Source organism: Aegilops tauschii, chromosome 5, assembly GCF_002575655.3.
Source record: "Aegilops tauschii subsp. strangulata cultivar AL8/78 chromosome 5, Aet v6.0, whole genome shotgun sequence".
NCBI classification, from domain to species: domain Eukaryota; kingdom Viridiplantae; phylum Streptophyta; class Magnoliopsida; order Poales; family Poaceae; genus Aegilops; species Aegilops tauschii.
The window spans coordinates 387,776,202-387,920,380 of record NC_053039.3 but is presented as its reverse complement, the minus strand read 5'-3'; the positions used below and the strand labels follow the sequence as shown (position 1 = coordinate 387,920,380).

Sequence of the window (144,179 nt, the reverse complement as noted above, 5' to 3'; positions counted from 1 at the left end):
CCGGGTGCACTCATTCCCCCTCCTAAGGAGTTTGGCAAGGTGAACCTCCACGTTGTTACCCAGGGTTCTCTCAATACCCTAGTTGCTAAACCAGATCTCGAGGACAGCACCAAAAGGCTACAGCAGTATGACTCTGAAGCCTACAAGATTAAGCGCTACCTCGCAGAAGGAAAGCCCTCATTCTTCACCATTGCTGAAGATGGCACCCTATACTTCAAGGGCCGCCTAGTGGTGCCATGTGCAGAGAAAAACCTGGATATGACACAGGAAGTTATGAAAGAAGCTCATGATACGCCTCTGTGTATCCATCCTGGTAGTACAAAGATGTATCAAGACATCCGACAGAGATTCTGGTGGTCTAATATGAAGCAAGACATTGCTCGTTATGTTGCTGGGTGTGACGTTTGCCGTCGTATCAAAGCAGAACATCAAAGGCCTGCTGGAACTCTGCAACCTATCTCTATTCCTGAATGGAAATGGGACCATGTTGAGATGGACTTCGTCACTGGATTTCCCAAATCACAGAAAGGTAATGATGCTATTCTTGTCGTCATTGACCGGCTTTCCAAAGTTGCACATTTCCTGGCAGTCAAAGAAACGATCACTGCTAGCCAGTTGGCAACGCTCTATATGTCCAGGATTGTTTCACTCCACGGTATTCCATTGGTTATCAGTTCAGACCGTGGTAGCTTATTCACTTCAAGATTCTGGGCAAGTTTCCAAGAAGCTATGGGAACTCATCTGTCATTCAGTACTGCGTTTCATCCTCAATCGCAAGGACAAGTTGAACGCGTCAACCAAGTTCTCGAAGACATGCTTCGAGCTTGCGTTATTTCCTTCGGCAAGAAATGGGAGGAATCTCTCCCGTATGCTGAGTTCTCTTATAATAATAGCTATCAAGCTAGTCTGAAGATGGCCCCCTTCGAAGTGTTATATGGACGAAAGTGCCGAACCCCTCTGAACTGGTCAGAAACTGGGGAACGTCCACTCTTCGGTCCGGATATTATCCAAGATGCCGAAGAACAAGTCCGCATTATTCGCGAGAATCTCAAGACTGCTCAGTCACGTCAGAAGAGTCAGTATGACCGTCATCATAAAGACATGGTCTATCAACCTGGCGAAAAGGCTTATCTTCGAGTCACACCTATGAAGGGTGCTCACCGCTTCGGGATCAAGGGCAAACTAGCTCCTCGCTATATTGGCCCATTCACTATCCTCGAAAGGCGTGGAAAAGTGGCATACCAACTGGAACTACCGCCGAACCTTTCTCAGGTTCACGATGTGTTCCATGTGTCACAGCTCCGCCGTTGCTTCAAGGATCCAATCCGAGCTGTGGATCATGAAGTGCTCGAATTGCAGCAAGACCTCTCCTATAAGGAGCATCCGGTCCGCATTCTCGACCAAGCTGAACGCCGCACACGTCAGAAGGCGATCAAGTTTCTCAAAGTCCAGTGGTCGCACCATTCTAAAGATGAGGCCACTTGGGAACGAGAGGATCGTCTGCGCGAAGAATACCCCGCACTGTTTCCTTCTACCTCCTAAATCTCGGGACGAGATTTCTTGTAGTGGAGGAGATTTGTAACACCCTGAGAATCATGCTACAGTAACTCCCTGTGATTAAACTAATCATGTTGCTAAACAGGGCTTGATCACATTTGAATCACCTTCCTTTTCAAACTCCTAGTTCAAACTTCAAATATAATTAAAGTGAAAAATAAAAGCTTTCAAAAACTCAAACAAAAATGTTCAGTGGGTGCCAAATATTACACTGGTAATTATGGTGGAGAAAACACATTTTTATAAAATGCCTAAATACTTTAAATGAAATATAACAGAAAAGGAAATAAACAAATAAAAGGAAAACAGAAAACAAAACAGAACAGAAAAAGAAAAAAAAGGAGCAGGCCTTCCCCCCCCACTGGACCCGTGGCCCATCTGCACCGCACCCCTGCACCCCCGCACCCCCCGACCCCGGCCCAGCCCACCTCTCCTCCCTCGCCCCCTTCCCTGTTCCCCTGACCGGGTCGGAACAGGGGCGCGCTCCCGCCCGACCCCCTCGCCGGCACCGACGCCGGAGAGGATAAGGGCGCCAGCGGCCCCCGCCCCCTTGGGCCTGTCTCCCACTCACCCCGCTCACTCCCTCGGCCTCTTCGCCTCTCCCCCCGCCAGATCCACCTCTCTCTCCCCTTCGATCCCCTCTGCCCGCGCGTGCTCGCCGCCGTTCACCGTAGTTCCCGCGGCCACCGTGCCCAGATCGCCCCAACGACGTGCCCGAACGACTCCCCGCCGTCGACTACGCCGACTGCGCCATCGGGAACAAGCCGAGCGCCACTGCACCGACCTCCCCGAGCTCGTCTTCAACCTACGGCCGCCGTCGTTCGTCGCCGATTCCGGCTACCCCGCGCCCTCCCCGAGCACGCTGCCACTCCCTACAGCTCCGCTGTGAGCTCCCGCATCTCCTCCCCCTCTCCGTTAGCTCGCTCGCGCTCCGTAGCTGCTCCCCCACGCGCACCCGAACGCCACGCCTCGGAGCTCGCCGCCGGCGTGTCTCCGGTGACCAAATGGTCACGGCCGTAGGCCCGCTAGCCCGACCGCACCGTGCCGCGCCCGCCTAGGTAGTTAGTTCGGCCGTTCGCGCGCTCTAACGCAGCTTCCGTCGGGCACCCGTAGCACCTCGCCGCCGGCGAGCTCGTAGCGGTCGTCCCCGGCCGTTTCAGCCCCTCCGACCACCGCCGTTGGACGCGCGACGTCGAGCCGCGTCGAACGCGCCCAGCCCCGCCCCCGCAAACCCACTGTGGGTGAAACCCGCGCGCGCCGCCGTGCGTTTTGGTCGCCGGCGTTGCTCCGGCACCGGCCGCCGATGTGGCACACCTGGGGCCACCCCTGGGTCACTGCCAGTGGCCCCCACGGGCCCAGTTGACTGGGTTGACCCAGTCAACTGCTGACTGGGCGGGCCCAGTCACTGACATGCGGGCCCCGCCGCAAAAATAAAAGAAAAAGAAAATGTTTTATAAATAAAAATAATTATTTTAACTAATCTCTCACTGACATGTGGGGCCCACCCCTCTAATTATACTGTTAGATTAGTTTAAATAGATATTAGAATAACAGAGACTGACATGTGGGTCCCACTGGACCCACCTGTCTGGTTTGACTGGTCAGCCGACCTGTTGACTTGCTGACGTCAGCATGGCCTCATGCTGACGTCATAAATTCATTTTTCTTAATATAAATAATTCCAGAAATTTCAAATAAACTTTGAAAATTCATATCTTTTAAACCGTAACTCGGATGAAAATGTTTTCTATATGAAAGTTGCTCAGAACGATGAGACGAATCCGGATACGCAGTCCGTTCGTCCACCACACCTCCCTAACCTATCGAACTAGCAACTTTCCCCCTCCGGTCCGTCTGTCCAAAAACGCGTAACATCGGGAATACCTCCCGGATGTTCCCCCCCTTCACCGATACCACCTGCTGTCGCGTTAGGACACCCCTAGCACCGCTCATTGTCATGTCACGCATCGTCATGCTTATGTTTGCATTGTATTTACTGTTTCTTCCCCCTCTTCTCTCCGGTAGACTACGAGACCGACACTGCTGCTGCCCAGTTCGACTACGGAGTCGACGACCCCTCCTACTTGCCAGAGCAACCAGGCAAGCCCCCCCCCCTTGATCACCAGATATCGCCTACTCTTCTCTATACTGCTTGCATTAGAGTAGTGTAGCATGTTACTGCTTTCCGATAATCCTATCCTGATGCATAGCCTGTCATTGTTTCTACAATTGTTACCCTTACCTGCTATCCTACTGCTTAGTATAGGATGCTAGTGTTTCATCAATGGCCCTACACTCTTGTCCGTCTGCCATGCTATACTACTGGGCCGTGATCACTTCGGGAGGTGATCACGGGTATATACTATATACATTATATACATGACACATGTGGTGACTAAAGTCGGGTCGGCTCGTTGAGTACCCGCAAGTGATTCTGATGAGGGGGCTGAAAGGACAGGTGGCTCCACCCCGGTAGAGGTGGGCCTGGGTTCCTGACAGCCCCCGACTGTTACTTTATGGCGGAGCGACAGGGCAGGTTGAGACCGCCTAGGTGAGAGGTGGGCCTGGCCCTGGTCGGCGTTCGCAGATAAACAACACGCTTAACGAGTTCTGGGTATTTGATCTGAGTCTGGCCATTTGGTCTATACGCACTAACCATCTACGTGGGAGTAGTTATGGGTATCCCGACGTCGTGGTATCAGCCGAAGCTCTTTTGACGTCAGCGACTGAGTGGCGCGCGCCGCATTGGACCGTAAGCTCGCGCTTGTATTAAGGGGGCTAGGTCTGCTTCCGGCCGCGTACGCAACGTGCAGGTGTGCATAGGGCGATGGGCCCAGACCCCTGCGTGCATAGGTTTAGACCGGCGTGCTGACCTCTCTGTTGAGCCTAGGTGGGGCTGCGACGTGTTGATCTTACGAGGCCGGGCATGACCCAGAAAAGTGTGTCCGGCCAAATGGGATCGAGCGTGTTGGGTTATGTGGTGCACCCCTGCAGGGAAGTTTATCTATTCGAATAGCCGTGTCCCTCGGTAAAAGGACGACCCGGAGTTGTACCTTGACCTTATGACAACTAGAACTGGATACTGAATAAAATACACCCTTCCAAGTGCCAGATACAACCCGGTGATCGCTCTCTAACAGGGCGATGAGGAGGGGATCGCCGGGTAGGATTATGCTATGCGATGCTACTTGGAGGACTTCAATCTACTCTCTTCTACCTGCTGCAGGATGGAGATGACCAGAAGCGTAGTCTTCGACAGGACTAGCTATCCCCCTTTTATTCTGGCATTCTGCAGTTCAGTCCACTGATATGCCCCTTTACACATATACCCATGCATTTGTAGTGTAGCTCCTTGCTTGCGAGTACTTTGGATGAGTACTCACGGTTGCTTCTCTCCCTCTTTCCCCCCTTCCTATCTACCTGATTGTCGCAACCAGATGCTGGAGTCCAGGAGCCAGACGCCACCGTCGACGACGACACCCACGGCACTGGAGGTGCCTACTACTACGTGCAGGCCGCTGACGATGACCAGGAGTAGTTAGGAGGTCCCAGGCAGGAGGCCTACGCCTCGTTCGATCTGTATCCCTGTTTGTGCTAGCCTTCTTAAGGCAAACTTGTTTACCTTATGTCTGTGTTCAGATATTGTTGCTTCCGCTAACTCGTCTATGATTGAGCACTTGTATTCGAGCCCTCGAGGCCCCTGGCTTGTATTATAATGCTTGTATGACTTATTTATGTTTTAGAGTTGTGTTGTGATATCTTCCCGTGAGTCCCTGATCTTGATCATACACATTTGCGTGCATGATTAGTGTACGGTCAAAACGGGGGCGTCACATTTATATACACATCGGAGAGGCCTAGGGTTGTACAGAGTCGGTTTGTAAGGGAAGGAAATAACATGTCCGGATACCAAACTTGCCTTTCACACATATAGGAGTCCTACCCGGACACGGGGGAAAGTCTTATGCCTTTATCTTCACGGCCCATCAGTCCGGTCCATATCAAATAGTCCTGACACCCGAGGACCGCCTAATCCAGGACTCCCTCAGCCTCCCCGTACCTAATCGCCGCCAAAAGTCGTCCATCACCCCCACCACGTACCATATCCGCGCGCCTGCCAAAACCAACCCGCACACCAACGACCCAGATCGCACCACCACCAAACCACTACAGTCTAACCATCCCATCACCGCCCAGAGGACCCCGAGCAATGCTGCCAGCCACCGTGGACCGCAGCGCCGCCAGCTAGCCACCGCCCACGCAAGAGGCCAACCCCGCGCCGCAAGGTCCATTAGCAGAGTGTACGAAAGGCCTCCACCAACTCCCTGCGCCGCACGCCAACTCCCCGCCCTAAACCAACTTTGATGTCCATTTTGATGGACGGACGTTGAAGATGCCCTTATAACATCCTCATTTAACAACGGACATTCCCTCTCCCATTAAGCTTAGTGACAACAGTACTCCAATGATTCCCTCTCCCCGGCCTTTTTTTCAAAATAAGAAGGTAGTACAATGTCTACCTTATATATATTTCAAAACAGGCTAAAGCGTGAAGACCGTATGTCAAATACATGGAGCTTGTAAGATGCACCAAGGTGCAAGGCCACACGCAGCCTAGGACGGAAAGAAAAAGAACAAAGGAAGGGGGAACGAAGATTAGATTACAACAGACCCTTACTGTTGAGGATATAGCTACTGGTGTAACCCGCCCAAGATGGGCCGGGTTACGTTGCGACAGCTCTTCATTGAGAAGCCCAAGGACAGGTTAAGGATGGCAGTTTAGTAATAGGTCTAAGGCCCAAAGGCGACTTAAGGCCGTAGTGGTAAACCGCCATTGTGGCATGACTTGTAATGTAAGGCAAGAATAGTTAAGAGTCCAAGCCGGACACAGTTTATGAGCCGGCCGGGACTCTGAGAGCCGCTGGGCGTTAACCTTTCTATATAAAGGGACGACCCGACGGCGGTTCAGGACAAGTAACATCAGATCGATAGCCAGGCATAGCGGTTTAGCTCCCTGGTCATCGAAACCCCAAGTAATTCCACCTCAACTGGAGTAGGCTTTTACCTTCACCGTAAGGGGCCGAACCAGTATAACCTTCGTGTCCTTTGTCCCGCTTAACCCCTTTAAGCTTCCTAGCTGTGATGGCTCCACGACTAAGTCCTTGCATGAGGACATCTGCCGTGACAATTCCACGACAGTTGGCGCCCACCGTGGGGCCAGCGCACGGTGGATTTGACTTCTTGAAGGGCAGCTTCGAAGGGCTCAAGGGATACGCTGTGGGCCGGATGACCAAGAGTCGTCGCGGCACGCTCTACATCAACGACGCAGGCTGGGGCCCCGACGCCGGCTCAATCAAGTACGGGTACCGGGTCCCCTTCGGCGGAATCCACGTGTTCATTGGCAAGATCGATGAGCCGGGCCCTGAGCCGGACATCGGCACCGACCTCATCGAGATGGCTCAGCGTGCGAGACCCGCCCGGACTCCGCCCGCCTTAAAACGTGCTTTCGTGGGATGCACCCACGGAGGACTCTCTGAAGGATCTAGATCTAGCGATGAGACGGCCATCTGCTCTGATGAATCATCCACGGGTGAGACGGACTCGTTGTATCAACTTCAAGACGGCATGCTCTGGGGGTGTTCCGAGGGCGACAGTATTCCAGACCCTTTTGAGCCGCTAAGCCGGGTTGGAATCTTCATGGCCGGCACGCAACTTGTGCAAAACTCCGCCGCTGGGGCAGGAGGCCCTGCGCACTCGCCGGCTCAGGTGCTGATGGATCTTATGGATAAGATGACTGCCCTGCTAACCGCCACGGTCGTCCCGGCGGATCAAGCTCAACATGATGCGGAGGTGGCACAGTTAAAGCTGGATATGGCACGAGCCAAGGAAGATCTAGCAGCGGAAGGGATTAGGATGGCTGCAGAACGGGCGGCTCTCAACGCCCAGACTCAGATGATTCAGGCGCAGTCTTTCCGGCTCACGATGGATCAGAACGCATCCAATGAGATCATGAGAAGGAGGCATCAGAAGGCTCAATCTCGACTCCCTCCGGTTTACGATCCTCGAAATCTCTTCAACATGCCTGGTGCAGGGCCCAGTAACCCGCCAGAAATCACGGCACCCGGGGCTGGAACGCCGGTTCAGCCGCAAGTGATGGGGCCTCCCCGTGTGAACACTACCCCGCCTCAATACGTGCCAATACCACCGGGTCATTATGCCAACCCGTTGGAAAACATGATCGCTGCAGCGGCGCGACTGGCGGCTCTCCCAGTCGAGGGCGACTCTTCGACAGCGGTCGAAACCCGCCGGGTCAGAGAACTTCTTCAGACGGCTCTGGCGCAACAGGAGGCATATTCATATAGCCGGGACAGGATTCATTCAACCCCTCGTCCAAGCCGGAGCCCAAGTTATAGCAGACACATGGTTTCAGCGACCGGCTCAAGCAACGTCCGGCGCCGTGACTTGCCAGCTGGCCACGGCCCGGCACATAATGGAGCCTTTAACGCGGTAGACCAAGACAGAGCACGACAAGAGGCGGAGCAGGCGGCTCAGCTGACAGCTTACCAGCCCCTCCCGGTTTATCCGACGGCTTCTATCAAGGCGGGCATACCTACGAGGACCGGAGGTGTCCCATGTCTGGTGCCGGCTCTCCGTAATGAACGTCTGCCCAAGGATTTCAAAGGACCTAGGAAGGTACCTAATTACACGGCTGATTTACAACCCGGAGCATGGATCGAGAGCTACGAGATGGCTATGGAGTTGCTGGAGGTCAGCGAAGCGGCAATGGCCAAATACTTCACCATGATGTTGGATGGGACTGCCCGCACTTGGTTGAAAGGACTGCCGCCTAATTCTATCGGGTCATGGGCAGAGCTAAAAGCCCGGTTCATCCAAAACTTCAAAGATACATGTAGGCAATCTATGTCAATTGTGGATTTGACTAACTGCAAGCAGCAAGAGGGCGAGTCTACAACCCATTGGGTACGCCGGGTCAAAGAGATAATACATTCGTCTGATAAGATGGATGCCGGCTCTGCAGTCTTAATGTTGGAGCAAAATTGTCGTTTTGCGCCCCTGAAGATGAAGCTCGGGCGGCTCAAGCGCGATTGCAATGATATGGGTACGCTGATGGCGGCTCTGGTCAAGTACGCCGACTCTGATAGTACCAAGGATCCCGCGTCTGATGATGAAAGGACAGGGAAGGGAAAGAAGAATGGCAACAGCAAGGGCCCTCAGCATAACCCGGCGAACCAGGGAGGTGACAAACGTAAGGCTGATGGCAGTATGGAGTTTGTGGCCAACACCAATGCGCAGGGTAACAACCACCGACGTAAGGGGAGACCACCTCCCCGATCCGGCGGGTCAGGCCCGACGCTTGAGCAATTGTTGAATGAGCCATGTCCAAGGCATGGCTCTAGGGAGAAGCCGGCCACTCATCTATGGAAAGACTGCGCAATCATGAAGGCCTTCAAAAATTCCAACGCTTTTAATGGCAACAATGGGCAGGGCGGCGGCTCAGGCGGCGATGGCTTTCATGGCCCGGGCGGCGGCTCAAATTCCAATTCTCAGAATTTTCAAGGTAATCAAGGAGGTTTTAATCAGCAATCTGGCCAGGGTAATCAGCAGCAGCAGCAGGGGAGATACCAGACCAATCCAAAGAAGCTCAATAGTGGACAGTATCATGTGTTTACTACCAGTCTGTGCAAGCGAGACCAGAAGCTTCATAAGAGGGCTGTGAATGTAGTTGAGCCGGCGGTTCCACGCTATTTAAGATGGTCTGAGCAGCCTATTGTATGGAGTAGGGAAGATCACCCTCCCCGGGTTGATAATCCGGGTCACCTGGCCTTGGTGGTGGCTCCTCAGGTCGGGGGGTATAAATTCACTAAAGTGCTCATGGACGGAGGCAGTAGCATCAACATCCTCTATTATGAGACCTTCCGTCGTATGGGGTTGACTGATAAAAACCTCAACCAGTCCAACACTGTTTTCCATGGTGTGGTGCCCGGTAAGTCGGCGTATCCAGTCGGTAAGATCGAGCTGGAAGTAGCCTTTGGAGATGAGTACAACTACAGGGCGAAAAAACTAACTTTTGAGGTGGTTAAAATAAGAAGCCCGTACCATGCGTTATCTGGGCGGCCGGCTTACGCCAAGTTCATGGCACGGCCATGTTACGTGTATTTGCAGCTCAAGATGCCGGGGCACAATGGGACCATTACGATTCATGGCAGCCGAAAGATAGCCTTGGAGTGTGAGGAAGGTGACGCTGCTTACGCTGAATCTGTTTGTGCGACAGAGGAGTTGAAGTTTTACAAGGCTAATGTTGACCCGGCAGATATGACGTCTTTGAAAAGCCAACCACGGAGCATGAGCCGGTAATGAAATTTAAGTCGGCCGATGAGACTAAACTTGTTGACTTTGTTCCAGGTGACTCATCTAAGCAGTTCAGCATCAGTGCCAATCTGGATCCTAAATAGGAAGGCGCGCTCATCGAGTTCATCCGTGAGAACCGGACATCTTTGCATGGAAACCTTCTGACATGCCGGGTGTACCGAGAGAACTCGCTGAGCACACTCTCAACATTGATCCAAAATTTAAGCCAGTCAGGCAATTCCTCCGACGGTTTAATGAGGAGAGGCGGAAAGCCATTGGTGAGGAAGTAGCCCGGCTCTTGGCGTCCGGGTTCATCGTTGAAGTCTTTCATCCAGAATGGTTAGCTAACCCGGTGCTCGTGCTCAAGAAGAACGGCACCTGGCGCATGTGTGTGGATTATACGGATTAAAACAAATCTTGTCCGGCTGATCCTTTTGCTCTCCCCCGTATTGATCAAATTATTGATGCTACGGCGGGTTGTGAGCGTTTAAGTTTTTTGGATGCTTACTCTGGATACCATCAGATCAAAATGGCAGTTAAGGACCAAGAGAAGACGGCGTTCATTACTCCTTTCGGAGCCTTCTGTTATATGTCCATGCCTTTTGGGCTCAAGAGTGCACAGGCGACTTACCAGCGGTGCATGCAGAATTGTCTTCATAATCAGATTGGGCGCAACGTTCATGCTTATGTGGATGATATTGTGGTCAAATCCAGAGAGAAGGAAACCTTGGTAGATGATCTGAAAGAGACCTTTGATAATCTCCGGGTCTACAAGATGATGCTTAATCCGACCAAGTGTGTTTTTGGTGTTCCTGCAGGCAAGCTCTTGGGTTTTCTGGTTTCTCACAGAGGCATTGAAGCTAACCCGGAGAAGATCAAGGCAATCACCTCTCTGGCCAAGCCGGCGTGCATAAATGATGTCCAGCGTCTGGCGGGTCGCATCGCTGCTTTGAGTCGGTTTATAAGCCGGTTGGGCGAAAAGGCCATGCCACTATATCAGATGATGAAGAAAACAGATGACTTTGTCTGGAATGATGCTGCTAATGCTGCTTTTGAGGATTTGAAAAGACAGCTAGCTGAGCCGCCAGTCCTTGCTGCTCCTGTCGATAAGGAGCCTTTATTGTTGTATGTAGCCGCTAACACACGAGCCGTCAGTGTGGCTGTGGTGGTGGAGCGTAAGGAGGCGGGTAAGGAACATCCGGTTCAGCGGCCGGTTTACTACGTCAGCGAAGTACTCATTGAGTCCAAGCAACGGTATCCACATTGGCAGAAGCTTGTTTATGGGGTGTTCATGGCAAGCCGGAAGCCTAAGCATTATTTCCAGGGCCACCCTATCACTGTGGTTAGTTCCGCTCCCCTAGGAGATATCATCCAAAACAGAGAAGCCACAGGAAGAGTTGCTAAGTGGGCCATAGAACTTGGGCCTCATGGTCTAAAGTACGTGCCACGCATTGCTATCAAATCTCAAGCATTGGTGGATTTCATCAACGATTGGACAGAGCTGCAGGTGCCTGAAGAGAAACCGGATAATACATACTGGACTATTCACTTCGACGGGTCCAGGCAATTGGAGGGCTCGGGGGCTGGAGTTGTGTTAGCTTCCCCTCGAGGTGACAAGTTTTGTTACGTACTACGGTTGATGTTTCCCTGTACTAACAATGCAGCTGAGTACGAGGCCTTGCTCCATGGTCTTCGGATGGCCAAGGAGATGAGCTTAAGCCGGGTAAGGTGCTTTGGCGACTCAGATTTGGTGGCCCAACAAGTATCAGGCAAGTGGGATTCCAAGGACCCCCTCATGGCGGCTTATCGCCGCGAAGTTGATGCCATTGCTGGACATTTTCAGGGTTACCAAGTAGAGCACATTGATCGCAGAAAGAACGAGGCGGCTAATGCATTAAGCCGGCTAGGCTCTCAGCGAAAGCCGGTGCCGCCTAATACTTTCTTGGATACTCTGCATAACCCTTCTGTCAAGTTACCTACAGAGGAAGACTTGGCTGTTCCTGACCCAGAAGCACAGTTGGTGGCGGCTCTCCACGTTATCCCAGATTGGACAGTGCCATACTTGGCTTACATGACCCGGGAGAATTGCCTGAGGATGAAACTTTGGCCAGACAAATAACCCGGCGGTCTAAGTCAATGATAATTGTCAATGGCGAGCTGCATCATCGCAGTGTCACTGGAGCTTTTCAGCGTTGTGTTTCCTTTGAGGAAGGTCAAGAAATTTTACGTGAGATTCACGAGGGGGATTCAAAATCCCTTGTGACCAAGGCTTTTCGTCATGGTTTTTATTGGCTGACGGCTCATGCTGATGCAGAGGACTTGGTCAGTAAATGTGACGGTTGTCAGAAGTTCTCAAGACGGGCTCACGTGCCGGCTCAAGAGTTGAGGATGATTCCAATCACTTGGCCGTTTGCAGTCTGGGGGCTTGATATGGTTGGGCCTTTCAAAAGGTCCAAAGATAAGAAGACCCACCTCTTGGTGGCGGTTGACAAGTTCACAAAGTGGGTTGAGGCAGAGCCAGTTAGTAAGCGTGACGCAGCCACGGCGGTTCAGTTCATGAAAAAGGTGATATTTCGCTTTGGTTTTCCGCACAGCATTATAATTGACAATGGTACCAATCTATCTAAAGGCGCCATGGCGGATTTTTTTCAACGAGAGCATATTCGGCTTGATGTTTCATCAGTGGCTCACCCTCAATCCAATGGTCAAGCTGAGAGAGCCAATCAGGAAATCTTGAAGGGCATCAAGCCCTGGCTTTTGGTCCCTTTGCAACGGACGCCGGGTTGTTGGGTGGAGGAGTTACCTTCTGTATTATGGAGCATCAATACTACTCCTAACAGGTCTACGGGTTACACGCCTTTCTTCATGGTTTACGGAGCTGAGGCGGTCCTCCCTAGCGACATCCGTCATGACTCGCCTCGAGTGGCGGCTTATGTCGATGCGGATAATGAGCAGGCGCGTCAAGATGCTCTTGACTTGTTGGACGAACAACGTGACGTAGCAGTAGCTCGCTCGGCGATTTACCAACAAGAACTGCGCCGCTATCACAGCCGCCGGGTTAAGTCCAGGACCTTTCAGGAAGGTGATTTGGTGCTCCGGCTCATCCAGGATCAAACAGATGCACACAAGCTATCCCCACCTTGGGAAGGGCCCTTTGTGGTCAGCAAGAACTTGCACAACGGGTCATACTACCTCATCGATGTTCGAGAGCACAAAGATTCACGTAAGTCGGAGGAGGAGACCCGCCGGCCGTGGAACATAGCTCAGCTTCGGCCTTATTACACTTGAGCCACCGGCTCTCATAATGTACATATTTCTATAGCCATGTATATATTATGATAAATAATAAAGCAGGACCTCTGTCCTTTTTTCCCTCCAAAGGTAAATGTGTCATTGTTGTTTTCATTGTAATATTACATGGTCACTTGGAGGTTGATCCGGCTTATGATTGTATTCAAATCAAGCCGTTAAAAATATGATCATTTGGGGGCTTCCTGTTCAAACATAGGTCGTATTCGAACCAAAGAGAACATAGCTGTCGATACCCACTTGATTGGCATATTGCCGAGCTCATTGGGGAGTTTCTTGATCATATAGCTCAACCCCCTTCGGGAACCGACGTGGATCGTATTCGAATCAACGTCGTTAAACAACTCTTAAGGTCATTTGGGGGCTTCCTGTTCAAACATAGGTCGTATTCGAACCAAAGAGAACATAGCTGTCGGTACCCTCTTGATCGGCAACGCCAAAGCCACTGGGGGCTATATGATCACATTCGAATCTTAGCTTGACCCCTTTGGGACGGTTCTCTGGTCGTATTCGAATCAAAGGCCTCTAAAATTTTGAGATCTATTTGTTGCAAACAAGTTCTTTTGATCATATCAAAAGTGTTCAAGGGTGGTTCTTATTCCACCGGCTTAACCTTGATTAATAACGTTGATAGCACATAATAAGCATTATATGTGCTGGTGAACCGGAGTTGAGTTCTTAACCTCATTATTCGGGTTACATAAACCGGAAGTATACTTGAAGGCTCGCAGGTATGCTGTTATGGTTATCTCAAAGATATAATTGAGAACTGGTTTATTATGACTTTGATTTATATTCCGGGTTATATGTACGATATATGACTCTCCATGCGGTGAGCCGCCTAGGGACTTGTGATTTGTTTTCTATGCAGGACAATTAAAGACAGCTCTTTAAACTTAAGGAAAGCAGAGGATCAAACATAACCCGGAAGAATATAAAAGAGCGGCTTAAACAGTATTGAGCGCTACACACGTGCACGATGGCACGGCAAAATTAAGTGTTTATCCTACTCTATTACATGACTCCCCGAGTCCAAAAGGTGAGGCATTGTTTTTAAGACATAACCATGAGCCGCCTAAGAGATCAAAGGTGCTGCTGGGCTGAAGCTTCCGGTTCATCCCTCTCCGCTCCTCCGGCTGTTTCCATGTCCTGGAAGGTTGATGGTTTCCAGTCAATGCCACTCAAGGCTTCAAATTGAGCTTCATCATCAATTAACCCGGCCGGGTCAACTTCACGGGCGAAGGTATGCTTACGAGTCGGAGGAATCAGGCTGACTTCTTCATAACGAGGTGTTGGGATCCTCTGATTCTCCGCGTCATAGCCCGGTTGATATTTGGTAAGGTCTGTGTCATTACCAATCAAAGTGGCCACAGGGCGTACGCTCTTCACGCAAATGGCGAAGTCCTTCTGGTCAAAGGGAGTGCCATCTTCCTTCAAGCTAGGATACCCAAGGGCGATGTCGGCCGGGTCTAGCTCTGGTAGAAACGCCTTGGCCCGGCTTAGAGCGGCTATGGCTCCGGCTCTTGCAGAAGCACGTCTTAACTCTTGGAAGTGTTGAGGAAGCACGACAAGCCGCCTGAGTACATCTGCCAGATGAGTGGGAACTTCATTTGACAGAGCCACAACGGCTAAGGCACGTTGTGACCCGGTGTAAAGTTGCTCTACCAAGGTATAAACCGCCTTTAGTTTGGTCAGCACGTTCTGTTTGAGATTGGAACTCCTGGGACCTGCATTACAACGTCAGGTGAGCTGATGGCAATTGAGATACTTATGGGAAATGAACGATGTAAACTAGCTAGAAACTTACAGAGTAACTTACCAAAGATTGCGGAGACCATCTGAGATACATGGCGTTTTAAGCCGGATAGCTTGGCGGTTCTTTCAGTAAGAGTGGCCTCCGCTTGTTCGGCCCGGCTGAGCAAAGCAGTTTTTTCATCCGCCCATGCTTTTCTTTCTGCTTCAAACTTCTCCTTCAGTTTCTCTTGTGCAGATACACTGAATTCAAATTTGGAGTTGGCCTTTTGGGTTTCACTTTCCTGAGTCTTCAGGCAGTTATTTAGATCAGAGATTTCCGATTCAAATTTCTTATAGACGGACTGTACAAATTCCGGGTTACAGTTAGGGTGATTATAATGCAACGTTAAGTCCCAAGCACTTTGCAAGCAAAGACACTTGGCACTTGGGGGCTAATGTATGCTTAAGAGCTCTATTTACAGTGCCGGTTCATGAAAATAAGTCCCAAGCACTTTGCAGGCAAAGGTACTTGGCACTTGGGGGCTAATGCGTAAAGCTGCTCAACTACTTGATTAAAACAAGGTAAGGAGCGGTTCAACTATGCTGTTTAAACCGGCCCTCGAGTGTTACCAGATAAGCCAGTTTTCTTGCAATGATTACTAAGCCGGCGTTAAGTCTACAACATATTTCATCATAAGTAATAGACTTGGGGGCTGGCATGGTAAGGATAACTATGGAGTAAGCAAGAGAGTCATACCTCAGACTTTTGCTGTATTTGCTTCACCATATCAATTTCCAGGTCCCCGCTGTTGTGCACTTGATTAATATAGCCAGAGACAATATCTCCAATGCTCAGATGAGCATAATCAGTGATGTCCAGCCTGGTCCTGCGGCGTTCCAAAAGTTCTTCCTTGGCAGAGCACCTAGCCAACACGGTGGGTCTTCCCGGTTCGACAAACTCGGTCCGGGTGATTACAACGTAAGATCATCTGGATGAGCTGGGCTGGGGATCTCCGGGTTATCATAACCTTCCATAACTTGTTCATCAGATGGAGCAATGGCGGCTTCAGGACCTGGTGCAGACGGCGGCTCATGAGCAGAAGCATCAGGTTCAGTCAGGACCGGCTCTTCGGCCGGCTTATTTTTCTTCGCCCTCTTGCTGGGCTTTACTTGTACACTGAAATTCAAAGGGTTAGTGCAAAAACATGAGTAAGATAAGCACAAAATAAGCTGATCATCATTACCCGGGTGCGGTTTTGAAAGCCGGCAAGCTAGACTGCATGGAGTCGCCGGAGGAAGGTGAAGTTCCCTGGTAGTTTGAATCAGAAGAATTGAGTGGTTGACGAGTGACGCCCGCCAAAGGATGAAAAGGATATAAGTCAGAGATAACCTCAGTCCGGCGCTTCCTTGATGCTTCGGGTAAGCCGGAGGAGAGGTCTGCATCCTTGCTGGTCCGGGTCTGCCTCCGACTCTCATAAATCTGTCGCTTCAAAAGAAATTGAGGATCTTGATAAGCTAAAGGATGTGAAAATCTTACTTTCCGAGTTACTCTTCGGACTTTCTGTCTTGGCAAAGGCTCGGAGTCGGAGGAAATTATAGTTACCTCTTCAATCGCTTCATGACTCGCACCGGTGTCCTCCTGCTGATAATCCATGTCAATAAGATGGTTAAAAAAGGAGCCTAAAGAGTCAAGGGCTACCTCTGACTCGGAGGTGTCTTCCAGGTGAAGCAGGTCCGAGGCGCTAGGTTTACTCCCCTTCTTATGGGGAGCGGCTTTCTTAACCTTTCTGGCTTTCTTGGCAGCTTCATGGTCATACTTGACCTTCCAGAATTTATCATTAGCCTGTAAAATACAACACAGGTTTTTGAAGTTAAGACGAAATCATTAAAATGGAAGGTGAGGTGTTCAAGTCAATAGTTTACCGCTGGGGCCGGGTTAGCCTTGCAGAAAGGACTTAAGCCTGTTCTCCCGCAATCTGCCAGGCTCTCGCTCAGAAGAGACTTGGTCATGTCATCAATGATGTCCTCAGGTAAGTCGTCGGGACTGTGCCGAAGAGGATCATCCTTCCGGCCCGTGTAATCACACATTAAGCCGGGGCGGCGGCTTAAAGGAATCACCCGCCAGGCAATCCAGACCCGGACCAGATCAATGCCATTCAGGCCGTTCCCCAGAAGAGCTCTGATCTTGTTAATGGTGGGAGTAAGTGGCTGACGTTCAGCTTGAGATAGTTTATCTGGCAAGGGGTGATTTGATTCCAGACGTAGGGCTCGAAAGCCGGGCAGAGGATTCTCATCAGCCGGAGAAGTGTCTTGGTAGTAGAACCATGTCTGGTTCCAGTCTTTTGGGTGGCTTGGCGGCTCGGCATAAGGAAAGAGACAATCTCTCCATCGTTGGATTGAGATTCCACCGAGCTCCAGGCTGGGCCCATTGGCACATTCATTTTGGCGGTTCAGATCGAATAACTCTCTAAAGAGTAGCAAGCTGGGCTCTTCTCCAAGGTACACCTCACAGAACACTTGGAAGTTACAAATGTTTGACACGGAATTGGGTCCAATGTCTTGAGGTTGTAGGTCGAAAAAGTGCAGGACATCTCTGAAGAATTTTGAGCCGGGAGGAGCAAAGCCCCGGCTCACGTGATCAGCAAATATGACAACCTCTCCGTCCTTGGGCTGAGGTCTCTCTTCAGACGGGTCAGGAGCACGATATGACATGACCTCTTTCTTGGGCAGGTAACCCGTTTTCACGAAGTCAGCTAAGGTGCTATCGGTGATGTTAGATCTAACCCAGTTGCATGTAATGGGCGCCTTGGGAGCCTTGGGCGGCATTGTGAAGGATGGAAGCCTATGACAAAATAAAATTTCCGGTTCAAATTTAAGCCGGAGGAAGGTTTCAGTTTAGTATTTAAGGTGGCGGCTTATGAAGGGGCCTAATGATATATGGCTAATTGTGTCAGATTATTTAAGCTGCTATGGATATTATGAGCAATTAAGTTATTTGAATCTATTATGAATGAGCCGGAATATTCATGAAGCATTGCCTTTTTTAAAAGCCGGAGATATGAGCCGCCATAGCTAACAGATGCAATTTTTGCCTAAGTGTTGCACAAACAAGTTTCACAATTTGCAGTGATTATTTTGGATCAAACGGTCGTCCAGAAAAGAAAATTTTCTAGACCTAAAAACTGGTACGGAGAAGCTCATAAGCTCCAGTGAGGTCTTTTTGCAAGTAAAAGGGGTCTACTAGTGTTGAAAATGGGTGCGAAACGACTACCGCAGGAGGTCTGTACTGTTTTTCGAATCAAAAGAAATTGCGGTGGAAGAACTATGAAGGAACCGAGATGAACTACGAAGAACACGGAGAAAGCGCGGAACCCTAATGCGGATCTGACGTTCGAGAAGAAGAAGACTTACGGTTGCAGGTTCACTGCGGAGAGTCGCCGCCGTTCTCTGGACCAGCTCAGGTTGATGCAGCGGCCGAGGCTGAGGAAGATGAGAGGCGTGGCGGCGGCGGCGGAGCTCGGGTTCTGGGGCGTTGAGAGGAGGAAGACGATGGAAAGGGAAGAGTGAGAGAGGACCCGGTCGGGCCTATTTATAAGGGACGGCTGATGAGTGGGCGCGAGAAACGAGGAGGCTGAAGACATGATTATCCAGCTGCAGAGGCGCCTCGATTTTCGGGATAGTTATTAAGATAAGGATCCGTTGAGATACGTTGGACAGAACGTGCATTAATGGCAGACGACGTCACAGCGGGTTACCAAGAATCCAGAAGATGACATCATGGCGGGTTATAACCTTTGCGCAAACAGAAGCCGGAAGATTGTTTCTTAAGGTATTGAAGATTGACATGAACCGGTTCAAATCAATCTGGGGCCTAATGTTGAGGATATAGCTACTGGTGTAACCCGCCCAAGATGGGCTGGGTTACGTTGCGACAGCTCTTTATTCAGAAGCCCAAGGACAGGTTAAGGATGGCGGTTTAGTAATAGGTCCAAGGCCCAGAGGCGACTTAAGGCCCGTAGTGGTAAACCGCCGTTGTGGCATGACTTGTAATAATAAGGCAAGAATAGTTAAGAGTCCAAGCCGGACATAGTTTATGAGCCGGCCGGGACTCTGAGAGCCACTGTGCGTTAACCTTTCTATATAAAGGGACGACCCGGCGGCGGTTCAGGAGAAGTAACATCAGATCGATAGCCAGGCATAGCGGTTTAGCTCCCTGGTCATCGAAACCCCAAGTAATTCCACCTCAACTGGAGTAGGCTTTTACCTTCACCGTAAGGGGCCGAACCAATATAACCTTCGTGTCCTTTGTCCCGTTTAACCCCTTTAAGCTTCCTAGATGCGATGGCTCCACGACTAAGTCCTTGCATGAGGACATCTGCCGTGACAATTCCACGACACTTACAAAAAAATTAGCCATCAATCAGGTGGATCCAAGTCCGCAGGTCATCCTTATCCTGCTACTTTGTAGCCCTTCTGCTCCATAGCCGGATCATGTCCACCGTATAAAAACTGATGTAAGACTCCGTCCAACATTTGGACCCCAATGGTGGAGATGTTTTTGCCTTGCCTTGCTTGTATTTTGTACGCAAGTGTTTTTTTGGGGGGGGAGGGGGGCATTTTTGTACGCTTTCGGGCTGGGGCATACCAACGTGTGTACGTCACGGTGAGCTGAAGAAACAAGAAAGAGGTCACGCCTCCTGCGTTGCATTGCAACCTGGAGCCTAATCCGATTCTGTGACGACGATAGTTTTCAAGGACAGCGCGCCGGTGGCACCGCCGCCACCAACAGCATGTGCCGGTCACCGTTGTACGGGATTCGGTGTCTGATCACCACTTACTAGTAATAACTAAAATAAATTCTGGTTTTTCAAATAAATAGCTCATGTCAGAGCTTGACAACATAAAGAGTAAATCGCCATAATCCACAGTTACAAAACAGCAGCAAAAAAAGAAACAGCAGCTATATTGCTTTCTCCATGCAGCTCGCAAAATATATTTTTTTCTCATGAGATTGTTCATCTATAGAGTATATTATAACTTTGTTGGTATGTTCGTCCGCAGAAAAAAAATTATTGGCATGTATTGAAACCTGTAGATATACTTGTATAATCTCTTTTTAAGACAACAACAACTATCGATGTGTTAATGTCTTTCATTCTTGGTGTCTCTCCACGGAATTATGTGATCCGACATACCAACAATCAAATGTTGCGGGAGGAGAAGATTTGATCATGTTCATGGACTCAATTATACGCTCAAGTCAGCCAACCTGTGTATTTTAAGACTAGTTGTGGTAGTTAAAGTGTAACATACTGAAATTATTTCATGAAAAAATGTGAAGAGACATACACAGATATAATGAAAAGTTGGTCGGCCATGGACAAAATAGGCAATGGCCAAATAGAATTTTCATAGACTCAATGTCAAGACAAAGCCTAAATTTACTACTCTCTCTGTCGTGTAATTGTCACGGCAGATGTCCTAGGGTGAGGACTTAGTCGTGAGACCAGCGCATCTATGTAGTAGCTTGAGAGGGGTTGAGCGGAATCGAGAGACGCAACACAAGCCGAGGATTTAGACAGCTTCGGCCCCCGGGAAACATCATCCGGTAATAACCCTACATGCTGTTTGAGGCTAGATCTCATTACGCTCATGAGGGAGTCGCCGTAAACCGGCTCTCCTCTAATTGTGTCTAGCCCTAGAGATTATTGATTGTTGCCTGTCCCTCTTTGGGGAGCCCTGCCCCTCCTTATATATGTTGAAGGGGCGGGTTACATGTGGAGTCCTATTAGGATTAGGACTAGTCTATCTCTAATACAAACCGGATACAAGTCCAGGTCTTAACTCCTTGTAAGACAAATATTCCTCACGCCTTTCCTTGTAAACCGGCCCACCATAGTATGAATCGGCCTTCATGAACCGCCCGTTGGGCCACCGGGTCTTGTCCCTCCTCTGACCCGCCTGCCGGATTACCAATGAATCATAAACCGCCAGGTCCAAATGGGTCGCCAGTGGATCGTCAATTCTCAGCCGGGTCTCAAGTAAACCGCCAAGTCCGGCCGGGTTATACTTCCGGCCGGTTTACGCCGCGGGGTATATCCCCGACACCCTCCGTCCCATAATATAAGAACGTTTTTGACACTAGTGTAGTGTTAAAACGTTCTTATATTTTAGGACAGAGGGAGTAAATCCCAAACATAACAGATGGATATGCCAAGTTGGTTTTGTTTGCACCCGTGATTTTGCCTATATTGGCCTTTGACACTTTGCTCAATCGTCTCGACGAATATGGTTATAATCATTTTCATCACAAACAGAAACAATTATAATTATTTCTTAGTCACCTACATCGCAAGGTCATACAATGCTTAATGACATGAGTAATAGTGTGAAGCAGAGTAATAAAACATTAGTGCAGTTACATAATGGGACATGTCCCTAAATATTCAAGAGCTAATTGCACCCGTGGTACATAAACGTGCAGCACGGTAACAAAAGCATACCTGATTTTGAACACCTCGTAAAAGTGGTATAACAATGCCGGGTTGGGTTCGCAAGGGAATACCATTTCCACTCAAACCCAAAAATCATGAACATGCAGAATTGACTTGGTAACAACAAAAACCCTAATGGTATAAGAGCATCTCTAGTAGACCCCGCGTAAGTGGTTAAACCCGCAAAAACTTTGTGTTTTACAGTTTTGGGCGAAAAAAGTGTCCAGAACAGAAACCGTAAAAGTAGTCCAACCCGTAAAATTTTTAAGGGCCACCGCAAATGCACACCCGAAACCCTTATCTTTGGAGGTTGGAAGGCCGAATATAGGGGGCCCAGTATACCGGTCAAACCTCGTCGGAGCAAACACACCGCCGTGGAGTTTGCCGGAATCCGCCCTAAACTCGCCGGAATTCATCACTGCACATCGGAAAAGGCCGCTAGACGCCGCAATCGATCGCCGCCGGTTCGAATTGGACGAGCTCGACATCGTCGTGGCCTCCCATGACCTCAGCCTGGCCGCCGGAATCCTCCCGACGCGGCAGGCAAAGGGGCACGGCTCGCCTGGCAATAGAGCAAGGCGCGGATGACGGAGGCGACGAGGCATGGCCGGCAAGGCTGGGCGCGGACGACGGAGGCGACGGGAGTGGCCGGTGAGGCTGGGCGCGACTGGCGCGGTGATGGGGCGCGACCGGCAGGAACGGGGTGTTGTGGAACGTAGCAGAAATTTAAAATTTTCTACGTATCACCAAGATCAATCTATGGAGTCATCTAGCAACGAGAGAGAGGGGAGTCCATCTACATACCCTTGTAGATCGCGCGCGGAAGCGTTCAAGAGAACGGGGTTGATGGAGTCGTACTCGTCGTGATCCAAATCACCGATGATCCTAACGCCGAACGGACAGCACCTCCGCGTTCAACACACGTACGGAGCGGGGACGTCTCCTCCTTCTTGATCCAGCAAGGGGGGAGGAGAAGTTGATGGAGATCCAGCAGCACGACGGCGTGGTGGTGGAAGTAGCGGGATCCCGGCAGGGCTTCGCCAAGCGCAAGCGGGGAGGAAGAGGTGTCACGGGAGGGAGGGAGGCGCCAGGGCTTGGGGTGCTGCTCCCATGCACCTCCCCACTATATATAGGGGTGGAGGGGGCTGGTTTCTTGCCCTCCAAGTCCATTGGGGCGTTGGCAAAGGTGGGGGAAAGAAATCCCATCATTTCCCTTCCCCGCCGATTGTTATCCCCCTTTTTTAGGGATCTTGATCTTATCCCTTCGGGATATGATCTTACTCCTTCTAAGGTGGGATCTTGGTGCGCCTTGACCAGGGGTGTGGGGCCTTGCCCCCACTACCCACGTTCATGTGGGTCCCCCATGCAGGTGGGCCCCACTTCGGAACCTTCTAGAACCTTCCCGGTACAATACCGAAAAATCCCGAACATTTTCCGGTGGCCAAAATAGGACTTCCCATATATAAATCTTTACCTCCGGACCATTCCGGAACTCCTCGTGACGTCCGGGATCTCATCCGGGACTTCGAACAACTTTCGGTTAACCGCATACTAATATCTCTATAACTCTAGCGTCACCGAACCTTAAGTGTGTAGACCCAACGGGTTCGGGAGACATGCAGACATGACCGAGACGACTCTCCGGTCAATAACCAACAGCGGGATCTGGATATCCATGTTGGCTCCCACATGTTCCACGATTATCTCATCGGATGAACCACGATGTCGAGGATTCAATCAATCCCGTATACAATTCCCTTTGTCAATCGGTACGTTACTTGCCCGAGATTCGATCGTCGGTATCCCAATACCTTGTTCAATCTCGTTACCGGCAAGTCACTTTACTCGTACCGTAACGCATGATCCCGTGGCTAAGTCCTTAGTCACATTGAGCTCATTATGATGATGCATTACCGAGTGGGCCTAGAGATACCTCTCCGTCATACGGAGTGACAAATCCCAGTCTCGATTCGTGCCAACCCAACAGACACTTTCGGAGATACCTGTAGTGCACCTTTATAGCCACCCAGTTACGTTGTGACGTTTGGTACACCCAAAGCATTCCTACGGTATCCGGGAGTTGTACAATCTCATGGTCTAAGGAAATGATACTTGACATTAGAAAAGCTCTAGCAAACGAACTACACGATCTTGTGCTATGCTTAGGATTGGGTCTTGTCCATCACATCATTCTCCTAATGATGTGATCCCGTTATCAATGACATCCAATGTCCATGGTCAGGAAACCATAACCATCTATTGATCAACGAGCTAGTCAACTAGAGGCTTACTAGGGACATGTTGTGGTCTATGTATTCACACATGTATTACGGTTTCCAGTTAATACAATTATAGCATGAACAACAGACAATTATCATGAACAAGGAAATACAATAATAACCATTTTATTATTGCCCCTAGGGCATATTTCCAACAGTCTCCCACTTGCACTAGAGTCAATAATCTAGTTCACATCACCATGTGATTAACACTCGAAGTTCACATCGCCATGTGACTAATACCCAAGAGTTTACTAGAGTCAATAATCTAGTTCACATCACCATGTGATTAACACTCAATGAGTTCTAGGGTTTGATCATGTTATGCTTACGAGAGGTTTTAGTCAACGGGTCTGCAACATTCAGATCCGTGTGTGCTTTACAAATCTCTATGTCATCTTGTAGATGCAGCTACCACGCACTACTTGGAGCTATTCCAAATAACTGCTCTACTATACGAATCCGGTTCACTACTCAGAGTCATCCGGATTAGTGTCAAAGTTTGCATCAACGTAACCCTTTACGACGAACCCCCTTTCCACCTCCATAATCGAGAAAATTCCTTAGTCCACTAGATACTAAGGATAAGTTCGACCGCTGTCATGTGATCCCTTCCTGGATCACTATTGTACCCCTTGACTAACTCATGGCAAGGCACACTTCAGGTGCGGTACACAGCATAGCATATTGTAGAGCCTACGTCTAAAGCATAGGGGACGACCTTCGTCCTTTCTCTTTCTTCTGCCGTGGTCAGGTCTTGAGTCTTACTCAATACTCACACCTTGTAACACAGCCAAGAACTCCTTCTTTGCCGATCTATTTTGAACTCCTTCAAAATCTTGTCACGGTATGTATTCATTTGAAAGTACTATTAAGCATTTTTGATCTATCCTTATAGATCTTGATGCTCAATGTTCAAGTAGCTTCATCCAGGTTTTCCATTAAAAACACTTTTCAAATAACCCTGGATGCTTTCCAGAAATTCTACATCATTTCTGATCAACAATATGTTAACAACATATACTCATCAAAAATTCTATAGTGCTCCCACTCACTTCTTTGGAAATACAAGTTTCTCATGAACTTTGTATAAACCCAAAATCTTTGATCATCTCATCAAAGCGTTCATTCCAACTCCGAGATGCTAACTCCAATCCTTAGAAGGATTGCTGGAGCTTTGCATACTTGTTAGCATCTTTCAGGATTGACAAAACCTTCTGGTTGTATCACATACAACCTTTCCTCAAGAAAATCATCGAGGAAACAATGTTTTGACATCCTATCTGCAAGATTTCATAAATAATGCAGTAACTGCTAATATAATTCTAACAGACTCTTAGCATCGCTACGAGTGAGAAAGTCTCATCGCAGTCAACTCCTTGAACTTGCCGGAAAACATCTTAACGACAAGTCGAGCTTTCTTAATGGTGACACTTACCATCATTGTCTGTCTTCCCTTTAAAATCCATCTGTACCCAACAGCCTTACGACCATCAAGTAGTTCTTTCAAAGTCTATACTTTGTTTTCATACATGGGTCCTCTCGGATTTTATGGCCTCGAGCCATTCGTCGGAATCCAGGCCCACCATCGCTTCTCCATAGCTCGTAGGTTCATTGTTGTCTAGCAACATGACTTCCAAGACAGGATTACGTACCTCTCTGAAGTAGTACGCATCCTTGTCGTCCTATGAGGTTTGGTAGTGACTTGATCTGAAGTTTCATGATCACTATCATAAGCTTCCACTTCAATTGGTGTAGGTGCCACAGGAACAACTTCCTGTGCCCTGCTACACATTAGTTGAAGTGACGGTTCAATGACCTCATCAAGTCTCCACCATCCTCCCACTCAATTCTTTCGAGAGAAACTTTTCCTCGAGAAAGGACCCGTTTCTAGAAACAATCACTTTTGCTTCCAGATCTGAAATAGGAGGTATACCCAACTGTTTTGGGTATTCTATGAAGATGCATTTATCCGCTTTGGGTTCGAGCTTATCAACCTGAAACTTTTTCACATAAGCGTCGCAGCCCCAAACTTTTAAGAAACGACAGCTTAGGTTTCTCTAAACCATAGTTCATACGGTGTCGCCTCAACGGAATTGCGTGGTGCCCTATTTAAAGTGAATGCGGTTGTCTCTAATGCCTAACCCATAAACGATAGTTGTAATTCGATAAGAGACATCATGGTATGCACCATATCCAATAGGGTGCAGTTATGATGTTCGGACACACCATCACAATATGGTGTTCCAGGCGGTATTAGTCATGAAACAATTTCCACAATTTCTTAATTGTGTGCCAAACTCGTAACTCAAATATTCATCTCTATGATCATATCACAGACATTTTATCCTCTTGTCACGACGATCTTCAACTTCACTCTGAAATTACTTGAACCTTTCAATAATTCAGACTTGTGTTTCATCAAGTAAATATTCTCAGCATCTACTCAAATCATCTGTGAAGTAAGAACATAACGATATCCACTGCGTGCGTCAACACTCATTGGACTGCACACATCAAATGTATTACTTCCAACAAGTTGCTCTCTTGTTCCATCTTACTGAAAACGAGGCCTTTCAGTCATCTTGCCCATGTGGTATGATTTGCATGTCTCAAGTGATTCAAAATCAAGTGAGTCCAAATAATCCATCTGTATGGACTTTCTTCATGCATATATACTAATAGACATGGTTCGCATGTCTCAATCTTTTCAAAAACGAGTGAGTCCAAAGATCCATCAACATGGAGCTTCTTCATGCGTTTTATACCAATATGACTCAAGTGGCAGTGCCACAAGTATGTGGTACTATCATTAGTATCTTATATCTTTTGGCATGAACATGTGTATCACTACGATCGAGATTCAATAAACCATTCATTTTAGGGGCAAGGCCATTGAAGGTATTATTCAAATAGACAGAGTAACCATTATTCTCCTTTAATGAATAACCGCATTGCGATAAACATAATCCAATCATGTCTATGCTCAACGCAAACACCAAATAATAATTATTCAGGTTTAACCCCAATCTCGATGGTAGAGGGAGCATGCGATGCTTGATCACATCAACCTTGGAAACACTTCCAACACATATCGTCATCTCACCTTTAGCTAGTCTTCGTTTATTCCGCAGCTTTTATTTCGAGTTACTAACACTTAGCAACCGAACCGATATCTAATACCCTGGTGCTACTAGGAGTACTAGTAAAGTACACATTAATATAATGTATATCCAATATACTTCTGTCGACCTTGCCAGCCTTCTCATCTACGAAGTATCTAGGGTAGTTCTGCTTTAGTGACCGTTCCCCTCATTTCAGAAGCACTTAGTCTCGGGTTTGGGTTCAACCTTGGGTTTCTTCACTAGAGCAGCAACTGATTTGCCGTTTCATGAAGTATCCCTTCTTGCCCTTGCCCTTCTAGAAACTAGTGGTTTTACTAACCATCAACAATTGATGCTCCTTCTTGATTTCTACTTTCGCGGTGTCAAACATCGCGAGTTGCTCAAGGATCATCATGTCTATCCCTGATATGTTATAGTTCATCACGTAGCTCTAATAGCTTGGTGGCAGTGACTATGGAGAGCCATCACTATCTCATCTGGAAGATTAACTCCCACTCGATTCAAGTGATTGTAGTACTCAGACAATCTGAGCACATGCTCAACGATTGAGCTTTTCTCCCTTAGTTTGCAGGCTTAAGAAACTTGTCAGAGGTCTCATACCTCTTGACGTGGGCATTAGTCTGAAATCCCAATTTCAGTCTTTGGAACATCTCATATGTTCTGTGACGTTTCAAAACCGTCTTTGGTGCCACAATTTTAAACCGTTAGCATCACACACTGAACTATCACGTAGTCATCAAAACGTGTATGTCAGATGTTTCGTAACATCTACAGACGACGCTCGGGGTTCAGCACACCGAGCGGTGCATTAAGGACATAAGCCTTCTGTGCAGCAATGAGGACAATCCTCAGTTTACGGACCCAGTCCGCATAATTGCTACTATCAACTTTCAACTAAATTTTCTCTAGGAACATATCTTAGTAGAACTAAAGCGTAAGCTACGACATTATTTGCAAAGACCTTTTGACTATGTTCATGATAATTAAGTTCATCTGATTATTTAATGAACTCCCACTTAGATAGACATCCGTCTAGTCATCTAAGTGATACATGATCCGAATCGACTAGGCCGTGTCCGATCATCATGTGAGACGGACTAGTCATCATCGGTGAACATCTCCATGTTGATCGTATCTACTATACGACTCATGTTCGACCTTTCGGTCTCTTGTGTTCCGAGGCCATGTCTGTACATGCTGGGCTCGTCAAGTCAACCTAAGTGTTTTGCTTGTGTTCCGAGGCCATGTCTGTACATGCTAGGCTCGTCAACACCCGTTGTATGCGAACGTTAGAATCTATCACACCCGATCATCACGTGGTGCTTCGAAACAACGAACCTTCGCAACGGTGCACAGTTAGGGGGAACACATCTCTTGAAATTTTAGTGAGGGATCATCTTATTTATGCTACCGTCGTTCTAAGCAAATAAGATGTAAACATGACAAACATCACATGCAAATCATAAAGTGACATGATATGGCCAATATCATCTTGCGCCTTTTGATCTCCATCTTCGAGGCGTGACATGATCACCTTCATCACCGGCATGACACCATGATCTCCATCATCATGATCTCCATCATCGTGTCTTCATGAAGTTGTCTCGCCAACTATTACTTCTACTACTATGGCTAACGGTTAGCAATAAAGTAAAGTAATTACATGGCATTTTTCATTGACACGCAGGTCATACAATAAATTAAGACAACTCCTATGGCTCCTGCCGGTTGTCATACTCATCGACATGCAAGTCGTGATTCCTATTACAAGAACATGATCAATCTCATACATCACATATATCATTCATCACATCCTTTTGGCCATATCACATCACATAGCATACCCTGCAAAAACAAGTTAGACGTCCTCTAATTGTTGTTGCATGTTTTACGTGGCTGCTATGGGTTTCTAGCAAGAACGTTTCTTACCTACACAAAAGCCACAACGGTGATATGCCAATTGCTATTTACCCTTCATAAAGACCCTTTTCATCGAATCCGATCCGACTAAAGTGGGAGAGACAGACACCCGCTAGCCACCTTATGCATCAAGTGCATGTCAGTCGGTGGAACCTGTCTCACGTAAGAGTACGTGTAAGGTCGGTCCGGGCCGCTTCATCCCGCAATGCCGCCGAATCAAGATAAGACTAGTAACGGTAAGCAAATTGAACAAATCGTCGCCCACAACTACTTTGTGTTCTACTCGTGCATAGAATCTACGCATAAACTTGGCTCATGATGCCACTGTGGTGGAACGTAGCAGAAATTTAAAATTTTCTACGTATCACCAAGATCAATCTATGGAGTCATCTAGCAACGAGAGAGAGGGGAGTCCATCTACATACCCTTGTAGATCGCGCGCGGAAGCGTTCAAGAGAACGGGGTTGATGGAGTCGTACTCGTCGTGATCCAAATCACCGATGATCCTAACGCCGAACGGACAGCACCTCCGCGTTCAACACACGTACGGAGCGGGGACGTCTCCTCCTTCTTGATCCAGCAAGGGGGGAGGAGAAGTTGATGGAGATCCAGCAGCACGACGGCGTGGTGGTGGAAGTAGCGGGATCCCGGCAGGGCTTCGCCAAGCGCAAGCGGGGAGGAAGAGGTGTCACGGGAGGGAGGGAGGCGCCAGGGCTTGGGGTGCTGCTCCCATGCACCTCCCCACTATATATAGGGGTGGAGGGGGCTGGTTTCTTGCCCTCCAAGTCCATTGGGGCGTTGGCAAAGGTGGGGGAAAGAAATCCCATCATTTCCCTTCCCCGCCGATTGTTATCCCCCTTTTTTAGGGATCTTGATCTTATCCCTTCGGGATATGATCTTACTCCTTCTAAGGTGGGATCTTGGTGCGCCTTGACCAGGGGTGTGGGGCCTTGCCCCCACTACCCACGTTCATGTGGGTCCCCCATGCAGGTGGGCCCCACTTCGGAACCTTCTAGAACCTTCCCGGTACAATACCGAAAAATCCCGAACATTTTCCGGTGGCCAAAATAGGACTTCCCATATATAAATCTTTACCTCCGGACCATTCCGGAACTCCTCGTGACGTCCGGGATCTCATCCGGGACTTCGAACAACTTTCGGTTAACCGCATACTAATATCTCTATAACTCTAGCGTCACCGAACCTTAAGTGTGTAGACCCAACGGGTTCGGGAGACATGCAGACATGACCGAGACGACTCTCCGGTCAATAACCAACAGCGGGATCTGGATATCCATGTTGGCTCCCACATGTTCCACGATTATCTCATCGGATGAACCACGATGTCGAGGATTCAATCAATCCCGTATACAATTCCCTTTGTCAATCGGTACGTTACTTGCCCGAGATTCGATCGTCGGTATCCCAATACCTTGTTCAATCTCGTTACCGGCAAGTCACTTTACTCGTACCGTAACGCATGATCCCGTGGCTAACTCCTTAGTCACATTGAGCTCATTATGATGATGCATTACCGAGTGGGCCCAGAGATACCTCTCCGCCATACGGAGTGAAAAATCCCAGTCTCGATTCGTGCCAACCCAACAGACACTTTCGGAGATACCTGTAGTGCACCTTTATAGCCACCCAGTTACGTTGTGACGTTTGGTACACCCAAAGCATTCCTACGGTATCTGGGAGTTGCACAATCTCATGGTCTAAGGAAATGATACTTGACATTAGAAAAGCTCTAGCAAACGAACTACACGATCTTGTGCTATGCTTAGGATTGGGTCTTGTCCATCACATCATTCTTCTAATGATGTGATCCCGTTATCAATGACATCCAATGTCCATGGTCAGGAAACCATAACCATCTATTGATCAACGAGCTAGTCAACCAGAGGCTTACTAGGGACATGTTGTGGTATTCACACATGTATTACGGTTTCCAGTTAATACAATTATAGCATGAACAATAGACAATTATCATGAACAAGGAAATACAATAATAACCATTTTATTATTGCCTCTAGGGCATATTTCCAACACGGGGCGCGACCGATGGGCGATGGGGCACGGCCGATGGGCGACGGGGCATGGCCTGCGGGCGACGGGGCGCGGCCGGCTGGAGGAAGGGGCGGCAACGGCCGGACTGGAGGAAGGAGCTCTTTATTCCAGTTTTACAGTTTGTTTTACAGTATTTGTTCGGCCGCGCTAGTTTTCGACCCGCAAACGCGATCTTCGTGAAACTGCAAACGCGTTTTGCGGGTCAAGTTTTTGCGGGGTCTGCTATAGTTGCTCTAATGAGAAACCCTACTTTGTTTAGGTACAAAATCAACCTGGAGACAACACGTGGAGATATATTTCAATTAAATCACATTGTATACATTTTTCTCTCTCTCCATGAAGTCTCTGACCCTATTAGAGCAACTCTAGCAGACCCCGCATCCGGCGCGAACCCGCATAATTCCCGCGATTATACCGGCTTGGCTCATTTTTTTGGCTAGACCAGAGCCCGCGTTGGTGTCCGGCCCGTAAATATTTTTGCCGCAACCCGCAAACGTACCCCCGAGCCAGTATAACTGCGGGTTTGCGGGGCAGATGCGGGTCGAAACCCTATCCCCTCGCAGCCGCGTTTGCCCCCAATTTCCCACCGCGCTGCTCGATTTGTCGCCGCCGGCGAGCCTTCGACCGCCATGGACGACTCGGGGATGAGGCGGAGCGCCGCCGCCGCGCCAGATCTGACTGTGCGAGCAAGCGGGGGGGGGGGGGCGTCGGTGGCTCAACCGCGGTACCCGGCCGTCGCCGGCCTTCAACCGCCGCGAGCTCGAGGACTTCGATCTCGAGCTCGCCCGTCGCCGCCACGCCTCCTCCGGCAACTGGTCCGCGGGGTGCTCATCCGCGGGCGCATCGAGCTTGCGGCTCGTTCCGGTGAAGAGGGAGCCGGAGGAGGCCGTGCCCGATGCGCCGCCGCGCCGAGGCGTCATCGGGCCCGAGGACTACCTCCCCCTGGGCAGGAGGAGCTCCTCGAGCGCGTCGTCCTCGAGCGGTCGGCGAGGGAGCAGGAGGAGATGGAAGAGCGCATCAGGCGCGAGCTCGAGTACGAGCGGCTCTTCTTCGAGACGGGCGTCTCGGCATCGCAGACGCACGCATCGAAGGATGCTGACCTGCACGTGATGAAGGCGGAGCAGGCGAAGCTCTACATCGACCTCAACTCCGACTCCTCCGACTCCGACTTATCGCCGCCGGTGGGTAGCTACCGCAGGAGCTCCGATGAGCTCAATTTTGTTATAGTGGTGCGGTAGCGTAGGCCCTGTCTAGCATCTCTGACCTTTAATATGTATGTATGTGGAGTGTACGAACTTATTATGCGAAGAAGAACCATCTATGCGAGGGAGCTCCTGCTTAAATTTCTCGCGTGTAACAACTTTTTAAAAATATTACGAGTTTGTTTGCGGTTTCTGTTTTGCCGCCGCATTTTTCAGCCTGCATAAGCGCCTCCGTGCGACCTGCAAACACAGTTTACAGTTTGGCAAAATGCGGGGTCTGTGCTCTGCCCCCCCCCCCCCCCACCCCACCCCCACCCACCCCCAAATTCAGCACCTGGAACCACCGCTACGCTAATGATTTTTGGCCACTGCTTCTAGCAATGGACTTTGCTCATGGCTCGTTGCCGATGGATGTAGAAGAAGAAAGAGGTGCTGATTTCTTCAAGGGACGATTTTATTTAATATACTCCCTCCGTTCCGAAATATAGTGCGTCCGCATTTACCGAGGTTGAACTTTGACCATAAATTTAACTAACGAGACCGACTGCGACGGGAGCAAAAAATTTATAATTGAAAACTTCTTTTGAATACGAATTCACTGGTATAACTTTTGTTCCCGCCGCAGTCGGTGTCGTTGGTTAAATTTATAGTCAAAATTAAAGCACAGGAACTGAGGACGCACTATATTTTGAAACTGAGGGAGTATGATCTTTGGCCTTTATGAGAAAAGGTCTAGCACGAAGATGCATGTAAAACCTAATTGACCAAGAAACATAGTAGCGCTACAAATATGCAAAATACTCCCTCCGTAAACTAATATAAGAACGTTTAGAATACTAAAATAGTGATCTAAACGCTCTTATATTAGTTTACAGAGGAAGTACATAATTTAGCGATCAACTTAACAACTTGTGACGTGATCATGAGCGTACAATGCGATTTTCCCCCCACACTTACACTAACACACAGGGTGATATTTCTTTTGTCGTAGTCGTAGATATACATAAAGTTATCTTGTTGCTTGGCTATCATGTCCATTGTCAATTCAGCTCTTGGGAGCATATACTCCTGCCCATCAAAAATGTTTTCTCCAAATGTTTTTTTTTTAAGATGTGATCATTGTCACACCAAAACGCTACCTGCAAGAAAAGCTTAAGTATTTTGATCTGTGCAAAAAGAACAAATCGAACGACAAATGTTACCTCCAAGTGTTACACTTATTTTTGTTTTTTTCACCAACGAAGCACCGTCATCTCATTTCGCATGAAAATTGGCAAACACACTTGTTACAATAACAAGAACATCTAGAAAAAATTCAGAATTTTAAATTTTATTTACTATTTATTTTGAATTGACTGTTCATTAGGGAGCATATGCACCCAAGAGCCAAAACAGCCCTCCCATCATGTCAATTGTCAATTCGGCTCTTGGGAGTCTATGTTTTAGTGCATACGGCTTTTGAGCAGTTGCCATTCCCTATTAGGCCACCATGTGTGACATTCGAACGGAATATGTTCAATATGCATTGTAAACTTTTTTCGAGAGTATGCCGAGGTATAACATAGCTTTATAGAAGACATAATTGTAAGTAAAAAAAAACCACCGCTCACTGAGAACAACGAGCTTAGCACGAACACCACCCAGGGCATGTCCAAGGACAGCCAGCAACGATACAAAACAAACACGTCTGTCCTAACATATTACAACACCGCGTGTCGACCGACGCCGGACACCTCCAAAGGCCAACCACTTCCACTGAACTTCGCTCATCGACGCACCATCCACCCTGAATGCCTAAGAGAAATTGGCAAGTGAAATGGCAGGACTTGATCAGATTCGAAGAAGACACTGTCTTGGATGCACTGGCGATGGCCGTACATAGCGCCGCCGAGGATCAAATAGGACGACGGCGAACACCAGAGGAAAGCAATGAGGAACCAAGCCGTGTCCCCAAACATGATGCTCCCAACAGAGGAGCGACATCCGAGACACCGCCATCATGCCGATCCGATCAAATCAAGGCTTTCGCCCAGAGACAACAACCTACAGGAAACTAAGATCAAAGATCCCCTACAGGAAAAACTAAAGCACAATATAGGGCCTGTTTGGAATCTCTCCACTCCACCAAATCTGCTCCAGTATTCCTGACTCCATAGAGTCCGTGGAGTTTAGTTTCAGCCAATCCATGAAAAATGAAGCGAAGGCTGTTCCACTCCGCTATTTTGACTCCGCAGAGCCCGTGGAGTTCGGCGCTGCTCCCCGTCCGCTCCGGGAGCGCACTTGAGGAGCGGAGTGGATCCGAACAGGGTCATAGTCTTCCAAGAATGGACGACCAAACAGCCCTGTAAAAATATACTCCCTCCGTTCTACAATGTAGTGTCTATAAATTTTTTCAAAAGTCAAACATTACAAACTTTGACCATATTTATGAAAAAAAATGTACATCTAGAATACCAAATGCACATCATTAGATACATCATAAGTTATATTTTCAGAATGTACATGTTTAGTATTGTAGGTGCAGAGAGTTTTCTTTATGCACTTGGTTAAAGTTGACAAAATTTGACTTTCAGAAAAATCTATAGGCACTACATTGTGAAATGGAGGGAATATGAAAGAAAAAGACCGGCGGAGAGTGTTCGCTTAACCACACCGCGCGGTGAAGCGACCCGATCGGCAGGCCTGGAAGCGCGCGTCGATTGGTATGAGAGCAGCGTCAGGCGCCAGCCCAAACCCACCACCGCAACCCCCACGCGCTGCACGCCTGTGACACCCCCTCCCCTCGCCGCAGCATCATCAGCCCCTCAGCAGTGGCCGCTCGCTGCGTGCACCGTCCCCTCTCCTCCTCCTCCCGCGCCGGCCGCCGCCCCATTCCAACATTCCGCGCCGCGCACAGTAGAGGCTCCTGCGCCGCCCCTGCGACCCCGCGGGGAGGCGCCCGGTGCCGCTCGCTCGGCATTAAACCTCGCGCCGCCACTATTATTATTAGAAAAAGAAACAGAGGAGGGAGCAACCGCTCGGTTTGGTTTGGTCTCGCCGCTCCCGCTCCCGCTCGCGTCGCAGGGGCCGAGGCGGCCACTGCTTGAAGAAGAACCCCGGTGAGGACCGCCGCTCTGTTCCCCTCCACAAAACCCATCCCCGAATCCCTTGCTGTTGCGCAGCGGGGAGTTTCCCGTGCTGAAGTGGTCGATTCTAGATTTCCTTTCGCTGCATTGCTTCTTCTTTTCTTCTCTCCTCTTCGTACTAGCTACTGTAGTTCTGTGGATGTGACTGTAGCAAGGGATCCGGCATTCCTTCAGTGCTAGATAACCATAGCAGGGGATCCGGCCGGCATTCTTCTTTCCTGTTCTTGCTCTTGTTCCTGTAATGGGTGTGTTATTTCCATGGCAGCTACCTCATCCGGTGAACTCCGTTAGACCAGGCATCTTGAATACGGATTTTGGTTCTGTTGGTGTCCGCATTTGTGAAATTCAGTTATTCAGCTATCTGATAGAGAAAAAAAAAATCTCTGGCCATTCGTAAAATTCAGTTAGTCAGCTGTCTGATATTTTTCTCTGGACATTCTTGAACTTCTTCGTGGTGGATTGCCGTGGCCGTTTGCTTGCAACCATGTGGATCGGAGTGAGTACTGCACTGCACTTGCATAGTTGCATAGTTTCTTGCTTTGCCCGGTGATGGGAAATTCCGGGCAACGACTAGGACGCGTCCATTGTTCTTAGAGTCAAGTACGTCGCTGGCGCCGAGTTTACATTTGGTACAGCTTGTCAGATCTCACAGTTTCAGCAGTACAGCTTTGTGTCCCTGGCGCTTGGGTCCAATTGGGAGTTGGGACCTCATTCTCCATCCAATGCAACCCAGTCCAACGGTCGTACACCCTCGCCGTGCCCCACCGCCATGTGCCTCCCAACCACCTCCATCCCCTCAAGTGAATTGCACTAGGAGACACATTACATGTACCCAATTCTCTTGTTGCTGTTGGGGCATTAATTTTGTTGGTTAGATGTGTCTTTTGGTGTGTGTTTTGCATAGCTGTCCAGATCTCGAGGCTTGATAGAGGAGTATTAGCTGTTTTATCCGGCGTCCTATCTCTTGTTTTACCACATAAACATTTCCTTCTTACTGTGATGGTCATTATGCTCTATAGTGGATGTCTTGCTGAAAGCTGCATTTTATATTGAGTGCTGTGGACGTTACTTGTCTGCTCTGAAATTCTAGTGCACAGTTCTACACAACTTTACTTTTTTTTTTAGTTGAAGCAAGTTACTATATGAATTGTTTTCCATGTGCCCTTTACCATGGCATAATCATCATGATGGACCTTCCTGGATATCACTTTTTCTATCATGCCTATTGGCTCACTCAAGCTGCTAGGCATTTGCTCATGTTACTAACTTTGTTAATGTTCTGTCTAGGTATCAAGTTTCTAGTACACTCAAATGGGTGCTAGGGAGAACGGGGAAGAGAGGAATGACCATTCAACTGATGTGGAAGTGGAACGAGATGCTAAACTAGGGAAGGAAGCTGAATCAGAGTATGAAGCAGCTAGAGACTCCTTTTCATCTCAAGGTGAGTCTAACAGCAATGAAGATACTAAAGCGAAAAGAGTCTCAAGGGTTCCGAAGAAGCTAGCAAAAAAGGAGACCAAGCCAAACAGCCCACGTCTGGCCAGAACTAATTCCACTCGTCTAGTCAACAAGAAGCTGCAATATATTTCACCAAACAATAGTCCGAACAAAGCACCGAAGCCAAGCAAAGCGGCTAATGGTGTTAAAACTGTTGAAGTTCAAAAGCCAGAAACTGTGGAAGTTACTTCTTGTCCTTCATCTGATGTGTCTGAGGAAACAAATGATAAAGCTATTGAGGGCAGAGCCACCGATGATAAGTCCACCGAGGGCAGGGCCAATGATAATAAGACCACCGAGGGCAGGGCCGATGATAATAAGGCCACCGAGGACACAGCTGCTGATGATAAGGCCATTGAGGGTGTAGAGACTGATGATAAGGCCATTGAGGGCGTAGCGACTGATGATAAGGCCATTGAGGGCGTAGCGACTGATGATAAGGCCATTGAGGTTATAGCGACTGATGATAAGGGCATTGAGGGTGTAGAGACCAGTGATACAGCCATTGAAGAAGCAAAGGAAATTGATGTCTTAGACGAAGCTCCGAAATGTGATCAGAGTACTGGCACTGATGATGAAATTGCTGATACTGAACAGAACATACTTGATGATGACAACTCAGTAGCATATGAAAAGAATGATGAGAAGATTGAGGAATTAGAATCAAAAATTGAAAAGCTGGAGCAAGAGCTTCGTGAAGTTGCTGCCCTTGAGGTTTCTCTCTACTCTATTATGCCAGAGCACGGATGTTCATCACATAAGCTGCATACGCCAGCTCGGCGTCTGTCTAGGTTATATATCCATGCATCAAAGTTTTGGTCCCCAGATAAGAAAGCTTCTGTTGCAAAAAACTCTGTTTCTGGGCTTGTGCTTGTAGCAAAGTCTTGTGGCAATGATGTTTCAAGGTAAATAAACGGGTCATAGTATGTCTTAACTCTTTATTCTGCACATGGCCATGAGTATTAACTCCTGCTAATTTGATTTAAGAATCTAATTTTTATGTAGGTTGACATTCTGGTTATCGAACACAATTGTCCTACGAGAGATCATTGCACAAACCTTTGGCATTTCAAGCCAATCACCTGCAGTTATGAATGCTTTCACTAGAAACAGAAACAGTAATGCAAAAAAGCTTTACAAGAATTCCCCGCCAATGCGATGGAAAATGAATTCCGGTGGCAAGCATGCTAGACCTACTATCATGCAGTTTCCGGATGATTGGCAGGAAACTGGCACTGTCTTGGCTGCATTAGAGAAGATTGAATCTTGGATCTTTTCTCGGATTGTTGAGTCTGTGTGGTGGCAGGTAAAGGTTCACCTCATTTTATCCTGGCAATTTTGTCAGAACCTTAAATTTGACCTGCTAGCTGTAAAACATGACTATGAAAATATTTCCAATTCAGTCATGTTGTCAATATTCTGATCGGTATTTCTTTCCTAGGCACTGACACCCCGTATGCAAACTCCTGTTGAGGATTCATCAACTCCAAGCATTGGGAAACCGTTAGGACATTCTTCAGCTGATCAGCATCAAAGCACTTTTTCGATTGATCTTTGGAAGACTGCATTTTGTGATGCGTTCAGCAGAATATGCCCTCTTCGTGCTGGTGGACATGAGTGTGGCTGCTTACCAGTATTGGCCAAACTGGTAAGCTTTAAGTTTCTTTTCATCATTTGAAAAGAATAATATTCTTTTGAGATATGTTTATGAGCTGCTCTGTTATCATCAGGTGATGGAGCAATGTGTAGCCCGTTTAGACGTGGCTTTATTTAACGCCATCCTCCGTGAATCAGAGAATGAGATACCATCTGATCCAATATCCGATCCGATTCTTGACTCCAGGGTTCTGCCAATTCTAGCTGGCAACTTAAGCTTTGGATCAGGCGCACAGCTGAAGAATGCGGTATGTACCTAAGTGCAGATTGAAACCACATTGTTTTGGTTTGATGCTTTCAATTCCATGAAGAACAAACTAGAATAGGGCATTTCGATGATCCTCCTTCCAAACAAATTCTACCATTAAATGTTGACACGGGAAATGACTCCCCAGGTTGGAAGCTGGTCCAGATTGTTGACGGATATGTTTGGCATGGACGGTGATGACTCTCACAAGGATGGCCAAGGTGCAGGGGGAGATGGCAATAGCAGAAGAGATGGAGCTGAATCCAATTCTTTTAAGCTGCTCAATGAGTTGAGTGATCTTCTGATGCTTCCGAAGGACATGCTTCTTGAGAAGTCCATCAGGAAAGAGGTGTGTGTCCGTGCATAACTCCTTGCTACACTCCTATCATAGGAGTCCTATGTCCTCAAAACACAAGATGTTAAATTGTTACGATTTCATCTTATATGGAACTGTCAGATGTGGTGTAGTTGAAATTTTGAATTTTGTGTTAGGTCTGCCCGTCGATTGGCCTTCCACTAGTAACAAGGATACTCTGCAACTTCACTCCAGACGAGTTTTGCCCTGATCCTGTTCCTGGCATAGTTCTAGAGGAGCTGAACTCTGAGGTATGTGCTCTCTTGCTGAAGTTGAATGAATCCATTGCGCTGTGCACACAGAATGTCATGAAGGTAATTATAACTACACTCTATTGACCTTTGTCATTAATATCGCACAGAGCTTGCTTGAGCGCTTCACGGAGAAAAATCTGATCAGTACATTCCCATGCGCTGCTGCTCCTGTTGCGTACCGCGCCCCTTCATTGGAGGATGTAGCGGAGAAAGTGGCAGACACGAGTGGCAGCGCAGAGGTGGAGCAAAGGGCCTTGATGGTCCAGAGGAGAGGGTACACCAGCGACGACGATCTGGACGACCTAGGCTCCCCCTTGATGTCCCTCTACGACCGGAGCTCTCCGCCGTCGCCTTGTGACGGGGTCGCACATTTCAGTACTCGCCAAGAAGGCGCCGTGGCAAATGTAAGATACGAGCTCCTAAGAGAAGTATGGTCGGAGCACCGTGATTGAGCGAGCGACCTGCAGGACTTGTTTGGCTGTTGCTTTGCATAAAAGGGCGAACCAAGTGTTAGGGGCGTGAAGAATATGGTTTTGCATCCGGCACCGAACAATCAAAGAGGGATGATGGCTCCTCGCTGGTGTTGTTTCCTTTGCCCCCCTCAGATTTGTCCACTGCAGAATTTCTACCCTTCATTCGTTCGCCGGTGAGCTCGTTCCTTAGTTGCTTTTTCTTCTTCTCATGTACTAGCATACATAGTGGAAAATTGCAAGGAAAGGATGGTGAATTCGATACTGGGTGTAAAATATTAATGCGAGTATGGACTTGTGGTGTAAGTAAAGGCTGGAAGAAGGGGAGTATGATCCTGGCCTGGGTACCTCGCCTGTTCCTTGTGTGTTTGATCATGACTGTATGTATCTCTCTTCCCCGACAGTTTGCACCTCTGGTCACTGGTGTTGTGCGTGCCTGAGCTGTTTCCACTTTTCTAGTCTGGCTCCCACCATTGGCCGTGCTGTCCAGCAGAGTAGAACACAACAGCTGCTGCCCTTTTGCATTTCTGAAGGGAATGAACACCAGCAGGAGTGAGTGCTGTGCAAGGGATGACGGTTTTAACGGCATACTCTGGTCGATTGAACGCTGGTACAAGCAAACTAGCAAAGCATGTACCGGGACATGACCTGTACCTGGACTGAACGGAGATGTTGTGTGCGCCAGTTCTTGTGATGGCAAAGTCAGTTGGCACGCTGGCAGCAACGGAGAAATCGGGAGCAGGACCGATGCAGCCACCAGCCGGATCTTTGCAATCGGAGCATTCCTTAGTTGCACAATTGTTAGCAAGTTCATGGTTCGGGGTTCCTTTGATGGACTCCCTCCGTAAAGAAATATAAGATCGTAGCAATCCTAGTATTTTATGTTTTGTCACCGGCCCGTACGTTTTCCTTCCCTTCCCCTCGTAACCGGCGGCTTCGGCAAACTCTTTCCCTCCAGGCTCCGCCAATTAGTCCATGGATTCGCCTCCCCTCCTTCTGTCACTCCGGTGGCTGGTGGCGGGGAGGGGAATCCCGGTACCTCGACTCCTGCTAGTCGTTTAGGTATGGGTTTTTTAGTTCTCACATGGACGATGTTCAGACGGTCGGCAGCGCTTCTTCTTCGGATTGGTCTTCCGGACTTCGATCCTTCTAAAGTTTGTCTGTCTGAATGGAGTTGACAGAGCTCCAGTATATATTCCTGTCACTCATTAGGGTGGTGAGGACGTGATGTTAGGGTTTCTTATCGTGTCTGCGCGATGACGAGTTCTGGTGTCACTTCGGATGGACTCAAGGCTTCAACGATCATAATTGCGGCTCCATGGCCCTAGCCCTCAGAGGCATCGACAAGGTCAGACCCACTACATAGGTGAGCGACGCCGGCGGCCTAGCGATGATATTTGTCGTTTGGTGGTCCATCATACCTGGCCATAAGTTGGGCCGGAATGGGCCTAAAAAAATTCGCAACAGAAAAGCTAGGTTCGGGCCTGGCCGGGGCCAGCCTTCAGGCCTAGATTCCAAGCCCAAGCCCGACCCATCAATGGAAAAGCCCTTCAGGCCTCTTCCCTAAAACACACAAATGCAAAGCCCAAGCCCGGCCCAACCTGGCCTTTGGGCTCAAAACTTAAGCCTAGGCCCGGCCCGTGGGCAAGAACGGGTCGGGACGGGTCGGGCTATTTCAGGTCCGGTCGGGTTGGGCCGACCTGGCTGGGTTTCCCATGGCCAGGTATATGGTCCAGGGACCTCAATGTAATTTTTATCATGTGTGAGATGCTTTATATTTTTGGTGAACTTCTATAATATATTTGCTTCATTTTCACAGAAAAAAGATTACCTGTATTTTGCCTCAATTTTATTATGTGGGCGGTATTGACTACTAAATATGCAAGAGTAATCACTATGTTATTGCCTCTATGTCTTTTTGTGGCGGCAAACTTTGGCTTCAAAACTAAAGGTTTTTTGGGTTGAGGACCATCTTTCTACTTGCGTTTGAATGATTAGGGTGGAAGATTTTTTTTGAGGGTAGATTAGGGTGGACGATGTTGCCGCATGACACTATTAAGTAGAAATGGTCCATCTAAGCCCAAGCCCAAGCCGTGAAATCATGGTTTGTTGCCGCTCTCCCTGTCACGCACGGGACGGGAGACGCTAGCACACAGTGTCGCTAACATGAGGTAATCAGCCCACTGGTGTAAGTTCCCTCCATTTATATTTACTCCACATATTAGATTTGACTGAAGTCAAACTTTGTAAAGTTTGACCAAGTTTATAGAAAGCAATATAAACATTTATCATAACAAATCTATATGATATGAAAGTACATTCAATAATGAATCTAATGGTATTGATTTGTTATTGTATAAGTTAATATTTTTGTTTATAAACTTTGTCAAAGTTTACAAAGCTTGACTTTGACCATAACTAATATTAGTAAAAAAGGAGGGAGTAAAAGGAACACTTTCATGAAATATATTTTTTGGCCATGAGAGTGCCGTATAAAACTATTCCCTCATTTGAAAAATAGTTACTTGAGGTCAAGACTTTTGTTGTACATGGAAAACCCCAATGAACCCAACATGACAAATATGACACATCACAGAAGCTTATTATCCAGCCAGCGTTGATCCATGGCAAGACTTTCCTTAGGTCGATATTCTATGGCTGAGTGCCCACCACCCTATAAGCAATTAAACAATAATTACTGCAGCATCACATTGTTTCTTCTAACCAATCCTAGAAATAACTTTATATCATGGAATGGAAAATACAAGATAATGTACCTTTAATGTCGCAAATGCCATATGGTTGGCGTATGTGATTGTAAATCTACATCAAAGACAACATAAACAAAAAGAAAATTGAAACATCAAGCATGTACATCTTTTCACAAATTCATTTGCTCTATTGATGTGAACCTTTTCTTGTCTATGTTAAAACTACTCTACACTACATCCTAGTGTGTGGGGTACTAAAATAAATAGAAATATTAGATTGCTTTTCTTATGAATGATAATACTTATATACATAGACAATTTTACCCTCCCGCCTGACCACCGAGATGCCATGCTCTCCAAACATCAACTATCGAGAAGTTGAAGGATCTAATCCATGCATCTGTGCACAAAAATGGAATCCACATATCATGGTCCCGGCTGCATTTAGAGGTCATTATTTCAAGATGCTGATCAAGTTTCAATCAACACATGTAAATACCAAGCAGAGAAAAATCACACCCGAACACAAGTGCGCGGTAGCCCTTGCTTGTGAGGTTGAAATGGTAGTCTATGCTGCTTGGGGCATCAAATGAATAGGACATACTTTTTATGCATCTCCTAAACTCTCCAATTGTTCCCTAGATGGATGCAAAGAGTCAACGAGTCAACAATGATTTGATGTTTGGAAATCCTACAATAGTTATCTATGCAAAGGTTAAGGTGGTGCTCAGATGTCTACTCTTAATAGCTAGAAGTTCCCAGATTGGCAAAGCATCATTTATTTTTATGGGTCCGAACTAGAATGATGTGAAATAAATATGTTACTTAATTCTAGGACAATTTAGTCAATGTTGCTACCTGAATTGCCCCAAAAGTGTTGAATTACTGCTCAAGCCAATTCATCCACAAGTACGAATTGATGGAGAGAGGAGGACAATATATTTCAATACACCCCTCACATCTAGACATTTTAGTCCTTGGACATAAGATCGATGTAGGCCACATAATATATATCTTAATACCACGCTGGTAGGGTCTTGAACTCGAGACCTGTTGGCTTTGATACATTATTTAATTCATGCTATATCCAATTTATCCAAAAGTCCAAACTAATATTGAGAGACGGACAATATATTCCAACAGGAAGGCCCGCTAAACCAGCATTCGACATGACCGTTGGACTACCATACACATGGCAAAAGCTAACATGAACTAAGATTGGCAAATACAATAAGAGATGTGCCAGAATACTAGTAGTTGCAATTAATTAATTCCTTCAAATGACATGATATGGACGCAAAGCAAATTAAATATGCCATATGCTAACTACTTAATCATGCATATATTGTTTTCTGTGCTAGTACAAAGGGAAAATATGTCATATTGTTGGTTACCTGCTTCACCCCAAGAGCATATCTGGTGTAGTCGATGTTCGCTCAAATATCAGATAGGTAGTAACGATATGCCTACATATGAGAATGCAATTGTAGACAAAGTTTACATCACATAAATATAGAAACATAATTCTAACTGAACTAAAGAACATTTCGATAAAGTTACTAGTTTAGGGTGAGTACTAGAGTAACCTACATTACAATTGATGGCAGGTTGTTGGGTAGATAGCTCACTTTGTTGGGTGTATTCTTCTGGCAGAAATGTACGTCTTAACAGATTGTGTTCACATTTGACCTCCAGGATGTGTTCTTTTTCAATTTCAGAAATGAGCTGCAATTAATACATGGACCAATATAAGATACACAAATCAAATGGTAGCTTGTATAAGTATTTTTCTAGCCTAGTAAGAATCTTACATCTTCAATAGTATTTAGGACCATGGCACACATTTTATTTCTTGGTCTTATATAGCGTCCTTTACAGTTCTTCATTAGTGCCTTTGAAAAAGGAGAAGGAAAAAATTTGTTACCACTGCAATAGGTGAATGTGAATTTGGAATTTCCTCGTATATTTGACTAGATATAATTCCGACACCTTGAGCATACGGTATTTGGAAATTGTTATCATAAAACATGGAGTCTGTAATTGGGTTGCCGACTAGATAGCCCTACAATTAGTTAACATAGTAAAGAATAAGGATAATGGTAACACGCCTTGTATTCCTTACTATTATTTGGTGTACTTTATTGAATGAAACTATTAGTTACTTGAATCTTAGTGAATTTACTTGCCTTGATATTAATCCTGGGTTGCTTCCCTTGTTTGTTTTCTGAAGCCAAAATGAAGATCATGTTAGGACTAACTACTAGGATAAGAGGCCATGATTAATCACAAGTAACACTAGACATGAATTGGCATAGCTGTCTATTTACTACACATACAGACCGATGAACTGCAATACCTTATATATAATTTTCTACTTACATTACCAGATTATTGTATCAATATTTATTTTATAATATGTGTACAACAATTTCACAATCTTTGGGTGGGATTTCTTGACTCCCAGCTTATCCCTGGCAAGCCAGATAAGATTCGGTGGAAGCTCGCCACCTCAAGCGAGCACTCTTCCTCCTTTGCCAACAATGTGCAATTCCTTGGCATCACATCCACAAGAATGACTCGTGTCGTTTGGAAGCCATGCATGGACCATCCAAGAGCAAGTTATATTCTTGGCTCGTCATTCAGGTACGGATACTGTTGACTAATTGGTTGCAAAAGAGAGGTTAGCACAAATGTAGGGTTTGTAAGCTTTGCAACTCCAATCCTAAAACGATGATAAATCTTCTTTCCGAGAGCAAATTCTCTAGACATATTTTGGTGGGGGTCGCATCATGGTTAGGCCTCCACGACTTCCGTCCCAATTTGTGTGCAGTGATACATCCGTCAGCTCGTTGTGGAGGAATGCCACCACGAGAATCACCAAGCCAAGAACCGACGATCGTGGATAGAATGACCAAACCCAACCTAGACTAGACAAAACGTACAACCCAAGGCATGGAATGAAGGACCATCTACTACAAGAACCTGAAACCCAGTCTGCAACAACGTGACCAAACTCGGCAACCATCATGATGAAGATGGCATCGACTAAAGCTAAAGCATCATAGGGACAAATCCATCACTAGCCTTGAGCCAAACAACTTGCATGAGCATAGGCGCAAACATCTTTGAGAAATTAGGCCACTAGCCAAATGTTGTTGGACCTACGCCACCCATTCCGTAGAAGGGGGGCCATGGGATGGACACACAGACTAGAGGGAGCAGGAGGGCGCACACGAGTACTAGGGACGAATACAATCACGACCTAGAACCTACGAGGGCAGGGCAAAGACACACCCAACGAGTAGCACGAAACAAACAACCTTTAGTGTCCGAGTTGTTGTAAGGTAAAACCCCGAGAACCCACAAACAACCAATGACCAGCCATCACACAACCATGACCAAAACCGCCCACTCATTGGATAGGAGTCGAACGTAGGCGGATGTGCCAGATCCGGCTGAACCACCGCTAGATTAGGCTAATAACAACCAAGATCAACCTATTCCATGACCAAATAATGAACAAGATAGCTGCAGACATAGACATGTAGACTAGGCGTCATGCAAGCGACGATGATGATCCAGGGCGAGCCCGCCGCAGCTGACAACCACATCAACTGGTGGTAGCGAACATGGAGGGATTGGGGGGGGCTTGGGTTTGTGAGCAGCGTCAGGCCAATGGTTTTAAGTAGGTTGGAGTTGGGGCTCACAGCGATGAGTCTGGGGACGACAACGAGCTAGGGTGACCCCGTTGCCCTCATTGACCCTGTGTGCTTGCTGACGACGTCAGATGGTGGTGGCAAGGGAGTGGACGACATGTGGAACTAGAGTTTGGAGCGGTGTGGGGCAGACTGTTTTTGGTGAACTTTTGCGTTAGCCCCCGCTGTTGAAGTTTTTGTAATCTTGATACTCTATTTCACTATCCTTAGTTAGGGAAACAGCCAATTTTTTGCCTCCTCTTGAGAAAAACATATGTACAAGCTTTTACCTTGTGAAATGTGTTGGGCGATAATTGGGGACACCTTTCCAGCATATGAACTTCCTCCAACAAAGAAAGGATTTGACTGGTAGCGTGAGTGATCGATAAACCACTGTATCAACGTGCATAAGATGGTAAGAAAGCCATTCAACTACAACAATAGTGAATAGAAAGATAAGTTTCACCTTGTTCAGAAATGTTACGATGTGCAAAGTAGACGAGAAATCCCTAACATCACGATGACTTTCTAGATCACGAGCATATGAGAAACCAGTACCCACTGGAGAATCCAACAAGATGATGCTTGCCACCTGAATATAGTACATGCTTATTGGACAGGAGATGTGGATAGGAACCTCTGGAATGTTAAGATTAAATAATATCTCACCTTGGACCATGAATCGGGATTATAGGCCAACTCTGGAAAACTACCATTATAAGGTGCAAGAACGAATTTCATTGGACCTGTGAAGCAAATATTATGTATATCTCATGTAAAATATCAACAAAGATCGATCTGGTGGTGAAAATAATATGATGTGGTCAGTGAGAGAAACTATATTTTTTATAAGCCAGCCATTCAGTCGTTTTCAACAAATTTTGGTTGTGTGTTCAGTCATCTAGAGCGGAGGGAGGGTAAAAATGCCTTCCACTATTGCATGTGCACCTGCATCAGGAAATACATGCTTACTAGATAACTTCATTTATTGTCAGGCATGACATAGCACATCTGTTGTTATGCTACACTCTCATGATATAATACCATATCCTCTCTTTATTCATTTAATTGTATGCCACAACAAAATGGCTAGTTGGCGTGTATAATACTTGCTATGATATCCCCATTACGAAAGGTCTTATCTTACCCAATAGTTTGCTAGGGATTCACACCCATGTTATATTACAAAGAGGTATTTTAAGAGGAGTCCTAGCGCTCCACGTGTATTATATCTAAAGCTTGTCATGTAGGCAAAACTTGAGGGGCACCCTATTAATGAGTAAAGAAATCTTTACCATATCCTAGTCTAGATATGGCTCTTAACATCAAAATCATGAAAACCAATGCCTCTTGTCTAACAGAACACCTTAAATGACAGCAATTTTAGATACACTCTAAGATAAAAGGCATATTTAACAAACTGTCATCTAACTCCTACACCATTTAGTTTTACATGAAGGTTCATGTTTTCATCCTTTCCCTTTTCTCGAGTATTTAACAGAAAACTACCACAATTCGTGGAACTGTGCCTATAAACTACCACTTTACAAATTTGTGCGGAAAACTACTATTTTTTCACTAATCTTTGACTAAAAACCTCCATGTAGGAAAATTGTCCGATTCGACTCGTTTAAACTCGATTATGATAGAGTTGGCCCACACGTCAGAGTAGAAAAAGCAATCAGCCCCCCCAACTCGCCCATCTCGCCGGGGAGGCACACGAACGCCGGCTGCCCCCGCACGCTCCAGGGCGAGCAAGATGGCCGGCGGCGGAGACACTACCGCACTAGCTGCTTGTGTATGGTGTACCCAACAACGTCGGAGTTGCCAGGCTAGCTAGCCATGGCCATGCACTACTGCTGCTCGTTGCGGTCGGAGTTGCCACTTGCCAGGCCAAGCTGCGTAGCGGCCATGCTGGCCTCGCTACACGCTGCCGTGAACCGCATCGCACCTGCTCGCCTCGTCCGTGCCGCGCTGACGCGCCGCCGCTGGCCGCCATGCTCTGTCGTGAGCCGGTGGTCGCCGTATGTACCCCACAGGCTTCGTCGACTGCGTCGGGCGGACCTCTCCGCCTACGATGACCTTGCCGACCTCGCCGGCGCCGCCAGCGTTTCCCGCCTCAGGTGCAGGTTCGGACCACCTCCCCCTCTTTCTCGCACGCGCTCCCTGGTGGCTGCCGCCGATACGTCTCCAACGTATCTATAATTTTTTATTGTTCCATGCTATTATATTATCTGTTTTGGATGCTTAATGGGCTTTAATATGCTCTTTTATATAATTATTTTTGGGACTAACCTATTAACAAAAGGCCCAGTGTTAGTTTATGTTTTTGCCTACAGTGTTTTGCAGAAAAGGAATACCAAACGGAATCCAAACAGAATGAAACCTTCGCGATGATCTTTCTTGGAACGAAAGCAATCCAGAAGACTTGGAGTTGAAGTCTGGAACTCCGCGAGGCGGCCACGAGGCAGGAGGGCGCGCCCAGGGGGGTTGGCGCACCCCCCACCCTCATGGGCCCCACGGAGCTCCACCTACGTACTTCTTTCGCCTATATATACCCATATACCCTAAAAACATCAGGGGGACCACAAAACCACCTTTCCACCGCCGCAACCTTCTGTACCCGTGAGATCCCATCTTGGAGCATTTTCCGGCACTCTGCCGGAGGGGGAATCGATCACGGAGGGCTTCTACATCAACATCATAGCCTCTCCGATGATGTGTGAGTAGTTTACCACAGACATTCGGGTCCATAGTTATTAGCTAGATGGCTTCTTCTCTCTCTTTGATTCTCAATACAAAGTTCTCATCGATGTTCTTGGAGATCTATTCGATGTAATACTCTTTTGCGGTGTGTTTGCTGAGATCCGATGAATTGTGGATTTATGAACAAGTTTATCTATGAATATTATTTGGTTCTTCTCTGAATTCTTATATGCATGATTTGATATCTTTGCATGTCGCTTCGAATTATCGGTTTAGTTTGGACTACTAGATTGATCTTTCTTGCAATGGGAGAAGTGCTTAGCTTTGGGTTCAATCGTGCGGTGTCCTTTCCCAGTGACAGTAGGGGCCGCAAGGCACGTATTGTATTGTTGCCATCGAGGATAAAATGATGGGGTTTATATCATATTGCTTGAGTTTATCCCTCTACATCATGTCATCTTGCCTAATGCGTTACTCTGTTCTTATGAACTTAATACTCTAGATGCATGCTGGATAGCGGTCGATGTGTGGAGTAATAGTAGTAGATGCAGAATCGTTTCGGTCTACTTGACACGGACGTGATGCCTATATTCATGATCATTGCCTAGATATTCTCGTAACTATGCACTTTTCTATCAATTGCTCGGCAGTTATTTGTTCACCCACCGTAATACATGCTATCTTGAGAGAAGCCACTAGTGAAACCTATGGCTCCCGGGTCTATTTTACATCATATAAGTTTCCGATCTACAATTATAGTTTCCTATTTATTTTATTTTGCAATCTTTACTTTCCTATCTATACAACAAAAATATCAAAAATATTTATCTTACTATCTTTATTAGTTCTCACTGTTGCGAGTGAGCGTGAAGGGATTGACAACCCCCTTTATCGCGTTGGTTGCAGGGTTCTTGATTGTTTGTGCAGGTACTAGGTGACTTGTGCGTTGTCTCCTACTGGATTGATACCTTGGTTCTCAAAAACCGATGGAAATACTTAGGCTACTTTGCTGCATCACCCTTTCCCCTTCAAGGGAAAACCAACGCATGCTCAAGAGGTAGCAAAAGGATTTCTGGCGCCATTGCCGGGGAGATCTACGCTCAAGTCAAGACATACCAAGTACCCATCCTAAACTCTTCTCCCTCGCATTACATTATTTTCCATTCGCCTCTCGTTTTCCTCTCCCCCACTTCTAAAACGATTTTCAAAAACCTTTGCCTTTTCTTCGCCCTCCTTCCGTTTGATCTTGTGTTACCATGTGCCTTCTTTTTGCTTGCATCTTCGCTTGCTAAAAGTTTATGTATCCTCATCCCCTTGCTAATCTATTTAGAGATCCAATTATGATGAACCAATTTCTAGTGATTTGAGTGCACTAGATTATCTTTATGAGGTTTTGCTTGAAATTGTGAATCTGAAAATTGTGATGAAGAAATTTATGAAGAGATTCACGATAGCTTCTTGAATAAAAAGCATGATTGCAATGATTTCACTATAAATTCTCTTGATGTCAATTGTTCTAATAATATACAAAAACCCTAAGCTTGGGGATGCTAGTTTTGCTATGTCTACTACTTATTGCAATGATCATGATTGGGGTGATTCTTCTTATGATGTTGAAAATTTATTTAAGCCCCATGATGAATATGAGATTGATAATAGTGTTTGCAATAATATTGAAAGTGGGTTTGGAAGAGTGTCAACTTTAGATCCCACATATTTGGAGAATGTTCAATCTTATGGTATTTTTGATAAAAGTGGGTTTGGAGAGGTCATGACTTTAGTTAATGATAATCCCACTATTTTGGAAGAGTGTTGTGACGCCCCCGATTCAACCGTACACTAATCATGCACGCAAATGTGTACGATCAAGATCAGGGACTCACGGGAAGATATCACAACACAACTCTACAACATAAATAAGTCATACAAGCATCATAATACAAGCCAGGGGCCTCGAGGGCTCGAATACAAGTGCTCGATCATAGACGAGTCAACGGAAGCAACAATATCTGAGTTAAGAAGACTAGCACAAACTGGGATACAGATCGAAAGAGGCGCAGGCCACCTGCCTGGGATCCTCCTAACTACTCCTGGTCGTCGTCAGCGGGCTGCACATAGTAGTAGGCACCTCCGGGGTAGTAGGGGTCATCATCGACGGTGGCGTCTAGCTCCTGGGCTTCAGCATCTGGTTGCGACAACCAGGTAGAAGGAAAGGGGAGAAGAGGGAGAAAAGCAACCGTGAGTACTCATCCAAAGTACTCGCAAGCAAGGAGCTACGCTACATATGCATGGGTATATGTGTAAAGGGCCATATCGGTGGACTGGACTGCAGAATGCCAGAATAAGAGGGGGATAGCTAATCCTGTCGAAGACTATGCTTCTGGCAGCCTCCATCTTGCAGCATGTAGAAAAGAGTAGATTGAAGTCCTCCAAGTAGCATCGCATAGCATAATCCTACCCGGCGATCCCCTCCTCGTCGCCCTGTTAGAGAGCGATCACCGGGTTGTATCTGGCACTTGGAAGGGTGTGTTTTATTAAGTATCCGGTTCTAGTTGTCATAAGGTCAAGGTACAACTCCGGGTCGTCCTTTTACCGAGGGACACGGCTATTCGAATAGATAAACTTCCCTACAGGGGTGCACCACATAACCCAACACGCTCGATCCCATTTGGTCGGACACACTTTTCTGGGTCATGCCCGGCCGCGGAAGATCAACACGTCACAGCCCCACCTAGGCTCAACAGAGAGGTCAACACGCCGGTCTAAATCCTATGCGCGCAGGGGTCTGGGCCCATCGCCCATTGCACACCTGCATGTTGTGTACGCGGCCGGAAGCAGACCTAGCCTAGCAAGCGTTCCAATCCAATCCGGCGCGCGCCGCTCCATCGCTGACGTCAAGAAGAGCTTCGGCTGATACCACGACGTCGAGTGCCCATAACTGTTCTCGCGTAGTTGGTTAGTGCGTATAGACCAAATGGCCAGACTCAGATCAAATACCAAGATCTCGTTAAGCGTGTTAAGTATCCGCGAACGCCGACCAGGGCCAGGCCCACCTCTCTCCTAGGTGGTCTCAACCTGCCCTGTCGCTCCGCCATAAAGTAACAGTCGGGGGCCGTCAGGAACCCAGGCCCACCTCTACCGGGATGGAGCCACCTGTCCTTTCAGCCCCCTCATCAGAATCACTTGCGGGTACTCAACGAGCCGACCCGACTTTAGTCACCACATGTGTCATGTATATAAAGTATATAGTATAAACCCGTGATCACCTCCCGAAGTGATCACGGCCCAGTAGTATAGCATGGCAGACGGACAAGAGTGTAGGGCCACTGATGGAACACTAGCATCCTATACTAAGCAGTAGGATAGCAGGTAAGGGTAACAACTGTAGCAACAATGACAGGATATGCATCAAGATAGGATTAACGGAAAGCAGTAACATGCTACACTACTCTAATGCAAGCAGTATAGAGAAGAATAGGCGATATCTGGTGATCAAGGGGGGGGGGCTTGCCTGGTTGCTCTGGCAAGAAGGACGTGTCGTCAACACCGTAGTCGAACTGGGGGTCGCCGGCAGTCTCGGGGTCTACCAAAAAGAAGTAACGGAGGGGGAACACAATAAATAATAGAGCAATCAAAGTATAACATGGCAATGTGTGGTGCTAGAGGTGACCTAACGCGGCAGTAAGTGATACTGGTGAAGGGGGAAAACATCCGGGAAAGTATCTCCGGTGTTTCGCGTTTTCGGACAGATGAACCGGAGGGGGAAAGTTGCGTGTTTGCTATGCTAGGGATGTATGGCGGATGAACGGGCTGCATATCCGGATTCGTCTCGTCATTCTGAGCAACTTTCATGTACAAAGTTTTTTCATCTGAGTTACGGTTTATTTTCTAAGAATTATTAAAGTTTTAATTGATTTTCTAGAATTCCAATAATTCAAATTAAAAGCAGAATATACTTTTGCCACCTACTGCTATTTTAGCCCGTGTGTATGACAGTGGGACCAGTATGGTGCTGAGTCAGCAGGGTCAACAGTCAACATTGACTGGGTTGACTAGTCAAAACTGGGCTGTGGGGCCCAGGTGTCATTGGGTCATTTTCCTAACAGATTGCTTAAATCAGCCCAATTAGTGGTGGGGCCCTGCTATCATTGACACATTAAGTTAATTACAATTTAATTAGCTAATTAAGCAATATTTCTTAGGTTAATTAATCCGTTAATTAATTAATTAATTAATTAATTTATTTATTTATTTTTAAATAACCAGGGGGCCGGGCCCCACTAGTCAGTGGGCCAAAGGCCAGACTGGGCGGGGTGCTTAGCGGGCGAGGGCATGAGGTTGCCCGGTCAGAGGCCGAGCCCGGGCGCGGCCGTGGAGAGGCCGGCCGGCCGGAGCTGCGCCCTGCAGCAGTGAGCCGAGGCAGAGGCCGGTCGCGGGAGGGCGGCGCGTGTGCGGAAGGGCACAGCGAGCAGCGCGCGATTGGGGGGGGGGTTTGAGCGGGAGGCGCGACACGGGCCGGCGGGGCGGGCGCGACGAGCGCCGTGCGGGGCTGGCGCAGCAGTAGCGGGCAGCACATGCGCGTGCGTGCGGCAGGGGGTAAGGGAAGGACGAGGCCGACGGCCTCACCATCGTTGTAGATGAACGGGGGCGGCGTGGCTCGATGAAGCTGCGCGAGGAGGGGACGAGGACGCGGTCCGGCAGCGTCGTGGCTCCGGCGAGGGTGACTCCGAGGGGCTGTGGCCTCGGGGCCGAGTCCCAGTTCCAGATCGACGGCGGCGCGCGGACAGGCGTCGGGAGAGGCGACGCTCGACGCCGGTTGGCTGCAGCCCCAGTGGAGCGATGGCGGTCTTCGGGCGCGGGGGTGCCGGGTGGAGGGGATCGAACAGGGGGCGCCCCTCCTCTGTGTGTCGTGGGTGACGGCGCAGGGAGGGAACGAGGAAGAGTGGGGATCGTGGGGGGATGGGGTGCGGTTAGGTTAGGGTTTGGGCTAGCGGGGAGGTTATGGGGGGAGTGGGTGGCCGGTTGGGCCTGGCCTGGTGGCCAGCTGGGCCACGGCCCAGCAGGGGGGCCCTTTTAGCCTCTGTTTATTTTCTATTTTTTGTTTTGTTTTTCTTTACAGTTTTGTATCTTTGTTGATCTAATAAATGAGTATAGTTGAATGTGCCACTTAGCACCTAAATACTAGGCAAGGTTTTGAAGCAGCACAGAAAGTTCCAAATTATTTTGAATAGTTTAACTATTTGTTTAAGTTGAAATGGTTCAAATAATTACTGGTGATTTAGTTTAAAATAGGTTAGGGCCACCTTTAAATATTCAAAAGAGGTTGGCTCCTACATGACAAACAGCTAGGGAATATTTTCAACCCATCAAACATTTTTCCTTATCAGTTTGAAGAAATAAAATTTTACTTGTTTTTAAAATTTGAATTTGAATCGGTTTCGAACTAACGCGAAACTAGCAACAGTAATCGAAGTGATGTGGCATCATTAGCAGAGCGTTACTGTAGCTTAACTACCCGGGCATCACAAGTGTCAACTTCGCATGCATGTGGATCATGTTGAGAATATGTTATGTGATAGCTATTTTGTTAAATTTCCCTATTATCCTACATGTAATTATTATGAGAGAGGAAAATATGGTTGTAGAAATTTTTATCTTACTAAATTACCTCTCGTCATGTTGAGATTGCTATCGTCTCTTTCTTCTTCCTTGCATATGCTAATTTTTGCTTGCTATGATAATTTGTTTGCTTATAAAATGCCTATGCATAGGAAGTATATTAGACTTAGATGTGTTTATCACGTGTTCTATGATGCTTTCTTTGTGCTTTAATTCTTGTCTTTGGTGTGAGCATCATTAAAATCATCAATGCCTAGCTAGGGGCGTTAAACGATAGCGCTTGTTGGGAGGCAACCCAATTTTATTTTTGTTCTTTGCTTTTTGTTCCTGTTTAGTAATAAATAATTAATCTAGCCTCTGGTTAGATGTGGTTTTATGTTTTAATTAGTGTTTGTTCCAAGTAAAACCTATAGGATCTTCTTGGGTGATAATTATTTGATCTTGCTAAAAAAAGACAGAAACTTTGTGCTCACGAAAACAATTTTTAAAAATCACCAGAGAGTGATAAAATACCAATTACAACTGAAGTAGATCAATAAAAAAATTACCTAGGTCTTCCTAATTTTTTCAGAATTTTTGGAGTTACATAAGTATTCGTATGAATCAGATTGCTACAGACTGTTCTGTTTTGACAGATTCTGTTTTCGTGTGTTGTTTGCTTATTTTAATGAATCTATGAGTAGTATCGGGGGGTATGAACCATAGAGAAGTTGTAATACAGTAGGTTTAACACCCATATAAATAAAGAATGAGTTCATTACAGTACCTTAAAGTGGTGGTTTGTTTTCTTATACTAACGGAGCTTATGAGATTTTCTGTTAAGTTTTGTGTTGTGAAGTTTTCAAGTTTTTGGGTAAAGATTTGATGGATTTTGGAATAAGGAGTGGCAAGAGCCTAAGCTTGGGGATTCCCAAGGCACCCCAAGGTAAAATTCAAGGACAACCAAAATCCTAAGCTTGGGGATGCCCCGGAAGGCATCCCCTCTTTCATCTTCGTCTATCGGTAACTTTACTTGAGGCCATATTTTTATTCACCACATGATATGTGTTTTGCTTGGAGCGTCTTGTATGATTTGAGTCTTTGGTTTTTAGTTTACCACAATCATCCTTGCTGTACACACCTTTTGGATAGACACGCATGAATCAGAATTTATTAGAATACTCTATGTGCTTCACTTATATCTTTTGAGCTAGATAATTTTGCTCTAAGTGCTTCACTTATATCTTTTTAGAGCACGGTGGTGGTTTTATTTTATAGAAATTATTGATCTCTCATGCTTCACTTATATTATTTTGAGAGTCTTTTAGAATATCATGGTAATTTGCTTTGGCTATAAAATTAGTCCTATTATGATAGGTATCCAAGATGGGTATAATAAAAACTTTCATATAAAGTGCATTGAATACTATGAGAAGATGCTTGATGATTGTTTTGAGATATGAAGATGGTGATATTAGAGTCATGCTAGTTGAGTAATTGTGAATTTTAGAAATACTTGTGTTGAGGTTTGCAAGTCCCGTAGCATGCACGTATGGTAACCGTTGTGTAACAAATTTGAAGCATGAGGTGTTTCTTTGATTGTCTTCCTTATGAGTGGCGGTCGGGGACGAGCGATGGTCTTCTCCTGCCAATCTATCCCCTAGGAGCATGCGCGTAGTGCTTGGTTTTGATGACTTGTAGATTTTTGCAATAAGTATGTGATTTCTTTATGACTAATGTTGAGTCCATGGATTATACGCACTCTCACCCTTCCACCATTGCTAGCCTCTCTAGTACCGCGCAACTTTCGACGGTACCATAAACCCACCATATACCTTCCTCAAAACAGCCACCCTACCTACCTATCATGGCATTTCCATAGCCATTCCGAGATATATTGCAATGCAACTTTCGACCGTTCCGTTTATTATGACAAACTTCATCATTGTCATATTGCTTTGCATGATCATGTAGTTGACATCGTATTTGTGGCAAAGCCAACCGTTCATAATTCTTTCATACATGTCACTCTTGATTCATTGCACATCCCGGTACACCGCCGGAGGCATTCATAGAGAGTCATATTTTGTTCTGAGTATCGAGTTGTAATTCTTGAGTTGTACATAAATAAAAGTGTGATGACCATCATTATTAGAGCATTGTCCCGTGTGAGGAAAAAAAGAGGCCAAAGAAGCCCAACAAAAAAATTGAGAGAAAAAGAGAGAAGGGACAATGTTACTATCCTTTTTCCACACTTGTGCTTCAAAGTAGCACCATGATCTTCATGATAGAGAGTCTCCTATTTTTTCACTTTCATACCTGTGGGAATTTTTCATTATAGAACTTGGCTTGTATATTCCAACGATGGGCTTCCTCAAATGCCCTAGGTCTTCATGAGCAAGCAAGTTGGATGCACACCCACTTAGTTTCTTTTGTTGAGCTTTCATACATTTATAGCTCTAATGCATCCGTTGCATGGCAATCCCTACTCACTCACATTGATATCTATTGATGGGCATCTCCATAGCCCATTATAATGCCTAGTTGATGTGAGACCATCTTCCTCTTTTTTGTCTTCTCCACAACCACCATTTTATTCAACCTATAGTGCTATGTCCATGGCTCACGCTCATGTATTGCGTGAAAGTTGAAAAAGTTCAAGAATACTAAAGTATGAAACAATTGCTTGGCTTGTCATCGGGGTTGTGCATTGTTTGAGAATTTTGTGTGACGAAGATGGAGCATAGCCAAACTATATGATTTTGTAGGGATGAACTTTCTTTGGCCATGTTATTTTGAGAAGACATGATTACTTTGTTAGTATGCTTGAAGTATTATTATTATTTTTATGTCAATATTAAACTTTTATCTTGAATCTTTTGAATCTGAACATTCATGCCACAATAAAGAAAATTATATTGAAAATTATGTTAGGTAGCATTCCACATCAAAAATTCTGTTTTTATCATTTACCTACTCGAGGACGAGCACAAGTTAAGCTTGGGGATGCTTGATACGTCTCCAACGTATCTATAATTTTTTATCGTTCCATGCTATTATATTATCTGTTTTGGATGTTTATTGGGCTTTAATATGCCCTTTTATATTATTTTTGGGACTAACCTATTAACCAAAGGCCCAGTGCCAGTTTCTGTTTTTTAGCCTATTTCAGTGTTTTGCAGAAAAGGAATACCAAACGGAATCCAAACAGAATTAAACCATCACGATGATCTTTCTTGGAATGAAAGCAATCCAAAAGGCTTGGAGTTGAAGTCTGGAACTCCGCGAGGCGGCCACGAGGCAGGAGGGCGCGCCCGGGGGGGGGGGGGGTAGGCGCGCCCCCACCCTCATGGGCCCCATGGAGCTCCACCGACGTACTTCTTTCGCCTATATATACCCTTAGACCCTAAAAACATCAGGGGGAGCCACGAAACCACTTTTCCACCGCCGCAACCTTCTGTACCCGTGAGATTCCATCTTGGGGCCTTTTCCGGCGCTCTGCCGGAGGGGGAATCGATCACGGAGGGCTTCTACATCAACACCATAGCCTCTCCGATGATGTGTGAGTAGTTTACCACAAACATTCGGGTCCATAGTTATTAGCTAGATGGCTTCTTCTCTCTCTTTTATTCTCAATACAAAGTTCTCCTCGATGTTCTTGGAGATCTATTCGATGTAATACTCTTTTGCGGTGTGTTTGCCGAGATCCGATGAATTGTGGATTTATGCACAAGTTTATCTATGAATATTATTTGGTTCTTCTCTGAATTCTTATATGCATGATTTGATATCTTTGCAAGTCTCTTCGAATTATCGGTTTAGTTTGGCCTACTAGATTGATCTTTATTGCAATGGGAGAAGTGCTTAGCTTTGGGTTCAATCTTGCGGTGTCCTTTCCCAGTGACAGTAGGGGCAGCAAGGCACGTATTGTATTGTTGCCATCGAGGATAAAAAGATGGGGTTTATATCATATTGCTTGAGTTTATCCCTCTACATCATGTCATCTTGCCTAATGCGTTACTCTGTTCTTATGAACTTAATACTCTAGATGCATGCTAGATAGCGGTCGATGTGTGGAGTAATAGTAGTAGATGCAGAATCGTTTTGGTCTACTTGACACGGACGTGATGCCTATATTAATGATCATTGCCTAGATATTCTCATAACTATGCTCTTTTCTATCAATTGCTCGGCAGTAATTTGTTCACCCACCGTAATACCAACTATCTTGAGAGAAGCCACTAGTGAAACCTATGCTCCCGGGTCTATTTCACATCATATAAGTTTCCGATCTACAGTTCTAGTTTCCTATTTATTTTATTTTGCAATCTTTACTTTCCAATCTATACAACAGAAATAACAAAAATATTTATCTTACTATCTTTATTAGATCTCACTTTTGCGAGTGACCCTGAAGGGATTGACAACCCCTTTATCATGTCGGTTGCAAGGTTGTTGATTGTTTGTGCAGGTACTTGGTGACTTGTGCGTTGTCTCCTACTGGATTGATACCTTGGTTCTCAAAAACTGAGGGAAATACTTACGCTACTTTGCTGCATCACCCTTTCCTCTTCAAGGGAAAACCAACGCATGCTTAAGAGGTAGCAGCCACGCCCCGCAAGTCTCGCCGCTTGCGCGTGCCGAGCTCACCGCGTGTGCCCGCTGTTCGCCAGGTGGGGAAATCAGTCGATGAGAGAGAGGGAAGGGGAAAAAGCAGGAGGTATGCATGCCGCTGGCGACGACGTCAGATGGCACGAGGATGGAAGGTTTGGCGCCAGGCGCTCCGGCCATACCAGCTCCACCATGAACTGAAGAGGAGGCACGCGGGTCACCGGAGAAAGAGATCGAGGCAGCGGCGGCCTTCACCGGAGGCGGAGAAGATGAAGTACTCCGGCGGCGCTGTCATAATCGAGTTTAATTTCGTCCAAATCAGTTGCTAGTGTTTTTTGTAAAGAATTAGTGAAAAAGTGGTAGTTTTCAGCACAAATTTGTAAACTGGTAGTTTGTAGGCACGGTTCCATGAATTGTGGTAGTTTTTTGTTAAATACTCCCTTTTCTCTTTTATATTGATTGATTTATGTTTTCTATTTGTCTTTTTTCATGTGTCACACAACTACACTTGCAGCAGATGCACCTGCACACAACTCCAGTTGCACGTCCGCATACCTGCGCTATTGTAATTGCACGCAACCTAGTTGTACGCAATTGCATGTCCACTGGCCACATGCAACTATAGTGCAGGTATGTATACCAACGTGCAAGTGTAGTTGCACTTATCTGATTTTGCACAACTACATATTCATGGATCTCACGCAACCGCAGTTACACACACTTCGGTTGTGCACAACTGCATTTTCCATCAGAAGCGTGCAAATGCGCTTGCATACCTGTTTGTTGTGCGCAACATGCAACTGTAGTTGCATATTTGTGTACCTATGCGCAACTGCACATCCACTCACCATCTGCAACCGCAGTTACAGACCCATGCATGTATGCACTGTTGCACACACATAGGCCGTTTGCAACTACATGTCCAAGTGACGCACACAACTATATTTACGTATTTTCTAAGAAAATACAATAAAGAAGTCATAAAATAAAAAAATAAAATTAGAGAAATATAAAGAAGCAGCAAAAAAATGATGATGTCAGCAAGACTTGATTAATTCTCTTCTAGATGAGAGCTGGCCACACCCATACGATAAATCTTATGATATGATGAATTGCATAAAATTTCAAAATACCATAGCGATCTAAATTTATCAAATTAGTGTCACACCTAGCCAAAATTTTGATTATCCAAATTCTGCGATTGATCAATAATCCCACTCAATGCTAATTCTCCAACCTTTATTAGAGGGTGCGAACCAACCTGTGGTTGGATGGTTAGAGGGACAGTGGTATCCCCAGCCCACCAGGGTTCAAGTCCTGGTGCTCGCATTATTCCTGAATTTATTTCAGGATTTCCGGCGATGCGCTTTCAGTGGGAGGAGACGTTCCCGTCGACGACGAGGTGCCTACGGTGACTTTGTAAATTTCAAGATGACATGCTGGCTCTGTCTCTCGGAGGTGCTCATAGGGGTAGGGTGTGCGTGTGTGCGTTCATAGGGGTGACTGTATGCGCGTTTGTATGAACGCTTGCGTCTGTACTGATGTTAAAAAAACCTTTATTAGAGCTGACATGTGCTACTTTCAGTCGTGGAGCATAATTGCGGAGATATCCTTTTCAGTTTATCTGCACGGGTTGGTTGGGGGTTGGAGCAGCTCTAGTTCGGTGGGTAAGGGGAAGCCAACTAGTGGGTCGTGAAGAGTTTGATCAGGTTAGCATCTAAAGCCAACTCCATACATGATACTGGTACCAGCGTGCCATTTTAGATGTTTGCAAATTTTCCAAAATTAGGCACTCCCTCCAATCCATATTAATTGTCACTGATTAATATAGATCAGTTGTCGTAGTAGATTATTTTGTACATCCAGGTTGTGAAGAGATTGATCGGTCAACTGCTCAATTGATCCTGCATGCACGTCAGTAAAGAAATATGCCTCTGTATCCTGTATCTTGTGAATTGCACACCGGTCAACACAACCTGATAAACATTTCCAAGCTCGGAGGAGTGAACTTCACTCTTATATCAAATCTTATGTAGTAGTAGTACGTACTTGACAGCAACGGCAGCTCACGTTAGTCAATGTTGCTACCTGAATTGCCCCGAAAGTATTGAATTCCTGCTCAAGCCAATTCATCCACAAGTACGAATTGATGGAGAGAGGGGGATAATATATTTCAATACACCCCTCACATCTAGACATTTTAGTCCTTGGACATAAGATCGATGTAGGCCACATAATATATATTTTAATACCACGCTGGTAGGGTCTGGAACTCGAGACCTGTTGGCTCTGATACATTATTTAATTCATGCTATATCCAATTTATCCAAAGTCCAAACTAATATTGAGAGACGGACAATATATTTCAACAGGAAGGCCCGCTAAACCAGCATTCGACATGACCGTTGGACTACCATACACATGGCAAAAGCTAACATGGACTAAGATTGGCAAATACAATAAGAGATGTGCCAGAATACTAGTAGTTGCAATTAATTAATTCATTCAAATGACATGATATGGACGCAAAGCAAATTAAATATGCCATATGCTAACTACTTAATCATGTATATATTGTTTTCCGTGCTAGTACAAAGGGAAAATATGTCATATTGTTGGTAACCTGCTTCACCCCAAGAGCATATCTGGTGGAGTTGATGTTCGCCCAAATATCAGATAGGTAGTAACGATATGCCTACATATGAGAATGCAATTGTAGACAAAGTTTACATCACATAAATATAGAAACATAATTCTAACTGAACTAAAGAACATTTCTATAAAGTTACTAGTTTAGGGTGAGTACTAGAGTAACCTACATTACAATTGATGGCAGGTTGTTGGGTAGATAGCTCACTTTGTTGGGTGTATTCTTCTGGTAGAAATCTACGTATTAACAGATCATGTTCACATTGACCTCCAGGATGTGTTCTTCTTCAATTTCAGAAATGAGCTGCAATTAATACATGGACCGATATAAGATACACAAATCAAATGGTAGCTTGTATAAGTATTTTTCTAGCCTAGTAAGAATCTTACATCTTCAATAGTATTTAGTACCATGGCACACATTTTATTTCTTGGTCTTATATAGCGTCCTTTACAGTTCTTCATTAGTGCCTTTGAAAAAGGAGAAGGAAAAAATTGTTACCACTGCAATAGGTGAATGTGTGTGAATTTGGAATTACCTCGTATATTTGACTAGATATAATTCCGACACCATGAGCATACGGTATTTGGAAATTGTTATCATAAAACATGGAGTCTGTAATTGGGTTGCCGACTAGATAGCCCTACAATTAGTTAACATAGTGAAGAATAAGGATAATGGTAACACGCCTTGTATTCCTTACTATTATTTGGTGTACTTTATTGAATGAAACTATTAGTTACTTGAATCTTAGTGAATTTACTTGCCTTGATATTAATCCTGGGTTGCTTCCCTTGTTTGTTTTCTGAAGCCAACATGAAGATCATGTTAGGACTAACTACTAGGATAGGAGGCCATGATTAATCACAAGTAACACTAGACATGAATTGGCATAGCTGTCTATTTACTACATATACAGACCGATGAACTGCAATACCTTTTATATATAATTTTCTACTTACATTACTAGATTATTGTATCAATATTTATTTTAGAATATGTGTACAACAATTTCACAATCTTTGGTTGGGATTTCTTGACTCCCAGCTTATCCCTGGCAAGCAGATAAGATTCGGTGGAAGCTCGCCACCTCAAGTGAGCACTCTTCCTCCTTTTCCAACAATGTGCAATTCCTCGGCATCACATCCACAAGAATGACTCGTGTCGTTTGGAAGCCATGCATGGACCATCCAAGAGCAAGTTATATTCTTGGCTCGTCATTCAGGTACTGATTCTGTTGACCAATTGGTTGCAAAAGAGAGGTTAGCACAAATGTAGGGTTTGTAAGCTTTGCAACTCCAATCCTAAAACAATGATAAATCTTCTTTTCGAGAGCAAATTCTCTAGACATATTTTGGTGGGGTTCACATCATGGTTAGGCCTCCACGACTTCCATCCCAATTTGTGGAGCAGTGATACATCCGTCAACTCATTGTGGAGGAATGCCACCACGAGAATCACCAAGCCAAGAACCGACGATCGTGGATAGAATGACCAAACCCAACCTAGACTAGACAAAATGTACAACCCAAGGCATGGAATCAAGGACCATCTACTACAAGAAGCTGAAACCCAGTCTGCAACAACGCGACCAAACTCGGCAACCTTCATGATGAAGATGGCATCGACAAATGCTAAAGCATCATAGGGACAAATCCATCACTAGCCTTGAGCCAAACAACTTGCATGAGCATAGGCGCAAAAATCTTTGCGAAAGTAGGCCACTAGCAAAATGTTGTTGGACCTACACCACCCATTCCATAGAAGGGGGGCCATGGGATGGACACCTAGACTAGAGGGAGCAGGAGGGTGCACACGAGTACTGGGGACGAATACAATCACGACCTACAACCTACGAGGGCAGGGCAAAGACACACCCAACGAGTAGCACGAAACGAACTGCCTTTAGTGTCCGAGTTGTTGTGAGGTAAAACCCTGAGCACCCACAAACGGCCAATGACCAGCCATCACACAACCATTACCAAAACTGCCCACTCATTGGATAGGAGTCAAACGTAGGCGGATGTGCCAGATCCGGCTGAACCACCGCTAGATTAGGCTGATAAAAACCAAGATCAACCTATTCCATGACCAAATAATGAACAAGATAGGTGCAGACATAGACATGTAGACTAGGCGCCATGCAATCGACGATGATGATCCAGGGCGAGCCCGCCGTAGCTGACAACCACATCAACTGGTGGTAGCGAACATGGAGGGATGGGGGGGCTTGGGTTTGTGAGCAGCGTCAGGCCAATGGTTTTAAGTAGGTTGGTGTTGGGGCTCGCAGCGATGAGTCTAGGGAGGCCAACGAGCTAGGGAGACCCCATTGCCCGCATTGACCCTGTGTGCTTGCTGACGACGTCAGATGGTGGTGGCAAGGGAGTGGACGACATGTGGAACTAGAGTTTGGGAGCGGCGTGGGGCAGACTGTTTTTGGTGAACTTTTGAGTTGGCCCCCTCTATTGAAGTTTTTGTAATCTTGATACTCTATTTCACTATCCTTAGTTAGGGAAACAACCAATTTTTTTGCCTCCTCTTAAGAAAAACATATGTACAAGCTTATTACCTTGTGAAATGTGTTGGGCGATAATTGGGACACCTTTCCAGCATATGAACTTCCTCCAACAAAGAAAGGATTTGACTGGTAGCGTGGGTGATCGATAAACCACTGCATCAATGTGCATAAGATGGTAAGAAAGCCATTCAACTACAACAATAGTGAATAGAAAGATAAGTTTGACCTTGTTGAGAAATGTTATGATGTGCAAAGTACACGAGAAATCCCCAACATCACGATGACTTTCTAGATCACGAGCATATGAGAAACCAGTACCCACTGGAGAATCCAACAAGATGATGCTTGCCACCTGAATATAGTACATGCTTATTGGACAGGAGATGTGGATAGGAAGGTCTGGAATGTTAAGATTAAATAGTATCTCACCTTGGACCATGAATCGGGATTATAGGCCAACTCTGGAAAACTACCATTATAAGGTGCAAGAACGAATTTCATTGGACCTGTGAAGCAAATATTATGTATATCTCATGTAAAATATCAACAAAGGTCGATCTGGTGGTGAAAATAATATGATGTGGTCAGTGAGAGAAACTATATTTTTTATAAGCCAGTCATTCAGTCGTTTTCAACAAATTTTGGTTGTGTGTTCAGTCATCTAGAGCGGAGGGTAAAAATGGCTTCCACTATTGCATGTGCACCTGCATCAGGAAGTACATGCTTACTAGATAACTTCATTTATTGTGAGGCATGACATAGCACATCTGTTGTTATGCTACACTCTTATGATATAATACCATATCCTCTCTTTATTCATTTAATTGTATGCCACAGCAAAATGGCTAGTTGGCGTGTATGATACTTGCTATGATATCCCCATTATGAAAGGTCTTATCTTACCCAATAGTTTGCTAGGGATTCACACCCATGTTATATTACAAAGAGGTATTTTAAGCGCAGTCCTAGCGCTCCACGTGTATTATATCTAAAGCTTGTCATGTAGGCAAAATTTGAGGGGCACCCTATTAATGAGTAAAGAAATATTTACCATATCCTAGTCTAGATATGGCTCTTAACATCAAAATCATGAAAACCAATGCCTCTTGTCTAACAGAACACCTTAAATGACAGCAATTTTAGATACACTCTAGGATAAAAGGCATATTTAACAAACTGTCATCTAATTCCTACACCATTTAGTTTTACATGAAGGTTCATGTTTTCATCATTTCCTTTTTCTCGAGTATTTAACAAAAAACTACCATCGTGGAACTGTGCCTATAAACTACCACTTTGCAAATTTGTGCGGAAAACTACCATTTTTCACTAATCTTTGACTAAAAACTTCCATGTAGGAAAATTGTCCGATTCGACTCGTTTAAACTCGATTATGATATAGTTGGACCACACATCAGAGTAGAAAAAGCAATCAACCCCCCAGCTCGCCCATCTCGCCGGGGAGGCACACGAATGCCGGCAGCCCCCGCACGCTCCAGGGCGAGCAAGATGGCCGGCAGCAGAGACACTACCGCACTAGCTGCTTGTGTACGGTGAACCCAACACCGTCGGAGTTGCTAGGCTAGCTAGCCATGGCCATGCACTACTGCTGCTCGTTGCGGTCAGAGTTGCCACTTGCCAGGCCAAGCTGCGTAGCGGCCCTGCTGGCCTTGCTACACGCTGCCACGAACCGCGTGGCACCTGCTCGCCTCGTCCGTGCCGTGCTGACGCGCCGCCGCTGGCCACCATGCTCTGCTGTAAGCTGCTGGTCGCCGTATGTACCCCGCAGGCTTCGTCGACTGCATCGGGCGGACCTCTCCGCCTGCGACGACCTTGTCGACCTCGCCGGCGCCGCCAGCGTTTCCCGCCTCTGGTGCAGGTTCGGATCACCTCCCCCTCTTTCTCGCACGCGCTCCCTGGTGGCTGCCACACCCCGCAAGTCTCACCGCCTGCGCGTGCCGAGCTCACCGCGTGTGCCCGCTGGTCGCCAGGTGGGGAAATCAGTCGATGAGAGAGAGGGAAGGGGAAAAAGCTGGAGGTATGCACGCCGCAGGCGACGATATCAGATGGCATGAGGATGGAAGGTTTGGCGCCAGCCGCTCCGGCCACACCAGCTCCGCCATGAACTGCAGAGGAGGCACGCGGGTCACCGGAGAAAGAGATCGAGGCGGCGGCGACCTTCACCGGAGGCGGAGAAGATGAGGTACTCCAGCAGCGTTGTCATAATCGAGTTAATTTTGTCCAAATCAGTCACTAGGTTTTTGTAAAGAATTAGTGAAAAAGTGGTAGTTTTCAGCACAAATTTGTAAAGTGGTAGTTTGTAAGCACGGTTCCATGAATTGTGGTAGTTTTTTTGTTAAATACTCCTTTTTCTCTTTTATATTGATTGATTTATGTTTTCTATTTGTCTTTTTTCATGTCTCAAACAACTACACTTACAGCACATGCACCTGCGCACAACTGCAGTTGCACGTCCGCATACCTGCGCTATTGTAATTGCACGCAATTGCATGTCCACTGGCCACACGCAACTACAGTGTAGTTCTGTATACCAACGTGCAAGTGTAGTTGCACTTATCTGATTTTGCACAACTACATATTCATGGATCTCATGCAACCATAGTTACACACCCTTCGGTTGTGCACAACTGCATTTCCATTAGAAGCGTGCAAACGCACTTGCACACCTATTTGTTGTGCGCAACATGCAACTGTAGTTGCACATTTGTGTACCTATGCACAGCTGCACATCCACTCACCGTCTGCAACCACAGGTACTGACCCGCGCACCTATGCGCAGTTTTTTTTGCATGATGATACTTGTCTCATTCATATCATAAAGAACAAAGTACAAGTCACATAAAGACCGACATAATAAAACTGAAAAGAGAGCAGAACATCTCTGAGCTTGACGCCAATGCCCGTTACCTGCCTCCGGCACCATCACAACAACCTCCGAAAAAAAGAATGACGGATCACCTCCTCACCCGAGCTCGATGCGGCTCCATCGCTGATATGCAGCTTTGCGGACCTCCAAGGTGGCTCACCAAAAGTGAAGCCATTGCTGTTGAACGAATCAGACCCGGGCAACACCCCGGACACGCCATCAAACTCCAAATCTAGCACCACACCCCGACTAAGACGCCGAAGGAGGAAACCATACCTGCCATCCACGAACCACGAAGCCAACACATGTTCCGTCTTCCAGATATCGCCGATGCAGACCACAATCTGCATCCGCTCCTGGATTACCTCCCAAGCTCCGCGTCGATGCTGGAGCAAACGCCGTTGCAATGGCGGAGCCCGAGGACACAGGTCCACCATGAGGATGCCGCCGCCATGCCGTCCTTGCTTGAATAGACTGGTTTCCAAATCCATCCCAACCATAGGACCGATGGCTTCGTCAGGGAAGAATCCGAAGAATCTTTATTCAACGCCATCATCGTCGCTGCCGAAGCCAAGACGATGAACAAACTAAAAACCTAGACTACAAGGTAGTAAAAATGATCCATGCGCGTGGATCCGGCGACCCCCCTCACCACCGACGACTGAAGTCGCCGGCGGAGGGGAGCCGCAGGAGGACGACGCTGAAAGATGGCCTCTCCTGGCGGCGGCTAGGGTACCAACCGCCAGGGACCAGAGAAAAATGATCTCGCACCTACGCGCAGTTGCACGCCCATCTATCGTTTGCAACTACATGTCCAAGTGACGCACACAATTACGTTTACATATTTTCTAAGAAAAATACAATAAAGAAGTCACAAAATGCAAAAATAAAATTAGGGAAATATAAAGAAGCAACAAAAAAATGGTAATGTCAGCAAGACTTGATTAATTCTCATCTAGATGAGAGCTAGCCACACCCATACGATAAATCTTATGATATTTTGAATTGCATAAAATTTCAAGATACCATAGCAATCTAAATTTATCAAATCAGTGATACACCTAGCCAAAATTTTGATTATCCAAATTCTGTGATTGTAATATTTGTGATTGACCAATAATCCCACTCAATGCTAATTCTTTTTTTGACTATAAACAGTAGGGTAAAACCCCACTGCCACTTTTATTAATTTAAAAAGAATAAAAGAGTGTTGTCTTATGGGCTTGAGGTAAGCCCAGAAAAGAGAAAAAAGAAAAGAAAAAAGAAGAAAGAAAAAGAAAAAGAAAAAAAAGAGAGAAATTACCAAAAAAACCTAAACTACCCCTATATTTACATGATGGATTCTAACCAAGCTGAAAATTGAGGTAGTAATTTATTCTTCATCCGGAATTTCAATAACTTGAGCTCTTCCAAATAGATGTGTTTCCAACCCTGAAAAGAGGGATTAATGTGTTCGAAGATTTTGTTGTTTCTAGATATCCAAATAGCCCAAGAACCCAGTATAATAATCTCCATGAAGAAAGGAAGATGCAGTTTGTCTTTAAGGTCTTGAAATGCTTCCAAAACTGACAAGTTGTTGGCTCTGGTTGGGCAAATGTAATCCCAACATTGGGCAGCAAAAGGGCAACTCCAAAAAAGATGATGTAAAGTCTCCTCCTGTTGCAATCCCTGACAGCACAGTTATAGTCATCCAGCTCAAAGTTCTTTCTTAGCAAATTCCTAGTGTTAACTCTGTCATGCAGCAGTTGCCAGAAGAAAATTTTGTGTTTAGGTTGACATGAGCTCTTCCCTATCCAACTGAAATGGGGTGGAGTTGTCTTATATCCAATCAACACATTATAAGCTTTGGTTGAAGAGTAGAGTTCATTGCCCCATATGTAGCTCCATGTGTCCCTCAACTGCAAGTGATCTGAGTTTCTCAAAGAGATGCAAATATTTTCCATTTCAAGAAATTCCTCATATGCTTGAGTATTCAATGGCAGGTGAAATAAGTCTTGGAGGTACTCAGTATGGATCACTTGATTGACAGTGATAGAAGTATCTCTGGCAAAAGTAATGAGGTGGTAAAATTTGTGTTTCATGACAAAATCATGCCAACAATCATCCCAAAACAGAGCTTTGACCATCTCCCACATTACATCTAGCAATTGATTTGTAGTGATCAACGAGAGCTAAATTTGATTTCCACCAGAAGGATCCCTCCCTGCTTTCTCCTGGCAGATTCCCAGTACTGTTGTATGTCTCCCAAACAAGATTTACCCAAGGAATATCATGTCTGTTAAAAAACTTATGAAGATTTTTCATGAGCAATGTCTTGTTGTGTGTGAATATGTCCATGACACCTAAACCTCCTTGACTCTTGGGTCTACAAACAGTTTTCCATGCCACTAGTGCTGGTCTATGATCCTCCAAATCAGGGCTCCTCCATAGACAATGTCTCAAATATTTAATGATCTGCTGCTTGATAGTAACAGGAACATCCACGCAGCACATGAAGAAAATGGTTAATGATGCAAGTACTGATTTTACCAATAGTAATCTTCCCGCTTGAGTCATGAATGTAGAAAGTCCAGCAAGTCTTTTGGCAATTCTTTGAACTAGTGGCAAACATTGTTCCACAGTTGGTTTGTAAATTCCTAGAGGCAATCTGATGACCCACAAGTATAGGGGATCTATCGTAGTAGTTTCGATAAGTAAGAGTGTCGAACCCAACGAGGAGCAGAAGGAAATGATAAGCGGTTTTCAGCAAGGTATTCTCTGCAAGCACTGAAATAATAGGTAACAGATAGTTTTGTGATAAGATAATTTGTAACAAGCAACAAGTATGAAAAGTAAATAAAGTGCAGCAAGGTGGCCCAATCCTTTTTGTAGCAAAGGACAAGCCTGGAAAAACTCTTATATAGAGAAAAGCGCTCCCGAGGACACATGGGAATTACCGTCAAGCTAGTTTTCATCACGTTCATATGATTCGCGTTCGGTACTTTAATCATTTGACATGTGGGTGGACCGGTGCTTGGGTGCTGTCCTTACTTGGACAAGCATCCCACTTATGATTAACCCCTATTGCAAGCATCCGCAACTACAAAAGAAGTATTAAGGTAAACCTAACCATAGCATGAAACATATGGATCCAAATCAGCCCCTTACGAAGCCACACATAATCTAGGGTTTAAGCTTCTGTCACTCTAGCAACCCATTATCTACTTATTACTTCCCAATGCCTTCCTCTAGGCCCAAATAATGGTGAAGTGTCATGTAGTCGATGTTCAGATAACACCACTAGAGGACAGACAACATACATCTCATCAAAATATCGAACGAATACCAAATTCACATGACTACTAATAGCAAGACTTCTCCCATGTCCTCAGGAACAAACGTAACTACTCACAATGCATATTCATGTTCATAATCAGAGGAGTATTAATATGCATAAAGGATCTGAACATATGATCTTCCACCAAATAAACCAACTAGCATTAACTACAAGGAGTAATCAACACTACTAGCAACCTACAGGTACCAATCCCAGACTTCGAGACAAGAATTGGATACAAGAGATGAACTAGGGTTTGAGAGGAGATGGTGCTGGTGAAGATGTTGATGGAGATTGGCCCCCTCCCGATGAGAGGAGCGTTGGTGATGACGATGGCAATGATTTCCCCCTCTCGGAGGCAAGTGTCCCCGGCAGAACAGTTCCGCCGGAGCCCTAGATTGGTTCCGCCTCGTGGCGGTGGAGTCTCGTCCCGAAAGCTTGCTTATGATTTTCTTCGGACGAAAGACTTCATATAGCAGAAGGTGGGCACCAGAGGGCCAACAGGGGGCCCACGAGGTAGGGGGCGCGCCCAGGGGGGTAGGGCGCGCCCCCACCCTCGTGGCTAGGGTGTGGGCCCCTTCTGCTATTTCTTCCATGCAGTATTTTTTATTATTTCCAAAAATAACTTTCGTGGAGTTTCAGAACTTTTGGAGTTGTGCAGAATAGGTCTCTAATATTTGCCCCTTTTCCAGCCCAGAATTCCAGCTGCCGACATTCTCCCTCCTTATGTAAACCTTGTAAAATAAGAGAGAATAGGCATAAGTATTGTGACATAATGTGTAATAACAACCCATAATGCAATAAATATCGATATAAAAGCATGATGCAAAATGGACGTATCAACTCCCCGAAGCTTAGACCTCGCTTGTCCTCAAGCGGAAGCCGATAACGATAAATATTTCCACATGTTTAGACGTAGATGTGTTGATAAAATAAAATACGGACATGAGGGCATCATGATTATTCTTAAAACAGCAACATATATGGATAATGTCATATGATTTCTTATGCTCAAGTAATAATCTATTCACAATGCAAAGTATGAATCAGAAACTTTATTGAGAACCAACAAACTATAATCTCAGTCACTGAAGCAATTGCAATTTATCATAACATCAGAAAGAGTCTATGTCAGAGCTTTTCAGCAAGTCCACATACTCAACTATCATTTAGTCTTTCACAATTGCTAACACTCACGCAATACTTGTGGTTACGGAATTTTAATCGGACCCAGAGAAAGATAGGGGCTTATAATTTCGCCTCCCAACCTTTTACCTCAAGGGTAATGTCAACAATAATAACTCATGCTAACTTACATCCAATTAGATATATATATATATATATATGTCTGGATCTTTCCAACACACTTTGCTTGCCAAAGGATAAAATATGAAAAGGAAAGGTGAAGATCACCATGACTCTTGCATATGGTTGAAGATAATAGTAAAAGATAGGCCCTTCACAGAGGCAAGCAGAGGTTGCCATGCGCTTTCAAAGTTGGATGCACAAAATCTTACTACGAAAGAACGTCACTTTATATTGCCACTTGTGATATGGACCTTTATTATGCAGCCCGTCACTTTTATTTTTTCTTCCACATCACAAGATCGTATAAAGCTTATTTCCTCCACACCAATCAATCATACATATTTAGAGAGCAATTTTTATTGCTTGCACCGATGACAACTTACTTGAAGGATCTTACTCAATCCATAGGTAGGTATGGTGGACTCTCAAGGCAAAACTGGGTTTAAGGGTATTTGGAAGCACAAGTAGTATCTCTACTTGGTGCGAGGAATTGGCTAGCATGAGGGAGAGAGGCAAGCTCAACATGTTGGATGATCCAGGACAATATACTTTATTTCAGATATAAGAAAACATAACCCATTACGTTGTCTTCCTTGTCCAACATCAACTCTTTAGCATGTCATATTTTAATGAGTGCTCACAATCATAAAAGATGTCCAAGATAGTATATTTATATGTTAAACCCCTCTTTCTTTATTACTTCCTATTAATTGCAACGATGACCAAAGCTATGTTTGTCAACTCTCAACAACTTTTAATCATCATACTCTTTCTATGTGAAGTCATTACTCTTCATAAGATCAATATGATCTCTTTTTATTTCTTTTTATTCTTTTCTCTTTTCTTTTATTCACTCAAGATCATAGCAAGATAATCAAGCCCTTGACTCAACACTAATCTTTATTATATATAGCTCACGGACTCGATTACATAGAGGGATCATAAAGCAAAACTCAAAACTAGACCATACCAAAACTTTTATTCTACTAAATCAAGATAATACTAAAAAGGATCGAACTAAGAAAAACGGTAAAGATAGGAGATGTGGTGGTGATACGATACCGGGGCACCTCCCCCAAGCTTGGCAGTTGCCAAGGGGAGTGCCCATACCCATGTGATTATATCTCATTTGTTGAAGAGGAAGGTGGTGGTGATGATGGGTAATCGCACATCGAGCGTAAGAGATCCTCCAACTTGCGGATAATGCTCTTGAGTGCAACAATATGCTCCTTCAACAAAATATTTTCACGTGTGAGATACTTGTTTTGTATACGAGCTAACTCAATCATCTTGAAAGCTTCGATCTCAGTTGGGGTAAGAAGATTGTGATCAAGTTGAAGGATGTCTTCTGTTGCCAGAACTTGGTCCTCCGTGGCCTTCTTGATCCCTTCATCCTTGTTGATCTCCATGGGTTCTCCCTCTTCAGCTCTATCTTCATTAGCTAAGCATCGTTGTCACCATTGTTGGAGGAGGGGGACGACATGATGCCTGGCCTTGACAACCCTGACAGAAAACAACTCGAAACAAGAACAGAGGGTAATTGCGTGATACAGGAGTCAAAACCTCCGGGAGATTATATAATGAATTTTTACCGACCAAAATACGTATCGTGCAAGAAAACGGAGTCCGGAGAGCGCACGGGGTGCCCACGAGGCAGGGGGCGCGCCCAGGGGGGTAGGGAGCGCCCTCCACCCTCGTGGAGCCCTCGTGTCCTTCCCGGACTGCTTCATATTTTTATATGTTTCTAAATATTCCAAAACGGAGAAAAATTGCCATTAGAACTGTTTTGGAGTCGGTTTACTTACTGTACCACATACCTATTCCTTTTCAGAGTCTGAAACGTTTCGGAAAGTGTCCCTTATGTATTCCTCCGGGGTTACGGTTTCAATAACATTGGTTTCAACATTTATGGGATTACCTGAGATATAATGTTTGATTCTTTGACCGTTCACCACCTTTGGATTTGTGCCTTCGAAGTTGTTGATTTTTATGGCACCGGAACGATAGACCTCCTCGATAACGTAAGGACCTTCCCATTTAGAAAGAAGTTTCCCTGCAAAAAATCTTAAACGAGAGTTGTATAGCAATACATAATCACCTACATTAAACTCACGCTTTTGTATCCTTTTGTCATGCCATCTTTTAACTTTTTTTAAACAATTTGGCATTCTCATAGGCTTGGGTTCTCCATTCATCAAGTGAGCTTATGTCAAATAGCCTCTTCTCACCGGCAAGTTTGAAATCATAATTGAGCTCTTTAATAGCCCAATATGCCTTATGTTCTAGTTCGAGAGGTAAGTGACATGCTTTTCCATAAACCATTTTATACGGAGACATACCCATAGGATTTTTATATGCAGTTCTATAGGCCCATAATGCATCATACAGTTTCTTGGACCAAATCTTTCTAGATCTATTAACAGTCTTTTGCAAAATTAATTTGAGCTCTCTATTGCTCAATTCTACTTGACCACTAGACTGCGGGTGATAAGGAGATGCAATTCTATGATTAACATCATACTTAGCAAGCATTTTACGGAAAGCACCATGAATAAAATGTGAACCACCATTAGTCATTAAATATCTAGGGACTCCAAACCTCGGAAAAATAACTTCTTTCAGCATCTTAATAGAGGTGTTATGATCAACACTACTAGTTGGAACAGCCTCTACCCACTTAGTAACGTAATCAACAGCAACTAAAATATGTGTATATCCATTAGAGGCAGGAAAAGGTCCCATATAATCAAAGCACCAAACATCAAATGGTTCAATAACAAGTGAATAATTCATAGGCATTTCTTGACGTCTACTAATATTACCAATTCTTTGACATTCATCACAAGATAAGACAAACTTGCGGGCATCCTTGAAGAGAGTAGGCCAATAAAAACCGGATTGCAATACCTTATGTGCAGTTCTATCCCCAGCGTGGTGTCCTCCATAAGCCTCGGAGTGACACTTGCATAGGATCTGTTCCTATTCATGCTCAGGTACACAACGTCTAATAACACCATCTACTCCTTTATAGAGATGTGGGTCATCCCAAAAGTAATGTCTCAAATCATAGAAAAACCTTTTCTTTTGTTGGTATGTGAACCTAGGTGGTATAAATTTAGCAACAATGTAATTAGCATAATCAGCATACCATGGAGCAGTACGAGAAGCATTTATGACATTTAATTGTTCATCAGGAAAGCTATCATCATTAGGTAGTGGGTCATCAAGAACATTTTCTAACCTAGACAAGTTATCTGCAACGGGGTTCTCAGCTCCCTTTCTATAAATAATATGCAAATCAAATTCTTGTAGCAGGAGAACCCATCTAATAAGTCTAGGTTTAGCATCTTTCTTTTCCATAAGATATTTAATAGTAGCATGATCAGTGTGAATAGTTACTTTAGAATCAACAATATAAGGTCTGAACTTATCACAAGCAAATACAACTGCTAAGAATTCTTTTTCAGTAGTAGCATAATTTCTCTGGGCATTGTCTAGAGTTTTACTAGCATATTGAATAACATTTAATTTCTTATCAACTCTTTGCCCTAGAACAACACCTACAGCGTAATCACTAGCATCACACATAATTTCAAAGGGTAAATTCCAATCAGGTGGCTGAACAATAGGTGCAGAAATTAATGCTTTCTTAAGTATTTCAAATGCTTCTACAAATCATCATCAAAGACAAATGGTATATCTTTTTGTAGTAGATTAGTCAGAGGCCGAGAAATTTTTGAGAAGTCTTTAATGAACCTCCTATAAAAACCGGCATGACCAAGGAAAATTCTTATACCTTTGATGTCCTTGGGACATGGCATCTTTTCAATAGCATCAACCTTGGCTTTATAAACTTCAATACCTCTTTCAGAAATTTTATGCCCCAAGACAATACCTTCATTAACCATAAAGTGGTACTTCTCCCAATTGAAGACAAGATTAGTTTCTTCACATCTCTGCAAAACTCGATCAAGGTTGCTTAAGCAATCATCAAAAGAGGATCCATAAATGGAGAAATTGTCCATGAAAACCTCACAAATCTTTTCACAAAAGTCAGAGAATATAGCCATCATGCATCTTTGAAAGGTAGCAGGTGCATTACATAAACCAAAAGGCATACGTCTATAAGCAAAAGTACCAAAAGGGCAAGTAAATGTGGTCTTAGCTTGATCATCAGCTGACACAGGTATTTGAGAGAAACCAGAATAACCATCTAGAAAGTAAAAATGTATATGTTTGGATAATCTTTCTAGCATTTGATCAATAAAAGGTAAGGGGTAATGATCTTTTTTGGTAGCTTTATTTAATTTGCGGAAATCAATTACCATCCTATAACCTGTAGTAATTCTTTGAGGAATCAATTCATCTTTATCATTAGGAACGACAGTAATACCTCCCTTCTTAGGGACACAATGGACAGGACTTACCCACTGACTATCAGCAACGGGATAAATAATACCTGCCTCAAGAAGCTTTAGTATTTCCTTCTTACCACTTCTTTCATCTTAGGATTCAACCGTCGTTGGTGATCACGAACTGGTTTGGCATCTTTCTCCAAATTTATTTTGTGTTGGCATAGAGTGGGGCTAATGCCCTTAAAATCATCAAGAGTATGTCCAATAGCAGCGTGGTGCTTCTTCAGAGTTTTCAATGATCTCTCTTCTTCATGCTCTGAAAGGTTAGCACTAATAATAACAGGATATATCTTTTTCTCATCAAGATAAGCATATTTAAGAGTATCATGTAACAGTTTAAGCTCAAACACGGGATCCCCCTTGGGTGGAGAAGGATCCCCTAGGATTTCAACATGCAAATTGTGTTTCAGGATGGGTTCCTGTTTAAAGAATACTTCATCTATTTCCCTTCTTTCATTCATCAACATATTATTTTCATGGTCTAGCAAATATTGTTCTAAAGGATCACTAGGAGGTACGGCAATAGAAGCAAGACCAATAATTTCATCTTTACTAGGCAATTCCTCTTCACGGTGTTGTCTATGAAATTTAGAGAAATTAAACTCATGAGACATACCACCTAGACCAATAGTAACAACATCCTTTTCGCAGTCTATCCTAGCATTAACAGTGTTCAAGAAGGGTCTACCAAATATAATGGGACAAAAGCTATCTTGTGGGGAACCAAGAACAAGAAAATCAGCAGGATATTTAGTTTCCCACACAAGACTTCAACATCTCTAACAATTCCCATTGGTGAAATAGTATCTCTATTGGCAAGTTTAATTGTGACATCAATATCTTCTAACTCAGTAGGTGCAATATCATGCATAATTTCTTTGTATAAGTCAATAGGTATTGCACTAGCACTAGCACCCATATCACATAAGCCATGATAACAATGATCTCCTATTTTAACAGAAATAACAGGCATGCCTACCACAGGTCTATGTTTATCTTTAGCACAAGGTTTGGCAATTCTAGCAGTTTTATTACAGAAATGAATAACATGCCCATCAATATTATCAGACAAGAGATCTTTAACAATAGCAATATTAGGTTCAACTTTAACTTGCTCAGGAGGTATATAAGTTCTAACATTGCTTTTACGAACCACAGTTGAAGCTTTAGCATGATCCTTTATTCTAACAGGGAAAGGTGGTTTCTCAACATAAGCAGTAGGAACAATAGGATCATTATAAGTGATAGTCTTTTCTTCAACTTTAATAGGTGCAGCTACTTTTACTTCTATGGGAGAACGATATTTAAACCACTTCTCCTTAGGGAGATCAACATGAGCAGCAAAAGATTCACAAAAAGAAGCTACTATCTTAGAGTCAAGTCCATATTTAGTGCTAAATTTACGGAAAACATCGGTATCCATAAAAGATTTAACACAATCAAACTTAGGTGTCATACCTGACTCCTTACCTTCGTCGAGATCCCAATCTTCAGAGTTGTGTTTAATTCTTTCCAATAAATCCCATTTGAATTCAATAGTCTTCATCATAAAAGAGCCAGCACAAGAAGTATCGAGCATGGTGTGATTGTTATCAGAAAGCCGAGCATAAATTTTTTGAATAATTATCTCTCTTGGGAGCTCATGATTGGGGCATGAATATAACATTGATTTAAGCCTCCCCCAATCTTGAGTGATGCTTTCTCCTTCGCGAGGCCAAAAATTATATATATAATTGCGATCACGATGAACAAGATGCATAGGATAAAACTTCTGATGAAATTCCAATTTCAATCGTTTGTAGTTCCATGATCCCATATCATCACATAGCCTATACCATGTCAATGCATCTCCCTTCAAATATAAAGGGAAGACCTTCTTCTTAATAACATCATCGGGCATACCTGCAAGCTTAAATAATCCACAAACTTCATCCACATATATTAGGTGCTCATCAGGATGTAATGTTCCATCTCCTGCAAAAGGATTAGCTAGCAGTTTTTCTAACATACCCGAAGGAATTTCAAAGTAGACATTTTCATTTTGAGTAGGTTCAGTAGGTTGAGGAACAACTCTTTGATCTACTGGTCAGGGTGAAGATACCCCGAACAAGCCCCTTAGAGGATTACTTTCCATAGTGACAAGTGACAGTAAATTTCAGCACACTATATAAATTTTTCCTTACCAAATTCCACCTACCAAAGGCGCTTCACTCCCCGGCAACGGCGCCAGAAAAGAGTCTTGATGACACACAAGTATAGGGCATCTATCATAGTCCTTTTGATAAGTAAGAGTGTCAAACCCAACGAGGAGCAGAAGGAAATGATAAGCGGTTTTCAGCAAGGTATTCTCTGCAAGCACTGAAATAATAGGTAACAGATAGTTTTGTGATAAGATAATTTGTAACAAGCAACAAGTAACAAAAGTAAATAAAGTGCAGCAAGGCAGCCCAATCCTTTTTGTAGGAAAGGAAAGGCCTGGACAAACTCTTATATAGAGAAAAGCGCTCCCGAGGACACATGGGAATTATCGTCAAGCTAGTTTTCGTCACGTTCATATGATTTGCGTTCGGTACTTTGATAATTTGATATGTGGGTGAACCGGTGCTTGGGTGCTGTCCTTACTTGGACAAGAATCCCACTTATGATTAACCCCTATTGCAAGCATCCGCAACTACAAAAGAAGTATTAAGGTAAACCTAACCATAGCATGAAACATATGGATCCAAATCAGCCCCTTACGAAGCGACGCATAAACTAGGGTTTAAGCTTCTGTCACTCTAGCAACCCATCATCTACTTATTACTTCCCAATGCCTTCCTCTAGGCCCAAATAATGGTGAAGTGTCATGTAGTCGACGTTCACATAACACCACTAGAGGAGAGACAACATACATCTCATCAAAATATCGAACGAATACCAAATTCACATGACTACTAATAGCAAGACTTCTCCCATGTCCTCAGGAACAAACGTAACTACTCACAAAGCATATTCATGTTCATAATCAGAGGAGTATTAATATGCATAAAGGATCTGAACATATGATCTTCCACCAAATAAAGCAACTAGCATCAACTACAAGGAGTAATGAACACTACTAGCAACCTACAGGTACCAATCCCAGACTTGGAGACAAGAATTGGATACAAGAGATGAACTAGGGTTTCAGAGGAGATGGTGCTGGTGAAGATGTTGATGGAGATTGGCCCCCTCCTGATGAGAGGAGCGTTGGTGATGACGATGGCGATGATTTCCCCCTCCCGGAGGGAAGTGTCCCCGGCAGAACAGCTCCGCCGGAGCCCTAGATTGGTTCCGCCAAGGTTCCGCCTCGTGGCGGCGGAGTCTCGTCCCGAAAGCTTGCTTATGATTTTTCTTCGGATGAAAGACTTCATATAGCAGAAGATGGGCACCGGAGGGCCAACAGGGGGCCCACGAGGCAGGGGGTGCGCCCAGGGGGGTAGGGCGCGCCCCCCACCCTCGTGGCCAGGGTGTGGGCCCCTTCTGGTATTTCTTCCGCTCAGTATTTTTTTTTATTTCCAAAACTAACTTTCGTGGAGTTTGAGGACTTTTGGAGTTGTGCAGAATAGGTCTCTAATATTTGCCCCTTTTCCAGCCCAGAATTCCAGCTGCCGGCATTCTCCCTCCTAATGTAAACCTTCTAAAAAGAGAATAGGCATAAGTATTGTGACATAATGTGTAATAACAACCCATAATGCAATAAATATCAATATAAAAGCATGATGCAAAATGGACGTATCACAATCCCAAGTATGTGAAAGGGAAGTGACCTCTAGAGCATTGCAATGTATTTGTGAAGATATCCACTCTGTCCTCTGCAATGTTGATGGGCACCATGACTGACTTACCATAATTTACCTTTAAACCAGTGGCAGCAGCAAAAGTATTGAGAAGGGACTTAAGACAAATGAGCTCTGTGGCATTAGCTTTCATAAGGACCAGGGTGTCATCAGCATATTGCACAATTGGAAAATCAGGGCAAGAGTTGACTTGAAGAGGAGGAGTTATAATCTCCAATCTCATAGCCTTATTAAGGATGGACTGAAGGAGGTCAGCATCCAGAACAAAAATCAAAGGTGAGTAAGGATCACCTTGTCTGACCCCTCTTTTGCAGTAAAATTTCTTCCCAGGAACTCCATTGAGCATAACAGTAGAAGATGCAGATGTGAATATAAGATTCATCCATGAGATCCATTTCTCCCCAAAACCTTTTGCTCTGAATATATCAATGATAGCCTGATGCTCAATAGTGTCAAAAGCTTTTTCAAAGTCTAGCTTGATCACCAACATCTTCTCTCTTGATTTGTGGCACTGGTGGATATATTCATAAGCCCAACCTAAACAGTCTTGAATCATCCTGTTCTTTAGAAAACCATAATGATTGATATGTACCATCTGTAAAATCACTCCCTGAAGTCTGTTGGCTAACAGTTTAGTAATGATTTTCATAACTCCATTCAGCAAAGAAATAGGTCTGAAATCATTTGGTGTGAGAGGTACTTCCTTTTTTGGAATTAAGGTAATGAATGAAGTCTTAATGCTCTCAAGATTCACAGTGCCAGCATGAAAAGCCATGATGAGTGCAGTAGTATCCTCCTTGATAATGTACCATCAAGCTTTAATAAATTCATTGTTGAAGCCATCTGGACCTGGAGATTTATCAATTGGTAGGTTTTTCACTACATCATCAATTTCCTCATGTGTGAAATGCCTTTCAAGGTCTTGAAATATTTGAGGATCAACTTTGTTCTCATATAAGTCATGCAAATCAAAATGCATATTGTGCCCACTTGACTGTCCAAGTCTTTTTTTAAAAGCCTCCCAGAGTATAGCAGCCTTGCCTTCATGGTCAGTGATTTCCACTTGATCATCATTTAGCAGCATTGCAATCTTGTTATGTCTATGATTTATTGATGCCTTAGTGTGGAAGAATTTAGTGTTCTCATCTCCAAACTTAACCCCTTTAATTTTCCCCCTTTGTTTCCTGTAGATCTTCTGATTATCAAGCACCACAAGCAGATACTCTTTTAACAAAATCCTGCAATTTGCCTCAAACAGGGTTAGATCTCTGTATTCCTCAATCATGTCCCAAAGAAAAATACAAGCATTTAGCTCATCAATCTTCTTTTTCATACAAGAGAGGCTCTTGGCCCATAGTTTCAGTGCTCTCCTCAAATTTTTAAATTTGGCATTAATTTTCTTAGCAGGATTAGAGAAACCCACTGGAATATTCCAAGCAGCCTGAACATTTTCCTTGAAAGAGCTGTGTTTCAGCCAGTAATTTTTGAAGCTGAATACCTTAGACTTGGGAATACTTGTTCCAATTTTGATCATACATGGAATGTGATCAGAAATTGGTTTGGCCAGAGGAAGTGCAGTAGAATCAGGGAATGAAGTCATCCAAGCTGCAGATGTAAATATCCAGTCCAACTTTTCCAGAAGTGGACTATCCTGCATGTTACTCCAACTATATTGCCTACCTTTTAAGGGCAGATCCACCAACCCTAGATTACTAATAGCCTCATTGAACAAAAGCATTTGATTGACATCCCCTCCTGGTTTATTCCTGTCATCTGGAGATCTAATAAAATTGAAATCTCCCATGATAATCCATTCAGCCTCATTATTCATTTGTATAGAGTTTAAGCAATCAATGAATTCTAGCTTATCTTCATGGTTGCAAGGACCATAAATATTAGTTAGTATCCAGGAGTGATGAGAGGTATTGCAAGTAAAATGCAGTGTGAGAGAGAACTTGTTTTGAAATATCATTTCACCAATGAAAAGGGAGCCATTCCATGCTGTCAAAATACCACCAGAGGCCCCAACTGAGGGAAGGAATTCAAACTTGTTAAATCTTTGGGGGCAGAAATTGTGTAAGTAGGCAAGATCAAAGAATTCTCTTTTAGTTTCCTGAATGCAAACAATACAGGCTGCACTCTCCTCAATTTTTTGTCTGATAGCCAACCATTTATCTGAGGAATTAATACCCCTGACATTCGAGTTCAGTATATTCCATGATCTGTTGTTATTCATTAACACAAATAATCAGGTTATAGTTAAGCACCAAGTACCATCCCCTGGTGTTCATCCCTGTATTAGTCAACTGAACAGACCCAGTAGAAACTTCCTTTCTCAACACATCAAGAGCAAAATAATCATAAGCATGGACATAAGCACTTTCCAAGATTATCAAAATACATTTGTCCCACTGAACCCACATCTCACAGTAATGGGTACACACATAAAGTAGACAAGATCTCCAACTACTAACCAAAAGGAGGCATAGAGTACCAAATCCATTTATATTACATATAGTATCAGAATTAGCCACTGCCACTCTACAATACTGTTGCAGGAAATTGTGAGGGTAAAGAAGCTGTCTTGTGGGCTTGGAGTTGTGTTGTGCAATCATGGTTACACAGCATGAGGGTGATCAGCATCTCCAGTGGCCTTGGGAACCTTGGCCATCTCCTCCTATTCCTTTTTTTGAGTTTCTTGGACAGCTTCTCATGTGCTTCCTCCTCAGAGACCTTGCAGAAACTCTTTGTCAGATTTTTGAAAACTTTATTATGAATTGTTGGAGGTATAGCATTACAAGGTAGACAAGTTTGAACAACACAAGATTTCCTCCTATAACCATTGTTATCTTTTCTAATCCTGTCACTTCTTCTTACCTCAGTTTCCACAAGAGGTTCTTTCTCCCTTCTCTTCCTTGACACTGCTTCTCCAAGTGGCAGAGTGATTACTTTATTTGGGGACACCTGTTGGAGTGGGCTCCCTATGCCACTAGAAGAATGAGCAGCTGAGCTAATTCCCTCATTCTCCTTGCCAATTCCCTGCAGAATGTCCTTACAACTTGGAGCCTGAGAAGTGGAGCAGTTATGAGGTATGTGAAATGTAATAGTCTCTTCAGAAGAGCAGTTGGCAGTCAACGAAGTCCATAATTCAGATTTGAGCAATTGCATAATCCAGCCAAATTTGTCAGGAGTTAAAAGAAGATGGATTATGAAGTTGAATCAACTTGCTGGAATATCAATCTTAAAAGTGTTGACTGCCCCCTGAGTGGCTGGAGCAAAATGCTGAATCCACAGGTCCAAACCTTCTTCAGAGATCAAATGAGAGCCATCAATAATATCCATAGCATGTGATTCAGCAATTTTTTGTACATCAAAAGAATTGGGAGAACAAGGTGCAGAATGAGGGCCAAAAATACCTTTCTTATTACCATCTGAAGGATCAATGGGGACATTCTCCTTTCCTTTAAGAGCTGACTTGTCCACCTCCTTCCTAGAAACAGCAGTCTCAGTGTTTGTTACTGCAATATTATCTTTCTCACTATCAGCAGCTCCTTCCAAAGCAAATTCTTGTGCTGCAGAACTTCCAGCATCTAGAGTGATATTATCAGTGATGTTCTGACTGGGATTCTCCTCAGAAGCAGGCATGTGGTTACTTTGGTGCTCAACCACCTGGGGTTGAACCACAGGTACAGCTTGTTCGGGCAACACAGGTGGAGGAGCTTGAATCTCCAGGGGCTGAAGGTCTGGTACCTGCATGTTTAAATTCTCCTCCTCAATGGCAGCAAGGCCTCGATCCGCTTCCTCTGCGTCTGCCTGTTAAGCTAAAGCAATGTTGTGCAGCCCCATGCCCAAAAGAGGTGCCTAAGCATCCTGATTCACCTCCTCACCAGCAGAGTGTGTGAGAGACAGAAGTCCATCAGACAAAGAGACAGTAGTTGTGATGCTACTATTAGGAGCACCATCTTCAGGTAACACAGGTATATCCAAGTGTTGTTGCACAGGAGCAGGAGGATTTGGTTGTGGAAAAGCCCAGTGATCATTTTCCTCCTACTCATCCCACTCATCCCATTTAGCACTGTTAACTTGATCATTGTTTAATGGCAAAGGTTGGAACCCAGGGAAATCATTAGCATGTTGTGGAACTGGATGTGGGTCCACCCCTGGAGGAGGAATTGGATCCTCATCAGCAGGGCCACCTCCAAGCATTTCTTCCCACAACACTTCCACAGAGCAGATCCAAGATTCTTCTTCAAAACTTTCTCCCTCAAACCATCTAATACTTTTGGGCACATCAATGAGCTCAGTGACTCTGGCCTTGACCAAAATCTTCCCTCTAAGAGCATCCTCTTTTCCCAGCTAATGATTCTACCCCATTTCGAAATAGCAGCAGCAACATCCTCTGTATTGCAGTAGTCAAAAGGCACACCAACAAAAAGCAGCCAGCAGGTTCTGTTAAAGTGAATTCTGCGCCAGTTTCTACCTTGATTATGCGGAGTGAAAGAGATAAATACATCACCAAACGGGTGTGGGCTTTGCCTGACCAATCTGTCCCTATCCCGCACATGCCTGAACTGAATATACGCCTCCCCAAATGGACAAGGCTGAATCTCACTAAACTGTACCTCTTCCACCCCTTGCAGAAACTCTTCTAGAACATCGCGAACATTGGGGAAGAATACCTCATTTGGGTGCGGATGAATAGTCACAATCGCCCAGTCCTCATGACGACGCGGGCGGCGCGGCAAAATGACCCTGGAAACCCCATTTCGCCCCTCCACTGCCTGTATCTGAAAACCATGATGGGCGAAAGGAGCTGGATCAATAGGAATGTTGGCCATTGCTAGCGCTTCTGACGAGCAGAGCACCACTGCCCTCCCCGGAGATGAAGAATAAGTTGGCGAGCTTGACGAGGTTGAAGCAAAGTTGGTAGGCGAGGAGGAATGCGAGGAGGCGAGCAGGGGTCTCGGCTGAAAATTTGGGAAAAGATCCTTGACCGGCTCCTTAAATGTCGAGACTTGCCTAAACGGTAATGCTGGCCCAGCGCAGCGAAACCACATCTCCACCTCGCCCTCGGCCCAAGCCTGCTCCAGTGGGCTCTAGAAGGAATCAAAGTGGATGAAAGACCAAAGCCCAGGAAGATTTGGCCTTGAACAATTGCGCGCGTAATAGCCCTGCTCCCCGCATGAATAAGATGTCACATACCTGTTGGTACGTTGGTGTTGTGTAATAACTTGGAGCTCATTCCACTGCCCATCATCAAGACATGCATTGGTAGCAATCAAGGCACCCCTCTGATCACTCCTATCTTGAATGTGGCCCAATAAACGTTCAAAAACTGATCTGGTATTCCGGCAAGCCAGAGCACCAGTCTGGCGATCGCTGGAGTCAAGATTCATTGCTTTTCCATGCCTACCCACTAACGTCCATTCTTTATCTTGCTCAACATAGTAAGCTCTCTCTTCTCTAAGCCAATTTGGACCACCAAAATTCCAGGGGTTAAACACCATCTCAAACTCTTGATCAACTACTCTACCCGCATTATAGATCTCAAAACCCACAGAGTTGGACGCAACCGAAAACTTGAAGGATCTATCTTTGAGATGACGAACTCTAAAACCTTGGGCATAACCACCAAACATAGCATGAAGGGAGACACTAACCGTGTGTGGATCAAGTTTGAATGATGCTCTACAAAAGGATACCACCATTGTGAACTCTCGTTGACGAAACCCCGGCGAGAAAACCACCGGGTGCCCAAACTTCAGCCTCATGTTTGCTTGGAACTTCTTACCACGATCAAAGTTGAGGGCAAATGGTGCCATTGTGTGGCTGTTGGGGCTGGAGTGGCACACAACAGGCAAGGTGGCTGCCAGGGCCGGAGTGGCCACCGACAGGAGGGGAAGTGTGACGCCCCCGATTTGACCGTACACTAATCATGCACGCAAATGTGTACGATCATGATCAGGGACTCACGGGAAGATATCACAACTCAACTCTAAAACATAAGTAAGTCATACAAGCATTATAATACAAGCCAGGGGCCTCGAGGGCTCGAATACAAGTGCTCGATCATAGACGAGTCAGCGGAAGCAACAATATCTGAGTACAGACATAAGTTAAACAAGTTTTGCCTTAAGAAGGCTAGCAAAAAAGTAGCAACGATCGAAAAGGCAAGGCCTCCTGCCTGGGACCTCCTAACTACTCCTGGTCGTCGTCAGCGGCCTGCACGTAGTAGTAGGCACCTCCAGTGCCGTGGGAGTCGTCGTCGACGGTGGCGTCTGGCTCCTGGACTCCAACATCTGGTTGCGACAACCAGATAGAAAGGAAAGGGGGAAAAAGAGGGAGAGAAGCAACCGTGAGTACTCATCCAAAGTACTCGCAAGCAAGGAGCTACACTACATATGCATGGGTATATGAGTAAAGAGGCATATCAGTGGACTGAACTGCAGAATGCCGGAATAAGAGGGGGATAGCTAGTCCTGTCGAAGACTAAGCTTCTGGACATCTCCATCTTGCAGCATGTAGAAGAGAGTAGATTGAAGTCCTCCAAGTAGCATCGCATAGCATAATCCTACCCGGCGGTCCCCTCCTCGTCACCCTGTTAGAGAGCGATCACCGGGTTGTATCTGGCACTTGGAAGGGTGTATTTTATTCAGTATCCAGTTCTAGTTGTCATAAGCTCAAGGTACAACTCCGGGTCGTCCTTTTACCGAGGGACACGGCTATTCGAATAGATAAACTTCCCTGCAGGGGTGCACCACATAACCCAACACGCTCGATCCCAATTGGCCGGACACACTTTTCTGGGTCATGCCCGGCCTCGTAAGATCAACACGTCGCAGCCCCCCCTAGGCTCAACAGAGAGGTCAGCACGCCGGTCTAAACCTATGTGCGCAGGGGTCTGGGCCCATCGCCCTATGCACACCTGCACGTTGCGAACGCGACCGCGAGCAGACCTAGCAACCCACACGATCACGGCGGTTACGTCAAAGCGGTCCAACACGGCGCGCGCCACTCAGTCGCTGACGTCAAAAGAGCTTCGGCTGATACCACGACGTCGGGATACCCATAACTACTCCCACGTAGATGGTTAGTGCGTATAGACCAAATGGCCAGACTCAGATCAAATACCAAGATCTCGTTGAGCGTGTTAAGTATCCGCGAACGCCGACCAGGGCCAGGCCCACCTCTTACCTAGGCGGTCTCAACCTGCCCTGTCGCTCCGCCACAAAGATCCACTTGCGGGTACTCCTACGAGCCGACCCGACTTTAGTCATCACAGGTGCCATGTATATAATATACAAGTATATGCCCGTGATCACCGCCCAGGTGATCACGGCCCGATAGTATAGCACAGCAGACGGACAAGAATGTAGGGCCACTGATGGAAAACTAGCATCCTATACTAAGCAGTAGGGTAACAGGTAAGGGAAACAACTGTAGCAACAATGACAGGCTATGCAACAGAATAGGATTAACCGAAAGCAGTAACATGCTACACTACTCTAATGCAAGCAGTATAGAGGAGAGTAGGCGATATCTGGTGATCAAGGGGGGGGGCTTGCCTGGTTGCTCTGGCAAGTAGGAGGGGTCGTCGACTCCGTAGTCGAACTGGGCAGCAGCAGTGTCGGTCTCGTAGTCTACCGGAGAGAAGAGGGGGGAGAAACAGTAAATACTATGCAAACATAAGCATGACGATGCGTGACATGACAGTGAGCGGTGCTAGGGGTGTCCTAACGCGACAGTAGGTGGTACCGGTGAAGGGGGGGGGGACATCCGGGAGGTATGCCCGATGTTCCGCGTTTTCGGACAGACGGACCGGAGGGGGAAAGTTGCTAGTTCGATAGGTTAGGGAGGTGTGGTGGACGAACGGACTGCGTATTCGGATTCGTCTCGTCGTTCTGAGCAACTTTCATATAGAAAACATTTTCATCCGAGTTACGGTTTAAAAGATATGAATTTTCAAAGTTTATTTGAATTTCTGGAATTATTTCTATTAAGAAAAATGAATTATGACGTCAGCATGAGGCAATGCTGACGTCAGCAAGTCAACAGGTCGGCTGACCAGTCAAACCAGACAGGTGGGTCCAGTGGGACCCACATGTCAGCCTCTGTTAGTCTAATACTTAATTAAACTAATCTAACAGTATAATTAGAGGGATGGGCCCCACATGTCAGTGAGTGTTTAGCTAAACTAATTATTTTTATTTATAAAACATTTTCTTTTTCTTTTCCTTTTTTAATTCTTGCGGCGGGGCCCGCATGTCAGTGACTGGGCCTGCCCAGTCAGCAGTTGACTGGGTCAACCCAGTCAACTGGGGCCCGTGGGGGCCACTGGCAGGGGCACTGGGGTGGGGCCCGGAGGGGCACGTCGGCGGGCGGCGCCGGAGACACGCCGGCGACCATCTCCGCGGCGGAGCATCGCCGGACTTCGTCGGAAAAACGTTACGGGGCATGAGGAGAGGTGCGGCTAGGCGCGTTCGATCGAGCGTCCGACGCCGCATCGATCTACGTCGGTCCCATGGGCTAACTCGACCGGAGTGGCGCGTTACATCGACGGTGGTGTCGACCGTGGCGGACGCCGGTGATCTGGCGTCATCGCGAACAACGACAGAGGCTGCGACATGCCCAAAAGAGGGGTCCGACGGGGTCCTAGAGGTGCCCGGAGCACGTCTACGAGCTCGGTTGAGCACTTTATCGTCGGTAGCGACGGCGACGAGCACCGCGGCGGAGAAAAGCTCGGCTGAAATGGAAGTGGCGGCTACGGGCATCTACGGGCAGCGCTGAGAGAGGGGGAAGGAGAGACTGCTCACCGGGGAGGCACACGGAGGCCACGGTGGTGGCTTAGGAGCAGCAGGGCGTCGGCAATCGGCGGAGGAGCGCCGGCGACCGTAGGCGCGGAAGAACTCGATTCCGGGGCTGTGGTGGCGCCGAGCTCGAACCCTTGGTCAGAGATGGAGTAGAGGAAGCAGGCGGAGCTGTTGGACTCCTCGGCGAGGCGCGGGGAGCATGGTGGCCGCGTTAATGGCGAACGGCGGCGATGATGGTGCTCGGGCGAGATGGAAAAGCGAGGGAGAGGAGCAGGCGGGGGAGAAAGATCTCGAGGGTTGTCGACGAGGCCTAGGGGACTCATCCTTATCCCCTCGGCGATGTGGCGGCGTGGGGCGGCGAGCAGGTCCGGCGGGGACGGCGAGGGCGTGCGCCCTCGGTCGGGTGAACAGACAAGGAGGGGGGAAGACGACAAGGGGAGGGGGCTTGCTGGGCCGTTGGACCGATTCGGCCGGCTGGGCCAGTGGGCCAAGGCCCTTGGGGAGCCGGGGGGGTTTTCTTTCCTTTTGCCCTTTTTTTTATTTATTTTCCTTTTCTGTTTTATTTCTAGTTTCTCTTTTATTTTGTTTTAGCAAAATACCAAAATGGCACCTAATTTGTTGTTACCAAATAAGTCACAACCACAAAAAGTTTCATCCCAAAATAATATAGTTTAATATTTTACAAAATACAAAAGGCATTTAATTAATGGTTTTAGCTACTGATTTAATTAGTTTGGTGCATTTAAACATTTTATAAAGACTTGGTTCCTCCACCAATATTACATATGATTTATTTGTCACCTTTAGAACATTTTAGTTTTGACATTTGAAAAGTTTTATTTTCCACTTTTAAATTTAATTGAAGTTTGAACTAGGAGTTTTGAAAAGGAAATGTGATTCAAATGTGATCAAGCCCTGTTTAGCAACATGATTAGCTTAATCACAGGGAGTTACTGTAGCATGATTCTCGGGGTGTTACAAATCTCCTCCACTACAAGAAATCTCGTCCCGAGATTTAAGAGGGGAGTAAGGGGGGAAGGTTTGGTACCGAATCTAGCGGTTCTTCTCATCCTGGCTTGCACTTCTGGAAGAGGCTGGTCCAATACATTGATGTCTTCATTTCTCTGCTCCGGTCATCATGATGAAGTCGGCGTCCTTTCTTCAGGAACTCCATCATACTTGCGAAAGAATAAGGGGTGGGCATTCTGGGAGAACGGGCCTCGACAAGGTTGTCTATCGGGTCGACAGCATCGAGGAAGGTGGCGAAAGGTAACCCTCGAATCGAAACTTAAGAAAATATCGAGAGCAAAGTAAGGAGGTAACCTGGGAAGTTTCGAGCGGGCAGGCAATCGTTCGATGCCTGTTATAGGGCGTGAAAGGGTCAAAGCAACGGGCATAAGTATTGTGTCCGATATCAGACCTGAAGGTGGCTTGTGAATTACATACGAGGCCAGGTGCGAGGAACAACCTTGAAAACAGGGGGTGTACATAAGAGTCAGGTTTCGATCCTGTGGAACTGTGGGTTATGGGCCCACCATGTGGGTTAAAAGTGGGAAGGGCGGTGACATCTTGCACGATCATGATAGCAAGGCATGTCAGAGGGTAACCTGTCAGTTATATGTCAGCAACATCGTCGGTACCAAGGGCGAGGGACGAAGAGAACCATTTTCCTGCTCGTTGAAACGAGGCGGACCAATAGGCAAAGTTTTCGTCCATCGGTGGTTACCGGAATGTCACCAACAATAGTAACAGGGTCTTACTGACAGAGTTGTACACCGAGGTGTTTGCACAAGCAGGGAATTAATACTGCTTAGATCATATAGTCCACCAGAAAAGTTAAACCAAACAATGGAAAGGAAAATATGATTATCAGATTAAACAGAAGAATGGAAAGGAAAATGTGTTTAAACACATATTTCAAGGTTATATCCTTTCCAAGGACAAGCAGAGCATGATATCCATGACATGATATAATGTAGAAAACTCTTTAGGTACGGGAGAGACAATTTCATGACATTACCCATACAATGGTGTTTGGATAATTGAGCAGGAAACATTTAGCATTGGGCTTCAAATGTTCCTGTTGAAAATCGGAGTACCATAGACATGCTTTGAGATAGCATTGACATGGTCAACAGGTGAAGATCAGAATTTGGAAACAAAAAGGATCCATCAGGAACAACTTATAGAATAAGTCTTACAATTTCCTCATGGAAGAATAGATAACCTTGCTGAAGGGAAAACTTATAACAATAGGTCCTCCCGCCAGGTGTGCTGGGTATCATCACCTTACCGGGTCATAAATAGGTCAATGTTATAACTCTTGGAAATATGTTCCAACCATCATATCTGTCCGAGATTCAGATCTGATTGGTGTCAGGGTAACTCAGACTCAGGATGCCTGAGAAGAAAGGTGCAACACAAATTGTCGAAACGATAGCGGAGATTCTCGGGAGATGAACTATGGAAGCGAGTTCTGGACAAGGGTTCATCGTTACATCAAGGAGAGGTGAGGAGGTGACTGATTGACTCAGCGACACTCCATTGAGATTCCCAAAAGATGGATTTCCATCACTATGTGAACAAGGAGATAACATTAGCTAGATCGAATGACTTAATGATGTATGCTCGAGGAAAACATACACAGTTAAACATTGGTTGAAATGTGCACCCGAAATATGGGCTAGGTAGCACAAACAATGTCCGAATGATGATTCATTAAGCCCTAGACGTAGAATGAAACTATAGACCAATAACTTCAAAGCAATAGGGTTGCTAGAAGTTTAGAATTTACACATCACAGACCATTGGTCGGTATTCCTTTTAGAAACAACACGGGGACCAAGAAAGAATGGTGATGGGGAGAAGTATCACTGTACCAAGATGTCATACGAGGTGGTGAGATTCTTACGACATTCTTGACATAAAAGATGGTAATACTCCAGGGTAGAACATATCATAAGCTAGATAGCAAGGAAATCAAGGTACAACACAAAACACGAACAAGTTTGTGTTGAATGGAAGGCAATAAAATGGTCGATGATAAAACAAATCATCGAGGGCAAGGATGGTATTTCTCATCCAGAATTCGATAGATATCTTGGAAGAGCTCAGAATGTTGATGATGTTCACGACACATTTGTAGCGAGAATTTATGAAGAGGTAATCGATCGGCGATGTCATCAAGTCGAAGGAATAATGAAGCGGACGGTTATTGGAACCATGATTAGGACACACGCTTGAACTCAAGCTTGTTGTTCCAGGTGAAATGGTATGAGAGGAAGATCGGCGTAGGCTTAGCTCATCATCGAAAGTTGTGTTACGGGGTTAAGGACCAGGTAGCACAGTTAAAATTTAGCACGCTAATGATATAGCCGATCAGGCTAGGAATGATTTAATGATTATTAAACTCGTAAGCAACGAAAATTACCTAGAGTTATTGAATCGGAGTGCGGACTTGATTCACTATTCGGTGTTCTCAGTTGACAAACAACCCAGAGCCCATGAAGTGACAAAGACAAGGTAAGGTAGTACTTCATCAAAATTTATAAGATGTAGTGCAATGGTAAGATATCCCCGAGATACCAGGGGTAACACTCAAGGTAGATCATAATAGAGGTTGGGCAGGCGTATTGACCTGCAGGAGACAAGTGATTTAACTTGTCCAAGAAATGGTATTTAAAGGAGAACATGGTCGGAACCACGATTGAAAAAGGCCAGATCCCAGATATAAGATGAACTTATACCAAGGGAATAATTAATTTAAGAGAAGCTTTTAGTGATAAGATCTACATCGTGTCCATGGGCATGAACACAAAGTTCAAGGTCGACTCCCACTTCTTCAATGCATAACCTTCCCTTCGCCTCTCGTATTTTGATAATGACATTAGATGTCGAAAGTTTTACCTGGTGCAATACCAGATAAGTATGTCCCGCGAAATCTTTCGGGTTCACACAGATTAAGGAAGGCATAGGTTCAACCCATCGGGGCATCGAAGAAAGATAGACTACAAACTTCAGGAGTAAATAACACAAGCTCAGAAGTAGAGCACGGTCGACAAAGCAGAGGATACAATTTACCAAAGGCATCATGTATCCGAGGAAAAGCTCACAAGCTTATTTAATCTGGAGGACATTGTCGGATAAAATCCGACAAAAGGGTCTGGTGGTCCACAAGGGATCTGATGTGAGCATCAGTACCCAACCAGAGGAAGAAGAATGTAAGGAGATCTGATTATAGAAACAACTGACTAACTCAAAGTTCAAATGCAAAGGAATTATGATTTCCAAATCAGGGGGTCAGAAGCAACGCTCTGAGCAAGGATGGTTAAGTTGAGTAGGCTTAGGGGTACCATCGATGGCAATTTGATAGGTCGAGATCCAGCTCACATTTAGAATGGCGACTGAGCCGGAAGAATGAATTCTAGAATATGATTGAGGTTTGCGAGCATTCGCAACAAATTGAATTAACGGACTCAAAAAGATAATGACAAAGGGTGCCAATAAGATTTCGAGACTTATGGGACTAATCATAATGCTAGTAAGCAAGAACTCCAAGAGCAACAGGCTCCTGAAGATTTTTGGAAGATCGAATAGTATTTTGAAGACTATTGTGGAATACTTAAATCAACTGGGGAAGACCGGATACTCGGTAAGTGCGAGAATTATCCGTAGGGGTATTCAGGTGACAAAGAACAGCAAGGCAGTAAGCTCAAAGGATTCTCGGAACAACAGAGAGAATTTCGAGGTATCTTGCAATAACAAGATCAACTGGGAAATATTGTATGAATGGCAAGTATACGTGGTTATCCATAGGAGTTTATCGATGAAAGGGAATTGCAAAAGCGATGAACACAAGTTCTCGGGTTATCAGCGGAGAGTATCTTCAGGGTCTTCACGTGCAGCAGACGATCATCAGTAATAAAGGGGCTCTCCGGGTGAAAGTGATAACGAGATCCTAATGTTAGATTTAACAAAATTCATTTAACCCGAATAGAAGAGATGTCAGAGTCCCAGAGTATAGGTTGAGGAATAAAAGATCCTACTACCACCCAATGGCGACGTGGGCCCGTAAGCCACACAGCCATGTTAGTAAAAGTTTTTGTAATGTCTAGACTCGACTTCGGCCAAGGAGTGTGGAAGGGGGGTTCCTACAGGCAGTCGGCTCTGATACCAACTTGTGACGCCCCCGATTTGACCGTACACTAATCATGCACGCAAATGTGTACGATCATGATCAGGGACTCACGGGAAGATATCACAACTCAACTCTAAAACATAAGTAAGTCATACAAGCATTATAATACAAGCCAGGGGCCTCGAGGGCTCGAATACAAGTGCTCGATCATAGACGAGTCAGCGGAAGCAACAATATCTGAGTACAGACATAAGTTAAACAAGTTTTGCCTTAAGAAGGCTAGCACAAAAGTAGCAACGATCGAAAAGGCAAGGCCTCCTGCCTGGGACCTCCTAACTACTCCTGGTCGTCGTCAGCGGCCTGCACGTAGTAGTAGGCACCTCCAGTGCCGTGGGAGTCGTCGTCGACGGTGGCGTCTGGCTCCTGGACTCCAACATCTGGTTGCGACAACCAGATAGAAAGGAAAGGGGGAAAAAGAGGGAGAGAAGCAACCGTGAGTACTCATCCAAAGTACTCGCAAGCAAGGAGCTACACTACATATGCATGGGTATATGAGTAAAGAGGCATATCAGTGGACTGAACTGCAGAATGCCGGAATAAGAGGGGGATAGCTAGTCCTGTCGAAGACTAAGCTTCTGGACATCTCCATCTTGCAGCATGTAGAAGAGAGTAGATTGAAGTCCTCCAAGTAGCATCGCATAGCATAATCCTACCCGGCGGTCCCCTCCTCGTCACCCTGTTAGAGAGCGATCACCGGGTTGTATCTGGCACTTGGAAGGGTGTATTTTATTCAGTATCCAGTTCTAGTTGTCATAAGCTCAAGGTACAACTCCGGGTCGTCCTTTTACCGAGGGACACGGCTATTCGAATAGATAAACTTCCCTGCAGGGGTGCACCACATAACCCAACACGCTCGATCCCAATTGGCCGGACACACTTTTCTGGGTCATGCCCGGCCTCGTAAGATCAACACGTCGCAGCCCCACCTAGGCTCAACAGAGAGGTCAGCACGCCGGTCTAAACCTATGCGCGCAGGGGTCTGGGCCCATCGCCCTATGCACACCTTCACGTTGCGAACGCGGCCGCGAGCAGACCTAGCAACCCACACGATCACGGCGGTTACGTCAAAGCGGTCCAACACGGCGCGCGCCACTCAGTCGCTGACGTCAAAAGAGCTTCGGCTGATACCACGACGTCGGGATACCCATAACTACTCCCACGTAGATGGTTAGTGCGTATAGACCAAATGGCCAGACTCAGATCAAATACCAAGATCTCGTTAAGCGTGTTAAGTATCCGCGAACGCCGACCAGGGCCAGGCCCACCTCTTACCTAGGCGGTCTCAACCTGCCCTGTCGCTCCGCCACAAAGATCCACTTGCGGGTACTCCTACGAGCCGACCCGACTTTAGTCATCACAGGTGCCATGTATATAATATACAAGTATATGCCCGTGATCACCGCCCAGGTGATCACGGCCCGATAGTATAGCACAACAGACGGACAAGAATGTAGGGCCACTGATGGAAAACTAGCATCCTATACTAAGCAGTAGGGTAACAGGTAAGGGAAACAACTGTAGCAACAATGACAGGCTATGCAACAGAATAGGATTAACCGAAAGCAGTAACATGCTACACTACTCTAATGCAAGCAGTATAGAGGAGAGTAGGCGATATCTGGTGATCAAGGGGGGGGCTTGCCTGGTTGCTCTGGCAAGTAGGAGGGGTCGTCGACTCCGTAGTCGAACTGGGCAGCAGCAGTGTCGGTCTCGTAGTCTACCGGAGAGAAGAGGGGGGAGAAACAGTAAATACTATGCAAACATAAGCATGACGATGCGTGACATGACAGTGAGCGGTGCTAGGGGTGTCCTAACGCGACAGTAGGTGGTACCGGTGAAGGGGGGGGGACATCCGGGAGGTATGCCCGATGTTCCGCGTTTTCGGACAGACGGACCGGAGGGGGAAAGTTGCTAGTTCGATAGGTTAGGGAGGTGTGGTGGACGAACGGACTGCGTATTCGGATTCGTCTCGTCGTTCTGAGCAACTTTCATATAGAAAACATTTTCATCCGAGTTACGGTTTAAAAGATATGAATTTTCAAAGTTTATTTGAATTTCTGGAATTATTTCTATTAAGAAAAATGAATTATGACGTCAGCATGAGGCAATGCTGACGTCAGCAAGTCAACAGGTCGGCTGACCAGTCAAACCAGACAGGTGGGTCCAGTGGGACCCACATGTCAGCCTCTGTTAGTCTAATACTTAATTAAACTAATCTAACAGTATAATTAGAGGGATGGGCCCCACATGTCAGTGAGTGTTTAGCTAAACTAATTATTTTTATTTATAAAACATTTTCTTTTTCTTTTCCTTTTTTAATTCTTGCGGCGGGGCCCGCATGTCAGTGACTGGGCCTGCCCAGTCAGCAGTTGACTGGGTCAACCCAGTCAACTGGGGCCCGTGGGGGCCACTGGCAGGGGCACTGGGGTGGGGCCCGGAGGGGCACGTCGGCGGGCGGCGCCGGAGACACGCCGGCGACCATCTCCGCGGCGGAGCATCGCCGGACTTCGTCGGAAAAACGTTACGGGGCATGAGGAGAGGTGCGGCTAGGCGCGTTCGATCGAGCGTCCGACGCCGCATCGATCTACGTCGGTCCCATGGGCTAACTCGACCGGAGTGGCGCGTTACATCGACGGCGGTGTCGACCGTGGCGAACGCCGGTGATCTGGCGTCATCGCGAACAACGACAGAGGCTGCGACATGCCCAAAAGAGGGGTCCGACGGGGTCCTAGAGGTGCCCGGAGCACGTCTACGAGCTCGGTTGAGCACTTTATCGTCGGTAGCGACGGCGACGAGCACCGCGGCGGAGAAAAGCTCGGCTGAAATGGAAGTGGCGGCTACGGGCATCTACGGGCAGCGCTGAGAGAGGGGGAAGGAGAGACTGCTCACCGGGGAGGCACACGGAGGCCACGGTGGTGGCTTAGGAGCAGCAGGGCGTCGGCAATCGGCGGAGGAGCGCCGGCGACCGTAGGCGCGGAAGAACTCGATTCCGGGGCTGTGGTGGCGCCGAGCTCGAACCCTTGGTCAGAGATGGAGTAGAGGAAGCAGGCGGAGCTGTTGGACTCCTCGGCGAGGCGCGGGGAGCATGGTGGCCGCGTTAATGGCGAACGGCGGCGATGATGGTGCTCGGGCGAGATGGAAAAGCGAGGGAGAGGAGCAGGCGGGGGAGAAAGATCTCGAGGGTTGTCGACGAGGCCTAGGGGACTCATCCTTATCCCCTCGGCGATGTGGCGGCGTGGGGCGGCGAGCAGGTCCGGCGGGGACGGCGAGGGCGTGCGCCCTCGGTCGGGTGAACAGACGAGGAGGGGGGAAGACGACAAGGGGAGGGGGCTTGCTGGGCCGCTGGACCGATTCGGCCGGCTGGGCCAGTGGGCCAAGGCCCTTGGGGAGCCGGGGGGGTTTTCTTTCCTTTTGCCCTTTTTTTTATTTATTTTCCTTTTCTGTTTTATTTCTAGTTTCTCTTTTATTTTGTTTTAGCAAAATACCAAAATGGCACCTAATTTGTTGTTACCAAATAAGTCACAACCACAAAAAGTTTCATCCCAAAATAATATAGTTTAATATTTTACAAAATACAAAAGGCATTTAATTAATGGTTTTAGCTACTGATTTAATTAGTTTGGTGCATTTAAACATTTTATAAAGACTTGGTTCCTCCACCAATATTACATATGATTTATTTGTCACCTTTAGAACATTTTAGTTTTGACATTTGAAAAGTTTTATTTTCCACTTTTAAATTTAATTGAAGTTTGAACTAGGAGTTTTGAAAAGGAAATGTGATTCAAATGTGATCAAGCCCTGTTTAGCAACATGATTAGCTTAATCACAGGGAGTTGCTGTAGCATGATTCTCGGGGTGTTACAGGAAGGGGTGGCCACCGGTGTAGGTCGGCTAGGAGTCGCCTAGGGAGGAGGAGTCGCTATCCATCCCTCTTGATGTATGTTTTGTGTCCCAACTCAATGCTTGGTTCCTTTGAGAGGAGTGGTTTGCAGATACACACGGTCTTGGATAAGGAACTTCACTTCTTGACGATCCTCAATGCTAATTCTCCAACCTTTATTAGTCTGACATGTGCTACTTTCAGCCGTGGAGCATAATTGCGGAGATATCCTTTTCAATTTATCTGCACGGGTTGGTTGGGGGTTGGAGCAGATCTAGTTCGGTGGGCAAGGGGAAGCCAACTAGTGCTTTGCTATCCTCTTGCCTAAGATTGACCTCTGAATCGTAAAGAGTCTGATCAGGTTAGCATATTTAAGACTACTCATAATGGGAGTAATATAGGTGATAACATCACACATATTTAAACAAAATAGATAATGTGACAAGTAATTAATAAAGAAAGAGAGTGATGTGGTCAACCGCTAAATTGGTTGCGTGAGAGTGATTATTTTGCACATCCAGGTTGTGAAGAGATTGATCAGGTCAACTGCTAAATTGATCCTGCATGCACGTAAGTAAAGAAATATGCCTTTGTACCCTGTATCTTGTAAATTGCACACCGGTCAACACAACCTGATAAACATTTCCAAGCTGAGAGGAAGTGAACTTCACTCTTTATCTCAATCGAATTTAGTAATTGACAGCAACGGCAGTATGCTTGTAGCAAAGCTATACTAGCTAGTAAGCCCATAGAGACAAGGCGGTCAGACGGAGGATGAGGGCCTCACCAACTTCGTAGAAAATCAAGCTAGAGCAGTGGGGTCCACCCGTCAGCCACAGGAGCACGGGGTCTGTCGGGGCTCCTCTCTGACTCCACGAAGTAGTAGAAGAGCTCCGTTCCCATCTCCTCGTCCACATTGATGTACCTACAGAAGCACAAGAGCCCTTAGAGAAAGAAAGAAGAAGCATGGAAGCTTACAGTAAGAGGCAGAAGCTTTGCTTACCCGGTCGCCATTTGAAACGGAAGGCGGCCATGGAAGCTGGGAGATGGGTCACCACTGTTGAGTACATTGATTATTAGGAAAGACGGGATAGACTAGGATTTGTTCCGGCTTGTCTTATACTCCAAATATATCATTGTACTTCTACGTATATGCCCACGAGGCTCAAGCAATACAACAACTATTCCACCAAATCTCTCTTTCTCCCTTCTAACATGGTATCAGTTTCCGGATTCTAAACCCTAGCCGCCACCGCTTCCGCACCCGCACGCCGCCCCCGGGGTGGTTGGCCTCCATGACCGCCGCCGGGGGCCGCGCCGCCCGTACCTAGGTTTGTCCGTCGGTCCTGTTGACCTGCTGGCCTAGAGAGTCTTTTCCCCGAGCCCTTGCGGGTTTTTTCGCTCCCTCGCCGGTCGTTTTGATCCGCGCATCTGCCCACTCGTCGCCCCGACCGGCAGCCTCGCGCGATAGGCGGCCCCTCACGTCCGCTGTCCGCGCGTCGGCCCGCTCGTCGATCTACGCCGGCCATCACCGCCCTGTCCCCGAGTTCAGCGCGCCCCTCCGCCGATCGAGCAACAGGCGGCCGGTGCGTCGCCCCGTCGGGCCGCAGCGCCGCCGCCCCGTGGTTCTCCCCGTGGCTGCACCGATCTGCTCCGCCACTGTGTTGCCCCTTCGGGCCGTAGTGTCGCGACACGTGATCCCCGCAGCAGCCCTGAGGCCGTTCCCGTGGTTGCATCACCTCACGCAATGCCGCTATGTCGCCCCTTCGAGCCATAGTGCCGCGGCCCGCAGTTAACCGCTGCACCAAGGCCATCCGCTCCAGGCCGTCCCCGAGGCCGCACCGACCCTCGCGCTGCCGCTGCGTCATCCCGTCGGGCCGTAGCGAGCGTGGCACGCGATCCCTGCAACCGCCCTAAGGTCTTCCCGCCGTTGCCCCGACCTGCCCGCCGCTGTTGCGTCGCCCCTTCGGGTCGTAACGCTGCGGCCCGCGGTACACTGCCGTCCACGCGCGTTGACTTCCACGTGATATGTGCCGCGCTGCCTCCCTTCGCGCGGGAACGTCACCGTCCGCGCCAGTCTTCGTCACGCTGTTGGGTTCATTATCGCCTACTCCGAGCACCACCGCCGCGCTCCTTCTCTAGCCGCCGCCTCCTTAGGCTGCAGCTGCCGCAACTCTTCTTCCGCGGCTCCACGGCAACTACCTCGACACTGGCGACCCCCGACTCGACACCGACCACGGCGTTCTTCGCACGGCTACCTCGACTACGGCTACACCACTTAGCTCTCGGCTACCTCGACAAACGGCACAAAGGGCTACCTCCTTGCTTGAGCAACCCCATCGGGTTTCACTCCAGCCACGACTTCCGCGATGCATCGACCGTTATGACTGTGGGGGATGTCCGTCGGCTTGCCTTCGGATTCTTCTCGAGTATCACCATCCGCGTCGCTACCGTTGTGACTGCGGGGGGATGTTGAGTATATTGATTACTAGGAAAGACAAGATAGACTAGGATTTGTTTTGGCTTGTCATGTACTCCAAGTAGATCATTGTACTCCTATATATATGCCCACGAGGCTCAAGAAATACAACAACTATAACACCAAATCTCTCTTTCTCCCTTCTAACAACCACTGTCTCTGAGCGCGAGAGCGGCAGAAGAAGCACAACGAGGGGAACGATGAGACTCAGGAACAACAAGAAAGCCATGACCTCAACTTCTCACGAGATGGTGTCCAACGGGCATCTCTTTTCCTTGCCTGTTGTCGACCTTATACAACTCATGTTTGAACGCGGGGTCCTTCTAGTTCTAGATCTGCTACCTGCCATTAATTCAATCCACGTGCTTGGTCTGCCTGCCAATTCATTACCAATGCAACCCTCTTCTATATCTGTTGCATGCAAGAGCTGTGCCCATGCTGGGATGGATAGATAGCAGTAGTTTTGTTCGTCCTCCTTAGAGCATCTCCAACAAATGATGAAAAGTTTGATGTTTAAAAATGGTTTTAGCGTACGAGAGAGAAGACTCTTGGGCACCAGATTTTTTTTCCTGCCGTAATAGATGATGTAAAAGTCATGCTCAAAAATTGAAAACCACATGAAACATGACAATCCGATGGTGGGGAGGACGGGAGGCGGGGATGGTGATGGTGACGACGACGTCGTGGAAGGCCGGTGATATCAATGAGGAGCTCTAGACGATGGTGGGAGCTCGGGGATGACGACAAAGCGGGGCAGCCATGGCAGACGGCACTGAGCGGCAGGGTGGGGCGGCCGCGTTACGAGCTCGGTCGGGTCGGGCGCCGCGAAGGAGGTCGCCGAGGGGTGGGGTGGGGCGGTAGGTTTCACGGTGGCTGGCGAAGTGGTGGCGGCGGCAGCCGGTGGCCGGCATCGGCCAGCACGGAGCCGGGATGGAGTGGCACGGCGGTGAAAGTTCACACTGGCGGTTGGGTTAATGTCACAGACGTTTTTGTTTTCCTCCGGCCGCTAGTGGTGCTGCAAATATACATCACTTAGAGCTAAAATTTTGAGGTAGCTCGAATTTTGTTCATCAACAAGTAGAAATACATCATCTGTTGGAGGTGGTTTTCTGACCCGAAATGCGCCAAACGGCTTTTTTTTTGGCATCGCCGCTGTTTTTTTTATCACATGTTGGATGGAGATGGTATGCCTTTAGTTTTGTTCAAGATTGATGTCGTTAGCTTAAGCCAACTGTGAGCGAGAGCAGTAGAAAAATCATAACGAAGGGAACGACGAGACTCGGGAGCAATAAGGAAAGCGATACCCTTGTAGTACCGCTGTACAGCTTCTCACAAAATGGTATCCAATCGAGCGCGAGAGCGGCTTCTCCTATACAGCCCAGATTTGGATGTGGATCTTGTAAAATAATACAATAGGTCGCACAGGAATCAGAAGTTGATTACAAAATTGGGAGGTTTTATGACCCGTCTTAATTAAGATGGGACATCCATCAAAAAGAAAAGGACGCGACTACCTTCCAGTCAACTGTAAGTTAGCGACAGGTGCGGACGAAGATCACGTATACTATATTTCGGTGCAATCTCGCATGCAGTGTTGCGCTGCAATCTCGCATGCACATGTTTGCATGGAGCGTACATATTGAACCCAACTAATAATGCATCCATGTAGATAAAAAAAGAGGTAATATCACCCTGGATCCATAAACTTGCACAAGATGTGATGATTTAGTCCAAAACTCACAAAATGTTACTGAGGACTCCCATAACTTGACCCCTTATGTGATGTTTTGGTCCATAGTGAATCACATATCGACAAGTGGCAGTCCAGAGGGTGGATCAACCAGCACTGGTATTTTTGCACAAAGACCCCTATTGTTTTGTCGATTCAACCCACACTACTTACCGTTGCTGTTCTTGTTCCCCCATCCCACACGCACACACCTACCGTTGTTGTCCCCCTTTCTCCTTCCTGTTCCCCATTATCCATCCTCTCGCTCTCCCTCTCGCTCTCCCTCTATCTCTCGCCGGCAGCAAGCTCCCTTCCCCCATCCCCTGCCTTGAACCCTTGAACACGCATTTGCACAGCTCGTGGCCATGGTTTCCTGGAGCGATTCTGGCAGCTCGTCCGACGCTGAGTTAGTCAGCAGCAAAGCGCAGGTTAGATCTCTTTCTCTGGTAGGTTTTCTTTGGGTGTGCATTGGTAGTTAGCAAATGAAGCTGATTTACTTTTGTTTTAGCTACCTGCCACCATCTTGTGCTTGGAATGGAGCGGCCTAGCCACAGATTTGAGTTCTAGATGTGAGCATGCATGTGTGTGTGAGAAGCTGGTGGCATTTGATTCAGTGGATAGTGGGAGGAGATTCCTAGCTTGTGCACAGAAGGTTAGTAGCTGATTTGGTCAGTTTGATTCAGTGTTCAATTAAGTTTGACAGTTCTGACAGTCAAATGCATATATTACTGTGGTGTTGACATTTAGATTCAGTGTTTATGTTGCTGTTTATGCTTCTGTCAGTTAACTGAATCTTGTTGTTTGTAGCTCTTTAAATTAAGTGAATACTGTGGAGATCTTTCAGTTAACAAAATTTATGCATTTAAATTTTTGTAAATCTGAATTTGTGGAAGTTGACAAATTTTGCTCAAGTAAATTGTCTGTTCTTCATGTAAACTGAACATTTGTAGTGTAGTTGAGCCAGTATTTAACTATTTTTTTTTCATTGTACTGAATATTTTTCTTTGTTGCAAATTTGTAGAAGATACCTAAATGCAGCTATCTGGAGTGGGTTGACCCTGAGTGGCCTGCCCCTTTGAAAATGAGCCTAGCTAGGATCTGGGGCATGTATGAAGATGAGAACAAGCTTAGGCTCCAAGACAATGTAGTTCATGCTGAAGAAAATCTTAGGGTTGTGAGAGAGAAGGAAAAGATGGAAAAAGACTTGAGGTTTTTTAAGGTTAATTTTGCTCAAATGGTGGCTGAGAAGGAGCAAGCTCTGGCCCAACTAGGCAACACACAACTTGCTCTGGCTGACATGAAGGAAGATCTTGATAAGAAGAAGATGTCTGACAAATCATTCACAAACATTCATCAAGTTGTGAGGGCCAAGGCAGAGAAAGAGAGGGACCTCATGAAGCAGGAGAGGGACAACATCATGGAAGAGAGGGACAGTCTAGTGCAAGAGAGGGACAACCTGGTGCTGGAGAGGAATGTGCTAAAGCAAGAGAAGAAGAAGTTAGAGTACATGATTGGTGATCTTTTCAAACATAAGGAAGACACCAAGGGCAAGATAAGGAACCTGAAAGAGATGCTCGAAGAATTAGAGTGATGCAATGGTGGTCTAATATAATCATTAGTAGCAGGTCCAGTATGACCTTACACTTGAAGTTCCAGACTTATTTGTATTCAGTAATTTGACTAATTTGTGTACTGAAGTATGTACTTCAATTTAAGTATTCTAATTGAATTGAAGTGTCTTATTAATGATTTAGTGAGTTCACTGATTTTTTGAAATTTAACTATACTTTGACAGTTAACTGAATTTTTCAGAGTTAACTAAATTTGTTCACAGTTAACTGTACTTTGGCAGTTAATAGATTTTTTCAAAGTTAACTGAATTTGTTCACAGTGCACTAAACTAGTGCACATAGTTAACTGAAATCTCGTTTCAAAGTCAGAAGATAACTGAATTTGTCCTCTCAGTGCACTAAATTTCAGATAACTGACAATACTTAACTAAATATGTGCACCATATGGACCATACTCATTGCTCCTATCTATTTTTGACAGAGAGTTAACTGAATTTTAGAAAGTTAACTGAATTTGTTCACATTTAACTGTAATTGTGATAGTTAACTGAACTTTGACAGTTAACTGAATTTTTCAGAGTTAACTGAATTTGTTCACAGTTAACTGTACTTTGATAGTTAACTGAACTTCTGAATGTTTAACTGAATATGTGCAACACATTGGGAAAGAGTTGGTTGCATATGGACCCTACTACATACCCATAGGTCCCATCTATTTTGGGAAAGAGTTGGTTGCAACACATTGTTGCATATGGACCCTAGTCATGGCATCTCATGTTGCATCAGTAGACCACATGGAGACATTCAAATTCTTAACTGACCACAACATTCATAACTAACTAACTACATCATTGGATAGTTTAGCATAGGATAGTTCAACACCTTAGTTCAGCATAACTGACCATAGCATCATATTTCAACATCTTAGTTCACCATCATACTTAATAGCACCATAGCATCATAAAATAACTTATATGCTCTACATATATGAGCACACCTAAACAACATTGCCAAAATACTTAACTTATATGCTGCTCTACTATATCAGCATACCTAATGTCTTCTTCTTCAGCTGCATCACCCTGCTTCTGCTTCAATTCTCCTTCAACATCTTCAGCCTCTCCGAGCGGCGCACCACCACATTTGCAGGCCTCCTGTTGCTTGCATTCTTCTTCCCCTTCCTGCCGTCCACTTCTTCCTGCACAGGCACCTTGTCCGCCTCGTCCGCCTCCTCTTGCTTGACGACAACGAAAGTCCGCGTCGGAGGTGAGGTGCTCGTGCTCGGAGTCGGACGACAAATCCGCGTTGGAGACGTCGTCGGGAAGGAGGAGGTTAGGCTGGAACCTGTCCTAGTACGCTGTGTTGATTGGCGCAGGGATGACAAGGACGACCTCCCGCATGCGCTCCGCCTTGGAGGCGACACGGTTCGGATCCGGCTACTGTGGCGGTGCCTTGGCGGACCGGTACATCCACCAGCGCGCGCGCTGGTCCGGATCATCCGACCGCGTCTCCCCCATGGCGAACTGCAGGATCTTCACCGGATGGACGCCAACGACGCCGTACGGGCCGCTGGGCATGGCGCGAAGCTTCTCGTCATCTTTCATTACCTTGATGAGGCCGTGCGCGTGGGTCCTCATCATCTGGATGCTCGGGAACCAGCGTGCGATCTCCTGCAGCTTCGCCCGTGCCGCCTGGTCCTCGCCGGCCAGATCTTCGACGACCCTCTGCCATCTGAGGCTCCCGTCCATGGCGGCGGCGGCGGCTTCGACCTCGGCGAGGGTTTTCGTTGGTGGTGATGAGATGGAGGTGGGTAGCGCAAGCAACGAGGAGACGTGGGAAGTGGGGAGTGGGTAGTGGGCGACGAGAGCGGTGGGTTGCCGTCTTTAAGACAGGTGTGAAAACTGAATCATCGGCCCCTCTGAGAAATCAGTATTAGTATAGCACTGGCAGCAAATACACCAAACCACTACTACTACTCTACTCGCATTGCTTATAGCTTACCAAGCCACGGTCCTGGGTTCGAGACCCAGGCCGAACATTTTTTTCTTTTTTCCTTACACAAAATTCAGTTATCTGTAGGCCAAATAATTGCAGCTAACTAGATTCAGTTTGCTGTAGGAAGTTAAATTTTTTTAAGTTTAACTTCATTAAACATTTCAGCAGAATTTAACTAAATTTTGGAAAGCATGAACTGAATTAAACTGGACTTTGCTAACTGATAGTAGTTAACTGAATTTTGGAAAGCATTAACTGAATTAAACTGAACTTTGCTAACTGACAGTAGTTAACTGAATTTTGGACAACCTTAACTGAATTAAACTGAACTTTGCTAACTGACAGTAGTTAACTGAATTTTGCACAACATTAACTGAATTAAACTGAACTTTGCTAAATGACAGAAGTTAACTGAATTTTGGAAAGCATTAAAACCCAGCTAATGCCACATGTTTGCCATCATAGTATTTACTTACAAAGGGCAGTTAATGCCACTATTTGCCATCAAAAAATGAGGCACTGGATGCTCCTTTCTACCTCCAAAAAGGCCACTCAATGTTTTACATTGCTTCAGGCCTTAACAAAAAAATGGCAATCTGAACTGCCACCAAATCAAGCATCAGGGGGAGCATTTAGATCAGGAATTAGGCTGCTTCTCATATCTTCTCCAAACAGCAGCCACCATGCCCTCTCATCTGGCATTACTCCTCTTCCTGTCCCTGCATCTGGAATTCTTCCACCCCTGCCTCTGCCTGCAGCTTAAATATCTCCTCTGCCTTCAGCCTCTCCGAGCGGCGCACCACCACATTTGCAGGCCTCTTGTTGCTTGCATTCTTCTTCCCCTTCCTGCCGTCCACTTCTTCCTGCATAGGCACCTTGTCCGCCTTGTCCGCCTCCTCTTGCTTGACGACGACGAAAGTCCACGTCGGAGGTGAGGTGCTCGTGCTCGGAGTCGGACGACGAATCCGCGTTGGAGACGTCGTCGGGAAGGAGGAGGTTAGGCTGGAACCTGTCCTAGTACGCTGTGTTGATTGGCGCAGGGATGACAAGGACGACCTCCCGCATGCGCTCTGCCCTGGAGGCGACACGGTTCGGATCCGGCTACTGCGGCGGTGCCTTAGCGGACCGGTACATCCACCAGCGCGCGCGCTGGTCCGGATCATCCGACCGCGTCTCCCCCATGGCGAACTGCAGGATCTTCGCCGGATGGACGCCAACGACGCAGTACAGGCCGCTGGGCATGGCGCAAAGCTTCTCGTCGTCTGTCATTACCTTGATGAGGCCGCGCGCGTGGGTCCTCATCATCTGGATGCTCGGGAACCAGCGCGTGATCTCCTGCAGCTCCGCCCGTGCCGCCTGGTCCTCGCCGGCCAGATCTTCGACGACCCTCTGCCATCTGAGGCTCCCGTCCATGGCGTCGGCGGCGGCTTTGACCTCGGCGAGGGTTTTCGTTGGTGGTGATGAGATGGAGGTGGGTAGCGCAAGCAACGAGGAGACGTGGAAGTGGGGAGTGGGTAGTGGGTGACGAGAGCGGTGGGTTGCCGTCTTTAAGACAGGTGTGAAAACTGAATCGTGGGCCCCTCTGAGAAATCAGTATTAGTATAGCACTGGCAGCAAATACACCAAACCACTACTACTACTCTACTCGCATTGCTTATAGCTTACCAAGCCACGGTCCTGGGTTCGAGACCCAGGCCGAACATTTTTTTCTTTTTTCCTTACACAAAATTCAGTTATCTGTAGGCCAAATAATTGCAGCTAACTAGATTCAGTTTGCTGTAGGAAGTTACATTTTTTTAAGTTTAACTTCATTAAACATTTCAGCAGAATTTAACTAAATTTTGGAAAGCATGAACTGAATTAAACTGGACTTTGCTAACTGATAGTAGTTAACTGAATTTTGGAAAGCATTAACTGAATTAAACTGAACTTTGCTAAATGACAGAAGTTAACTGAATTTTGGAAAGCATTAAAACCCAGCTAATGCCACATGTTTGCCATCATAGTATTTACTTACAAAGGGCAGTTAATGCCACTATTTGCCATCAAAAAATGAGGCACTGGATGCTCCTTTCTACCTCCAAAAAGGCCACTCAATGTTTTACATTGCTTCAGGCCTTAACAAAAAAATGGCAGTCTGAACTGCCACCAAATCAAGCATCAGGGGGAGCATTTAGATCAGGAATTAGGCTGCTTCTCATATCTTCTCCAAACAGCAGCCACCATGCCCTCTCATCTGGCATTACTCCTCTTCCTGTCCCTGCATCTGGAATTCTTCCACCCCTACCTCTGCCTGCAGCTTAAATATCTCCTCTGCCTTCAGCCTCTCCGAGCGGCGCACCACCACATTTGCAGGCCTCTTGTTGCTTGCATTCTTCTTCCCCTTCCTGTCGTCCACTTCTTCCTGCACAGGCACCTTGTCCGCCTCGTCCGCCTCCTCTTGCTTGACAACGAGAAAGTCCGCGTCGGAGGTGAGGTGCTCATGCTCGGAGTCGGACGACGAATCCGCGTTGGAGACGTCGTCGGGAAGGAGGAGGTTAGGCTGGAACCTGTCCTAGTACGCTGTGTTGATTGGCGCAGGGATGACAAGGACGACCTCCCGCACGCGCTCCGCCCTGGAGGCGACACGGTTCGGATCCGGCTACTGCGGCGGTGCCTTGGCGGACCGGTACATCCACCAGCGCGCGCGCTGGTCCGGATCATCCGACCGCGTCTCCCCCATGGTGAACTGCAGGATCTTCGCCGGATGGACGCCAACGACGCCGTACGGGCCGTTGGGCATGGCGCGAAGCTTCTCGTCATCTGTCATTACCTTGATGAGGCCGCACGCGTGGGTCCTCATCATCTGGATGCTCGGGAACCAGCGCGCGATCTCCTGCAGCTCCACCCGTGCCGCCTGGTCCTCGCCGGCCAGATCTTCGACGACCCTCTGCCATCTGAGGCTCCCGTCCATGGCGTCGGCGGCGGCTTCTACCTCGGCGAGGGTTTTCGTTGGTGGTGATGAGATGGAGGTGGGTAGCGCAAGCAACGAGGAGACGTGGGAAGTGGGGAGTGGGTAGTGGGCGACGAGAGCGGTGGGTTGCCGTCTTTAAGACAGGTGTGAAAACTGAATCGTCGGCCCCTCTGAGAAATCAGTATTAGTATAGCACTGGCAGCAAATACACCAAACCACTACTACTACTCTACTCGCATTGCTTATAGCTTACCAAGCAACGGTCCTGGGTTCGAGACCCAGGCCGAACATTTTTTTCTTTTTTCCTTACACAAAATTCAGTTATCTGTAGGCCAAATAATTGCAGCTAACTAGATTCAGTTTGCTGTAGGAAGTTAAATTTTTTTAAGTTTAACTTCATTAAACATTTCAGCAGAATTTAACTAAATTTTGGAAAGCATGAACTGAATTAAACTGGACTTTGCTAACTGATAGTAGTTAACTGAATTTTGGAAAGCATTAACTGAATTAAACTGAACTTTGCTAACTGACAGTAGTTAACTGAATTTTGGACAACCTTAACTGAATTAAACTGAACTTTGCTAACTGACAGTAGTTAACTGAATTTTGCACAACATTAACTGAATTAAACTGAACTTTGCTAAATGACAGAAGTTAACTGAATTTTGGAAAGCATTAAAACCCAGCTAATGCCACATGTTTGCCATCATAGTATTTACTTACAAAGGGCAGTTAATGCCACTATTTGCCATCAACATGAGGCACTGGATGCTCCTTTCTACCTCCAAAAAGGCCACTCAATGTTTTACATTGCTTCAGGCCTTAACAAAAAAATGGTAAATCAAGCATCAGGGAGAGCATTTAGATCAGGAATTAGGCTACTTCTCATATCTTCTCCAAACAGCAGCCACCATGCCCTCTCATCTGGCATTACTCCTCTTCCTGTCCCTGCATCTGGAATTCTTCCACCCCTGCCTCTGCCTGCAGCTTAAATATCTCCTCTGCCTTCAGCCTCTCCGAGCGGCGCACCACCACATTTGCAGGCCTCTTGTTGCTTGCATTCTTCTTCCCCTTCCTGCCGTCCACTTCTTCCTGCATAGGCACCTTGTCCGCCTCGTCCGCCTCCTCTTGCTTGACGACGACGAAAGTCCGCGTCGGAGGTGAGGTGCTCGTGCTCGGAGTCGGACGACGAATCCGCGTTGGAGACGTCGTCGGGAAGGAGGAGGTTAGGCTGGAACCTGTCCTAGTACGCTGTGTTGATTGGCGCAGGGATGACAAGGACGACCTCCCGCATGCGCTCCGCCCTGGAGGCGACACGGTTCGGATCCGGCTACTGCGGCGGTGCCTTGGCGGACCGGTACATCCACCAGCGCGCGCGCTGGTCCGGATCATCCGACCGCGTCTCCCCCATGGCGAACTGCAGGATCTTCGCCGGATGGACGCCAACAACGCAGTACAGGCCGCTGGGCATGGCGCAAAGCTTCTCGTCGTCTGTCATTACCTTGATGAGGCCGCGCGCGTGGGTCCTCATCATCTAGATGCTCGGGAACCAGCGCGCGATCTCCTGCAGCTCCGCCCGTGCCGCCTGGTCCTCGCCGGCCAGATCTTCGACGACCCTCTGCCATCTGAGGCTCCCGTCCATGGCGTCGGCGGCGGCTTCGACCTCGGCGAGGGTTTTCGTTGGTGGTGATGAGATGGAGGTGGGTAGCGCAAGCAACGAGGAGACGTGGGAAGTGGGGAGTGGGTAGTGGGTGACGAGAGCGGTGGGTTGCCGTCTTTAAGACAGGTGTGAAAACTGAATCGTCGGCCCCTCTGAGAAATCAGTATTAGTATAGCACTGGCAGCAAATACACCAAACCACTACTACTACTCTACTCGCATTGCTTATAGCTTACCAAGCCACGGTCCTGGGTTCGAGACCCAGGCCGAACATTTTTTTCTTTTTTCCTTACACAAAATTCAGTTATCTGTAGGCCAAATAATTGCAGCTAACTAGATTCAGTTTGCTGTAGGAAGTTAAATTTTTTTAAGTTTAACTTCATTAAACATTTCAGCAGAATTTAACTAAATTTTGGAAAGCATGAACTGAATTAAACTGGACTTTGCTAACTGATAGTAGTTAACTGAATTTTGGAAAGCATTAACTGAATTAAACTGAACTTTGCTAACTGACAGTAGTTAACTGAATTTTGGACAACCTTAACTGAATTAAACTGAACTTTGCTAACTGACAGTAGTTAACTGAATTTTGCACAACATTAACTGAATTAAACTGAACTTCGCTAAATGACAGAAGTTAACTGAATTTTGGAAAGCATTAAAACCCAGGTAATGCCACATTTTTGCCATCATAGTATTTACTTACAAAGGGCAGTTAATGCCACTATTTGCCATCAAAAAATGAGGCACTGGATGCTCCTTTCTACCTCCAAAAAGGCCACTCAATGTTTTACATTGCTTCAGGCCTTAACAAAAAAATGGCAGTCTGAACTACCACCAAATCAAGCATCAGGGGGAGCATTTAGATCAGGAATTAGGCTGCTTCTCATATCTTCTCCAAATAGCAGCCACCATGCCCTCTCATCTGGCATTACTCCTCTTCCTGTCCCTACATCTGGAATTCTTCCACCCCAGCCTCTGCCTGCAGCTTAAATATCTCCTCTGCCTTCAGCCTCTCCGAGCGGCGCACCACCATATTTGCAGGCCTCTTGTTGCTTGCATTCTTCTTCCCCATCCTGTCGTCCACTTCTTCCTGCACAGGCACCTTGTCCGCCTTGTCCGCCTCCTCTTGCTTGACGACGACGAAAGTCCATGTCGGAGGTGAGGTGCTCGTGCTCGGAGTCGGACGACGAATCCGCGTTGGAGACGTCGTCGGGAAGGAGGAGGTTAGGCTGGAACCTGTCCTAGTACGTTGTGTTGATTGGCGCAGGGATGACAAGGACGACCTCCCGCATGCGCTCCGCCTTGGAGGCGACACGGTTCGGATCCGGCTACTGCGGCGGTGCCTTGGCGGACCGGTACATCCACCAGCGCGCGCGCTGGTCCGGATCATCCGACCGCGTCTCCCCCATGGCGAACTGCAGGATCTTCGCCGGATGGACGCCAACGACGCCGTACGGGCCACTGGGCATGGCGCGAAGCTTCTCGTCGTCTGTCATTACCTTGATGAGGCCGCGCGCGTGGGTCCTCATCATCTGGATGCTCGGGAACCAGCGCGCAATCTCCTGCAGCTCCGCCCGTGCCGCCTGGTCCTCGCGGGCGAGATCTTTGACGACCCTCTGCCATCTGAGGCTCCCGTCCATGGCGTCGGCGGCGGCTTCGACCTCGGCGAGGGTTTTCGTTGGTGGTGATGAGATGGAGGTGGGTAGCGCAAGCAACGAGGAGACGTGATAAGTGGGGAGTGGGTAGTGGGCGACGAGAGCGGTGGGTTGCCGTCTTTAAGACAGGTGTGAAAACTGAATCGTCGGCCCCTCGGAGAAATCAGTATTAGTATAGCATTGGCAGCAAATACACCAAACCACTACTACTACTCTACTCGCATTGCTTATAGCTTACCAAGCCACGGTCCTGGGTTCGAGACCCAGGCCGAACATTTTTTTCTTTTTTCCTTACACAAAATTCAGTTATCTGTAGGCCAAATAATTGCAGCTAACTAGATTCAGTTTGCCGTAGGAAGTTAATTTTTTTTAAGTTTAACTTCATTAAACATTTCAGCAGAATTTAACTAAATTTTGGAAAGCATGTACTGAATTAAACTGGACTTTGCTAACTGATAGTAGTTAACTGAATTTTGGAAAGCATTAACTGAATTAAACTGAACTTTGCTAACTGACAGTAGTTAACTGAATTTTGGACAACCTTAACTGAATTAAACTGAACTTTGCTAACTCACAGTAGTTAACTGAATTTTGCACAACATTAACTGGATTAAACTGAACTTTGCTAAATGACAGAAGTTAACTGAATTTTGGAAAGCATTAAAACCCAGCTAATGCCACATGTTTGCCATCATAGCATTTACTTACAAAGGGCAGTTAATGCCACTATTTGCCATCAAAATATGAGGCATTGGATGCTCCTTTCTACCTACAAAAAGGCCACTCAATGTTTTACATTGCTTCAGGCCTTAACAAAAAAATGGTAAATCAAGCATCAGGGGGAGCATTTAGATCAGGAATTAGGCTGCTTCTCATATCTTCTCCAAACAGCAGCCACCATGCCCTCTCATCTGGCATTACTCCTCTTCCTGTCCCTGCATCTGGAATTCTTCCACCCCTGCCTCTGCCTGCAGCTTAAATATCTCCTCTGCCTTCAGCCTCTCCGAGCGGCGCACCACCACATTTGCAGGCCTCTTGTTGCTTGCATTCTTCTTCCCCCTCCTGTCGTCCACTTCTTCCTGCAGAGGCACCTTGTCCGCCTCGTCCACCTCCTCGTGCTTGACGACGACGAAAGTCCGCGTCGGAGGTGAGGTGCTCGTGCTCGGAGTCGGACGACGAATCCGCGTTGGAGACGTCGTCGAGAAGGAGGAGGTTAGGCTGGAACCTGTCCTAGTACGCTGTGTTGATTGGCGCAGGGATGACAAGGACGACCTCCTGCATGCGCTCCGCCCTGGAGGCGACACGGTTCGGATCCGGCTACTGCGGCGGTGCCTTGGCGGACCGGTACATCCACCAGCGCGCGCGCTGGTCCGGATCATCCGACCGCGTCTCCCCCATGGCGAACTGCAGGATCTTCGCCGGATGAACGCCAACGATGCCGTACGGGCCGTTGGGCATGGCGCGAAGCTTCTCGTCATCTGTCATTACCTTGATGAGGCCGTGCGCGTGGGTCCTCATCATCTGGATGCTCGGGAACCAGCGCGCGATCTCCTGCAGCTCCGCCCGTGCCGCCTGGTCCTCGCCGGCCAGATCTTCGACGACCCTCTGCCATCTGAGGCTCCCGTCCATGGCGTCGGCGGCGGCTTCTACCTCGGCGAGGGTTTTCGTTGGTGGTGATGAGATGGAGGTGGGTAGCGCAAGCAACGAGGAGACGTGGGAAGTGGGGAGTGGGTAGTGGGCGACGAGAGCGGTGGGTTGCCGTCTTTAAGACAGGTGTGAAAACTGAATCGTCGGCCCCTCTGAGAAATCAGTATTAGTATAGCACTGGCAGCAAATACACCAAACCACTACTACTACTCTACTCGCATTGCTTATAGCTTACCAAGCAACGGTCCTGGGTTCGAGACCCAGGCCGAACATTTTTTTCTTTTTTCCTTACACAAAATTCAGTTATCTGTAGGCCAAATAATTGCAGCTAACTAGATTCAGTTTGCTGTAGGAAGTTAATTTTTTTTAAGTTCAACTTCATTAAACATTTCAGCAGAATTTAACTAAATTTTGGAAAGCATGAACTGAATTAAATTGGACTTTGCTAACTGATAGTAGTTAACTGAATTTTGGAAAGCATTAACTGAATTAAACTGAACTTTGCTAACTGACAGTAGTTAACTGAATTTTGGACAACCTTAACTGAATTAAACTGAACTTTGCTAACTCACAGTAGTTAACTGAATTTTGCACAACATTAACTGAATTAAACTGAACTTTGCTAAATGACAGAAGTTAACTGAATTTTGGAAAGCATTAAAACCCAGCTAATGCCACATGTTTGCCATCATAGTATTTACTTACAAAGGGCAGTTAATGCCACTATTTGCCATCAAAAAATGAGGCACTGGATGCTCCTTTCTACCTCCAAAAAGGCCACTCAATGTTTTACATTGCTTCAGGCCTTAACAAAAAAATGGCAGTCTGAACTGCCACCAAATCAAGCATCAGGGGGAGCATTTAGATCAGGAATTAGGCTGCTTCTCATATCTTCTCCAAACAGCAGCCACCATGCCCTCTCATCTGGCATTACTCCTCTTCCTGTCCCTGCATCTGGAATTCTTCCACCCCTGCCTCTGCCTGCAGCTTAAATATCTCCTTTGCCTTCAGCCTCTCCGAGCGGCGCACCACCACATTTGCAGGCCTCTTGTTGCTTGCATTCTTCTTCCCCTTCCTGCCGTCCACTTCTTCCTGCACTGGCACCTTGTCCGCCTCGTCCGCCTCCTCTTGCTTGACGACGACGAAAGTCCGCGTCGGAGGTGAGGTGCTCGTCCTCGGAGTCGGACGACGAATCCGCGTTGGAGACGTCGTCGGGAAGGAGGAGGTTAGGCTGGAACCTGTCCTAGTACGCTGTGTTGATTGGCGCAGGGATGACAAGGACGACCTCCCGCATGCGCTCCGCCCTGGAGGCGACACGGTTCGGATCCGGCTACTGCGGCGGTGCCTTGGCGGACCGGTACATCCACCAGCGCGCGCGCTGGTCCGGATCATCCGACCGCGTCTCCCCCATGGCGAACTGCAGGATCTTCGCCGGATGGACGCCAACGACGCCGTACAGGCCGCTGGGCATGGCGCGAAGCTTCTCGTCGTCTGTCATTACCTTGATGAGGCCGCGCGCGTGGGTCCTCATCATCTGGATGCTCGGGAACCAGCGCGCGATCTCCTGCAGCTCCGCCCGTGCCGCCTGGTCCTCGCCGGCCAGATCTTCGACGACCCTCTGCCATCTGAGGCTCCCATCCATGGCGTCGGCGGCGGCTTCGACCTCGGCGAGGGTTTTCGTTGGTGGTGATGAGATGGAGGTGGGTAGCGCAAGCAACGAGGAGACGTGGGAAGTGGGGAGTGGGTAGTGGGTGACGAGAGCGGTGGGTTGCCGTCTTTAAGACAGGTGTGAAAACTGAATCGTCGGCCCCTCTGAGAAATCAGTATTAGTATAGCACTGGCAGCAAATACACCAAACCACTACTACTACTCTACTCGCATTGCTTATAGCTTACCAAGCCACGGTCCTGGGTTCGAGACCCAGGCCGAACATTTTTTTCTTTTTTCCTTACACAAAATTCAGTTATCTGTAGGCCAAATAATTGCAGCTAACTAGATTCAGTTTGCTGTAGGAAGTTAAATTTTTTTAAGTTTAACTTCATTAAACATTTCAGCAGAATTTAACTAAATTTTGGAAAGCATGAACTGAATTAAACTGGACTTTGCTAACTGATAGTAGTTAACTGAATTTTGGAAAGCATTAACTGAATTAAACTGAACTTTGCTAACTGACAGTAGTTAACTGAATTTTGGACAACCTTAACTGAATTAAACTGAACTTTGCTAACTGACAGTAGTTAACTGAATTTTGCACAACATTAACTGAATTAAACTGAACTTTGCTAAATGACAGAAGTTAACTGAATTTTGGAAAGCATTAAAACCCAGCTAATGCCACATGTTTGCCATCATAGTATTTACTTACAAAGGGCAGTTAATGCCACTATTTGCCATCAAAAAATGAGGCACTGGATGCTCCTTTCTACCTCCAAAAAGGCCACTCAATGTTTTACATTGCTTTAGGCCTTAACAAAAAAAGGCAGTCTGAACTGCCACCAAATCAAGCATCAGGGGGAGCATTTAGATCAGGAATTAGGCTGCTTCTCATATCTTCTCCAAACAGCAGCCGCCATGCCCTCTCATCTGGCATTACTCCTCTTCCTGTCCCTGCATCTGGAATTCTTCCTCCCTTGCCTCTACCTGCAGCTGGAATTCCTCCCCTGCCTCTCCAAGCATGCACATTTCTGCCTCCTCTTCCTGGAACCGCATCAGCATTTGCTCCTCTTCCAAGCACACCATTTGCATTAGCTCCTCTTCCAAGCACACCATTTGCATTAGCTCCTCTTCCAAGCACAAAATTTGCTCCTCTTCCTCTCCTTGCTGCTAGATTTCCTTCTCCTCTTCTTCTCCTTTTCCTTCCTCTTCCTCTGCTAGTAGCTTCAGATCCTTCTCCTCTGTCAGCTGCTGTGCTTGCCCTGTCTGTCTACCAATGTTCATCTCTGTAGTGACCCTTGGCTGTGGTATTGCAGCACCAGCAACAGCAACAAATGAAGACTGAAGTGGCAATGGGCCATGAACTCTTTGTTGAGCTCGTCTAGCTCTATCTCTGGTAGCCATGTTGAAGACCATGCTGGTGGGTGACTCACTAGGATCCAACCTAGGATCTGGCCTGGTTCAGCATATGTTTTGCAAAGAAGAAGCTCATATTATTCAGTTGAAAGTGAAACATTCTTCAGTTACAAGTGAAACTTTATTTAGTTACAAGTGAGACATACCTGCAGAAAATTGAATCATCATAATTTTCATCCACCAGCTCTACCCCTTCTTCAACAAGTGCTTCCTGCCATCTGTAGTGCCCCTTTCTGTTGTGGTCAGCTCTGCCACATATGGATCAATGCATTGTAACACCTTTCTTGTTCAAATATCTGACACCATGTTTGATTTTCTCTTCAGGTGTTTTTTTCATGTTTTTCTTTGGCCTGCCCAGCTGTTTAGTGAACACTAGTGGAAATACCTTGTATCCTGGCCGCACCTCCTAGTATTTAGGGTCTCTAAGAGGGACCAGTGTGTAGCCATATGCTTTCATATAATTATCCACAATGTAGCAGTCATGAACCATTAACTCTGGATCAATTCTTTCTTCCCTACAACAAGCTATGCAATGGCCACAAGGCACACCAGATAACTGCCATCTCCTACAATCACAAGTATGCAAACACAAGTCCACCGTGTAGCTAGAATTTCCAGACTGAACTCTGAATTTTTGTTGGCCAGCTTCTGAAACATGACAATTTGCAGCAAATTCAGTGTTCTTGTCTAACTTCTTCTTGATCTTTGGGCATATTCTCTGCCCTGCCCACTTCTCTATTGCCTCTCTTTGTTTGCTCACAAGCCTTTGCATGATTTTGTAGAATATATATTCAAGCATTGACAACACTGCCATCTCTCTGCCTTCAAGGATATAGCTGTTAAACACTTCAGAATTATTGTTTAGTAGAATGTCACATTTGGGAAATTCACTGAAAATGCTTTACACCAAGTCTTTGGATCAAGTCTTTCAGTCCAATGAAATGCAGCAGAACTATCTGCATCCATTTTCTCGCAGTTCTGCCTCCACTTCACCTTGTTTGGTGATCTTGCAATGGCCCAGAGGTCTTGCTTCAACAACTCTCCTTTGTGCTTCTCATTGAAATTCTGATAGAAATGCCTCACACAAAATCTATGCTCTGCATCTGGCCACACTTTCTGCACAACATTTATCAATCCTTTTTGCTTGTCACTCATAATTGTGAAAGGAGCAGTGTTAGTGATGTTTAGATCATCTCTCAAAGTTGTCAGAAACCATTCCCAGGATCCTGTGCATTCTACTTCAACCCAACCCATTGCAATGGGGAAAATGTAGTCATTTGGATCAATTCCAACAACACTAAGCAACACTCCTTTGAACCTTGTTTTCATGTGACATCCATCAATGAAAATGATAGGCCTGCACCCCTTTAACCACCCTCTTTTACATGCATCATAAGACCAATACAGTGTCTTCAGACACTTCCTGCCCATTGGAAATTTTGTGTCTTTCTTCAGCTCAGTTGATAACAGAAATGTAGACCTAGGGTTTGTAGTCCTTAATTCATGACCATAATCCCATAGCCTACTGAACTGATGTTCATCACCATGGATCTCTTTCAGGGCTGCAGTTCTAGCCCTAGCTAGCTTCCATCGGTTAGGGGTCACATTGAATGCCTTGGTGATTTTTCTTGCAAATGTACCAAGTGACATTTTCTGGTCATCCCTGAACTCATCTATGAAATACTAGCACAGAAACTTAGTTGTCATCTGCCTTACCTTCCATTCCTTCTGACAATAGTGCTCTCCATAGTAAGCCTTGATTACAAATCCCCCTGTCCTGTTGTCATTGTCAGCTTTTAGGCACCATGGGCAACCTCTTTCACAAACAACCTCTATTCTAGTTTTGTCATTCTTTAACTTCTTGATATGAACTGTGTTCTTAACAGAATATGCAGTAATAGCAAGTCTAGCTCCTTGACATCAGCAAAGACCATCCCAACCTTGAAGGCAGGGGAAACCATGTCCACCTTTGAATTGAAGGCAGTAAACTTGTACCTCAACTGCTCTGCTTCCTCAGTGGGCAGATTAAGATCTTCATCATCAAGCAAATAGTCATCTGCCTCCACATCATCCTCAGCTTGTTCATCAACATCAAATTCAATGTTGTCATCATAAAGATCATCATCCCCCTCATCTATGTCATAATCACTATCACTGAAATCTGATTCAGAAACAATTATATCTTCAATTACTGCTGCTCCATCTTCAGTAAGCAGATTGTGCTCTACACCTTCTATAAGCAAACTTTGAGGTTCTGTTCCAGTTGCAGCAATCTCTAAAAATGGATCATCTTCATTGACAGAAATGAAACTATGGTGGAAAGATACTTCGCTTGCAATGTGCATTGCAACAGGGCACTGAATTGATGGCAATGTGCATATGGATTCCGCCCTGAAATTGCTGATGAAATTTGTATGGTCAACCATAATTGCCAACACTTTATGCTCAACACTAGCTCTGATGATGTGTTGCACATCATCATCAGATTTAGTTCTGACCAAACCATCTGTAATTGATTTGTCAGGCAAGCACCATTAAATTATGTGCTCACCCACTGGATATCCTAACCAAGTCAGGTGCTCTTCAATGACAGCATATGAGAATGTGGTAGCATCAACATAATCAACAACTTCCACTGAAGGGTTCCAGTACAAATTACTAATTGGTCCACAGAAAATTCCACCATGCTCAAGTTCAAGTGTAAAGAAAGAAGTGTCCACCCTTTGTCCATTTGGTGAATCACACACTGCATCAAATATGTGTAAATTGTAAGCACTGCAAATGATGTGTACACTTAACAATAAAATTCAGTTCACTACATTAAACTGATAAGTTCAGTTAACTGAGAAGTTCAGATAACTGATAAGTTCAGTTAACTGAGAAGTTCAATTAACTACAGTGCACTGAAAACATTATCAATAACTACAGTGCACTGACAAAATTCATATAACTACAGTTAACTGAAAAAATTCAGTCAAATGTCCAAAAATCAGGACTTGAGCTAACTGAAGTTAGTGCCATTGAACACAACCAACTGGTGGCATCACTGACACCTGAACATGATCATGGCCATTGCACAACTAAGCATTACCATTGAACAACTAAATTTGGTGGCAATGAACACAATCCACTATAGTCATATTTGGTTTCGGTGCACACGAATGGAGGACCGAACCACTACTCGAGTCTAACAAGCTAACATATGAACGAAAAAGAAGAACTACTTGTCAGGCAAAACCCAAGACTTTGCCGCCCTAAACCCTAACCTAATCTACTCGGCCAAAACCCTAGCTTTACTGCCGTAATACAAACCCAAAAGCATTCAACACGCACACCACCGTGAGACACACTGACGCGGCGGGGTTGATGTGGACTGATACGCCTCCGTCGTATCTATAATTTTTGATTGTTCCATGCCAATATTCTACAACTTTTACATACTTTTGGCAACTTTTTATACTATTTTTGGGACTAACATATTGATCCAGTGCTCAGTGCCAGTTCTGTTGAGTTTTCTGTTGAGTTTTGTGTGGATGAAGTGTTCGAAGATCGAGGAGGTCTCGATGTGAGGAGGAGGAGAGGCAAGAGCTCAATCTTGGGGATGCCCAAGGCACCCCAAGTAAATATTCAAGGAGACTCAAGCGTCTAAGCTTGGGGATGCCCCAGAAGGCATCCCATCTTTCTTCAACAAATATCGGTATGTTTTCGGATTCGTTTCGTTCATGCGATATGTGCAAATCTTGGAGCATCTTTTGCATTTATTTTTCACTTTTGTTTGATGCACCATGCTGGTATGAGATAGTCCTTGGTTTATTTATAGAATGCTCGTTGCACTTCACTTATATCTTTTGAGTGTGGCTTTATAGAATGCTTCATGTGCTTCACTTATATCATTTGATGTTTGGATTGCCTGTTTCTCTTCACATAGAAAACCGCCATTTGTAGATTGCTCTTTTGCTTCATTTATATTTTTTAGAGCATGGGCACATCTTTTGTAGAAAGAATTAAACTCTCTTGCTTCACTTATATCTATATAGAGAGTTGACAGGAATGGGTCATTCACATGGTTAGTCATAAAATCCTACATAAAACTTGTAGATCACTGAATCTGATATGTTTGATTCCTTGCAATAGTTTTGCGATATAAAGGTGGCGATATTAGAGTTGTGCTAGTGAGTAGTTGTGGATTAGTATAAATACTTGTGTTGAGGTTTGTGATTCCCGAAGCATGCACGTATGGTGAACCGTTATGTAATGAAGTCGGAGCATGATTTATTTTTGGTTGTCATCCTTTGTGTGGAGGTCGGGATCGCGTGATGGTTAACTCCTACCAACCCTTCCCCTAGGAGCATGCGTCTAATACTTTGTTTCGATAGCTTCTAAATTTTTGCAATAAGTATGTGAGTTCTTTATGACTAATGTTGAGTCCATGGATTATACGCACTCTCACCCTTCCATCATTCCTAGCCTCTTCGGTACCGTGCATTGCCCTTTCTCACCTCAAGAGTTGGTGCAAACTTCGCCGGTGCATCCAAACCCCGTGATACGATACGCTCTATCACACATAAGCCTCCTTATATCTTCCTCAAAACAGCCACCATACCTACCTATTATGGCATTTCCATAGCCATTCCGAGATATATTGCCATGCAACTTCCATCATCATCATATACATGACTTGAGCATTCATTGTCATATTGCTTTGCATGATCGTAACATAGCTAGCATGATGTTTACATGGCTTGTCCGTTTTTTGATATCTTTGCTATGCTAGATCATTGCACACATCCTGGTACACTGCCAGAGGCATTCATATAGAGTCATATCTTTGTTCTAGATATCGAGTTGTAATATTGAGTTGTAAGTAAATAAAGTGTGATGATCATCATTATTAGAGCATTGTCCCATGTGAGGAAAGGATGATGGAAGCAATGATTCCCTCACAAGTTGGGATGAGTCTCCAGACTTTACAAAAATAAAAGAGGCCAAAGAAGCCCAAATAAAAAAAAGGCCAAAGAAGCCCACCAAAAAAACAAAACTAAAAAAAATAAAAAAAATGAGAGAAAAAGAGAGAAGGGGCAATGCTACTATCCTTTTACCACACTTGTGCTTCAAAGTAGCACCATGTTCTTCATATAGAGAGTCTCTTGAGTTATCACTTTCATATACTAGTGGGAATTTTCATTATAGAACTTGGCTTGTATATTCCGATGATGGGCTTCCTCAAATGCCCGAGGTCTTCATGAGCAAGCAAGTTGGATGCACACCCACTTAGTTTCCAGTTGAGCTTTCATACACTTATAGCTCTTAGTGCATCCGTTGCATGGCAATCCCTACTCCTCACATTGACATCAATTGATGGGCATCTCCATAGCCCGTTGATTAGTCGCGTCGATGTGAGACTTTCTCCTCTTTGTCTTCTCCACACAATCTCCACCATCATATTCTATTCCACCTATACATGTATTGCGTGAAAGTTGAAAAAGTTTGAGAATACTAAAGTATGAAACAATTGCTTGGCTAAAACCGGGGTTGTGCATGATTTAAATACTTTGTGTGGTGAAGATGGAGCATAGCCAAACCATATGATTTTATAGGGATAACTTTCTTTGGCCATGTTATTTTGAAAAGACATGATTGCTTTATTAGTATGCTTGAAGTATTATTGTCTTAATGTCAAATTATAGACTATTGCTTTGAATCACTCGTGTCTTAATATTCATGCCATGATTAGATTACATGATCAAGATTATGCTAGGTAGCATTCCACATCAAAAATTATCTTTTTTATCATTTACCTACTCGAGGACGAGCAGGAATTAAGCTTGGGGATGTTGATACGTCTCCGTCGTATCTATAATTTTTGATTGTTCCATGCCAATATTCTACAACTTTTACATACTTTTGGCAACTTTTTATAGTATTCTTGGGACTAACATATTGACCCAGTGCCCAGTGTCAGTTCCTGTTTGTTGCATGTTTTTTGTTTCATCGAAAATCCATATCAAACGGAGTCCAAACGGGATAAAAACTGACGGATATTTTTTTTGGAATATATGTGATTTTTGGGAAGAAGAATCAACGCGATACGATGCCCGAGGGGGCCACGAGGCGGGGGCGCGCCCCTGACCCTCGTGGACACCCCGTAAGGTGGTTGGAGCCCTTCTTTCGCTGCAAGAAAGCTAATATCCGGATAGAGATCGTGTCCAAAATTCAGCCCAATCGGAGTTACGGATCTCCAGGAATATAAGAAACGGTGAAAGGGCAGAATCTGGAACGCACAAACAGAGAGAGACAGAGAGACAGATCCAATCTCAGAGACCAAGGACCAGAGGGAGAACCCTTCTCCCACCTAGGGAGAAGGCCAAGGAAGAAGAAGAAGAAGGGGGCTCTCTCCCCCTCTCTCCCGGTGGCGCCGGAACGCCGCCGGGGCCATCATCGTCACCGCAATCTACACCAACAACTTCACCGCCGTCATCACGAACTCTTCCCCCCTCTATGCAGCGGTGTAACCCCTCTTTTACCCGCTATAATCTCTACTTAAACATGGTGCTCAATGCTATATATTATTTCCCAATGATGTATGGCTATCCTATGATGTTTGAGTAGATCCGTTTTGTCCTATGGGTTAATTGATGATCGTGATTGGTTTGAGTTGCATGTTTTATCATTGGTGCTGTCCTATGGTGCTCTCCATGTCGCGCAAGCGTGAGGGACCCCCGCTGTAGGGTTTGCAATATGTTCATGGTTTGCTTATTGTCTGCGTTGCGTGAGTGACTGAAACACAAACACGGATAAGTGGGTCATGGCGTATGGGAATAAAGAGGACTTGATACTTTAATGCTATGGTTGGGTTTTACCTTAATGATCTTTAGTAGTTGCGGATGCTTGCTAGAGTTCCAATCATAAGTGCATATGATCCAAGAAGAGAAAGTATGTTATCTTATGCCTCTCCCTCAAATAAAATTGCAATAGTGATTACCGGTCTAGTTATCGATTGCCTAGGGACAAATAACTTTCTCGTGACAAAAAGCTCTCTACTAAAACTAACTTAGTTGTGTCTTTATCTAAACTGCCCCTAGCTTTTATTTACGTGCTCTTTATTACCTTGCAAAACTATCCAACAACACTTCTAGTTTCATACTTGTTCTAGGTAAAGCGAACGTTAAGCGTGCGTAGAGTTGTATCGGTGGTCGATAGAACTTGAGGTAATACTTGTTCTACCTTTAGCTCCTCATTGGGTTCGACACTCTTACTTATCGAAAGAGGCTACAATTGATCCCTATACTTGTGGGTTATCACGGACGGCAACGACACACCGGTGATGCGGAAACAGAGGACGGGCGGAACAAGGAAGAGGCGGAACAGGGGCCAGGAGCTCCCCATAGTCCGGTGGGATGACGCGGCCGGATGAGATGAGCGGAAGGAGGTGGCTCTATCCCACCAGCGAACTTTGCCGACGAGGGCACGATGACAAGCGTCATCACCAAATCGCCACCGCGCTGTCTCCCCCGACAGGACAGTGGGAGGTGGAACGGATCTGTGCAACCGGAGTGGCATTTAATTCAAGTGGGGTGTAGTGCGGGTTGAATCGAGGAAACGGCAGGGGCCTTTGTGCAAAATTTCTAGTGCTGACTGGTGATGACCCACAAGTATAGGGGATCTATCATAGTCCTTTCGATAAGTAAGAGTGTCAAACCCAACGAGGAGCAGAAGGAAATGACAAGCGATTTTTAGTAAGGTATTCTCTGCAAGCACTGAAAATATCGGTAACAGATAGTTTTGTGATAAGGTAATTCTTAACGGGTAACAAGCAACAAAAGTAAATAAGGTGCAGCAAGGAGGCCCAATCCTTTTTGTAGGAAAGGACAAGCCTGGACAAACTCTTATATAAAGGAAAACGCTCCAGAGGACACATGGGAATTATCGTCAAGCTAGTTTTCATCATGCTCATATGATTCGCGTTCGTTACCTTGATAATTTGATATGTGGGTGGACCGGTGCTCGGGTACTGCCCTTCCTTGGACAAGCATCCCACTTATGATTAACCCCTCTCGCAAGCATCCGCAACTACGAAAGAAGAATTAAGGTAAACCTAACCATAGCATGAAACATATGGATCCAAATCAGCCCCTTACGAAGCAACGCATAAACTAGGGTTTAAGCTTCTGCCACTCTAGCAACCCATCATCTACTTATTACTTCCCAATGCCTTCCCCTAGGCCCAAATAATGGTGAAGTGTCATGTAGTCGATGTTCACATAACACCACTAGAGGAAAGACAACATACATCTCATCAAAATATCGAACGAATACCAAATTCACATGATTACTTATAACAAGACTTCTCCCATGTCCTCAGGAACAAACATAACTACTCACAAATCATATTCATGTTCATAATCAGAGGGGTATTAATATGCATAAAGGATCTGACCATATGATCTTCCACCGAATAAACCAACTAGCATCAACTACAAGGAGTAATCAACACTACTAGCAACCCACAGGTACCAATCTGAGGTTTTGAGACAAAGATCGGATACAAGAGATGAACTAGGGTTTGAGAGGAGATGGTGCTGGTGAAGATGTTGATGGAGATTGACCCCCTCCCGCTGAGAGGATCGATGGTGATGACGATGGTGATGATTTCCCCCTCCCGGAGAGATGTTTCCCCGGCAGAACAGCTCCGCCGGAGCCCTAGATTGGTTTCACTAGCTTCTGCCTCGAGACAGCGGTGCTTCGTCCCGAAAGCTTCCTTTTGATTTTTTCCAGGGCGAAAGACTTCATACAGCAAAAGATGGGCATCGGAGGCCTGCCAGGGGGCCCACGAGGCAGGGGCGCGCCCCCCACCCTCCTGGACAGGGTGTGGCCCCCTCTGGTGCTTTCTTCGCCCAATATTTTTAATATATTCCAAAAACTGACTTCCGTGGAGTTTCAGGACTTTTGGAGTTGTGCAGAATAGGTTTCTAATATTTGCTCCTTTTCCAGCCCAGAATTCCAGCTGCCGACATTCTCCCTCATAGTGTAAACCTTGTAAAATAAGAGAGAATAGGCATAAGTATTGTGACATAATGTGTAATAACAGCCCATAATGCAATAAATATTGATATAAAAGCATGATGCAAAATGGACGTATCAACCAGTCCACCCTCTGAACTGCCACTTGTCTAATGACCCACAAGTATAGGGGATCTATCGTAGTCCTTTCGATAAGTAAGAGTGTCGAACCCAATGAGGAGCAGAAGGAAATGACAAGCAATTTTCAGTAAGGTGTTCTCTGCAAGCACTGAAATTATCGGTAATTAGTTTTGTGGTAATTTGTAATGAGTAACAAGTAACAAAGGTAAATAAGGTGCAGCAAGATGGCCCAATCCTTTTTGTAGCAAAGGACAAGCCTGGACAAACTCTTATATAAAGGAAAACGCTTCCGAGGACACATGGGAATTATCGTCAAGCTAGTTTTCATCACGCTCATATGATTCGCGTACGGTACTTTGATAATTTGATATGTGGGTGGACCGGTGCTTGGGTATTGCCCTTCCTTGGACAAGCATCCCACTTATGATTAACTCCTATTGCAAGCATCCGCAACTACAAAAGAAGTATTAAGGTAAACCTAACCATAGCATTAAACATATGGATCCAAATCAGCCCCTTACGAAGCAACGCATAAACTAGGGTTTAAGCTTCTGTCACTCTACCAACCCATCATCTACTTATTACTTCCCAATGCCTTCCTCTAGGCCCAAACAATGGTGAAGTGTCATGTAGTAGATGTTCACATAATACCACTAGAGGAGAGACAACATACATCTCATCAAAATACCGAACGAATACCAAATTCACATGACTACTTATAGCAAGACTTCTCCCATGTCCTCAGGAACAAACGTAACTACTCACAAATCATATTCATGTTCATAATTAGAGGGGTATTAATATGCATAAAGGATCTGAACATATGATCTTCCACCAAATAAACCAACTAGCATCAACTACAAGGAGTAATCAACACTACTAGCAACCCACGGGTACCAATCTGAGGTTTTGAGACAAAGATTGGATACAAGAGATGAACTAGGGTTTGAGAGGAGATGGTGCTGGTGAAGATGTTGATGGAGATTGACCCCCTCCCAATGAGAGGATCGATGATGATGACGATGGTGACGATTTCCCCCTCCTGGAGGGATGTTTCCCCGGCAGAACAGCTCCGCCGGAGCCCTAGATTGGTTCCGCCAAGGTTCCGCCTCGTGGTGGCGGTGTTTCGTCCCGAAAGCTTCCTCCTTATTTTTTCTTTGACGAAAGACTTCATATAGCAGAAGATGGGCACCGGAGGCCTTCCAGGGGCCCACAAGAAAGGGGCGCACGCCCAGGGGGTAGGGCGCGCCCCCCACCGTCGTGGCCAGGGTGTGGGCCCCCTCTGGTTGATTCTTTCGCCGGTATTTTTTATTAATTCCAAAACGTGCCTCCGTGTAGTTTCAGGAATTTTGGAGTTGTGCAGAATATGTCTCTAATATTTGCTCCTTTTCCAATCCAGAATTCCAGCTGTCGGCATTATCCCTCTTCGTGTAAACCCTGTAAAATAAGAGAGAATAGGCATAAGTATTGTGACATAATATGTAAAAACAGCCCATGATGGAATAAATATCGATATGAAAGCATGATGCAAAATGGACGTATCAACTCCCCCAAGCTTAGACCTCGCTTGTCCTCAAGCGGAAGCCGATAACGAAAAATATGTCCGCAAGTTTACAGATAGAGGTGTCGATAAAAATAAAATACGGACATGAGGGCATCATGACCATTCTTATAACATCAACATATATATATTGTCATATGATTTCTTATGCTCAAGTAACAATCTATTCACAATGTCAAGTATGAATCAGAAACTTCATTGAAAACTAACAAACTATAATCTCAGTCATTGAAGCAATTGCAATTTATCATAACATCGGAAAGAGTCAATATAAGAGCTTTTCAGCAAGTCCACATACTCAACTATCATTTTGTCTTTCACAATTGTTAACACTCACGCAATACTTATGGGTATGAAGTTTTAATCGGACACAGAGAAAGATAGGGGCTTATAGTATTGCCTCCCAACCTTTTACCTCAAGGGTAATGTCAACAATAATAGCCTATGGTAACTTACATCCAATTGGATATATATATATATATATCAGGATCTTTCCAACACTATGTGCTTGCCAAAGGATAAAATGTAAAAAGGAAAGGTGAAGATCACCTTGACTCTTGCATAAGGCATAGACAAAAATAAAAGACAGGCCCTTCGCAGAGGGAAGCAGAGGTTGTCATGTGCTTTTATGGTTGGATGCACAAAATCTTAATGCGAAAGAACGTCACTTTATATTGCCACTTGTGATATGGACCTTTATTATGCAGTCTGTCGCTTTTATTTCTTCCACATCACAAGATCGTATAAAGCTTATTTTCTCCACACTAATAAATCATACATATTTAGAAAGCAATTTTTATTGCATGCAACAATGACAACTTACTTGAAGGATCTTACTCAATCCATAGGTAGATATGGTGGACTCTCATGGAAAAACTGGGTTTAAGGATATTCGGAAGCACAAGTAGTATCTCTACTTGGTGCAAAGAATTTGGCTAGCATGAGGGAGAAAGGCAAGCTCAACATGTTGGATGATCCATGACAATATACTTTATTTCAGATATAAGAAAACATAACCCATTACGTTGTCTTCCTTGTCCAACATCAACTCTTTAGCATGTCATATTTCAATGAGTGCTCACAATCATAAAAGATGTCCAAGATAGTATATTTATATGTGAGGACCTCTCTTTCTTTATTACTTCCTATTAATTGCAACGATGACCAAAACTATGTTTGTCAACTCTCAACATCTTTTATTCATCATACTCTTTATATGTGAAGTCATTACTCTCCATAAGATCAATATGATCTCTTTATTTCTTTTTATTCTTTATTTTTCTTTAATTCCCTCATGATCATAGCAAGATAATCAAGCCCTTGACTCAAAACTAATCTTTATTATATATAGCTCACGGACTCGATTACATAAAGGGATCATAAAGCAAAACTCAAAACTAGATCATACTAAAACTTTTATTCTACTAGATCAAGATATTACTAAAAGGATCGAACTAAGAAAAACGGTAAAGATAAGAGTGTGATGGTGATACGATACTGGGGCACCTCCCCCAAGCTTGGCAGTTGCCAAGGGGAGTGCCCATACCCATGTGTTTATATCTCTTTATTCGGAGGTGGTGACGTGATATTCTTGGCGATGATGCCCCTCAGGATACGATTCTCTTCCTCGAGCTTATTGACTTGCTGTTTGAGGTCCATTATTTCCTTACGGAGCTTGCCCGTGACGGCTAAAGCTCCTTTCACCCAAGGATGTTGCATAGCTGCGGGAGAACAAGTAACACTCTTTTTCATATTTTCATAAGAAAGAGATCTAACATCGGAAGGGATGACCGAGTTTGGAATAGCTCAGCTCTGTAGTTCCCCCATCGTGAATCCGGCTCGGAACAAGAAGTAACTTCTTGATCCTCCTCCATGGCATCTATCCTTTTCAAGTCGGCCTCCATCTCTTCCTCCGTTGATGCCCCAAAGTGGTCAGCATCGCTGTTTGTCCTGGTCCCGGTGTCGGATGAGACACCCGACTCTCCCCGACTGACTCTTGAGAAGACATCTTGCTCTAATCTGTGGCAGAAACAACTCGAAACAAAAACAGAGGATATTTGTGTGGTACGGTGGTCAAAACCTTCGGGAGCTTATATAATGAATTTTTAGCGACCAAAAGAAGTATCATGCAAGAAAATGGAGTCCGGAGAGCAAACGAGGTGCCCGCAGGGGGCGCACCCAGGGGGTAGGGCGCGCCCTCCACCCTCGTGGACGCCTCGTGTCCTTCCCGGACTGCTTCTTATTTTCCTATTTTCTTAAATATTCCAAAACGGAGAAAAATTACCATTAGAACTGTATTGGAGTCGGTTTACTTACCGTACCTCATACCTATTCCTTTTCGGAGTCTGAAACGTTCTGGAAAGTGTCCCTTATGTATTCCTCCAGGGTTACGGTTTCAATAACATTAGTTTCAACATTTATGGGATTACCTGAGATATAATGTTTGATTCTTTGACCGTTCACCACCTTCGGATTTATGCCTTGAAAGTTGTTGATTTTTATGGCACCGGAACGACAGGCCTCCTCGATAACGTAAGGCCCTTCCCATTTAGAGAGAAGTTTTCCTGCAAAAAATCTTAAACGAGAGTTGTATAGCAAAACATAATCACCTACATTAAACTCACGCTTTTGTATCCTTTTGTCATGCCATCTTTTAACTTTTTCTTTAATCAGCTTGGCATTCTCATAAGCCTGGGTTCTCCACTCATCAAGTGAGCTAATGTCAAATAGTCTCTTTTCACCGGCAAGTTTGAAATCATAATTGAGCTCCTTAATGGCCTGCTACCTCTTGAGCACTACGTTGGTTTTCCCTTGAAGAGGAAAGGGTGATGCAGTAAAGTAGCGTAGGTATTTCCCTCAGTTTTTGAGAACCAAGGTATCAATCCAGTAGGAGGCCACGCACGAGTCCCTCGCACCTACACAAACAAATAAATCCTCGCAACCAACGCAATAAAGGGGTTGTCAATCCCTTCACAGTCACTTACGAGAGTGAGATCTGATAGATATGATAGGATAATATTTTTGGTATTTTTATGATAAAGATGCAAAGTAAAATAAAAGGCAATAAAAATAACTAAGTGTTGGAAGATTAATATGATAGAAAATAGACCCGGGGGCCATAGGTTTCACTAGAGGCTTCTCTCGAGAGCATAAATATTACGGTGGATGAACAAATTACTGTTGAGCAATTGACAAAATTGAGCATAGTTATGAGAATATCTAGGTATGATCATGTATATAGGCATCACGTCCGAGACAAGTAGACCGACTCCTGCCTGCATCTACTACTATTACTCCACACATCGACCGCTATCCAGCATGCATCTATAGTATTAAGTTCATAAGAACAGAGTAATGCTTTAAGCAAGATGACATGATGTAGAGGGATAAACTCATGCAATATGATATAAACCCCATCTTGTTATCCTCGATGGCAACAATACAATACGTGCCTTGCTTCCCCTACTGTCACTAGGAAAGGACACCGCAAGATTGAACACAAAGCTAAGCACTTCTACCATTGCAAGAAAGATCAATCTAGTAGGCCAAACCAAACTGATAATTCGAAGAGACTTGCAATGATAACCAATCATACATAAAAGAATTCAGAGAAGATTCAAATATTGTTCATAGATAAACTTGATCATAAACCCACAATTCATCGGTCTCAACAAACACACCGCAAAAGAAGATTACATCGAATAGATGTCCACAAGAGAGGGGGAGAACATTGTATTGAGATCCAAAAAGAGAGAAGAAGCCTTCTCGCTAATAACTATGGACCCGAAGGTCTGGGGTAAACTACTCACACATCATCGGAGAGGCTACGGTGTTGATGTAGAAGCCCTCCGTGATCGATGCCCCCTCCGACGGAGTTTCGGAAAAGGCCCCAAGATGGGATCTCACGGGTACAGAAGGTTGCGGCGGTGGAATTAGGTTTTTGGCTCCATATCTGGTAGTTTGGGGATACGTAGGTATATATAGGAGGAAGAAGTACGTCGTTGGAGCAACATGGGGCCCACGAGGGTGGAGGGCGCGCCCAGGGGGGTAGGCGCGCCCCCCTACCTCGTGCCCTCCTGGTTGATGTCTTGACGTAGGTTCCAAGTCCTCTGGATCACGTTCGTTCCGAAAATCACGTTCCCGAAGGTTTCATTCCGTTTGGACTCCGTTTGATATTCTTTTTTTGCGAAACTCTGAAATAGGCAAAAAACAACAATTCTGGGCTGGGCCTCCGGTTAATAGGTTAGTCCCAAAAATAATATGAAAGTGTATAATAAAGCCCAATAATGTCCAAAACAGAATATAATATAGCATGGAACAATCAAAAATTATAGATACGTTGGAGACGTATCAAGCATCCCCAAGCTTAATTCCTGCTCGTCCTCGAGTAGGTAAATGATAAAAACAGAATTTTTGATGTGGAATGCTACTTGGCATAATTTCAATGTAATTCTCCTAATTGTGGTATGAATATTGAGATCCGAAAGATTCAAGATAAAGGTTTAATATTGACATAAAAGTAATAATACTTCAAGCATACTAAGTAAGCAATTATGTCCTCTCAAAATAACATGGCCAAAGAAAGTTCATCCCTACAAAATCATATAGTTTAGTCATGCTCCATTTCCATCACACAAGAATGCTCTCATCATGCACAACCCCGATGACAAGCCAAGCAATTGTTTCATACTTTAGTAATCTCAAACTTTTTTCAACCTTCACGCAATACATGAGCGTGAGTCATGGATATAGCACTATGGGTGGAATAGAATATAATGATGGGGGTTATGTGGAGAAGACAAAAAAATGAGAAAGTCTCACATCAATGAGGCTAATGAATGAGCTATGGAGATGCCCATCGATTGATGTTAATGCAAGGAGTAGGGATTGCCATGCAACGGATGCACTAGAGCTATAAATGCATGAAAGCTCAACAAAAGAAACTAAGTGGGTGTGCATCCAACTTGCTTGCTCATGAAGACCTAGGGCATTTGAGGAAGCCCATTGTTGGAATATACAAGCCAAGTTCTATAATGAAAAATTCCCACTAGTATATGAAAGTGACAAAACAAGAGACTTTCTATCAAGAAGATCATGGTGCTACTTTGAAGCACAAGTGTGAAAAAAGGATAGTAGAATTTTCCCTTTTTATTTTCCTTTTTTTTGGGCCTTCCTTTTTTATTTGGCCTTTCTCTCTTTTTTTGGGACGATGCTCTATGAATGATGATCATCACACTTCTATTTATTTACAACTCAATGATTACAACTCGATACTAGAACAAAGTATGACTCTATATGAATGCCTCCGGCGGTATACCGGGATAACAATGAATCAAGAGTGACATGTATGAACAATTATGAACGGTGGCTTTGCCACAAATACGATGTCAACTACATGATCATGCAAACCAATATGACAATGATGAGCGTGTCATAATAAACGCAACGGTGGAAAGTTGCATGGCAATATATCTCGGAATGTCTATGGAAATGCCATAATAGGTAGGTATGGTGGCTGTTTTGAGGAAGATATAAGGAGGTTTATGTGTGAAAGAGCGTATCATATCACAGGGTTTGGATGCACCGGCGAAGTTTGCACCAACTCTCAATGTGAGAAAGGGCAATGCACGGTACCGAAGAGGCTAGCAATGATGGAAGGGTAAGAGTGCGTATAATCCATGGACTCAACATTAGTCATAAAGAACTCACATACTTATTGGAAAAATCTACAAGTCATCAAAAACCAAGCACTACGCGCATGCTCCTAGGGGGATAGATTGGTAGGAAAAGACCATCGCTCGTCCCCGACCGCCACTCATAAGGAGGACAATCAAAGAACACCTCATGTTTCAAATTTGTTACATAACGTTTACCATATGTGCATGCTACGGGATTTGCAAACTTCAACACAAGTATTTCTCAAATTCACAACTACAAAACTAGCACAACTTTAATATCACTACCTCCATATCTCAAAACAATCATCAAGCATCAAACTTCTCTTAGTATTCAGCACACTCATAAGAAAGTTTTTTACTAGTCTTGAATACCTAGCATATTAGGATTATTTAAGCAAATTACCATGCTGTTTAAGACTCTCAAAATAATCTAAGTGGAGCATGAGAGAATAATAGTTTCTATAAAACAAATCCACCACCGTGCTCTAAAAGATATAAGTGAAGTACTAGAGCAAAACTATATAACTCAAAAGATATAAGTGAAGTACATAGAGTATTCTAATAATTTCCGAATCATGTGTGTCTCTCTCAAAAGGTGTGTACAGAAAAGATGATTGTGGTAAACTAAAAAGCAAGGACTCAAATCATACAAGACGCTCCAAGCAAAACACATATCATGTGGTGAATAAAAATATAGCTCCATGTAAAGTTACCGATGAAAGTAGACGAAAGAGGGGATGCCTTCCGGGGCATCCCCAAGCTTTGGCTTTTAGGTGTCATTATATTATATTGGGGGTGCCATGGGCATCCCCAAGCTTAGGCTCTTGCCACTCCTTGTTCCATAATCCATCAAATCTTTTACCCAAAACTTGAAAACTTCACAACACAAAACTTAACAGAAAATCTCGTGAGCTCCGTTAGCGAAAGAAAACAAAACACCACTTCATGGTACTGTAATGAACTAATTCTTTATTTATATTGGTGTTAAACCTACTGTATTCCAACTTCTCTATGGTTTATAAACTATTTTATTAGCCATAGATTCATCAAAATAAGCAAACAACACACGAAAAACAGAATCTGTCAAAAACAGAACAGTCTGTAGTAATCTGTAACTAACGCAAACTTCTGGAACTCCAAACATTCAGACAAAATAGGACGACCTAGACAATTTGTGTATTGATCAGCAGCAATTGGAATAAATATTTTATCACGTTTTGGTGATTTTTAACAATTAATTTCGTGAACAGAAAGTTTCTGCAATTTTCAGCAAGATCAAATAACTATCATCCAAGAAGATCCTATAGGTTTAACTTGGCACAAACACTAATTAAAACATAAAAACACATCTAACCAGAGGCTAGATCAAATATTTATTCCTAAACATAAGCAAAAAGCAAAAAAAACTAAAAGTAAAATTGGGTTGCCTCCCAACAAGCGCTATCGTTTAACGCCCCTAGCTAGGCATAGATGATTTTAATGATGCTCGCATTAGAGACAAGAATTGAAGCACAAACAGAGCATCAAATAGCATGTGACAAACACATCTAAGTCTAACATACTTCCTATGCATAGGCATTTTATAAGCAAACAAATTATCAAGGCAAGCAAAAACTAGCATATGGAAGGAAGAAGAAAGAGACGATAGCAATCTCAACATGACGAGAGGTAATTTAGCAACATGAAATTTTTTACAACCATATTTTCCTCTATCATAATAATTACATGTAGGATCATAAGCAAATTCAACAATATAGCTATCATATAAAATATTTTCAACACGATCCACATGCATGCAAAGTTGACACTCTTTCAAAATAGTGGGATTAACATTGACTAAAGTCATGACCTCTCCAAACCCACTTTTATCAAAAATTTCATAAGATTGAATATTCTCAAAATATGTGGGATCTAAAGTTGACACTCTTCCAAACCCACTTTCAATATTATTGCAAACAATATTATCAATCTCATATTCATCATGGGGATTAAATAAATTTTCAAGATCATAAGAAAAATCACCCCAATCATGATCATTGGAACAAATAGTGGACATAGCAAAACTAGCATCCCCAAGCTTAGGGTTTTGCATATTATTAGCACAATTGACATCAAGAGAATTTATATTAAAATCATTGCAATCATGCTTTTCATCGAAGGAACTATCAAGCATGGGTGCAATAGCAACGATCTCATTTTTATCATAAGGAACTATAGCAAATTTGTCTTCATAAATATTGGCATCATGGCCACAAGAATAGAAAGCATCATGTTCATCAAGGGATATTTCAACCAAATCATCGGAATCATCATTATCTATAGATTCATGCATATCATTATTTTCTTCCAAAGCAACGGTCATTCTTTCAATAAATTCTTGGACATAGACATTATGAGCAAAGTTTTCATTGCAATATTTAAGTATGACGGAATTTTCAGATTTGTTGAGAGTAAAATCACACTTTTCAATCAAAGAAGCAACTTCATGAGCACCCTTAAAAATGAAAAATTCTTCAATTTGTTCGATATCATAGTAGCTATAAACACCCTTTGCACAAGAAGATAAGATTTCATTATCATTGAACTCACATAGGTAGGGAAGGTGTTTTTTAGGGTTCTCGGAGCAACAAGTAAAATCACAAATTTCACAAAGATTCCAAGCATAGCATAGCAAACTATCTATATGATACCATAAGAGCTTCCCTTTTTCAGACAAACGATGACGCACAAAATGAGCATGCTCATCTAAAGATTTCCCATCAACTAGGCTAGTTGGGGTTTCAGCACGAGCGCATAAGGATCGAAGATGATCCAAGTAGAACACTTTAAGTGGATCCATATCAATAGATTTTTAGCAAGCGAAGATGCAAGCATATAGAAGGCACATGGCAACATGAGCAAACAAAAGGACGAACGGAAAAGAGAGGGCGAATAAAATGGTAAGGGTGAAGTGGGGGAGAGGAAAACGAGAGGCAAATGAAAAATAATGTAATGCGGGAGATAAGGGTTTGTGATGGGTACTTGGTATGTTGACTTTTGAGTAGACTCCCCGGCAATGGCGCCAGAAAGGGCTCGTTTTTGGGAGTCAAATCTTGACATGACTTGGTGTAGGCCTCCCCGGCAACGGCGCCAGAAATCCTTCTTGCTACCTCTAGAGCACTGCGTTGGTTTTCCCTTGAAGAGGAAAGGGTGATGCAGTAAAGTAGTGTAAGTATTTCCCTCAGTTTTTGAGAACCAAGGTATCAATCCAGTAGGAGGCCACGCACGAGTCCCTCGCACCTACACAAACAAATAAATCCTCGCAACCAACGCAATAAAGGGGTTGTCAATCCCTACACGGTCACTTACGAGAGTGAGATCTGATAGATATGATACGATAATATTTTTGGTATTTTTATGATAAAGATGCAAAGTAAAATAAAAGGCAATAAAAATAACTAAGTGTTGGAAGATTAATATGATAGAAAATAGACCCGGGGGCCATAGGTTTCACGAGAGGCTTCTCTCGAGAGCATAAGTATTACGGTGGGTGAACAAATTACTGTTGAGCAATTGACAGAATTGAGCATAGTTATGAGAATATCTAGGTATGATCATGTATATAGGCATCACGTCCGGGACAAGTAGACCGACTCCTGCCTGCATCTACTACTACTACTCCACACATCGACCGCTATCCAGCATGCATCTATAGTATTAAGTTCATAAGAACAGAGTAATGCTTTAAGCAAGATGACATGATGTAGAGGGATAAACTCATGCAATATGATATAAACCCCATCTTGTTATCCTCGATGGCAACAATACAATACGTGCCTTGCTGCCCCTACTGTCACAGGGAAAGGACACCGCAAGATTGAACCCAAAGCTAAGCACTTCTCCCATTGCAAGAAAGATCAATCTAGTAGGCCAAACCAAACTGATAATTCGAAGAGACTTGCAAAGATAACCAATCATACATAAAAGAATTCAGAGAAGATTCAAATATTGTTCATAGATAAACTTGATCATACACCCACAATTCATCGGTCTCAACAAACACACCGCAAAAGAAGATTACATCGAATAGATCTCCACAAGAGAGGGGGAGAACATTGTATTGAGATCCAAAAAGAGAGAAGAAGCCATTTAGCTAATAACTATGGACCCGAAGGTCTGAGGTAAACTACTCACACATCATCGGAGAGGCTACGGTGTTGATGTAGAACCCTCCGTGATCGATGCCCCCTCCAGCGGAGCTCCGGAAAAGGCCCCAAGATGGGATCTCACGGGTACAGAAGGTTGCGGCGGTGGAATTAGGTTTTTGGCTCCGTATTTGGTAGTTTGGGGATACGTAGGTATATATAGGAGGAGGAAGTACGTCGGTGGAGCAATGTGGGGACCACGAGGGTGGAGGGCGCGCCCAGGGGGTAGGCGTGCCCCCCTACCTCGTGCCCTCCTGGTTGATGTCTTGACGTAGGGTCCAAGTCCTCTGGATCACGTTCGTTCTAAAAATCACGTTCCCGAAGGTTTCATTCCGTTTGGACTCCGTTTGATATTCTTTTTCTGCGAAACTCTGAAATAGGCAAAAAAAACAATTCTGGGCTGGGCCTCCGGTTAATAGGTTAGTCCCAAAAATAATATGAAAGTGTATAACAAAGCCCAATAATGTCCAAAACAGAATATAATATAGCATGGAACAATAAAAAATTATAGATACGTTGGAGACATATCATGGCCCAATATGCCTTATGCTCTAGTTCGAGAGGTAAGTGACACGCTTTTCCATAAACCATTTTATACGGAGATATACCCATAGGATTTTTATATGCAGTTCTATAGGCCCATATTGCATCATCAAGTTTCTTGGACCAATTATTTTTGGATCTATTAACAGTCTTTTACAAAGTTAATTTAATCTCTCTATTACTCAATTCTACTTGACCACTAGACTGTGGGTGATATGGAGATGCAATTCTATGATTAACATCATACTTACAAGCATTTTACGAAAACCACCGTGAATAAAATGTGAACCACCATCAGTCATTAAGTATCTAGGGACTCCAAACCTCGGAAAAATAACTTCTTTAAGCATCTTAATAGAAGTGTTATGATCAGCACTTCTAGTTGGAATAGCTTCTACCCACTTAGTAACGTAATCAGCAGCAACTAAAATATGTGTATACCCATTAGAGGAAGGAAACGGTCCCATATAATCAAAGCCCCAAACATCAAATGGTTCGATAACAAGTGAATAATTCATAGGCATTTCTTGACGTCTGCTAATATTACCAATTCTTTGACATTCATCACAAGATAAGACAAACTTACGGGCATCTTTGAAGAGAGTAGGCCGAGAAAAACCGGATTGCAATACCTTATGTGCGGTTCTATCTCCAGCGTGGTGCCCTCCATAAGCCTCGGAGTGACACTTGCGTAGGATATGTTCCTGTTCATGCTCAGGTACAAAACGTCTAATAACACCATCTACTCCTTCTTTATAAAGATGTGGGTCATCCCAGAAGTAATGTCTTAAATCATAGAAAACCTTTTTCCTTTGCTGGTATGTGAAACTAGGTGGTATAAATTTAGCAACAATGTAATTAGCATAATCAGCATACCATGGAGCAGTACGAGAAGCATTTATGACAGCTAATTGTTCATCAGGAAAGCTATCATCAATAGGTAGTGGGTCATCAAGAACATTCTCTAACCTAGATAAGTTGTCTGCAACAGGGTTCTCAGCTCCCTTTCTATCAATAATATGCAAATCAAATTCTTGTAGTAGGAGAACCCATCTAATAAGTCTAGGTTTAGCATCTTTCTTTTCCAGAAGATATTTAATAGCAGCATGATCAGTGTGAACAGTCACTTTGGAATCAACAATATAAGGTCTGAACTTATCACAAGAAAATACAACTGCTAAAAATTCTTTTTAGTAGTAGCATAATTTCTCTCGGCACTGTCTAGAGTTTTACTAGCATATTGGATAACATTTAATTTCTTATCAACTCTTTGTCCTAGAACAGCACCTACAGCATAATCACTAGCATCACACATAATTTCAAAGGGTAAATTCCAATCAGGTGGCTGAACAATAGGTGCAGAAATCAAGGCTTTCTTAAGTATTTCAAATGCTTCTACACAATCATCATCAAAGACAAAAGGAACATCTTTTTGTGAGAGATTAGTCAGAGGCCTAGAAATTTTAGAGAAGTCCTTAATGAATCTCCTGTAAAAATCGGCATGACCAAGGAAACTTCTTATACCTTTAATGTCCTTAGGACACGACATCTTTTCAATAGCATCAACTTTAGCTTTATCAACTTCAATACCTCTTTCAGAAATTTTATGCCCCAAGACAATGCCTTCATTAACCATAAAGTGGCACTTCTCCCAATATAAACAAGATTAGTTTCTTCACATCTCTGCAAAACTCGATCAAGGTTGCTCAAGCAATCATCAAAAGAAGTTCCATAAATGGAAAAATCATCCATGAAAACCTCAACAATCTTTTCACAAAAATCAGGGAATATAGCCATCATGCATCTTTCAAAGGTAGTAGGTGCATTACATAAACCAAAAGGCATACGTCTATAAGCAAAGGTACCGAAAGGGCAAGTAAAAGTGGTCTTTTCTTGATCCTCTTTTGACACAGGTATTTGAGAGAAACCAGAGTAACCATCTAGAAAGCAAAAATGTGTATGTTTGGATAATCTTTCTAGCATTTGATCAATAAAAGGTAAAGGGTAATGATCCTTTTTAGTAGCTTTATTTAATTTGCGAAAATCAATTACCGTCCTATAACCTGTAACAATTCTTTGTGGGATCAATTCATCTTTATCATTAGGAACGACAATAATACCTCCTTTCTTAGGGACACAATGGACAGGACTTACCCACTGACTATCAGCAACAGGATAAATTATACCTGCCTCCAAAAGCTTTAGTATTTTTTTTCTTACCACTTCTTTCATCTTAGGATTTAATCGTCGTTCGTGATCAACAACCGGTTTAGCGTCTTTCTCCAATTTAATTTTGTGCTGGCATAGAGTAGGACTAATGCCCTTAAGATCATCAAGAGAATATCCAATAGCAGCACGGTGCTTCTTCAGAGTTTTCAATAATTTCTCTTCTTCTTGCTCTGAAAGGTTAGCACTAATAATAACAGGATATATCTTCTTTTCATCAAGATATGCATATTTAATAGTATCAGGTAATGGTTTAAGATCAAGCACGGGATCACCCTTGGTTGGAGGAGGATCCCCTAGAATTTCAACAGGCAGGTTGTGTTTCAAAATAGGTCCCTGTTTAAAGAATACTTCATCTATTTCCCTGTTAAGTAACTGGAGAAGCCTCCCCCAAGCTTGTGCGGGACTCTCTTCTTCAATTTGCACGAAATTATATATTTCCCTTAAGGCAGCTTGTTTCTTATGAGCAAGGAATTATTTAGCAGAGAAGTAATAAATCATATCCTGGGGACTACGCACACAACCAGGATCAAGAGAATTAAACCATGTTTTAGCATCACCCTTTAATGAGAACTGAAATAATTTAAGGATATATTAGTAGTGAGTTTTCTCATCATTAGTGAATAGGGTGGCTATATCATTTAATTTAGTAAGATGTGCCACAACGGTTTCAGATTCATGGCCATAGAAAGGATCAGATTCAACCAAAGTAATTATCTCAGGATCGACAGAGAAATCATAATCCTTATCAGTAATACAGATAGGTGAAGTAGTAAAAGCAGGGTCATATTTCATTCTAGCATTCAAAGATTTTTCTTTCAGCTTAGCTAATAATTTCTTAAGATCATGTCTATCATTGCAAGCAAGAAAATCTCTAGCAGTTTCTTCATCCATAACATAACCCTCAGGCACAACAGTCGATTCATATCTAGGGGGAGAATCTTCATCATCACTTTCATCAATATTATCAGTTTCAATAATTTCATTCTGTCTAGCCTAGCAAGTTGTTCATCAAGAAATTCACCTAATGGCACATTATTATCAAGCATAGAAGTAGTTTCATCATAAGTATCATGCATAGCAGAAGTGGCATCATCAATAACATGCGACATTTCAGAATTAATAGCAGAAGTAGGTTTAGGTGTCGCAAGTTTACTCAAAACAGAAGGAGAATCAAGTGCAGAGCTAGATGGCAGTTCCTTACCTCCCCTCGTAGTTAGGGATAAATCTTGGTTTTCTCGTCTTTCAAGTTCCTCATAGTGACCAGCAGATATAAATCCCAAGTGACTCAAAGAATAGAGCTATGCTCCCTGGCAACGGTGCCAGAAAATAGTCTTGATAACCCACAAGTATAGGGGATCGCAACAGTTTTCGAGGGTAGAGTATTCAACCCAAATTTATTGATTCGACACAAGGGGAGCCAAAGAATATTCTCAAGTATTAGCAGTTGAGTTGTCAATTCAACCACACCTGGATAACTTAATATCTGCAGCAAAGTATTTAGTAGCAAAGTAGTATGGAAGTAACGGTAACGGTGGAAAGGTAACAGTAGTAGTTTTGTAGTAATTGTAACAGTGGCAACGGAAAAGTAACTAAGCAAAGATCAATATGTGAAATGCTCGTAGGCAATGGATCAGTGATGGATAATTATGTCGGATGCGATTCTTCATGCAACAGTTATAACATAGGGTGACACAGAACTAGCTCCAATTCATCAATGTAATGTAGGCATGTATTCCGAATATAGTCATACGTGTTTATGGAAAAGAACTTGCATGACATCTTTTGTCCTACCCTCCCGTGGCAGCGAGGTCCTATTGGAAACTAAGGGATATTAAGGCCTCCTTTTAATAGAGTACCGGACCAAAGCATTAACACTTAGTGAATACATGAACTCCTCAAACTACGGTCATCACCGGGAGTGGTCCCGATTATTGTCACTTCGGGGTTACCGGATCATAACACATAGTAGGTGACTATTGACTTGCAAGATAGGATCAAGAACTCACATATATTCATGAAAACATAATAGGTTCAGATCTGAAATCATGGCACTCGGTCCCTAGTGACAAGCATTAAGCATAGCAAAGTCATAGCAACATCAATCTCAGAACATAATGGATACTAGGGATCAAACCCTAACAAAACTAACTCGATTACATGATAAATCTCATCCAACCCATCACCGTCCAGCATGCCTACGATGGAATTACTTACGCACAGCGGTGATCATCATGAAATTGGTGATGGAGGAAGGTTGATGATGATGACGGCGACGGATTCCCCTCTCCAGAGCCCCGAATGGACTCTAGATCAGCCCTCCCGAGAGAGTTTAGGGCTTGGCCGTGGCTCCATATCGTAAAACGCGATGAATCCTTCTCTCTGATTTTTTTCCTCCCCGAACGTGAATATATAGAGTTGGAGTTGAGGTCGGTGGAGCACCAGGGGGCCCACGAGGCAGGGGGCGCGCCCCCACCCTCGTGGACAGGGTGTGGGCCCCCTAGTCTTGATTCTTTCGCCAGTATTTTTTATAAATTCCAAAAATATTCTCCGTGAAGTTTTAGGTCATTCCGAGAACTTCTATTTCTGCACAAAAATAACACCATGGCAATTCTGCTGAAAACAGCGTCAGTCCAGGTTAGTTCCATTCAAATCATGCAAGTTAGAGTCCAAAACAAGGGCAAAAGTGTTTGGAAAAGTAGATATGATGGAGATGTATCAATGGGGTTGTCTACGAAATTTAGCAAAATTAAAATCATGAGACATATCCCCTAATCCAATAGTAACAACATCCTTTTCGCAGTCTATCCTAGCATTAAATGTATTCAAGAAGGGTATACCAAAAATAATGGGACAAAAGTTATCTTGTGGGGAAGCAAGAACAAGAAAATCAGTAGGATATTTAATTTTCCCACACAAGACTTCAACATCTCTAACAATCCCAACCGGTGAGATAGTATCTCTATTGGCAAGCTAAATAGTAACATCTCTAAATAGTATCTTCTATCTCAGCAGGTGCAATATCATGCATAATTTCTTTGTATAAAGAATAAGGTATTGCACTGACGCTAGCGCCCATATCACATAAACTATGATAGCAATGATCTCCTATTTTAACAGAAACAACAGGCATGCCAACAACAGGTCTATGTTTACCCTTAGTATCGGGTCTAGCAATTCTAGCAGCTTCATCAGAGAAGTAAATAACATGCCCATCAATATTATCGGCCAAGAGATCTTTAACCATAGCAATTCTAGGTTCAACTTTAATTTGCTTAGAGGGTTTGGGTGTTCTAATATTACTCTTACGAACCATACTTGAAGCTTTAGCATTATCCTTTATTCTAACAGGGAAAGGTGGTTTCTCAATATAAGTGGTAGGAACAATAGGATCAACATTATAAGTGATAGTCTTTTCTTCAACTTTAATAGGTTCAACCACTTTTACTTCAATGGGAGGATTATATTTAAACCACTTCTCCTTAGGGAGATCAACATGAGTAGCAAAGGATTCACAGAAAGAAGCTACTATCCAGAGTCAAGTCCATATTTAGTGCTAAATTCACGGAAAACATCGGTATCCATAAAAGATTTAACACAATCAAACTTAGGTGTTATACCTGACTCCTAACCTTCGTTGAGATCCCAATCTTCAGAGTTGCATTAAATTATTTCCAATAAATCCCATTTGAATTCAATAGTCTTCATCATAAAAGAGCCAGTACAAGAAGTATCAAGCATGGAGCGATTATTGAGAGAAAGTCGAGCATAAAAATTTTGAATAATAATTTATCTTGAGAGCTCATGATTGGGGCATGAATATAACATTGACTTAAGCCTCCCCCAAGCTTGAGCGATGCTTTCTCCTTTGTGAGGCCAAAAATTATATATATAATTACGATCACGATGAACAAGATGCATAGGATAAAACTTCTGATGAAATTCCAATGTCAACCGATTGTAGTTCCATGATCCCATATCATCACATAGCCTAAACCATGTCAATGTCTTTCCCTTCAAAGATAAAGGGAAGACCTTCTTCTTTATAACATCCTCAGGCATACCTGCAATCTTAAATAATCCACAAACTTCATCCACATAGATTAGGTGCAAATCGGGATGTAATGTTCCATCTCGTGTAAAAGGATTAGCTAGCAGTTTATCTATCATACCCGAAAGAATTTCACAGTAAACATTTTCAGTAGGTTGATGAGCAACTCTTTGCTCTACTGGTCAGGGTGAAGATACCTCGAACAAGCCCCTCAAAGGATTACTTTCCATAGTAACAAATGACAGTAA

General features: G+C 45.1%; 1 protein-coding gene and 1 pseudogene across 1 annotated transcript; one reads left to right on the top strand and one right to left on the bottom strand.

Annotated features, from left to right (window-relative positions):
- The first annotated feature begins 34,775 nt into the window (after positions 1-34,775).
- On the top strand, positions 34,776-40,004 carry LOC109751574 (uncharacterized). The gene is made up of 8 exons (XM_020310453.4): positions 34,776-35,158; positions 36,473-37,587; positions 37,688-37,988; positions 38,124-38,330; positions 38,413-38,586; positions 38,734-38,934; positions 39,078-39,191; positions 39,302-40,004. Exons 2-8 carry the CDS (start codon positions 36,497-36,499, stop codon positions 39,644-39,646), a joined length of 2,433 nt encoding a protein of 810 aa, XP_020166042.1. The 5' UTR covers positions 34,776-35,158; positions 36,473-36,496; the 3' UTR covers positions 39,647-40,004.
- Positions 40,005-42,254: 2,250 nt separating this feature from the next.
- On the bottom strand, positions 42,255-100,495 carry LOC109751575 (serine carboxypeptidase-like 7; annotated as a pseudogene).
- Between the last annotated feature and the right edge of the window lie 43,684 nt (positions 100,496-144,179).

Bases quoted from the DNA above. Each gene is read 5' to 3' on its own strand.
- LOC109751574 (XM_020310453.4), top strand. From the start codon at position 36,497: ATGGGTGCTAGGGAGAACGGGGAAGAGAGGAATGACCATTCAACTGAT. The intron at 37,989-38,123 runs GTAAAGGTTCAC...TTTCTTTCCTAG, and splicing joins TTGAGTCTGTGTGGTGGCAG to GCACTGACACCCCGTATGCA. The intron at 38,935-39,077 runs GTGTGTGTCCGT...ATTTTGTGTTAG, and splicing joins AGAAGTCCATCAGGAAAGAG to GTCTGCCCGTCGATTGGCCT.